Source organism: Taudactylus pleione, unplaced genomic scaffold, assembly GCF_031769625.1.
Source record: "Taudactylus pleione unplaced genomic scaffold, aTauple2 ptg000051l, whole genome shotgun sequence".
NCBI lineage: Eukaryota > Metazoa > Chordata > Amphibia > Anura > Myobatrachidae > Taudactylus > Taudactylus pleione.
The window spans coordinates 15,207-159,385 of NW_028284453.1; positions in this window are offsets into that span (position 1 = coordinate 15,207).

The following is a 144,179-nucleotide window of genomic DNA, read 5'->3' on the forward strand; positions in this document are numbered from 1 at the left end:
CCCACACACTACACTACCCCTAACCCTGCTCCCACTCCCAGCACACACTACACTTCCCCTAACCCTGCTCCCACTCCCCTCACACACTACACTACCTCTAACCATGCTATTGCTCCCCACACACTACACTACCCCTAACCCTCCTCCCACTCCCCGCACACACTACACTACCCCTAACCATGCTACTGCTCCCCACACACACTACACTACCCCTATCTCTGCTCCTGGTCCCCACACACTACACTACCCCTAACTCTGCTCCCACTCCCCGCACACACTACACTACCCGTAACCCTGCTCCCGCTCCCCGCACACACTACACTACCCATAACCCTGCTGCCGCTCCCCGCTACACTACAGTACCCCTAACTCTGCTCTTGCTCCCCACATACACTACACTACCCCTAACCCTGCTGCCACTCCCCGTACACACTACACTACCCCTAACCCTGCTGCCACTCCCAGCACACACTACACTACCCCTAACCCTGCTCCTGCTCCCCGCACACACTACACTACCCCTAACTCTGCTCCTGCTCCACACACACTACACTACCCCTAACCCTGCTGCCACTCCCCGTACACACTACACTACCCCTAACCCTGCTGCCACTCCCCGCACACACTACACTACCCCTACCCCTGTTGCCACTCCCCGTACACACTACACTACCCCTAGCCCTGCTGCCTCTCCCGGTACACACTACACTACCCCTAACCCTGTTGCCACTCCACGTACACACTACACTCCCCTAGCCCTGCTGCCACTCCCCGCACACCCTGCACTACCCCTAATGCTGATGCTGCTTCCCACATGCCTGACATTACCTCTAACCCTGCTCCCACTCCCCATACACACTACCCTACCGCTAACCATGCTCCTGCGCCCCGCACACAATACACTACCCCTAATCCTGCTGTCGCTCCCCGCACACACTTCACTAACCCTAACCCTGATCCCTCTCCCCGCACACACTACATTACCCCTAACCTTGATCCCACTCTCCGAAAACACTACACTACCCCTAACACTGTTGCCGTTCCCCGCACACACTACACTACCCCTAACCCTCCTCCCACTCCCTGCACACACTACACTACCCCTAACCCTGCTCCCACTCCACTCACACACTACACTACCCCTAGCCCTGCTCCCACTCCCAGCACACACTACACTACCCATAACTCTGCTACTGCTCCCCACACACTACACTACCCCTAACCCTCTTCCCATTCCCTGCACACACTACACTACCCCTAACCATGCTACTGCTCCCCACACACTACACTACCCCTAACCCTGCTCCCACTCCCCGCACACACTACACTACCCCTAACTCTGCTCCTGCTCCCGGAACACACTACACTACCCCTAACTCTGCTCCTGGTCCCCACACACACTAAACTACCCCTAACTCTGCTCCCACTCCCCGCACACACTACACTACCCCTAACACACCTCCCTCTCCCCGCACACACTACACTACCCCTAACTCTGCTCCTGTTCCCCGCACACACTACACTACCCATAACTCTGCTCCTGGTCCCCACACGCACTACACTACCCCTAACCCTGCTGCCGCTCCCCGCACACACTACACTACCCATAAGTCTGCTCTTGCTCCACACACACACTACACTACCCCTAACCCTGCTGCCACTCCCCGCACACACTACACTACCCCTAACCCTGCTGCCACTCCCCGCACACACTACACTACCCCTAACCCTGTTGCCAATCCCCGCACACCCTGCACTACCCGTAATGCTGATGCTGCTTCCCACATGCTCTACATTACCCCTAACCCTGCTCCCACTCCCCATACACACTACTCTACCCCTAACCATGCTCCTGCTCCCCGCACACAATACACTACCCCTATCCCTGATCCCACTCCCCGCACACACTACACTAACCCTAACCCTGATCACTCTCCCCGCACACACTACATTACCCCTAACCTTGATCCCACTCCCCGCAAGCACTACACTACCCCTAACCCTCCTCCCACTCCCCGCACACACTACACTACCCCTAACCATGCTACTGCTCCCCACACACAACACTACCCCAAAACCTGCTCCCACTCCCCTCACACACTACACTACCCCTAACCCTGCTCCCACTCCACTCAAACACTACACTACCCCTAACCCTGCTACTGCTCCCTGCACACACTACACTACTCCTAACCATGCTATTGCTCCCCACACACTACACTACCCCTAACCCTGCTCCTGCTCCCCGCACACAATACACTACCCCTAACTCTGCTCCTGCTCCCCACACACACTACACTACCCCTAATCCTACTCCCACCCCCCGCACAGACTACACTACCCCTAACCCTGTTCCCACTCCCCTCACACACTATACTACCCCTAACCATGCTATTGCTCCCTGCACACACTACACTACCCCTAACCATGCTACTGCTCCCTGTACACACTACACTACCCCTAACCATGCTACTGCTCCCCACACACTACACTAACCCTAAGCCTGCTCCCACTCCCAGTACACACTACACTACCCCTAACCCTGCTCCCACTCCACTCACACACTACACTACCCCTAACCATGCTACTGCTCCCCACACACACTACACTACCCCTAACCCTCCTCCCACTACCCGCACACACTACACTACCCCTATCCATGCTACTGCTCCCCACACACTACACTACCCCTAACCTTGCTCCCACTCCCCGCACACACTACACTACCCCTAACTCTGCTCCTGCTCCCCGCACACACTATACTACCCCTAACTCTGCTCCTGGTCCCCACACACACTACACTACCGCTAACCTTCCACTCCCCACACACACTACACTACCCCTAAATCTGCTCCCACTCCCTGCACACACTACACTACCCCTAACCCTGCTCCCGCTCCCCGTACACACTACACTACCCCTAACTCTTCTCCCACTCCCCGCACACACTACACTACCCCTAACCCTGCTCCCTCTCCCCGCACACACTACACTACCCCTAACTCTGCACTGGTCCCCACACGCACTACACTACCCCTAAGCCTGCTGCCGCTCCCCGCACACTCTACACTACCCCTAACTCTGCTCCTGCTCCACACACACACTACACTACCCCTAACCCTGTTTCCATTCCCCGTACACTCTACACTACCCCTAACCCTGCTTCCGCTCCATGCGCACATTACACTACCCCTAACTCTGCTCCTGGTCCCCACACACACTACACTACCGCTAACCTTCCACGCCCCACCCACACTACACTACCCCTAACTCTGCTCCCACTCCCCGCACACACTACACTACCCCTAACCCTGCTCCCGCTCCCCGCACACACTACACTACCCATAACCCTGCTGCCGCTCCCCGCTACACTACACTACCCCTAACCCAGCTCCCCCTCCCCGCACACACTACACTACCCCTAACTCTGCTCCTGCTCCCCGCACACACTACACTACCCCTAAGTCTGCACTGGTCCCCACACGCACTACACTACCCCTAAGCCTGCTGCCGTTACCCGCACACTCTACACTACCCCTAACTCTGCTCCTGCTCCACACACACACTACACTACCCCTAACCCTGCTTCCACTCCCCGTACACACTACACTACCCCAAACCCTGCACTTCTCCCCGCACACTCTACACTACCCCTAACTCTGCTCCTGCTCCACACACACTACATTATCCCTAACCTTGATCCCAATCCCCGCAAACACTACACTACCCCTAACCCACCTCCCACTCCCCACACACACTACACTACCCCTAACCATGCTACTGCTCCCCACACTCTACACTACCCCTAAACCTGCTCCCACTCCCCTCACACACTACACTACCCCTAACAATGCTACTGCTCCCCAAACACTACACTACCCCTAACCCTGCTACTGCTCCCTGCACACACTACACTACTCTTAACCATGCTACTGCTCCCCACACACTACACTACCCCTAACCCTGCTACCGCTTCCTGCCCACACTACACTACCCCTAACTCTGCTCCTGCTCCCCGCACACACTACACTACCCCTATCCATGCTACTGCTCCCCACACACTACACTACCCCTAACCCTCTTCCCACTCCCCGCACACACTACACTACCCCTAACCATGCTACTGCTCCCCACACACTACACTACCCCTAACCCTGCTCCCCCTCCTCGCACACCCTGCACTACCCCTAATGCTGATGGTGCTCCCCACACACTACACTACCCTAACCCTCCTCCCACTCCCCGCACACACTACACTACCCCTAACCATGCTACTGCTCCCCACACACACTACACTACCCCTAACCATGCTCCTGCTCCCCGCACACACTACACTACTCCTAACCCTGCTCCCACTCCCAGCACACACTACACTACCCCTAACCATGCTACTGCTCCCCACACACTACACTACCCCTAACCCTCCTCCCACTCCCCGCACACACTACACTACCCCTTACCCGGCTCCCACTCCCAGCACACACAACACTACCCCTAACTCTGCTCCTGGTCCCCACACACACTACACTACCCCTAACTCTGCTATCACTCCCCGCACACACTTCACTACCCCTAACTCTGCTCCAACTCCCCGCACACACTACACTACCCCTAACTCTGCTCCTGGTCCCCACACACACAACACTACCCCTAACCCTGCTCCCACTCCCCGCACACACTACACTACCCCTAACTCTGCTCCTGGTCCCCACACACACTACACTACCCCTAACCCTTCTCCCACTCCCCCCACACACTACACTACCCCTAACTCTGCTCCCACTCCCCGCACACACTACACTACCCCTAACCCTGCTCCCGCTCTCCGCACACACTACTCTACCCATAACCCTGCTGCCGCTCCCCGCTACATTACACTACCCTTAACCCAGCTCCCTCTCCCCGCACACACTACACTACCCCTAACTCTGCTCCTGCTCCCCGCACACACTACACTACCCCTTACTCTGCTCATGCTCCCCGCACACACTACACTACCCCTAACTCTGCTCCTGCTCCAAACACACACTACACTACCCCTAACTCTGCTCCTGCTCCACACACACATTACACTACCCCTAACGCTGCTGCCACTCGCCGTACACACTACACTACCCCTAACCCTGCTGCCGCTCCCCGCACACACTACTCTACCCCTTACCCTGCTCCCACAACCCACACACTACACTACCCCTAACCCTGTTGCCACTCCACGTACACACTACACTCCCCTAGCCCTGCTGCCACTCCCCGCACACCCTGCACTACCCCTAATGCTGATGCTGCTTCCCACATGCCTGACATTACCTCTAACCCTGCTCCCACTCCCCATACACACTTCCCTACCGCTAACCATGCTCCTGCGCCCCGCACACAATACACTACCCCTAATCCTGCTGTCGCTCCCCGCACACACTTCACTAACCCTAACCCTGATCACTCTCCCCGCACACACTACATTACCCCTACCCTTGATCCCACTCCCCGCAAACCCTACACTACCCCTAACCCTCCTCCCACTCCCCGCACGCACTACACTACCCCTAACCATGCTACTGCTCCCCACACACTACACTACCCCTAAACCTGCTCCCACTCCCCTCACACACTACACTACCCCTAACCATGCCACTGCTCCCCAAACAGTACACTACCCCTAAACCTGCCCCCACTCCCCTCACACACTACACTACCCCTAACTATGCTACTGCTCCCCAAACACTACACTACCCCTAAACGTGCTCCCACTCCCCTCACACACTACCCTACCCCTAACCCTGCTCCCGCTCCCCGCACACACTACACTACCCCTAACTCTGCTCCTGCTCCCCACACACACTACACTACCCCTAATCCTACTCCCACCCCCCGCACACTCTACACTACCCCTAACCCTGCTCCCACTCCCCTCACACACTATACTACCCCTAACCATGCTACTGCTCCCTGCACACACTACACTACCCCTAACCATGCTACTGCTCCCTGCACACACTACCCCTAACCATGCTACTGCTCCCCACACACTACACTAACCCTTACCCTGCTCCTACTCCCAGTACACACTTCACTACCCCTAACCCTGCTCCCACTCCACTCACACACTACACTACCCCTAACCATGCTACTGCTCCCCACACACTACACTACCCCTAACCTTGCTCCCACTCCCCGCACACACTACACTACCCCTAACTCTGCTCCCCGCACACACTACACTACCCCTAACTCTGCTCCTGGTCCCCACACACACTACACTACCGCTAACCTTCCACTCCCCACACACACTACACTACCCCTAACTCTGCTCCCACTCCCCGCACACACTACACTACCCCTAACCCTGCTCCAGCTCCCTTCTACACTACACTACCCCTAACCCAACTCCCTCTCCCCGCACACACTACACTACCCCTAACTCTGCTCCTGCTCCCTGCACACACTACACTACCCCTAACTCTGCACTGGTCCTCACATGCACTACACTACCCCTAACCCTGCTGCCGCTCCCCGCACACTCTACACTACCCCTAACTCTGCTCCTGCTCCACACACACACTACACTACCCCTAACCCTGCTTCCACTCCCCGTACACACTACAATACCCCTAACCCTGCTGCCACTCCCCGCACACACTACACTACCCCTAGCCCTGCTGCCTCTCCCCGTACACACTACACTACCCCTAACCCTGCTGCCACTGCCCGCACACCCTGCACTACCCCTAATGCTGATTCTGCTTCCCACATGCACTACATTACCCCTAACCCTGCTCCCACTCCCCATACACACTACCCTACCCCTAACCATGCTCCTGCTCCCCGCACACACTTCACTAACCCTAACCCAGATCCCTCTACACGCACACACTACATTACCCCTAAACTTGATCCCACTCCCTGAAAACACTACACTACCCCTAACCCTGCTCCCACTCCCCTCACACACTACCCCTAACCATGCTACTGCTCCCCACACACTACACTACCCCTAACCCTGCTCCCACTCCCAGCACACACTACACTACCCCTATCCCTGCTCCCACTCCCCTCACACACTACACTACCCCTAACCATGCTACTGCTCCCCACACACTACACTACCCCTAACCCTCCTCCCACTCCCCGCACACACTACACTACCCCTAACCATGCTACTGCTCCCCACACACTACACTACCCCAAACCCTGCTCCTGCTCCCCGCACACACTACACTACCCCTATCTCTGCTCCTGGTCCCCACACAAACTACACTACCCCTAACTCTGCTCCCACTCCCCGCACACACTACACTACCCGTAACCCTGCTCCCGCTCCCCGCACACACTACACTACCCATAACCCTGCTGCCGCTCCCCGCTACACTACAGTACCCCTAACTCTGCTCTTGCTCCCCACATACACTACACTACCCCTAACCCTGCTGCCACTCCCCGTACACACTTCACTACCACTAACCCTGCTGCCGCTCCCCGCACACACTACACTACCCCTAACCCTGCTCCTGCTCCACACACACTACACTACCCCTAACCCTGCTCCTGCTCCCCGCACACACTACACTACCCCTAACTCTGCTCCTGCTCCACACACACTACACTACCCCTAACCCTGCTGCCACTCCCCGTACACACTTCACTACCACTAACCCTGCTGCCGCTCCCCGCACACACTACACTACCCCTAACCCTGCTGCCACTCCACGTACACACTACACTCCCCTAGCCCTGCTGCCACTCCCCGCACACCCTGCACTACCCCTAATGCTGATGCTGCTTCCCACATGCCTGACATTACCTCTAACCCTGCTCCCAATCCCCATACACACTACCCTACCGCTAACCATGCTCCTGCGCCCCGCACACAATACACTACCCCTAATCCTGCTGTCGCTCCCCGCACACACTTCACTAACCCTAACCCTGATCCCTCTCCCCGCACACACTACATTACCCCTAACCTTGATCCCACTCTCCACAAACACTACACTATCCCTAACACTGTTGCCGTTCCCCGCACACACTACACTACCCCTAACCCTCCTCCCACTCCCTGCACACACTACACTACCCCTAACCCTGCTCCCACTCCACTCACACACTACACTACCCCTAGCCCTGCTCCCACTCCCCGCACACACTACACTACCCATAACTCTGCTACTGCTCCCCACACACTACACTACCCCTAACCCTCTTCCCATTCCCCGCACACACTACACTACCCCTAACCATGCTACTGCTCCCCACACACTACACTACCCCTAACCCTGCTCCCACTCCCCGCACACACTACACTACCCCTAACTCTGCTCCTGCTCCCCGAACACACTACACTACCCCTAACTCTGCTCCTGGTCCCCACACACACTAAACTACCCCTAACTCTGCTCCCACTCCCCGCACACACTACACTACCCCTAACCCACCTCCCTCTCCCCGCACACACTACACTACCCCTAACTCTGCTCCTGTTCCCCGCACACACTACACTACCCATAACTCTGCTCCTGGTCCCCACACGCACTACACTACCCCTAACCCTGCTGCCGCTCCCCGCACACACTACACTACCCATAAGTCTGCTCTTGCTCCACACACACACTACACTACCCCTAACCCTGCTGCCACTCCCCGCACACACTACACTACCCCTAACCCTGCTGCCACTCCCCGCACACACTACACTACCCCTAACCCTGTTGCCAATCCCCGCACACCCTGCACTACCCGTAATGCTGATGCTGCTTCCCACATGCTCTACATTACCCCTAACCCTGCTCCCACTCCCCATACACACTACTCTACCCCTAACCATGCTCCTGCTCCCCTCACACAATACACTACCCCTATCCCTGATCCCACTCCCCGCACACACTACACTAACCCTAACCCTGATCACTCTCCCCGCACACACTACATTACCCCTAACCTTGATCCCACTCCCCGCAAGCACTACACTACCCCTAACCCTCCTCCCACTCCCCGCACACACTACACTACCCCTAACCATGCTACTGCTCCCCACACACAACACTACCCCAAAACCTGCTCCCACTCCCCTCACACACTACACTACCCCTAACCCTGCTCCCACTCCACTCAAACACTACACTACCCCTAACCCTGCTACTGCTCCCTGCACACACTACACTACTCCTAACCATGCTATTGCTCCCCACACACTACACTACCCCTAACCCTGCTCCTGCTCCCCTCACACAATACACTACCCCTAACTCTGCTCCTGCTCCCCACACACACTACACTACCCCTAATCCTACTCCCACCCCCCGCACAGACTACACTACCCCTAACCCTGTTCCCACTCCCCTCACACACTATACTACCCCTAACCATGCTATTGCTCCCTGCACACACTACACTACCCCTAACCATGCTACTGCTCCCTGTACACACTACACTACCCCTAACCATGCTACTGCTCCCCACACACTACACTAACCCTAAGCCTGCTCCCACTCCCAGTACACACTACACTACCCCTAACCCTGCTCCCACTCCACTCACACACTACACTACCCCTAACCATGCTACTGCTCCCCACACACACTACACTACCCCTAACCCTCCTCCCACTACCCGCACACACTACACTACCCCTATCCATGCTACTGCTCCCCACACACTACACTACCCCTAACCTTGCTCCCACTCCCCGCACACACTACACTACCCCTAACTCTGCTCCTGCTCCCCGCACACACTATACTACCCCTAACTCTGCTCCTGGTCCCCACACACACTACACTACCGCTAACCTTCCACTCCCCACACACACTACACTACCCCTAAATCTGCTCCCACTCCCTGCACACACTACACTACCCCTAACCCTGCTCCCGCTCCCCGTACACACTACACTACCCCTAACTCTTCTCCCACTCCCCGCACACACTACACTACCCCTAACCCTGCTCCCTCTCCCCGCACACACTACACTACCCCTAACTCTGCACTGGTCCCCACACGCACTACACTACCCCTAAGCCTGCTGCCGCTCCCCGCACACTCTACACTACCCCTAACTCTGCTCCTGCTCCACACACACACTACACTACCCCTAACCCTGTTTCCATTCCCCGTACACTCTACACTACCCCTAACCCTGCTTCCGCTCCATGCGCACATTACACTACCCCTAACTCTGCTCCTGGTCCCCACACACACTACACTACCGCTAACCTTCCACGCCCCACCCACACTACACTACCCCTAACTCTGCTCCCACTCCCCGCACACACTACACTACCCCTAACCCTGCTCCCGCTCCCCGCACACACTACACTACCCATAACCCTGCTGCCGCTCCCCGCTACACTACACTACCCCTAACCCAGCTCCCCCTCCCCGCACACACTACACTACCCCTAACTCTGCTCCTGCTCCCCGCACACACTACACTACCCCTAAGTCTGCACTGGTCCCCACACGCACTACACTACCCCTAAGCCTGCTGCCGTTACCCGCACACTCTACACTACCCCTAACTCTGCTCCTGCTCCACACACACACTACACTACCCCTAACCCTGCTTCCACTCCCCGTACACACTACACTACCCCAAACCCTGCACTTCTCCCCGCACACTCTACACTACCCCTAACTCTGCTCCTGCTCCACACACACTACATTATCCCTAACCTTGATCCCAATCCCCGCAAACACTACACTACCCCTAACCCACCTCCCACTCCCCACACACACTACACTACCCCTAACCATGCTACTGCTCCCCACACTCTACACTACCCCTAAACCTGCTCCCACTCCCCTCACACACTACACTACCCCTAACAATGCTACTGCTCCCCAAACACTACACTACCCCTAACCCTGCTACTGCTCCCTGCACACACTACACTACTCTTAACCATGCTACTGCTCCCCACACACTACACTACCCCTAACCCTGCTACCGCTTCCTGCCCACACTACACTACCCCTAACTCTGCTCCTGCTCCCCGCACACACTACACTACCCCTATCCATGCTACTGCTCCCCACACACTACACTACCCCTAACCCTCTTCCCACTCCCCGCACACACTACACTACCCCTAACCATGCTACTGCTCCCCACACACTACACTACCCCTAACCCTGCTCCCCCTCCTCGCACACCCTGCACTACCCCTAATGCTGATGGTGCTCCCCACACACTACACTACCCTAACCCTCCTCCCACTCCCCGCACACACTACACTACCCCTAACCATGCTACTGCTCCCCACACACACTACACTACCCCTAACCATGCTCCTGCTCCCCGCACACACTACACTACTCCTAACCCTGCTCCCACTCCCAGCACACACTACACTACCCCTAACCATGCTACTGCTCCCCACACACTACACTACCCCTAACCCTCCTCCCACTCCCCGCACACACTACACTACCCCTAACCCGGCTCCCACTCCCAGCACACACTACACTACCCCTAACTCTGCTCCTGGTCCCCACACACACTACACTACCCCTAACTCTGCTATCACTCCCCGCACACACTTCACTACCCCTAACTCTGCTCCAACTCCCCGCACACACTACACTACCCCTAACTCTGCTCCTGGTCCCCACACACACAACACTACCCCTAACCCTGCTCCCACTCCCCGCACACACTACACTACCCCTAACTCTGCTCCTGGTCCCCACACACACTACACTACCCCTAACCCTTCTCCCACTCCCCCCACACACTACACTACCCCTAACTCTGCTCCCACTCCCCGCACACACTACACTACCCCTAACCCTGCTCCCGCTCTCCGCACACACTACTCTACCCATAACCCTGCTGCCGCTCCCCGCTACATTACACTACCCTTAACCCAGCTCCCTCTCCCCGCACACACTACACTACCCCTAACTCTGCTCCTGCTTCCCGCACACACTACACTATCCCTTACTCTGCTCATGCTCCCCGCACACACTACACTACCCCTAACTCTGCTCCTGCTCCAAACACACACTACACTACCCCTAACTCTGCTCCTGCTCCACACACACATTACACTACCCCTAACCCTGCTGCCACTCCCCGCTACACTACACTACCCCTAACCCAGCTCCCCCTCCCCGCACACACTACACTACCCCTAACTCTGCTCCTGCTCCCCGCACACACTACACTACCCCTAAGTCTGCACTGGTCCCCACACGCACTACACTACCCCTAAGCCTGCTGCCGTTACCCGCACACTCTACACTACCCCTAACTCTGCTCCTGCTCCACACACACACTACACTACCCCTAACCCTGCTTCCACTCCCCGTACACACTACACTACCCCAAACCCTGCACTTCTCCCCGCACACTCTACACTACCCCTAACTCTGCTCCTGCTCCACACACACTACATTATCCCTAACCTTGATCCCAATCCCCGCAAACACTACACTACCCCTAACCCACCTCCCACTCCCCACACACACTACACTACCCCTAACCATGCTACTGCTCCCCACACTCTACACTACCCCTAAACCTGCTCCCACTCCCCTCACACACTACACTACCCCTAACAATGCTACTGCTCCCCAAACACTACACTACCCCTAACCCTGCTACTGCTCCCTGCACACACTACACTACTCTTAACCATGCTACTGCTCCCCACACACTACACTACCCCTAACCCTGCTACCGCTTCCTGCCCACACTACACTACCCCTAACTCTGCTCCTGCTCCCCGCACACACTACACTACCCCTATCCATGCTACTGCTCCCCACACACTACACTACCCCTAACCCTCTTCCCACTCCCCGCACACACTACACTACCCCTAACCATGCTACTGCTCCCCACACACTACACTACCCCTAACCCTGCTCCCCCTCCTCGCACACCCTGCACTACCCCTAATGCTGATGGTGCTCCCCACACACTACACTACCCTAACCCTCCTCCCACTCCCCGCACACACTACACTACCCCTAACCATGCTACTGCTCCCCACACACACTACACTACCCCTAACCATGCTCCTGCTCCCCGCACACACTACACTACTCCTAACCCTGCTCCCACTCCCAGCACACACTACACTACCCCTAACCATGCTACTGCTCCCCACACACTACACTACCCCTAACCCTCCTCCCACTCCCCGCACACACTACACTACCCCTAACCCGGCTCCCACTCCCAGCACACACTACACTACCCCTAACTCTGCTCCTGGTCCCCACACACACTACACTACCCCTAACTCTGCTATCACTCCCCGCACACACTTCACTACCCCTAACTCTGCTCCAACTCCCCGCACACACTACACTACCCCTAACTCTGCTCCTGGTCCCCACACACACAACACTACCCCTAACCCTGCTCCCACTCCCCGCACACACTACACTACCCCTAACTCTGCTCCTGGTCCCCACACACACTACACTACCCCTAACCCTTCTCCCACTCCCCCCACAAACTACACTACCCCTAACTCTGCTCCCACTCCCCGCACACACTACACTACCCCTAACCCTGCTCCCGCTCTCCGCACACACTACTCTACCCATAACCCTGCTGCCGCTCCCCGCTACATTACACTACCCTTAACCCAGCTCCCTCTCCCCGCACACACTACACTACCCCTAACTCTGCTCCTGCTCCCCGCACACACTACACTACCCCTTACTCTGCTCATGCTCCCCGCACACACTACACTACCCCTAACTCTGCTCCTGCTCCAAACACACACTACACTACCCCTAACTCTGCTCCTGCTCCACACACACATTACACTACCCCTAACCCTGCTGCCACTCGCCGTACACACTACACTACCCCTAACCCTGCTGCCGCTCCCCGCACACACTACTCTACCCCTTACCCTGCTCCCACAACCCACACACTACACTACCCCTAACCCTGTTGCCACTCCACGTACACACTACACTCCCCTAGCCCTGCTGCCACTCCCCGCACACCCTGCACTACCCCTAATGCTGATGCTGCTTCCCACATGCCTGACATTACCTCTAACCCTGCTCCCACTCCCCATACACACTTCCCTACCGCTAACCATGCTCCTGCGCCCCGCACACAATACACTACCCCTAATCCTGCTGTCGCTCCCCGCACACACTTCACTAACCCTAACCCTGATCCCTCTCCCCGCACACACTTCATTACCCCTAACCTTGATCCCACTCTCCACAAAAACTACACTACCCCTAACACTGTAGCCGTTCCCCGCACACACTACATTACCCCTAACCCTGCTCCCACTCCCCATACACACTACCGTACCCCTAACCATGCTCCTGCTCCCCGCACACAATACACTACCCCTAATCCTGCTGTCGCTCCCCGCACACACTTCACTAACCCTAACCCTGATCACTCTCCCCGCACACACTACATTACCCCTACCCTTGATCCCACTCCCCGCAAACCCTACACTACCCCTAACCCTCCTCCCACTCCCCGCACGCACTACACTACCCCTAACCATGCTACTGCTCCCCACACACTACACTACCCCTAAACCTGCTCCCACTCCCCTCACACACTACACTACCCCTAACCATGCCACTGCTCCCCAAACAGTACACTACCCCTAAACCTGCCCCCACTCCCCTCACACACTACACTACCCCTAACTATGCTACTGCTCCCCAAACACTACACTACCCCTAAACGTGCTCCCACTCCCCTCACACACTACCCTACCCCTAACCCTGCTCCCGCTCCCCGCACACACTACACTACCCCTAACTCTGCTCCTGCTCCCCACACACACTACACTACCCCTAATCCTACTCCCACCCCCCGCACACTCTACACTACCCCTAACCCTGCTCCCACTCCCCTCACACACTATACTACCCCTAACCATGCTACTGCTCCCTGCACACACTACACTACCCCTAACCATGCTACTGCTCCCTGCACACACTACCCCTAACCATGCTACTGCTCCCCACACACTACACTAACCCTTACCCTGCTCCTACTCCCAGTACACACTTCACTACCCCTAACCCTGCTCCCACTCCACTCACACACTACACTACCCCTAACCATGCTACTGCTCCCCACACACTACACTACCCCTAACCTTGCTCCCACTCCCCGCACACACTACACTACCCCTAACTCTGCTCCCCGCACACACTACACTACCCCTAACTCTGCTCCTGGTCCCCACACACACTACACTACCGCTAACCTTCCACTCCCCACACACACTACACTACCCCTAACTCTGCTCCCACTCCCCGCACACATTACACTACCCCTAACCCTGCTCCAGCTCCCTTCTACACTACACTACCCCTAACCCAACTCCCTCTCCCCGCACACACTACACTACCCCTAACTCTGCTCCTGCTCCCTGCACACACTACACTACCCCTAACTCTGCACTGGTCCTCACATGCACTACACTACCCCTAACCCTGCTGCCGCTCCCCGCACACTCTACACTACCCCTAACTCTGCTCCTGCTCCACACACACACTACACTACCCCTAACCCTGCTTCCACTCCCCGTACACACTACAATACCCCTAACCCTGCTGCCACTCCCCGCACACACTACACTACCCCTAGCCCTGCTGCCTCTCCCCGTACACACTACACTACCCCTAACCCTGCTGCCACTGCCCGCACACCCTGCACTACCCCTAATGCTGATTCTGCTTCCCACATGCACTACATTACCCCTAACCCTGCTCCCACTCCCCATACACACTACCCTACCCCTAACCATGCTCCTGCTCCCCGCACACACTTCACTAACCCTAACCCAGATCCCTCTACACGCACACACTACATTACCCCTAAACTTGATCCCACTCCCTGAAAACACTACACTACCCCTAACACTTTCGCCATTCCCCGCACACACTACACTACCCCTAACCCTGCTCCCACTCCCTTCACACACTACCCCTAACCATGCTACTGCTCCCCACACACTACACTACCCCTAACCCTGCTCCCACTCCCAGCACACACTACACTACCCCTATCCCTGCTCCCACTCCCCTCACACACTACACTACCCCTAACCATGCTACTGCTCCCCACACACTACACTACCCCTAACCCTCCTCCCACTCCCCGCACACACTACACTACCCCTAACCATGCTACTGCTCCCCACACACTACACTACCCCAAACCCTGCTCCTGCTCCCCGCACACACTACACTACCCCTATCTCTGCTCCTGGTCCCCACACAAACTACACTACCCCTAACTCTGCTCCCACTCCCCGCACACACTACACTACCCGTAACCCTGCTCCCGCTCCCCGCACACACTACACTACCCATAACCCTGCTGCCGCTCCCCGCTACACTACAGTACCCCTAACTCTGCTCTTGCTCCCCACATACACTACACTACCCCTAACCCTGCTGCCACTCCCCGTACACACTTCACTACCACTAACCCTGCTGCCGCTCCCCGCACACACTACACTACCCCTAACCCTGCTCCTGCTCCACACACACTACACTACCCCTAACCCTGCTCCTGCTCCCCGCACACACTACACTACCCCTAACTCTGCTCCTGCTCCACACACACTACACTACCCCTAACCCTGCTGCCACTCCCCGTACACACTTCACTACCACTAACCCTGCTGCCGCTCCCCGCACACACTACACTACCCCTAACCCTGCTGCCACTCCACGTACACACTACACTCCCCTAGCCCTGCTGCCACTCCCCGCACACCCTGCACTACCCCTAATGCTGATGCTGCTTCCCACATGCCTGACATTACCTCTAACCCTGCTCCCAATCCCCATACACACTACCCTACCGCTAACCATGCTCCTGCGCCCCGCACACAATACACTACCCCTAATCCTGCTGTCGCTCCCCGCACACACTTCACTAACCCTAACCCTGATCCCTCTCCCCGCACACACTACATTACCCCTAACCTTGATCCCACTCTCCGCAAACACTACACTATCCCTAACACTGTTGCCGTTCCCCGCACACACTACACTACCCCTAACCCTCCTCCCACTCCCTGCACACACTACACTACCCCTAACCCTGCTCCCACTCCACTCACACACTACACTACCCCTAGCCCTGCTCCCACTCCCCGCACACACTACACTACCCATAACTCTGCTACTGCTCCCCACACACTACACTACCCCTAACCCTCTTCCCATTCCCCGCACACACTACACTACCCCTAACCATGCTACTGCTCCCCACACACTACACTACCCCTAACCCTGCTCCCACTCCCCGCACACACTACACTACCCCTAACTCTGCTCCTGCTCCCCGAACACACTACACTACCCCTAACTCTGCTCCTGGTCCCCACACACACTAAACTACCCCTAACTCTGCTCCCACTCCCCGCACACACTACACTACCCCTAACCCACCTCCCTCTCCCCGCACACACTACACTACCCCTAACTCTGCTCCTGTTCCCCGCACACACTACACTACCCATAACTCTGCTCCTGGTCCCCACACGCACTACACTACCCCTAACCCTGCTGCCGCTCCCCGCACACACTACACTACCCATAAGTCTGCTCTTGCTCCACACACACACTACACTACCCCTAACCCTGCTGCCACTCCCCGCACACACTACACTACCCCTAACCCTGCTGCCACTCCCCGCACACACTACACTACCCCTAACCCTGTTGCCAATCCCCGCACACCCTGCACTACCCGTAATGCTGATGCTGCTTCCCACATGCTCTACATTACCCCTAACCCTGCTCCCACTCCCCATACACACTACTCTACCCCTAACCATGCTCCTGCTCCCCTCACACAATACACTACCCCTATCCCTGATCCCACTCCCCGCACACACTACACTAACCCTAACCCTGATCACTCTCCCCGCACACACTACATTACCCCTAAGCTTGATCCCACTCCCCGCAAGCACTACACTACCCCTAACCCTCCTCCCACTCCCCGCACACACTACACTACCCCTAACCATGCTACTGCTCCCCACACACAACACTACCCCAAAACCTGCTCCCACTCCCCTCACACACTACACTACCCCTAACCCTGCTCCCACTCCACTCAAACACTACACTACCCCTAACCCTGCTACTGCTCCCTGCACACACTACACTACTCCTAACCATGCTATTGCTCCCCACACACTACACTACCCCTAACCCTGCTCCTGCTCCCCTCACACAATACACTACCCCTAATCCTACTCCCACCCCCCGCACAGACTACACTACCCCTAACCCTGTTCCCACTCCCCTCACACACTATACTACCCCTAACCATGCTATTGCTCCCTGCACACACTACACTACCCCTAACCATGCTACTGCTCCCTGTACACACTACACTACCCCTAACCATGCTACTGCTCCCCACACACTACACTAACCCTAAGCCTGCTCCCACTCCCAGTACACACTACACTACCCCTAACCCTGCTCCCACTCCACTCACACACTACACTACCCCTAACCATGCTACTGCTCCCCACACACACTACACTACCCCTAACCCTCCTCCCACTACCCGCACACACTACACTACCCCTATCCATGCTACTGCTCCCCACACACTACACTACCCCTAACCTTGCTCCCACTCTCCGCACACACTACACTACCCCTAACTCTGCTCCTGCTCCCCGCACACACTATACTACCCCTAACTCTGCTCCTGGTCCCCACACACACTACACTACCGCTAACCTTCCACTCCCCACACACACTACACTACCCCTAAATCTGCTCCCACTCCCTGCACACACTACACTACCCCTAACCCTGCTCCCGCTCCCCGTACACACTACACTACCCCTAACTCTTCTCCCACTCCCCGCACACACTACACTACCCCTAACCCTGCTCCCTCTCCCCGCACACACTACACTACCCCTAACTCTGCAATGGTCCCCACACGCACTACACTACCCCTAAGCCTGCTGCCGCTCCCCGCACACTCTACACTACCCCTAACTCTGCTCCTGCTCCACACACACACTACACACACTACCCCTAACCCTGCTTCCATTCCCCGTACACACTACACTACCCCTAACCCGGCTTCCGCTCCATGCGCACATTACACTACCCCTAACTCTGCTCCTGGTCCCCACACACACTACACTACCGCTAACCTTCCACGCCCCACCCACACTACACTACCCCTAACTCTGCTCCCACTCCCCGCACACACTACACTACCCCTAACCCTGCTCCCGCTCCCCGCACACACTACACTACCCATAACCCTGCTGCCGCTTCCCGCTACACTACATTACCCCTAACCCAGCTCCCCCTCCCCGCGCACACTACACTACCCCTAACTCTGCTCCTGCTCCCCGCACACACTACACCACCCCTAAGTCTGCACTGGTCCCCACACGCACTACACTACCCCTAAGCCTGCTGCCGTTACCTGCACACTCTACACTACCCCTAACTCTGCTCCTGCTCCACACACACACTACACTACCCCTAACCCTGCTTCCACTCCCCGTACACACTACACTACCCCAAACCCTGCACTTCTCCCCGCACACTCTACACTACCCCTAACTCTGCTCCTGCTCCACACACAATACATTATCCCTAACCTTGATCCCAATCCCCGCAAACACTACACTACCCCTAACCCACCTCCCACTCCCCGCACACACTACACTACCCCTAACCCTGCTACCGCTTCCTGCACACACTACACTACCCCTAACTCTGCTCTTGCTCCCCGCACACACTACACTACCCCTATCCATGCTACTGCTCCCCACACACTACACTACCCCTAACCCTCTTCCCACTCCCCGCACACACTACACTACCCCTAACCATGCTACTGCTCCCCACACACTACACTACCCCTAACCCTGCTCCCCCTCCTCGCACACCCTGCACTACCCCTAATGCTGATGGTGCTCCCCACACACTACACTACCCCTAACCCTCCTCCCACTCCCCGCACACACTACACTACCCCTAACCATGCTACTGCTCCCCACACACACTACACTACCCCTAACCATGCTCCTGCTCCCCGCACACACTACACTACTCCTAACCCTGCTCCCACTCCCAGCACACACTACACTACCCCTAACCATGCTACTGCTCCCCACACACTACACTACCCCTAACCCTCCTCCCACTCCCCGCACACACTACACTACCCCTAACCCGGCTCCCACTCCCAACACACACTACACTACCCCTAACTCTGCTCCTGGTCCCCACACACACTACACTACCCCTAACTCTGCTATCACTCCCCGCACACACTTCACTACCCCTAACTCTGCTCCAACTCCCCGCACACACTACACTACCCCTAACTCTGCTCCTGGTCCCCACACACACAACACTACCCCTAACCCTGCTCCCACTCCCCGCACACACTACACTACCCCTAACTCTGCTCCTGGTCCCCACACACACTACACTACCCCTAACCCTTCTCCCACTCCCCCCACACACTACACTACCCCTAACTCTGCTCCCACTCCCCGCACACACTACACTACCCCTAACCCTGCTCCCGCTCTCCGCACACACTACTCTACCCATAACCCTGCTGCCGCTCCCCGCTACATTACACTACCCTTAACCCAGCTCCCTCTCCCCGCACACACTACACTACCCCTAACTCTGCTCCTGCTCCCCGCACACACTACACTACCCCTTACTCTGCTCATGCTCCCCGCACACACTACACTACCCCTAACTCTGCTCCTGCTCCAAACACACACTACACTACCCCTAACTCTGCTCCTGCTCCACACACACATTACACTACCCCTAACCCTGCTGCCACTCGCCGTACACACTACACTACCCCTAACCCTGCTGCCGCTCCCCGCACACACTACTCTACCCCTTACCCTGCTCCCACAACCCACACACTACACTACCCCTAACCCTGTTGCCACTCCACGTACACACTACACTCCCCTAGCCCTGCTGCCACTCCCCGCACACCCTGCACTACCCCTAATGCTGATGCTGCTTCCCACATGCCTGACATTACCTCTAACCCTGCTCCCACTCCCCATACACACTTCCCTACCGCTAACCATGCTCCTGCGCCCCGCACACAATACACTACCCCTAATCCTGCTGTCGCTCCCCGCACACACTTCACTAACCCTAACCCTGATCCCTCTCCCCGCACACACTTCATTACCCCTAACCTTGATCCCACTCTCCACAAAAACTACACTACCCCTAACACTGTTGCCGTTCCCCGCACACACTACATTACCCCTAACCCTGCTCCCACTCCCCATACACACTACCCTACCCCTAACCATGCTCCTGCTCCCCGCACACAATACACTACCCCTAATCCTGCTGTCGCTCCCCGCACACACTTCACTAACCCTAACCCTGATCACTCTCCCCGCACACACTACATTACCCCTACCCTTGATCCCACTCCCCGCAAACCCTACACTACCCCTAACCCTCCTCCCACTCCCCGCACGCACTACACTACCCCTAACCATGCTACTGCTCCCCACACACTACACTACCCCTAAACCTGCTCCCACTCCCCTCACACACTACACTACCCCTAACCATGCCACTGCTCCCCAAACAGTACACTACCCCTAAACCTGCTCCCACTCCCCTCACACACTACACTACCCCTAACCATGCTACTGCTCCCCAAACACTACACTACCCCTAAACGTGCTCCCACTCCCCTCACACACTACCCTACCCCTAACCCTGCTCCCACTCCACTCACACACTACACTACCCCTAACCCTGCTACTGCTCCCTGCACACACTACGCTACTCCTAACCCTGCTCCCGCTCCCCGCACACACTACACTACCCCTAACTCTGCTCCTGCTCCCCACACACACTACACTACCCCTAATCCTACTCCCAATCCCCGCACACACTACACTACCCCTAACCCTGCTCCCACTCCCCTCACACACTATACTACCCCTAACCATGCTACTGCTCCCTGCACATACTACACTACCCCTAACCATGCTACTGCTCCCTGCACACACTACACTACCCCTAACCATGCTACTGCTCCCTGCACACACTACACTACCCCTAACCATGCTACTGCTCCCCACACACTACTCTAACCCTTACCCTGCTCCTACTCCCAGTACACACTTCACTACCCCTAACCCTGCTCCCACTCCACTCACACACTACACTACCCCTAACCATGCTACTGCTCCCCACACACACAACACTACCCCTAACTCTGCTCCTGGTCCCCACACACACTACACTACCGCTAACCTTCCACTCCCCACACACACTACACTACCCCTAACTCTGCTCCCACTCCCCGCACACACTACACTACCCCTAACCCTGCTTCAGCTCCCCGCTACACTACACTACCCCTAACCCAACTCCCTCTCCCCGCACACACTACACTACCCCTAACTCTGCTCCTGCTCCCTGCACACACTACACTACCCCTAACTCTGCACTGGTCCTCACACGCACTACTCTACCCCTAACCCTGCTGCCGCTCCCCGCACACTCTACACTACCCCTAACTCTGCTCCTGCTCCACACACACACTACACTACCCCTAACCCTGCTGCCACTCCCCGTACACACTACAATACCCCTAACCCTGCTGCCACTCCCCGCACACACTACACTACCCCTAGCCCTGCTGCCTCTCCCCGTACACACTACACTACCCCTAACCCTGCTGCCACTGCCCGCACACCCTGCACTTCCCCTAATGCTGATGCTGCTTCCCACATGCACTACATTACCCCTAACCCTGCTCCCACTCCCCATACACACTACCCTACCCCTAACCATGCTCCTGCTCCCCGCACACACTTCACTAACCCTAACCCAGATCCCTCTACACGCACACACTACATTACCCCTAAACTTGATCCCACTCCCTGAAAACACTACACTACCCCTAACTCTTTCGCCATTCCCCGCACACACTACACTACCCCTAACCCTGCTCCCACTCCCCTCAAACACTACCCCTAACCATGCTACTGCTCCCCACACACTACACTACCCCTAACCCTGCTCCCACTCCCAGCACACACTACACTACCCCTAACCCTGCTCCCACTCCCCTCACACACTACACTACCCCTAACCATGCTATTGCTCCCCGCACACTACACTACGCCTAACCCTCCTCCCACTCCCCGCACACACTACACTACCCCTAAGCATGCTACTGCTCCCCACACACTACACTACCCCTAACCCTGCTCCCACTCCCCGCACACACTACACTACCCCTAACTCTGCTCCTACTCCCCGCACACACTACACTACCCCTATCTCTGCTCCTGGTCCCCACACACACTACACTACCCCTAATCCTACTCCCACCCCCCGCACACACTACACTACCCCTAACCCTGCTCCCCCTCCTCGCACACCCTGCACTACCCCTAATGCTGATGGTGCTCCCCACACACTACACTACCCCTAACCCTCCTCCCACTCCCCGCACACACTACACTACCCCTAACCATGCTACTGCTCCCCACACACACTACACTACCCCTAACCATGCTCCTGCTCCCCGCACACACTACACTACTCCTAACCCTGCTCCCACTCCCAGCACACACTACACTACCCCTAACCATGCTACTGCTCCCCACACACTACACTACCCCTAACCCTCCTCCCACTCCCCGCACACACTACACTACCCCTAACCCGGCTCCCACTCCCAACACACACTACACTACCCCTAACTCTGCTCCTGGTCCCCACACACACTACACTACCCCTAACTCTGCTATCACTCCCCGCACACACTTCACTACCCCTAACTCTGCTCCAACTCCCCGCACACACTACACTACCCCTAACTCTGCTCCTGGTCCCCACACACACAACACTACCCCTAACCCTGCTCCCACTCCCCGCACACACTACACTACCCCTAACTCTGCTCCTGGTCCCCACACACACTACACTACCCCTAACCCTTCTCCCACTCCCCCCACACACTACACTACCCCTAACTCTGCTCCCACTCCCCGCACACACTACACTACCCCTAACCCTGCTCCCGCTCTCCGCACACACTACTCTACCCATAACCCTGCTGCCGCTCCCCGCTACATTACACTACCCTTAACCCAGCTCCCTCTCCCCGCACACACTACACTACCCCTAACTCTGCTCCTGCTCCCCGCACACACTACACTACCCCTTACTCTGCTCATGCTCCCCGCACACACTACACTACCCCTAACTCTGCTCCTGCTCCAAACACACACTACACTACCCCTAACTCTTCTCCTGCTCCACACACACATTACACTACCCCTAACCCTGCTGCCACTCGCCGTACACACTACACTACCCCTAACCCTGCTGCCGCTCCCCGCACACACTACTCTACCCCTTACCCTGCTCCCACAACCCACACACTACACTACCCCTAACCCTGTTGCCACTCCACGTACACACTACACTCCCCTAGCCCTGCTGCCACTCCCCGCACACCCTGCACTACCCCTAATGCTGATGCTGCTTCCCACATGCCTGACATTACCTCTAACCCTGCTCCCACTCCCCATACACACTTCCCTACCGCTAACCATGCTCCTGCGCCCCGCACACAATACACTACCCCTAATCCTGCTGTCGCTCCCCGCACACACTTCACTAACCCTAACCCTGATCCCTCTCCCCGCACACACTTCATTACCCCTAACCTTGATCCCACTCTCCACAAAAACTACACTACCCCTAACACTGTTGCCGTTCCCCGCACACACTACATTACCCCTAACCCTGCTCCCACTCCCCATACACACTACCCTACCCCTAACCATGCTCCTGCTCCCCGCACACAATACACTACCCCTAATCCTGCTGTCGCTCCCCGCACACACTTCACTAACCCTAACCCTGATCACTCTCCCCGCACACACTACATTACCCCTACCCTTGATCCCACTCCCCGCAAACCCTACACTACCCCTAACCCTCCTCCCACTCCCCGCACGCACTACACTACCCCTAACCATGCTACTGCTCCCCACACACTACACTACCCCTAAACCTGCTCCCACTCCCCTCACACACTACACTACCCCTAACCATGCCACTGCTCCCCAAACAGTACACTACCCCTAAACCTGCTCCCACTCCCCTCACACACTACACTACCCCTAACCATGCTACTGCTCCCCAAACACTACACTACCCCTAAACGTGCTCCCACTCCCCTCACACACTACCCTACCCCTAACCCTGCTCCCACTCCACTCACACACTACACTACCCCTAACCCTGCTACTGCTCCCTGCACACACTACACTACTCCTAACCCTGCTCCCGCTCCCCGCACACACTACACTACCCCTAACTCTGCTCCTGCTCCCCACACACACTACACTACCCCTAATCCTACTCCCAATCCCCGCACACACTACACTACCCCTAACCCTGCTCCCACTCCCCTCACACACTATACTACCCCTAACCATGCTACTGCTCCCTGCACATACTACACTACCCCTAACCATGCTACTGCTCCCTGCACACACTACACTACCCCTAACCATGCTACTGCTCCCTGCACACACTACACTACCCCTAACCATGCTACTGCTCCCCACACACTACTCTAACCCTTACCCTGCTCCTACTCCCAGTACACACTTCACTACCCCTAACCCTGCTCCCACTCCACTCACACACTACACTACCCGTAACCATGCTACTGCTCCCCACACACACAACACTACCCCTAACTCTGCTCCTGGTCCCCACACACACTACACTACCGCTAACCTTCCACTCCCCACACACACTACACTACCCCTAACTCTGCTCCCACTCCCCGCACACACTACACTACCCCTAACCCTGCTCCAGCTCCCCGCTACACTACACTACCCCTAACCCAACTCCCTCTCCCTGCACACACTACACTACCCCTAACTCTGCTCCTGCTCCCTGCACACACTACACTACCCCTAACTCTGCACTGGTCCTCACACGCACTACTCTACCCCTAACCCTGCTGCCGCTCCCCGCACACTCTACACTACCCCTAACTCTGCTCCTGCTCCACACACACACTACACTACCCCTAACCCTGCTGCCACTCCCCGTACACACTACAATACCCCTAACCCTGCTGCCACTCCCCGCACACACTACACTACCCCTAGCCCTGCTGCCTCTCCCCGTACACACTACACTACCCCTAACCCTGCTGCCACTGCCCGCACACCCTGCACTTCCCCTAATGCTGATGCTGCTTCCCACATGCACTACATTACCCCTAACCCTGCTCCCACTCCCCATACACACTACCCTACCCCTAACCATGCTCCTGCTCCCCGCACACACTTCACTAACCCTAACCCAGATCCCTCTACACGCACACACTACATTACCCCTAAACTTGATCCCACTCCCTGAAAACACTACACTACCCCTAACTCTTTCGCCATTCCCCGCACACACTACACTACCCCTAACCCTGCTCCCACTCCCCTCACACACTACCCCTAACCATGCTACTGCTCCCCACACACTACACTACCCCTAACCCTGCTCCCACTCCCAGCACACACTACACTACCCCTAACCCTGCTCCCACTCCCCTCACACACTACACTACCCCTAACCATGCTATTGCTCCCCGCACACTACACTACGCCTAACCCTCCTCCCACTCCCCGCACACACTACACTACCCCTAAGCATGCTACTGCTCCCCACACACTACACTACCCCTAACCCTGCTCCCACTCCCCGCACACACTACACTACCCCTAACTCTGCTCCTACTCCCCGCACACACTACACTACCCCTATCTCTGCTCCTGGTCCCCACACACACTACACTACCCCTAATCCTACTCCCACCCCCCGCACACACTACACTACCCCTAACCCTGCTCCCACTCTCCTCACACACTATACTACCCCTAACCATGCTACTGCTCCCTGCACACACTACACTACCCCTAACCATGCTACTTCTCCCCACACACTACACTAACCCTAACCCTGCTCCCACTCCCAGTACACACTACACTACAGCTAACCCTGCTCCCACTCCACTCACACACTACACTACCCCTAACCATGCTACTGCTCCCCACACACACTACACTACCCCTAACCCTCCTCCCACTCCCCGCACACACTACACTACCCCTAACCATGCTACTGCTCCCCACACACTACACTACCCCTAAACTTGCTCCCACTCCCCTCACACACTACACTACCCCTAACTCTGCTCCTGCTCCCCCCACACACTACACTACTACACTACCCCTAAATCTGCTCCTGGTCCCCACACACACTGCACTACCGCTAACCTTCCACTCCTCACACACACTACACTACCCCAAACTCTGCTCCCACTCCCCGCACACACTACACTACCCCTAACCATGCTACTGCTCCCCACACACTACACTAACCCTAACCCTGCTCCCACTCCCCGCACACACTACACTACCCCTAACCATGCTACTGCTCCCCACACACACTACACTACCCCTAACCCTCCTCCCACTCCCCGCACACACTACACTACCCCTAACTCTGCTCCTGCTCCCCACACACACTACACTACCCCTAACTCTGCTCCTGGTCCCCACACACACTACACTACCCCTAACTCTGCTCCCACACACCGCACACACTACACTACCCCTAACCCTGCTCCCTCTCCCCTCACACACTATACTACCCCTAACCATGCTACTGCTCCCTGCACACACTACACTACCCCTAACCATGCTGCTGCTCCCCACACACTACACTAACCCTAACCCTGATCCCACTCCCAGTACACACACTACCGCTAACCCTGCTTCCACTCCACTCACACACTACACTACCCCTAACCATGCTACTGATCCCCACACACACTACACTACCCCTAACCCTCCTCCCACTCCCCGCACACACTACACTACCCCTAACCATGCTACTGCTCCCCACACCCTACACTACCCCTAACCTTGCTCCCACTCCCCGCACACACTACACTACCCCTAACTCTGCTCCTGGTCCCCACACACTCTTCACTACCCATAACCCTGCTGCCGCTCCCCGCTACACTACACTACCCCTAACCCAGCTCCCTCTCCCCGCACACACTACACTACCCCTAACTCTGCTCCTGCTCCACACACACACTACACTACCCCTAACCCTGCTGCCACTCCCCGTACACACTACACTACCCCTAACCCTGCTGCCACTCCCCGCACACACTACACTACCCCTAGCCCTGCTGCCTCTCCCCGTACACACTACACTACCCCTAACCCTGCTGCCACTCCCCGCACACCCTGCACTACCCCTAATGCAGATGCTGCTTCCCACATGCACTACATTACCCCTAACCATTCTCCCACTCCCCATACACACTACCCTACCCCTAACCATGCTCCTGCTCCCCGCACACACTTCACTAACCCTAACCCTGATCCCTCTACACGCACACACTACATTACCCTTAATCTTGATCCCACTCCCTGAAAACACTACACTACCCCTAACCATGCTACTGCTCCCCACACACTACACTACCCCTAACCCTGCTCCCACTCCCCTCACACACTATACTACCCCTAACCATGCTACTGCTCCCTGCACACACTACAATACCCCTAACCCTCCTCCCACTCCCCGCACACACTACACTACCCCTAACCCTGCTCCCACTCCCAGTACACACTACACTAACCCTAACCCTGCTCCCACTCCCAGTACACACTACACTACCGCTAACCCTGCTCCCACTCCACTCACACACTACACTACCCCTAACCATGCTACTGCTCCCCACACACACTACACTACCCCTAACCCTCCTCCCACTCCCCGCACACACTACACTACCCCTAACCATGCTACTGCTCCCCACACACTACACTACTCCTAACCTTGCTCCCACTCCCCGCACACACTACACTACCCCTAACTCTGCTCCTGCTCCCCGCACACACTACACTACCCCTAACTCTTCTCCCACTCCCCGCACACACTACACTACCCCTAACCCTGCTCCCTCTCCCTGCACACACTACACTACCCCTAATCCTCCTCCCACTCCCCGCACACACTACACTACCCCTAACCATGCTACTGCTCCCCACACACTACACTACTCCTAACCTTGCTCCCACTCCCCGCACACACTACACTACCCCTAACTCTGCTCCTTCTCCCCGCACACACTACACTACCCCTAACTCTTCTCCCACTCCCCGCACACACTACACTACCCCTAACTCTGCTCCCTCTCCCCACACGCATTACACTACCCCTAAGCCTGCTGCCGCTCCCCGCACACTCTACACTACCCCTAACTCTGCTCCTGCTCCACACACACACTACACTACCCCTAACCCTGCTTCCATTCCCCGTACACACTACACTACCCCTAACCCTGCTTCCGCTCCATGCGCACATTACACTACCCCTAACTCTGCTCCTGGTCCCCACACACACTACACTACCGCTAACCTTCCACTCCCCACACACACTACACTACCCCTAACTCTGCTCCCACTCCCCGCTACACTACACTACCCCTAACCCAGCTCCCTCTCCCCGCAAACACTACACTACCCCTAACTCTGCTCCTGCTCCCCGCTCACACTACACTACCCCTAACTCTGCACTGGTCCCCACACGCACTACACTACCCCTAACCCTGCTGCCGCTCCCCGCACACTCTACACTACCCCTAACTCTGCTCCTGCTCCACGTACACACTACACTACCCCTAACCCTGCTGCCACTCCCCGCACACACTACACTACCCCTAGCCCTGCTGCCTCTCCCCGTACACACTACACTACCCCTAACCCTGCTGCCACTCCCCGCACACCCTGCTCTACCCCTAATGCAGATGCTGCTTCCCACATGCACTACATTACCCCTAACCATTCTCCCACTCCCCATACACACTACCCTACCCCTAACCATGCTCCTGCTCCCCGCACACACTTCACTAACCCTAACCCTGATCCCTCTACACGCACACACTACATTACCCTTAATCTTGATCCCACTCCCAGAAAACACTACACTACCCGTAACACTTTTGCCGTTCCCCGCACACACTACACTACCCCTAACCCTGCTCCCACTCCCCTCACACACTACACTACCCCTAACCATGCTACTGCTCCCCACACACTACACTACCCCTAACCCTGCTCCCACTCCCCTCACACACTATACTACCCCTAACCATGCTACTGCTCCCTGCACACACTACACTACCCCTAACCATGCTACTGCTCCCCACACACTACACTAACCCTAACCCTGCTCCCACTCCCACTACACACTACACTACCGCTAACCCTGCTCCCACTCCACTCACACACTACACTACCCCTAACCATGCTACTGCTCCCCATACTCTCTACACTACCCCTAACCCTCCTCCCACTCCCCGCACACACTACACTACCCCTAACCATGCTACTGCTCCCCACACACTCCACTACCCCTAACCCTGCTCCCACTCCCCGCACACACTACACTACCGCTAACTCTGCTCCTGCTCCCCGCACACACTACACTACCCCTAACTCTGCTCCTGGTCCCCACACACACTACACTACCCCTAACCCTGCTCCCACTCCCCACACACACTACACTACCCCTAACCCTGCTCCCGCTCCCCGCACACACTACACTACCCCTAACTGTGCTCCTTCTCCCCACACACACTACACTACCCCTAATCCTACTCCCACCCCCCGCACACACTACACTACCCCTAACCCTGCTCCCACTCCCCTCACACACTATACTACCCCTAACCATGCTACTGCTCCCTGCACACACTACACTACCCCTAACCATGCTACTGCTCCCCACACACTACTCTAACCCTAACCCTGCTCCCACTCCCCGCACACCCTACACTACCCCTAACCATGCTACTGCTCCCCACACACACTACACTACCCCTAACCCTCCTCCCACTCCCCGCACACACTACACTACCCCTAACCATGCTACTGCTCCCCACACACTACACTACCCCTAACCTTGCTCCCACTCCCCGCACACACTACACTACCCCTAACTGTGCTCCTGCTCCCCACACACACTACACTACCCCTAACTCTGCTCCTGGTCCCCACACACACTACACTACCGCTAAACTTCCACTCCTCACACACACTACACTACCCCTAACTCTGCTCCCACACCCCGCACACACTACACTACCCCTAACCCTGCTCCCTCTCCCCTCACACACTATACTACCCCTAACCATGCTACTGCTCCCTGCACACACTACACTACCCCTAACCATGCTACTGCTCCCCACACACTACACTAACCCTGCTCCCACTCCCAGTACAAACTACACTACCGCTATCCCTGCTTCCACTCCACTCACACACTACACTACCCCTAACCATGCTACTGCTCCCCACACACACTACACTACCCCTAACCCTCCTCCCACTCCCCGCACACACTACACTACCCCTAACCATGCTACTGCTCCCCACACCCTACACTACCCCTAACCTTGCTCCCACTCCCCGCACACACTACACTACCCCTAACTCTGCTCCTGGTCCCCACACACTCTTCACTACCCATAACCCTGCTGCCGCTCCCCGCTACACTACACTACCACTAACCCAGCTCCCTCTCCCCGCACACACTACACTACCCCTAACTCTGCTCCTGCTCCACACACACACTACACTACCCCTAACCCTGCTGCCATTCCCCGTACACACTACTCTACCCCTAACCCTGCTGCCACTCCCCGCACACACTACACTACCCCTAGCCCTGCTGCCTCTCCCCGTACACACTACACTACCCCTAACCCTGCTGCCACTCCCCGCACACCCTGCACTACCCCTAATGCAGATGCTGCTTCCCACATGCACTACATTACCCCTAACCATTCTCCCACTCCCCGCACACACTACCCTACCCCTAACCATGCTCCTGCTCCCCGCACACACTTCACTAACCCTAACCCTGATCCCTCTACACGCACACACTACATTACCCTTAATCTTGATCCCACTCCCTGAAAACACTACACTACCCCTAACACTTTTGCCGTTCCCCGCACACACTACACTACCCCTAACCCTGCTCCCACTCCCCTCACACTCTACACTACCCCTAACCATGCTACTGCTCCCCACACACTACACTACCCCTAACCCTGCTCCCACTCCCAGCACACACTACACTACCCCTAACCCTGCTCCCACTCCCCTCACTCACTACACTACCCCTAACCATGCTACTGCTCCCCACACACTACACTACCCCTAACCCTGCTCCCACTCCCCTCACACACTATACTACCCCTAACCATGCTACTGCTCCCTGCACACACTACAATACCCCTAACCCTGCTACTGCTCCCCACACACTACACTAACCCTAACCCTGCTCCCACTCCCAGTACACACTACACTACCGCTAACCCTGCTCCCACTCCACTCACACACTACACTACCCCTAACCATGCTACTGCTCCCCACACACACTACACTACCCCTAACCCTCCTCCCACTCCCCGCACACACTACACTACCCCTAACCATGCTACTGCTCCCCACACTCTACACTACTCCTAACCTTGCTCCCACTCCCCGCACACACTACACTACCCCTAACTCTGCTCCCACTCCCCGCACACACTACACTACCCCTAACCCTGCTCCCTCTCCCTGCACACACTACACTACCCCTAACCCTCCTCCCACTCCCCGCACACACTACACTACCCCTAACCATGCTACTGCTCCCCACACACTACACTACTCCTAACCTTGCTCCCACTCCCCGCACACACTACACTACCCCTAACTCTGCTCCTTCTCCCCGCACACACTACACTACCCCTAACTCTTCTCCCACTCCCCGCACACACTACACTACCCCTAACCCTGCTCCCTCTCCCCACACGCACTACACTACCCCTAAGCCTGCTGCCGCTCCCCGCACACTCTACACTACCCCTAACTCTGCTCCTGCTCCACACACACACTACACTACCCCTAACCCTGCTTCCATTCCCCGTACACACTACACTACCCCTAACCCTGCTTCCATTCCCCGTACACACTACACTACCCCTAACCCTGCTTCCGCTCCATGCGCACATTACACTACCCCTAACTCTGCTCCTGGTCCCCACACACACTACACTACCGCTAACCTTCCACTCCCCACACACACTACACTACCCCTAACTCTGCTCCCACTCCCCGCACACACTACACTACCCCTAACCCTGCTTCCGCTTCCTGCACACACTACACTACCCCTAACTCTGCTCCTGCTCCCCGCACACACTACACTACCCCTATCCATGCTACTGCTCCCCACACACTACACTACCCCTAACCCTCTTCCCACTCCCCGCACACACTACACTACCCCTAACCATGCTACTGCTCCCCACACACTACACTACCCCTAACCCCTGCTCCCCCTCCTCGCACACCCTGCACTACCCCTAATGCTGATGGTGCTCCCCACACACTACACAACCCCTAACCCTCCTCCCACTCCCCGCACACACTACACTACCCCTAACCATGCTACTGCTCCCAACACACACTACACTACCCCTAACCATGCTCCTGCTCCCCGCACACACTACACTACTCCTTACCCTGCTCCCACTCCCAGCACACACTACACTACCCCTAACCATGCTACTGCTCCCCACACACTACACTACCCCTAACCCTCCTCCCACTCCCCGCACACACTACACTACCCCTAACCCGGCTCCCACTCCCAGCATACACTACACTACCCCTAACTCTGCTCCTGCTCCACACACACACTACACTACCCCTAACCCTGCTGCCACTCCCCGTACACACTACACTACCCCTAACCCTGCTGCCACTCCCCGCACACACTACACTACCCCTAGCCCTGCTGCCTCTCCCCGTACACACTACACTACCCCTAACTCTGCTCCTGGTCCCCACACACACTACACTACCGCTAAACTTCCACTCCTCACACACACTACACTACCCCTAACTCTGCTCCCACACCCCGCACACACTACACTACCCCTAACCCTGCTCCCTCTCCCCTCACACACTATACTACCCCTAACCATGCTACTGCTCCCTGCACACACTACACTACCCCTAACCATGCTACTGCTCCCCACACACTACACTAACCCTAACCCTGCTCCCACTCCCAGTACAAACTACACTACCGCTATCCCTGCTTCCACTCCACTCACACACTACACTACCCCTAACCATGCTACTGCTCCCCACACACACTACACTACCCCTAACCCTCCTCCCACTCCCCGCACACACTACACTACCCCTAACCATGCTACTGCTCCCCACACCCTACACTACCCCTAACCTTGCTCCCACTCCCCGCACACACTACACTACCCCTAACTCTGCTCCTGGTCCCCACACACTCTTCACTACCCATAACCCTGCTGCCGCTCCCCGCTACACTACACTACCACTAACCCAGCTCCCTCTCCCCGCACACACTACACTACCCCTAACTCTGCTCCTGCTCCACACACACACTACACTACCCCTAACCCTGCTGCCACTCCCCGTACACACTACTCTACCCCTAACCCTGCTGCCACTCCCCGCACACACTACACTACCCCTAGCCCTGCTGCCTCTCCCCGTACACACTACACTACCCCTAACCCTGCTGCCACTCCCCGCACACCCTGCACTACCCCTAATGCAGATGCTGCTTCCCACATGCACTACATTACCCCTAACCATTCTCCCACTCCCCATACACACTACCCTACCCCTAACCATGCTCCTGCTCCCCGCACACACTTCACTAACCCTAACCCTGATCCCTCTACACGCACACACTACATTACCCTTAATCTTGATCCCACTCCCTGAAAACACTACACTACCCCTAACACTTTTGCCGTTCCCCGCACACACTACACTACCCCTAACCCTGCTCCCACTCCCCTCACACACTACACTACCCCTAACCATGCTACTGCTCCCCACACACTACACTACCCCTAACCCTGCTCCCACTCCCAGCACACACTACACTACCCCTAACCCTGCTCCCACTCCCCTCACACACTAAACTACCCCTAACCATGCTACTGCTCCCCACACACTACACTACCCCTAACCCTGCTCCCACTCCCCTCACACACTATACTACCCCTAACCATGCTACTGCTCCCTGCACACACTACAATACCCCTAACCATGCTACTGCTCCCCACACACTACACTAACCCTAACCCTGCTCCCACTCCCAGTACACACTACACTACCGCTAACCCTGCTCCCACTCCACTCACACACTACACTACCCCTAACCATGCTACTGCTCCCCACACACACTACACTACCCCTAACCCTCCTCCCACTCCCCGCACACACTACACTACCCCTAACCATGCTACTGCTCCCCACACTCTACACTACTCCTAACCTTGCTCCCACTCCCCGCACACACTACACTACCCCTAACTCTGCTCCTGCTCCCCGCACACACTACACTACCCCTAACTCTTCTCCCACTCCCCGCACACACTACACTACCCCTAACCCTGCTCCCTCTCCCTGCACACACTACACTACCCCTAACCCTCCTCCCACTCCCCGCACACACTACACTACCCCTAACCATGCTACTGCTCCCCACACACTACACTACTCCTAACCTTGCTCCCACTCCCCGCACACACTACACTACCCCTAACTCTGCTCCTTCTCCCCGCACACACTACACTACCCCTAACTCTTCTCCCACTCCCCGCACACACTACACTACCCCTAACCCTGCTCCCTCTCCCCACACGCACTACACTACCCCTAAGCCTGCTGCCGCTCCCCGCACACTCTACACTACCCCTAACTCTGCTCCTGCTCCACACACACACTACACTACCCCTAACCCTGCTTCCATTCCCCGTACACACTACACTACCCCTAACCCTGCTTCCGCTCCATGCGCACATTACACTACCCCTAACTCTGCTCCTGGTCCCCACACACACTACACTACCGCTAACCTTCCACTCCCCACACACACTACACTACCCCTAACTCTGCTCCCACTCCCCGCACACACTACACTACCCCTAACCCTGCTTCCGCTTCCTGCACACACTACACTACCCCTAACTCTGCTCCCCCTCCTCGCACACCCTGCACTACCCCTAATGCTGATGGTGCTCCCCACACACTACACAACCCCTAACCCTCCTCCCACTCCCCGCACACACTACACTACCCCTAACCATGCTACTGCTCCCAACACACACTACACTACCCCTAACCATGCTCCTGCTCCCCGCACACACTACACTACTCCTAACCCTGCTCCCACTCCCAGCACACACTACACTACCCCTAACCATGCTACTGCTCCCCACACACTACACTACCCCTAACCCTCCTCCCACTCCCCGCACACACTACACTACCCCTAACCCGGCTCCCACTCCCAGCACACACTACACTACCCCTAACTCTGCTCCTGCTCCACACACACACTACACTACCCCTAACCCTGCTGCCACTCCCCGTACACACTACACTACCCCTAACCCTGCTGCCACTCCCCGCACACACTACACTACCCCTAGCCCTGCTGCCTCTCCCCGTACACACTACACTACCCCTAACCCTGCTGCCACTCCCCGCACACCCTGCACTACCCCTAATGCAGATGCTGCTTCCCACATGCACTACATTACCCCTAACCATTCTCCCACTCCCCATACACACTACCCTACCCCTAACCATGCTCCTGCTCCCCGCACACACTTCACTAACCCTAACCCTGATCCCTCTACACGCACACACTACATTACCCTTAATCTTGATCCCACTCCCTGAAAACACTACACTACCCCTAACACTTTTGCCGTTCCCCGCACACACTACACTACCCCTAACCCTGCTCCCACTCCCCTCACACACTACACTACCCCTAACCATGCTACTGCTACCCACACACTACACTACCCCTAACCCTGCTCCCACTCCCAGCACACACTACACTACCCCTAACCCTGCTCCCACTCCCCTCACACACTACACTACCCCTAACCATGCTACTGCTCCCCACACACTACACTACCCCTAACCCTGCTCCCACTCCCCTCACACACTATACTACCCCTAACCATGCTACTGCTCCCTGCACACACTACAATACCCCTAACCATGCTACTGCTCCCCACACACTACACTAACCCTAACCCTGCTCCCACTCCCAGTACACACTACACTACCGCTAACCCTGCTCCCACTCCACTCACACACTACACTACCCCTAACCATGCTACTGCTCCCCACACACACTACACTACCCCTAACCCTCCTCCCACTCCCCGCACACACTACACTACCCCTAACCATGCTACTGCTCCCCACACACTACACTACTCCTAACCTTGCTCCCACTCCCCGCACACACTACACTACCCCTAACTCTGCTCCTGCTCCCAGCACACACTACACTACCCCTAACTCTTCTCCCACTCCCCGCACACACTACACTACCCCTAACCCTGCTCCCTCTCCCTGCACACACTACACTACCCCTAACCCTCCTCCCACTCCCCGCACACACTACACTACCCCTAACCATGCTACTGCTCCCCACACGCACTACACTACCCCTAAGCCTGCTGCCGCTCCCCGCACACTCTACACTACCCCTAACTCTGCTCCTGCTCCACACACACACTACACTACCCCTAACCCTGCTTCCATTCCCCGTACACACTACACTACCCCTAACCCTGCTTCCGCTCCATGCGCACATTACACTACCCCTAACTCTGCTCCTGGTCCCCACACACACTACACTACCGCTAACCTTCCACTCCCCACACACACTACACTACCCCTAACTCTGCTCCCACTCCCCGCACACACTACACTACCCCTAACCCTGCTTCCGCTTCCTGCACACACTACACTACCCCTAACTCTGCTCCTGCTCCCCGCACACTACACTACCCCTAACCCTGCTCACCCTCCTCGCACACCCTGCACTACCCCTAATGCTGATGGTGCTCCCCACACACTACACAACCCCTAACCCTCCTCTCACTCCCCGCACACACTACACTACCCCTAACCATGCTACTGCTCCCCACACACACTACACTACCCCTAACCATGCTCCTGCTCCCCGCACACACTACACTACTCCTAACCCTGCTCCCACTCCCAGCACACACTACACTACCCCTAACCATGCTACTGCTCCCCACACACTACACTACCCCTAACCCTCCTCCCACTCCCCGCACACACTACACTACCCCTAACCCGGCTCCCACTCCCAGCACACACTACACTACCCCTAACTCTGCTCCTGCTCCCCGCACACACTACACTACCCCTAACTCTTCTCCCACTCCCCGCACACACTACACTACCCCTAACCCTGCTCCCTCTCCCCGCACACACTACACTACCCCTAACCCTCCTCCCACTCCCCGCACACACTACACTACCCCTACCCATGCTACTGCTCCCCACACACTACACTACTCCTAACCTTGCTCCCACTCCCCGCACACACTACACTACCCCTAACTCTGCTCCTGCTCCCCGAACACACTACACTACCCCTAACTCTTCTCCCACTCCCCGCACACACTACACTACCCCTCACCCTGCTCCCTCTCCCCACACGCACTACACTACCCCTAAGCCTGCTGCCGCTCCCCGCACACTCTACATTACCCCTAACTCTGCTCCTGCTCCACACACACACTACACTACCCCTAACCCTGCTTCCATTCCCCGTACACACTACACTACCCCTAACCCTGCTTCCGCTCCATGCGCACATTACACTACCCCTAACTCTGCTCCTGGTCCCCACACACACTACACTACCGCTAACCTTCCACTCCCCACACACACTACACTACCCCTAACTCTGCTCCCACTCCCCGCACACACTACACTACCCCTAACCCTGCTTCCGCTTCCTGCACACACTACACTACCCCTAACTCTGCTCCTGCTCCCCGCACACACTACACTACCCCTATCCATGCTACTGCTCCCCACACACTACACTACCCCTAACCCTCTTCCCACTCCCCGCACACACTACACTACCCCTAACCATGCTACTGCTCCCCACACACTATACTACCCCTAACCCTGCTCCCCCTCCTCGCACACCCTGCACTACCCCTAATGCTGATGGTGCTCCCCACACACTACACAACCCCTAACCCTCCTCCCACTCCCCGCACACACTACACTACCCCTAACCATGCTACTGCTCCCCACACACACTACACTACCCCTAACCATGCTCCTGCTCCCCGCACACACTACACTACTCCTAACCCTGCTCCCACTCCCAGCACACACTACACTACCCCTAACCATGCTACTGCTCCCCACACACTACACTACCCCTAACCCTCCTCCCACTCCCCGCACACACTACACTACCCCTAACCCTTCTGCCACTCCCCGCACACACTACACTACCCCTAACTCTGCTCCTGGTCCCCACACACACTACACTACCCCTAACCCTGCTCCCACTCCCCCCACACACTACACTACCCCTAACCCTCCTCCCACTCCCCGCACACACTACACTACCCCTAACCATGCTACTGCTCCCCACACGCACTACACTACCCCTAAGCCTGCTGCCACTCCCCGCACACTCTACACTACCCCTAACTCTGCTCCTGCTCCACACACACACTACACTACCCCTAACCCTGCTTCCTTTCCCCGTACACACTACACTACCCCTAACCCTGCTTCCGCTCCATGCGCACATTACACTACCCCTAACTCTGCTCCTGGTCCCCACACACACTACACTACCGCTAACCTTCCACTCCCCACACACACTACACTACCCCTAACTCTGCTCCCACTCCCCGCACACACTACACTACCCCTAACCCTGCTCCCGCTCCCCGCACACACTACACTACCCATATCCCTGATGCCGCTCCCCGCTACACTACACTACCCCTAACCCAGCTCCCTATCCCCGCACACACTACACTACCCCTAACTCTGCTCCTGCTCCCCGCACACACTACACTACCCCTAACTCTGCACTGGTCCCCACACGCACTACACTACCCCTAAGCCTGCTGCCGCTCCCCGCACACTCTACACTACCCCTAACTCTGCTCCTGCTCCACACACACACTACACTACCCCTAACCCTGCTTCCACTCCCCGTACACACTACATTATCCCTAACCTTGATCCCACTCCCCGCAAACACTACACTAGCCCTAACCCTCCTCCCACTCCCCGCACACACTACACTACCCCTAACCATGCTACTGCTCCCCACACTCTACACTACCCCTAAACCTGCTCCCACTCCCCTCACACACTACACTACTCCTAACCATGCTACTGTTCCCCAAACACTACACTACCCCTAAACGTGCTCCCACTCCCCTCACACACTACACTACCCCTAACCCTGCTCCCACTCCACTCACACACTACACTACCCCAAACCCTGCTACTGCTCCCTGCACACACTACACTACTCTTAAACGTGCTCCCACTCACCTCACACACTACACTACCCCTAACCCTGCTCCCACTCCACTCACACACTACACTACCCCTAACCCTGCTACTGCTCCCTGCACACACTACACTACTCTTAACCATGCTACTGCTCCCCACACACTACACTACCCCTAACTCTGCTCCTGCTCCCCACACACACTACACTACCCCTAATCCTACTCCCACCCCTGCTCCCACTCCACTCACACACTACACTACCCCTAACCATGCTACTGCTCCCCACACACACTACACTACCCCTAACCCTCCTCCCACTCCCCGCACACACTACACTATCCCTAACCATGCTACTGCTCCCCACACACTACACTACCCCTAAACTTGCTTCCACTCCCCGCACACACTACACTACCCCTAACTCTGCTCCTGCTCCCCCCACACACTACACTACTACACTACCCCTAAGTCTGCTCCTGGTCCCCACACACACTACACTACCGCTAACCTTCCACTCCTCACACACACTACACAACCCCAAACTCTGCTCCCACTCCCCGCACACACTACACTACCCCTAACCCTGCTCCCTCTCTACGCACACACTACACTACCCATAACCCTGCTGCCGCTCCCCGCTACACTACACTACCCCTAACCCAGCTCCCTCTCCCCGCACACACTACACTACCCGTAACTCTGCTCCGGCTCCCCGCTCACACTACACTACCCCTAACTCTGCACTGGTCCCCACACGCACTACACTACCCCTAACCCTGCTGCCGCTCCCCGCACACACTACACTACCCCTAGCCCTGCTGCCTCTCCCCGTACACACTACACTACCCCTAACCCTGCTGCCACTCCCCGCACACCCTGCTCTACCCCTAATGCAGATGCTGCTTCCCACATGCACTACATTACCCCTAACCATTCTCCCACTCCCCATACACACTACCCTACCCCTAACCATGCTCCTGCTCCCCGCACACACTTCACTAACCCTAACCCTGATCCCTCTACACGCACACACTACATTACCCTTAATCTTGATCCCACTCCCAGAAAACACTACACTACCCCTAACACTTTTGCCGTTCCCCGCACACACACACACACTACCCCTAACCCTGCTCCCACTCCCCTCACACACTACACTACCCCTAACCATGCTACTGCTCCCCACACACACTACACTACCCCTAACCCTCCTCCCACTCCCCGCACACACTACACTACCCCTAACCATGCTACTGCTCCCCACACACTACACTACCCCTAACCCTGCTCCCACTCCCCTCACACACTATACTACCCCTAACCATGCTACTGCTCCCTGCACACACTACACTACCCCTAACCATGCTACTGCTCCCCACACACTACACTAACCCTAACCCTGCTCCCACTCCCAGTACACACTACACTACCGCTAACCCTGCTCCCACTCCACTCACACACTACACTACCCCTAACCATGCTACTGCTCCCCACACACTCTACACTACCCCTAACCCTCCTCCCACTCCCCGCACACACTACACTACCCCTAACCATGCTACTGCTCCCCACACACTCCACTACCCCTAACCCTGCTCCCACTCCCCGCACACACTACACTACCGCTAACTCTGCTCCTGCTCCCCGCACACACTACACTACCCCTAACTCTGCTCCTGGTCCCCACACACACTACACTACCCCTAACCCTGCTCCCACTCCCCACACACACTACACTACCCCTAACCCTGCTCCCGCTCCCCGCACACACTACACTACCCCTAACTGTGCTCCTGCTCCCCACACACACTACACTACCCCTAATCCTACTCCCACCCCCCGCACACACTACACTACCCCTAACCCTGCTCCCACTCCCCTCACACACTATACTACCTCTAAGCATGCTACTGCTCCCTGCACACACTACACTACCCCTAACCATGCTACTGCTCCCCACACACTACACTAACCCTAACCCTGCTCCCACTCCCCGCACACACTACACTACCCCTAACCATGCTACTGCTCCCCACACACACTACACTACCCCTAACCCTCCTCCCACTCCCCGCACACACTACACTACCCCTAACCATGCTACTGCTCCCCACACACTACACTACCCCTAACCTTGCTCCCACTCCCCGCACACACTACACTACCCCTAACTCTGCTCCTGCTCCCCACACACACTACACTACCCCTAACTCTGCTCCTGGTCCCCACACACACTACACTACCGCTAACCTTCCACTCCTCACACACACTACACTACCCCTAACTCTGCTCCCACACCCCGCACACACTACACTACCCCTAACCCTGCTCCCTCTCCCCTCACACACTATACTACCCCTAACCATGCTACTGCTCCCTGCACACACTACACTACCCCTAACCATGCTACTGCTCCCCACACACTACACTAACCCTAACCCTGCTCCCACTCCCAGTACACACTACACTACCGCTAACCCTGCTCCCACTCCACTCACACACTACACTACCCCTAACCATGCTACTGCTCCCCACACACACTACACTACCCCTAACCCTCCTCCCACTCCCCGCACACACTACACTACCCCTAACCATGCTACTGCTCCCCACACCCTACACTACCCCTAACCTTGCTCCCACTCCCCGCACACACTACACTACCCCTAACTCTGCTCCTGGTCCCCACACACTCTTCACTACCCATAACCCTGCTGCCGCTCCCCGCTACACTACACTACCCCTAACCCAGCTCCCTCTCCCCGCACACACTACACTACCCCTAACTCTGCTCCTGCTCCACACACACACTACACTACCCCTAACCCTGCTGCCACTCCCCGTACACACTACACTACCCCTAACCCTGCTGCCACTCCCCGCACACACTACACTACCCCTAGCCCTGCTGCCTCTCCCCGTACACACTACACTACCCCTAACCCTGCTGCCACTCCCCGCACACCCTGCACTACCCCTAATGCAGATGCTGCTTCCCACATGCACTACATTACCCCTAACCATTCTTCCACTCCCCATACACACTACCCTACCCCTAACCATGCTCCTGCTCCCCGCACACACTTCACTAACCCTAACCCTGATCCCTCTACACGCACACACTACATTACCCTTAATCTTGATCCCACTCCCTGAAAACACTACACTACCCCTAACACTTTTGCCGTTCCCCGCACATACTACACTACCCCTAACCCTGCTCCCACTCCCCTCACACACTACACTACCCCTAACCATGCTACTGCTCCCCACACACTACACTACCCCTAACCCTGCTCCCACTCCCAGCACACACTACACTACCCCTAACCCTGCTCCCACTCCCCTCACACACTACACTACCCCTAACCATGCTACTGCTCCCCACACACTACACTACCCCTAACCCTGCTCCCACTCCCCTCACACACTATACTACCCCTAACCATGCTACTGCTCCCTGCACACACTACAATACCCCTAACCATGCTACTGCTCCCCACACACTACACTAACCCTAACCCTGCTCCCACTCCCAGTACACACTACACTACCGCTAACCCTGCTCCCACTCCACTCACACACTACACTACCCCTAACCATGCTACTGCTCCCCACATACACTACACTACCCCTAACCCTCCTCCCACTCCCCGCACACACTACACTACCCCTAACCATGCTACTGCTCCCCACACACTACACTACTCCTAACCTTGCTCCCACTCCCCGCACACACTACACTACCCTTAACTCTGCTCCTGCTCCCCGCACACACTACACTACCCCTAACTCTTCTCCCACTCCCCGCACACACTACACTACCCCTAACCCTGCTCCCTCTCCCCGCACACACTACACTACCCCTAACCCTCCTCCCACTCCCCGCACACACTACACTACCCCTAACCATGCTACTGCTCCCCACACACTACACTACTCCTAACCTTGCTCCCACTCCCCGCACACACTACACTACCCCTAACCATGCTACTGCTCCCAACACACACTACACTACCCCTAACCATGCTCCTGCTCCCCGCACACACTACACTACTCCTAACCCTGCTCCCACTCCCAGCACACACTACACTACCCCTAACCATGCTACTGCTCCCCACACACTACACTACCCCTAACCCTCCTCCCACTCCCCGCACACACTACACTACCCCTAACCCGGCTCCCACTCCCAGCATACACTACACTACCCCTAACTCTGCTCCTGCTCCACACACACACTACACTACCCCTAACCCTGCTGCCACTCCCCGTACACACTACACTACCCCTAAACCTGCTGCCACTCCCCGCACACACTACACTACCCCTAGCCCTGCTGCCTCTCCCCGTACACACTACACTACCCCTAACTCTGCTCCTGGTCCCCACACACACTACACTACCGCTAAACTTCCACTCCTCACACACACTACACTACCCCTAACTCTGCTCCCACACCCCGCACACACTACACTACCCCTAACCCTGCTCCCTCTCCCCTCACACACTATACTACCCCTAACCATGCTACTGCTCCCTGCACACACTACACTACCCCTAACCATGCTACTGCTCCCCACACACTACACTAACCCTAACCCTGCTCCCACTCCCAGTACAAACTACACTACCGCTATCCCTGCTTCCACTCCACTCACACACTACACTACCCCTAACCATGCTACTGCTCCCCACACACACTACACTACCCCTAACCCTCCTCCCACTCCCCGCACACACTACACTACCCCTAACCATGCTACTGCTCCCCACACCCTACACTACCCCTAACCTTGCTCCCACTCCCCGCACACACTACACTACCCCTAACTCTGCTCCTGGTCCCCACACACTCTTCACTACCCATAACCCTGCTGCCGCTCCCCGCTACACTACACTACCACTAACCCAGCTCCCTCTCCCCGCACACACTACACTACCCCTAACTCTGCTCCTGCTCCACACACACACTACACTACCCCTAACCCTGCTGCCACTCCCCGTACACACTACTCTACCCCTAACCCTGCTGCCACTCCCCGCACACACTACACTACCCCTAGCCCTGCTGCCTCTCCCCGTACACACTACACTACCCCTAACCCTGCTGCCACTCCCCGCACACCCTGCACTACCCCTAATGCAGATGCTGCTTCCCACATGCACTACATTACCCCTAACCATTCTCCCACTCCCCATACACACTACCCTACCCCTAACCATGCTCCTGCTCCCCGCACACACTTCACTAACCCTAACCCTGATCCCTCTACACGCACACACTACATTACCCTTAATCTTGATCCCACTCCCTGAAAACACTACACTACCCCTAACACTTTTGCCGTTCCCCGCACACACTACACTACCCCTAACCCTGCTCCCACTCCCCTCACACACTACACTACCCCTAACCATGCTACTGCTCCCCACACACTACACTACCCCTAACCCTGCTCCCACTCCCAGCACACACTACACTACCCCTAACCCTGCTCCCACTCCCCTCACACACTAAACTACCCCTAACCATGCTACTGCTCCCCACACACTACACTACCCCTAACCCTGCTCCCACTCCCCTCACACACTATACTACCCCTAACCATGCTACTGCTCCCTGCACACACTACAATACCCCTAACCATGCTACTGCTCCCCACACACTACACTAACCCTAACCCTGCTCCCACTCCCAGTACACACTACACTACCGCTAACCCTGCTCCCACTCCACTCACACACTACACTACCCCTAACCATGCTACTGCTCCCCACACACACTACACTACCCCTAACCCTCCTCCCACTCCCCGCACACACTACACTACCCCTAACCATGCTACTGCTCCCCACACTCTACACTACTCCTAACCTTGCTCCCACTCCCCGCACACACTACACTACCCCTAACTCTGCTCCTGCTCCCCGCACACACTACACTACCCCTAACTCTTCTCCCACTCCCCGCACACACTACACTACCCCTAACCCTGCTCCCTCTCCCTGCACACACTACACTACCCCTAACCCTCCTCCCACTCCCCGCACACACTACACTACCCCTAACCATGCTACTGCTCCCCACACACTACACTACTCCTAACCTTGCTCCCACTCCCCGCACACACTACACTACCCCTAACTCTGCTCCTTCTCCCCGCACACACTACACTACCCCTAACTCTTCTCCCACTCCCCGCACACACTACACTACCCCTAACCCTGCTCCCTCTCCCCACACGCACTACACTACCCCTAAGCCTGCTGCCGCTCCCCGCACACTCTACACTACCCCTAACTCTGCTCCTGCTCCACACACACACTACACTACCCCTAACCCTGCTTCCATTCCCCGTACACACTACACTACCCCTAACCCTGCTTCCGCTCCATGCGCACATTACACTACCCCTAACTCTGCTCCTGGTCCCCACACACACTACACTACCGCTAACCTTCCACTCCCCACACACACTACACTACCCCTAACTCTGCTCCCACTCCCCGCACACACTACACTACCCCTAACCCTGCTTCCGCTTCCTGCACACACTACACTACCCCTAACTCTGCTCCCCCTCCTCGCACACCCTGCACTACCCCTAATGCTGATGGTGCTCCCCACACACTACACAACCCCTAACCCTCCTCCCACTCCCCGCACACACTACACTACCCCTAACCATGCTACTGCTCCCAACACACACTACACTACCCCTAACCATGCTCCTGCTCCCCGCACACACTACACTACTCCTAACCCTGCTCCCACTCCCAGCACACACTACACTACCCCTAACCATGCTACTGCTCCCCACACACTACACTACCCCTAACCCTCCTCCCACTCCCCGCACACACTACACTACCCCTAACCCGGCTCCCACTCCCAGCACACACTACACTACCCCTAACTCTGCTCCTGCTCCACACACACACTACACTACCCCTAACCCTGCTGCCACTCCCCGTACACACTACACTACCCCTAACCCTGCTGCCACTCCCCGCACACACTACACTACCCCTAGCCCTGCTGCCTCTCCCCGTACACACTACACTACCCCTAACCCTGCTGCCACTCCCCGCACACCCTGCACTACCCCTAATGCAGATGCTGCTTCCCACATGCACTACATTACCCCTAACCATTCTCCCACTCCCCATACACACTACCCTACCCCTAACCATGCTCCTGCTCCCCGCACACACTTCACTAACCCTAACCCTGATCCCTCTACACGCACACACTACATTACCCTTAATCTTGATCCCACTCCCTGAAAACACTACACTACCCCTAACACTTTTGCCGTTCCCCGCACACACTACACTACCCCTAACCCTGCTCCCACTCCCCTCACACACTACACTACCCCTAACCATGCTACTGCTCCCCACACACTACACTACCCCTAACCCTGCTCCCACTCCCAGCACACACTACACTACCCCTAACCCTGCTCCCACTCCCCTCACACACTACACTACCCCTAACCATGCTACTGCTCCCCACACACTACACTACCCCTAACCCTGCTCCCACTCCCCTCACACACTATACTACCCCTAACCATGCTACTGCTCCCTGCACACACTACAATACCCCTAACCATGCTACTGCTCCCCACACACTACACTAACCCTAACCCTGCTCCCACTCCCAGTACACACTACACTACCGCTAACCCTGCTCCCACTCCACTCACACACTACACTACCCCTAACCATGCTACTGCTCCCCACACACACTACACTACCCCTAACCCTCCTCCCACTCCCCGCACACACTACACTACCCCTAACCATGCTACTGCTCCCCACACTCTACACTACTCCTAACCTTGCTCCCACTCCCCGCACACACTACACTACCCCTAACTCTGCTCCTGCTCCCCGCACACACTACACTACCCCTAACTCTTCTCCCACTCCCCGCACACACTACACTACCCCTAACCCTGCTCCCTCTCCCTGCACACACTACACTACCCCTAACCCTCCTCCCACTCCCCGCACACACTACACTACCCCTAACCATGCTACTGCTCCCCACACACTACACTACTCCTAACCTTGCTCCCACTCCCCGCACACACTACACTACCCCTAACTCTGCTCCTTCTCCCCGCACACACTACACTACCCCTAACTCTTCTCCCACTCCCCGCACACACTACACTACCCCTAACCCTGCTCCCTCTCCCCACACGCACTACACTACCCCTAAGCCTGCTGCCGCTCCCCGCACACTCTACACTACCCCTAACTCTGCTCCTGCTCCACACACACACTACACTACCCCTAACCCTGCTTCCATTCCCCGTACACACTACACTACCCCTAACCCTGCTTCCGCTCCATGCGCACATTACACTACCCCTAACTCTGCTCCTGGTCCCCACACACACTACACTACCGCTAACCTTCCACTCCCCACACACACTACACTACCCCTAACTCTGCTCCCACTCCCCGCACACACTACACTACCCCTAACCCTGCTTCCGCTTCCTGCACACACTACACTACCCCTAACTCTGCTCCCCCTCCTCGCACACCCTGCACTACCCCTAATGCTGATGGTGCTCCCCACACACTACACAACCCCTAACCCTCCTCCCACTCCCCGCACACACTACACTACCCCTAACCATGCTACTGCTCCCAACACACACTACACTACCCCTAACCATGCTCCTGCTCCCCGCACACACTACACTACTCCTAACCCTGCTCCCACTCCCAGCACACACTACACTACCCCTAACCATGCTACTGCTCCCCACACACTACACTACCCCTAACCCTCCTCCCACTCCCCGCACACACTACACTACCCCTAACCCGGCTCCCACTCCCAGCACACACTACACTACCCCTAACTCTGCTCCTGCTCCACACACACACTACACTACCCCTAACCCTGCTGCCACTCCCCGTACACACTACACTACCCCTAACCCTGCTGCCACTCCCCGCACACACTACACTACCCCTAGCCCTGCTGCCTCTCCCCGTACACACTACACTACCCCTAACCCTGCTGCCACTCCCCGCACACCCTGCACTACCCCTAATGCAGATGCTGCTTCCCACATGCACTACATTACCCCTAACCATTCTCCCACTCCCCATACACACTACCCTACCCCTAACCATGCTCCTGCTCCCCGCACACACTTCACTAACCCTAACCCTGATCCCTCTACACGCACACACTACATTACCCTTAATCTTGATCCCACTCCCTGAAAACACTACACTACCCCTAACACTTTTGCCGTTCCCCGCACACACTACACTACCCCTAACCCTGCTCCCACTCCCCTCACACACTACACTACCCCTAACCATGCTACTGCTCCCCACACACTACACTACCCCTAACCCTGCTCCCACTCCCAGCACACACTACACTACCCCTAACCCTGCTCCCACTCCCCTCACACACTACACTACCCCTAACCATGCTACTGCTCCCCACACACTACACTACCCCTAACCCTGCTCCCACTCCCCTCACACACTATACTACCCCTAACCATGCTACTGCTCCCTGCACACACTACAATACCCCTAACCATGCTACTGCTCCCCACACACTACACTAACCCTAACCCTGCTCCCACTCCCAGTACACACTACACTACCGCTAACCCTGCTCCCACTCCACTCACACACTACACTACCCCTAACCATGCTACTGCTCCCCACACACACTACACTACCCCTAACCCTCCTCCCACTCCCCGCACACACTACACTACCCCTAACCATGCTACTGCTCCCCACACACTACACTACTCCTAACCTTGCTCCCACTCCCCGCACACACTACACTACCCCTAACTCTGCTCCTGCTCCCAGCACACACTACACTACCCCTAACTCTTCTCCCACTCCCCGCACACACTACACTACCCCTAACCCTGCTCCCTCTCCCTGCACACACTACACTACCCCTAACCCTCCTCCCACTCCCCGCACACACTACACTACCCCTAACCATGCTACTGCTCCCCACACGCACTACACTACCCCTAAGCCTGCTGCCGCTCCCCGCACACTCTACACTACCCCTAACTCTGCTCCTGCTCCACACACACACTACACTACCCCTAACCCTGCTTCCATTCCCCGTACACACTACACTACCCCTAACCCTGCTTCCGCTCCATGCGCACATTACACTACCCCTAACTCTGCTCCTGGTCCCCACACACACTACACTACCGCTAACCTTCCACTCCCCACACACACTACACTACCCCTAACTCTGCTCCCACTCCCCGCACACACTACACTACCCCTAACCCTGCTTCCGCTTCCTGCACACACTACACTACCCCTAACTCTGCTCCTGCTCCCCGCACACTACACTACCCCTAACCCTGCTCACCCTCCTCGCACACCCTGCACTACCCCTAATGCTGATGGTGCTCCCCACACACTACACAACCCCTAACCCTCCTCTCACTCCCCGCACACACTACACTACCCCTAACCATGCTACTGCTCCCCACACACACTACACTACCCCTAACCATGCTCCTGCTCCCCGCACACACTACACTACTCCTAACCCTGCTCCCACTCCCAGCACACACTACACTACCCCTAACCATGCTACTGCTCCCCACACACTACACTACCCCTAACCCTCCTCCCACTCCCCGCACACACTACACTACCCCTAACCCGGCTCCCACTCCCAGCACACACTACACTACCCCTAACTCTGCTCCTGCTCCCCGCACACACTACACTACCCCTAACTCTTCTCCCACTCCCCGCACACACTACACTACCCCTAACCCTGCTCCCTCTCCCCGCACACACTACACTACCCCTAACCCTCCTCCCACTCCCCGCACACACTACACTACCCCTACCCATGCTACTGCTCCCCACACACTACACTACTCCTAACCTTGCTCCCACTCCCCGCACACACTACACTACCCCTAACTCTGCTCCTGCTCCCCGAACACACTACACTACCCCTAACTCTTCTCCCACTCCCCGCACACACTACACTACCCCTCACCCTGCTCCCTCTCCCCACACGCACTACACTACCCCTAAGCCTGCTGCCGCTCCCCGCACACTCTACATTACCCCTAACTCTGCTCCTGCTCCACACACACACTACACTACCCCTAACCCTGCTTCCATTCCCCGTACACACTACACTACCCCTAACCCTGCTTCCGCTCCATGCGCACATTACACTACCCCTAACTCTGCTCCTGGTCCCCACACACACTACACTACCGCTAACCTTCCACTCCCCACACACACTACACTACCCCTAACTCTGCTTCCGCTTCCTGCACACACTACACTACCCCTAACTCTGCTCCTGCTCCCCGCACACACTACACTACCCCTATCCATGCTACTGCTCCCCACACACTACACTACCCCTAACCCTCTTCCCACTCCCCGCACACACTACACTACCCCTAACCATGCTACTGCTCCCCACACACTATACTACCCCTAACCCTGCTCCCCCTCCTCGCACACCCTGCACTACCCCTAATGCTGATGGTGCTCCCCACACACTACACAACCCCTAACCCTCCTCCCACTCCCCGCACACACTACACTACCCCTAACCATGCTACTGCTCCCCACACACACTACACTACCCCTAACCATGCTCCTGCTCCCCGCACACACTACACTACTCCTAACCCTGCTCCCACTCCCAGCACACACTACACTACCCCTAACCATGCTACTGCTCCCCACACACTACACTACCCCTAACCCTCCTCCCACTCCCCGCACACACTACACTACCCCTAACCCGGCTCCCACTCCCAGCACACACTACACTACCCCTAACTCTGCTCCTGGTCCACACACACACTACACTACCCCTAACTCTGCTATCACTCCCCGCGCACACTTCACTACCCCTAACTATGCTCCCACTCCCCGCACACACTACACTACCCCTAACTCTGCTCCTGGTCCCCACACACACAACACTACCCCTAACCCTTCTGCCACTCCCCGCACACACTACACTACCCCTAACTCTGCTACTGGTCCCCACACACACTACACTACCCCTAACCCTGCTCCCACTCCCCCCACACACTACACTACCCCTAACTCTGCTCCCACTCCCCGCACACACTACCCTACCCCTAACCCTGCTCCCGCTCTCCGCACACACTACTCTACCCATAACCCTGCTGCCGCTCCCCGCTACATTACACTACCCTTAACCCAGCTCCCTCTCCCCGCACACACTACACTACCCCAAACTCTGCTCCTGCTCCCCGCACACACTACACTACCCCTTACTCTGCTCATGCTCCCCGCACACACTACACTACCCCTAACTCTGCTCCTGCTCCACACACACATTACACTACCCCTAACCCTGCTCCTGCTCCACACACACATTACACTACCCCTAGCCCTGCTGCCACTCCCCGTACACACTACACTACCCCTAACCCTGCTGCCGCTCCCCGCACACACTACTCTACCCCTTACCCTGCTCCCACAACCCACACACTACACTACCCCTAACCCTGTTGCCACTCCACGTACACACTTCACTCCCCTAGCTCTGCTGCCACTCCCCGCACACCCTGCACTACCCCTAATGCTGATGCTGCTTCCCACATGCCTGACATTACCTCTAACCCTGCTCCCACTCCCCATACACACTACCCTACCACTAACCATGCTCCTGCGCCCCGCACACAATACACTACCCCTAATCCTGCTGTCGCTCCCCGCACACGCTTCACTAACCCTAACCCTTATCCCTCTCCCTGCACACACTTCATTACCCCTAACCTTGATCCCACTCTCCACAAAAACTACACTACCCCTAACACTGTTGCCGTTCCCCGCACACACTACACTACCCCCTACACTACCCCCGCACACACTACACTACCCCCTAACCCTCCTCCCACTCCCTGCACACACTACACTACCCCTAACCCTGCTCCCACTCCACTCACACACTACACTACCCCTAGCCCTGCTCCCACTCCCAGCACACACTACACTACCCATAACTCTGCTACTGCTCCCCACACACTACACTACCCCTAACCCTCTTCCCACTCCCCGCACACACTACACTACCCCTAACCATGCTACTGCTCCCCACACACTACACTACCCCTAACCCTGCTTCCACTCCCCGCACTCACTACACTACCCCTAACTCTGCTCCTGCTCCCCGAACACACTACACTACTCCTAACTCTGCTCCTGGTCCCCACACACACTACACTACCGCTAACCTTCCACTCCCCGCACACACTACACTACCCCTAACCCTGCTCCCGCTCCCCGAACACACTACACTACCCCTAACTCTGCACTGGTCCCCACACGCACTACACTACCCGTAACCCTGCTCCCGCTCCCCGCACACACTACACTACCCCTAACTCTGCTCCCACTCCCCGCACACACTACACTACCCCTAACCCTGCTCCTTCTCCCCGAACACACTACCCCTAACTCTGCACTGCTCCCCACACGCACTACACTACCCCTAAGCCTGCTGCCACTCCCCGCACACTCTACACTACCCCTAACTCTGCTCCTGCTCCACACACACACTACACTACCCCTAACCCTGCTTCCTTTCCCCGTACACACTACACTACCCCTAACCCTGCTTCCGCTCCATGCGCACATTACACTACCCCTAACTCTGCTCCTGGTCCCCACACACACTACACTACCGCTAACCTTCCACTCCCCACACACACTACACTACCCCTAACTCTGCTCCCACTCCCTGCACACACTACACTACCCCTAACCCTGCTCCCGCTCCCCGCACACACTACACTACCCATAACCCTGATGCCGCTCCCCGCTACACTACACTACCCCTAACCCAGCTCCCTATCCCCGCACACACTACACTACCCCTAACTCTGCTCCTGCTCCCCGCACACACTACACTACCCCTAACTCTGCACTGGTCCCCACACGCACTACACTACCCCTAAGCCTGCTGCCGCTCCCCGCACACTCTACACTACCCCTAACTCTGCTCCTGCTCCACACACACACTACACTACCCCTAACCCTGCTTCCACTCCCCGTACACACTACATTATCCCTAACCTTGATCCCACTCCCCGCAAACACTACACTAGCCCTAACCCTCCTCCCACTCCCCGCACACACTACACTACCCCTAACCATGCTACTGCTCCCCACACTCTACACTACCCCTAAACCTGCTCCCACTCCCCTCACACACTACACTACTCCTAACCATGCTACTGTTCCCCAAACACTACACTACCCCTAAACGTGCTCCCACTCCCCTCACACACTACACTACCCCTAACCCTGCTCCCACTCCACTCACACACTACACTACCCCAAACCCTGCTACTGCTCCCTGCACACACTACACTACTCTTAAACGTGCTCCCACTCACCTCACACACTACACTACCCCTAACCCTGCTCCCACTCCACTCACACACTACACTACCCCTAACCCTGCTACTGCTCCCTGCACACACTACACTACTCTTAACCATGCTACTGCTCCCCACACACTACACTACCCCTAACTCTGCTCCTGCTCCCCACACACACTACACTACCCCTAATCCTACTCCCACCCCCCGCACACACTACACTACTCCTAACCCTGCTCCCACTCTCCTCACACACTATACTACCCCTAACCATGCTACTGCTCCCTGCACACACTACACTACCCCTAACCATGCTACTGCTCCCCACACACTACACTAACCCTAACCCTGCTCCCACTCCCAGTACACACTACACTACAGCTAACCCTGCTCCCACTCCACTCACACACTACACTACCCCTAACCATGCTACTGCTCCCCACACACACTACACTACCCCTAACCCTCCTCCCACTCCCCGCACACACTACACTATCCCTAACCATGCTACTGCTCCCCACACACTACACTACCCCTAAACTTGCTTCCACTCCCCGCACACACTACACTACCCCTAACTCTGCTCCTGCTCCCCCCACACACTACACTACTACACTACCCCTAAGTCTGCTCCTGGTCCCCACACACACTACACTACCGCTAACCTTCCACTCCTCACACACACTACACAACCCCAAACTCTGCTCCCACTCCCCGCACACACTACACTACCCCTAACCCTGCTCCCTCTCTACGCACACACTACACTAACCATAACCCTGCTGCCGCTCCCCGCTACACTACACTACCCCTAACCCAGCTCCCTCTCCCCGCACACACTACACTACCCCTAACTCTGCTCCGGCTCCCCGCTCACACTACACTACCCCTAACTCTGCACTGGTCCCCACACGCACTACACTACCCCTAACCCTGCTGCCGCTCCCCGCACACACTACACTACCCCTATTCCTGCTGCCTCTCCCCGTACACACTACACTACCCCTAACCCTGCTGCCACTCCCCGCACACCCTGCTCTACCCCTAATGCAGATGCTGCTTCCCACATGCACTACATTACCCCTAACCATTCTCCCACTCCCCATACACACTACCCTACCCCTAACCATGCTCCTGCTCCCCGCACACACTTCACTAACCCTAACCCTGATCCCTCTACACGCACACACTACATTACCCTTAATCTTGATCCCACTCCCAGAAAACACTACACTACCCCTAACACTTTTGCCGTTCCCCGCACACACTACACTACCCCTAACCCTGCTCCCACTCCCCTCACACACTACACTACCCCTAACCATGCTACTGCTCCCCACACACTACACTACCCCTAACCCTGCTCCCACTCCCAGCACACACTACACTACCGCTAACCCTGCTCCCACTCCACTCACACACTACACTACCCCTAACCATGCTACTGCTCCCCACACACACTACACTACCCCTAACCCTCCTCCCACTCCCCGCACACACTACACTACCCCTAACCATGCTACTGCTCCCCACACACTACACTACCCCTAACCCTGCTCCCACTCCCCTCACACACTATACTACCCCTAACCATGCTACTGCTCCCTGCACACACTACACTACCCCTAACCATGCTACTGCTCCCCACACACTACACTAACCCTAACCCTGCTCCCACTCCCAGTACACACTACACTACCGCTAACCCTGCTCCCACTCCACTCACACACTACACTACCCCTAACCATGCTACTGCTCCCCACACACTCTACACTACCCCTAACCCTCCTCCCACTCCCCGCACACACTACACTACCCCTAACCATGCTACTGCTCCCCACACACTCCACTACCCCTAACCCTGCTCCCACTCCCCGCACACACTACACTACCGCTAACTCTGCTCCTGCTCCCCGCACACACTACACTACCCCTAACTCTGCTCCTGGTCCCCACACACACTACACTACCCTAACCCTGCTCCCACTCCCCACACACACTACACTACCCCTAACCCTGCTCCCGCTCCCCGCACACACTACACTACCCCTAACTGTGCTCCTGCTCCCCACACACACTACACTACCCCTAATCCTACTCCCACCCCCCGCACACACTACACTACCCCTAACCCTGCTCCCACTCCCCTCACACACTATACTACCTCTAACCATGCTACTGCTCCCTGCACACACTACACTACCCCTAACCATGCTACTGCTCCCCACACACTACACTAACCCTAACCTTGCTCCCACTCCCCGCACACACTACACTACCCCTAACCATGCTACTGCTCCCCACACACACTACACTACCCCTAACCCTCCTCCCACTCCCCGCACACACTACACTACCCCTAACCATGCTACTGCTCCCCACACACTACACTACCCCTAACCTTGCTCCCACTCCCCGCACACACTACACTACCCCTAACTCTGCTCCTGCTCCCCACACACACTACACTACCCCTAACTCTGCTCCTGGTCCCCACACACACTACACTACCGCTAACCTTCCACTCCTCACACACACTACACTACCCCTAACTCTGCTCCCACACCCCGCACACACTACACTACCCCTAACCCTGCTCCCTCTCCCCTCACACACTATACTACCCCTAACCATGCTACTGCTCCCTGCACACACTACACTACCCCTAACCATGCTACTGCTCCCCACACACTACACTAACCCTAACCCTGCTCCCACTCCCAGTACACACTACACTACCGCTAACCCTGCTCCCACTCCACTCACACACTACACTACCCCTAACCATGCTACTGCTCCCCACACACACTACACTACCCCTAACCCTCCTCCCACTCCCCGCACACACTACACTACCCCTAACCATGCTACTGCTCCCCACACCCTACACTACCCCTAACCTTGCTCCCACTCCCCGCACACACTACACTACCCCTAACTCTGCTCCTGGTCCCCACACACTCTTCACTACCCATAACCCTGCTGCCGCTCCCCACTACACTACACTACCCCTAACCCAGCTCCCTCTCCCCGCACACACTACACTACCCCTAACTCTGCTCCTGCTCCCCACACACTACACTACCCCTAACCCTGCTGCCACTCCCCGTACACACTACACTACCCCTAACCCTGCTGCCACTCCCCGCACACACTACACTACCCCTAGCCCTGCTGCCTCTCCCCGTACACACTACACTACCCCTAACCCTGCTGCCACTCCCCGCACACCCTGCACTACCCCTAATGCAGATGCTGCTTCCCACATGCACTACATTACCCCTAACCATTCTCCCACTCCCCATACACACTACCCTACCCCTAACCATGCTCCTGCTCCCCGCACACACTTCACTAACCCTAACCCTGATCCCTCTACACGCACACACTACATTACCCCTAATCTTGATCCCACTCCCTGAAAACACTACACTACCCCTAACACTTTTGCCGTTCCCCGCACATACTACACTACCCCTAACCCTGCTCCCACTCCCCTCACACACTACACTACCCCTAACCATGCTACTGCTCCCCACACACTACACTACCCCTAACCCTGCTCCCACTCCCAGCACACACTACACTACCCCTAACCCTGCTCCCACTCCCCTCACACACTACACTACCCCTAACCATGCTACTGCTCCCCACACACTACACTACCCCTAACCCTGCTCCCACTCCCCTCACACACTATACTACCCCTAACCATGCTACTGCTCCCTGCACACACTACAATACCCCTAACCATGCTACTGCTCCCCACACACTACACTAACCCTAACCCTGCTCCCACTCCCAGTACACACTACACTACCGCTAACCCTGCTCCCACTCCACTCACACACTACACTACCCCTAACCATGCTACTGCTCCCCACACACACTACACTACCCCTAACCCTCCTCCCACTCCCCGCACACACTACACTACCCCTAACCATGCTACTGCTCCCCACACACTACACTACTCCTAACCTTGCTCCCACTCCCCGCACACACTACACTACCCTTAACTCTGCTCCTGCTCCCCGCACACACTACACTACCCCTAACTCTTCTCCCACTCCCCGCACACACTACACTACCCCTAACCCTGCTCCCTCTCCCCGCACACACTACACTACCCCTAACCCTCCTCCCACTCCCCGCACACACTACACTACCCCTAACCATGCTACTGCTCCCCACACACTACACTACTCCTAACCTTGCTCCCACTCCCCGCACACACTACACTACCCCTAACTCTGCTCCTGCTCCCCTCACACACTACACTACCCCTAACTCTTCTCCCACTCCCCGTACACACTACACTACCCCTAACCCTGCTCCCTCTCCCCACACGCACTACACTACCCCTAAGCCTGCTGCCGCTCCCCGCACACTCTACACTACCCCTAACTCTGCTCCTGCTCCACACACACAGTACACTACCCCTAACCCTGCTTCCATTCCCCGTACACACTACACTACCCCTAACCCTGCTTCCGCTCCATGCGCACATTACACTACCCCTAACTCTGCTCCTGGTCCCCACACACACTACACTACCGCTAACCTTCCACTCCCTACACACACTACACTACCCCTAACTCTGCTCCCACTCCCCGCACACACTACACTACCCCTAACCCTGCTTCCGCTTCCTACACACACTACACTACCCCTAACTCTGCTCCTGCTCCCCGCACACACTACACTACCCCTATCCATGCTACTGCTCCCCACACTCTACACTACCCCTAACCCTCTTCCCACTCCCCGCACAAACTACACTACCCCTAACCATGCTACTGCTCCCCACACACTACACTACCCCTAACCCTGCTCCCCCTCCTCGCACACCCTGCACTACCCCTAATGCTGATGGTGCTCCCCACACACTACACAACCCCTAACCCTCCTCCCACTCCCCGCACACACTACACTACCCCTAACCATGCTACTGCTCCCCACACACACTACACTACCCCTAACCATGCTCCTGCTCCCCGCACACACTACACTACTCCTAACCCTGCTCCCACTCCCAGCACACACTACACTACCCCTAACCATGCTACTGCTCCCCACACACTACACTTCCCCTAACCCTCCTCCCACTCCCCGCACACACTACACTACCCCTAACCCGTTTCCCACTCCCAGCACACACTACACTACCCCTAACTCTGCTCCTGGTCCCCACACACACTACACTACCCCTCACTCTGCTATCACTCCCCGCACACACTTCACTACCCCTAACTATGCTCCCACTCCCCGCACACACTACACTACCCCTAACTCTGCTCCTGGTCCCCACACACACAACACTACCCCTAACCCTTCTCCCACTCCCCGCACACACTACACTACCCCTAACTCTGCTCCTGGTCCCCACACACACTACACTACCCCTAACCCTGCTCCCACTCCCCCCACACACTACACTACCCCTAACTCTGCTCCCACTCCCCGCACACACTACACTACCCCTAACCCTGCTCCCGCTCTCCGCACACACTACTCTACCCATAACCCTGCTGCCGCTCCCCGCTACATTACACTACCCTTAACCCAGCTCCCTCTCCCCGCACACACTACACTACCCCAAACTCTGCTCCTGCTCCCCGCACACACTACACTACCCCTTACTCTACTCATGCTCCCCGCACACACTACACTACCCCTAACTCTGCTCCTGCTCCACACACACATTACACTACCCCTAACCCTGCTCCTGCTCCACACACACATTACACTACCCCTAACCCTGCTGCCACTCCCCGTACACACTACACTACCCCTAACCCTGCTGCCGCTCCCCGCACACACTACTCTACCCCTTACCCTGCTCCCACAACCCACACACTACACTACCGCTAACCCTGTTGCCACTCCACGTACACACTTCACTCCCCTAGCTCTGCTGCCACTCCCCGCACACCCTGCACTACCCCTAATGCTGATGCTGCTTCCCACATGCCTGACATTACCTCTAACCCTGCTCCCACTCCCCATACACACTACCCTACCGCTAACCATGCTCCTGCGCCCCGCACACAATACACTACCCCTAATCCTGCTGTCGCTCCCCGCACACACTTCACTAACCCTAACCCTGATCCCTCTCCCCGCACACACTTCATTACCCCTAACCTTGATCCCACTCTCCACAAAAACTACACTACCCCTAACACTGTTGCCGTTCCCCGCACACACTACACTACCCCCTACACTACCCCCGCACACACTACATTCCCCCCTAACCCTCCTCCCACTCCCTGCACACACTACACTACCCCTAACCCTGCTCCCACTCCACTCACACACTACACTACCCCTAGCCCTGCTCCCACTCCCAGCACACACTACACTACCCATAACTCTGCTACTGCTCCCCACACACTACACTACCCCTAACCCTCTTCCCACTCCCCGCACACACTACACTACCCCTAACCATGCTACTGCTCCCAACACACTACACTACCCCTAACCCTGCTCCCACTCCCCGCACACACTACACTACCCCTAACTCTGCTCCTGCTCCCCGAACACACTACACTACTCCTAACTCTGCTCCTGGTCCCCACACACACTACACTACCGCTAACCTTCCACTCCCCGCACACACTACACTACCCCTAACCCTGCTCCCGCCCCCCGAACACACTACACTACCCCTAACTCTGCACTGGTCCCCACACGCACTACACTACCCCTAACCCTGCTCCCGCTCCCCGCACACACTACACTACCCCTAACTCTGCTCCCACTCCCCGCACACACTACACTACCCCTAACCCTGCTCCTTCTCCCCGAACACACTACACTACCCCTAACTCTGCACTCGTCCCCACACGCACTACACTACCCCTAAGCCTGCTGCCGCTCCCCGCACACTCTACACTCCCCCTAACTCTGCTCCTGCTCCACATACACACTACACTACCCCTAACCCTGCTTCCTTTCCCCGTACACACTACACTACCCCTAACCCTGCTTCCGCTCCATGCGCACATTACACTACCCCTAACTCTGCTCCTGGTCCCCACACACACTACACTACCGCTAACCTTCCACTCCCCACACACACTACACTACCCCTAACTCTGCTCCCACTCCCCGCACACACTACACTACCCCTAACCCTGCTCCCGCTCCCCGCACACACTACACTACCCATAACCCTGATGCCTCTCCCCGCTACACTACACTACCCCTAACCCAGCTCCCTATCCCCGCACACACTACACTACCCCTAACTCTGCTCCTGCTCCCCGCACACACTACACTACCCCTAACTCTGCACTGGTCCCCACACGCACTACACTACCCCTAAGCCTGCTGCCGCTCCCCGCACACTCTACACTACCCCTAACTCTGCTCCTGCTCCACACACACACTACACTACCCCTAACCCTGCTTCCACTCCCCGTACACACTACATTATCCCTAACCTTGATCCCACTCCCCGCAAACACTACACTAGCCCTAACCCTCCTCCCACTCCCCGCACACACTACACTACCCCTAACCATGCTACTGCTCCCCACACTCTACACTACCCCTAAACCTGCTCCCACTCCCCGCACACACTACACTACCCCTAACTCTGCTCCTGCTCCCCACACACACTACACTACCCCTAATCCTACTCCCACCCCCCGCACACACTACACTACCCCTAACCCTGCTCCCACTCTCCTCACACACTACACTACCCCTAAGCCTGCTCCCACTCCCCTCACACACTACACTACCCCTAACCATGCTACTGCTCCCCACACACTACACTACCCCTAACCCTGCTCCCACTCCCAGCACACACTACACTACCCCTAACCCTGCTCCCACTCCCCTCACACACTACACTACCCCTAACCATGCTACTGCTCCCCACACACTACACTACCCCTAACCCTGCTCCCACTCCCCTCACACACTATACTACCCCTAACCATGCTACTGCTCCCTGCACACACTACAATACCCCTAACCATGCTACTGCTCCCCACACACACTACACTACCCCTAACCCTCCTCCCACTCCCCGCACACACTACACTACCCCTAACCATGCTAATGCTCCCCACACACTACACTACTCCTAACCTTGCTCCCACTCCCCGCACACACTACACTACCCTTAACTCTGCTCCTGCTCCCCGCACACACTACACTACCCCTAACTCTTCTCCCACTCCCCGCACACACTACACTACCCCTAACCCTGCTCCCTCTCCCCGCACACACTACACTACCCCTAACCCTCCTCCCACTCCCCGCACACACTACACTACCCCTAACCATGCTACTGCTCCCCACACACTACACTACTCCTAACCTTGCTCCCACTCCCCGCACACATTACACTACCCCTATCTCTGCTCCTGCTCCCCTCACACACTACACTACCCCTAACTCTTCTCCCACTCCCCGCACACACTACACTACCCCTAACCCTGCTCCCTCTCCCCACACGCACTACACTACCCCTAAGCCTGCTGCCGCTCCCCGCACACTCTACACTACCCCTAACTCTGCTCCTGCTCCACACACACAGTACACTACCCCTAACCCTGCTTCCATTCCCCGTACACACTACACTACCCCTAACCCTGCTTCCGCTCCATGCGCACATTACACTACCCCTAACTCTGCTCCTGGTCCCCACACACACTACACTACCGCTAACCTTCCACTCCCCACACACACTACACTACCCCTAACTCTGCTCCCACTCCCCGCACACACTACACTACCCCTAACCCTGCTTCCGCTTCCTACACACACTACACTACCCCTAACTCTGCTCCTGCTCCCCGCACACACTACACTACCCCTATCCATGCTACTGCTCCCCACACTCTACACTACCCCTAACCCTCTTCCCACTCCCCGCACAAACTACACTACCCCTAACCATGCTACTGCTCCCCACACACTACACTACCCCTAACCCTGCTCCCCCTCCTCGCACACCCTGCACTACCCCTAATGCTGATGGTGCTCCCCACACACTACACAACCCCTAACCCTCCTCCCACTCCCCGCACACACTACACTACCCCTAACCATGCTACTGCTCCCCACACACACTACACTACCCCTAACCATGCTCCTGCTCCCCGCACACACTACACTACTCCTAACCTTGCTCCCACTCCCAGCACACACTACACTACCCCTAACCATGCTACTGCTCCCCACACACTACACTACCCCTAACCCTCCTCCCACTCCCCGCACACACTACACTACCCCTAACCCGTCTCCCACTCCCAGCACACACTACACTACCCCTAACTCTGCTCCTGGTCCCCACACACACTACACTACCCCTCACTCTGCTATCACTCCCCGCACACACTTCACTACCCCTAACTATGCTCCCACTCCCCGCACACACTACACTACCCCTAACTCTGCTCCTGGTCCCCACACACACAACACTACCCCTAACCCTTCTCCCACTCCCCGCACACACTACACTACCCCTAACTCTGCTCCTGGTCCCCACACACACTACACTACCCCTAACCCTGCTCCCACTCCCCCCACACACTACACTACCCCTAACTCTGCTCCCACTCCCCGCACACACTACACTACCCCTAACCCTGCTCCCGCTCTCCGCACACACTACTCTACCCATAACCCTGCTGCCGCTCCCCGCTACATTACACTACCCTTAACCCAGCTCCCTCTCCCCGCACACACTACACTACCCCAAACTCTGCTCCTGCTCCCCGCACACACTACACTACCCCTTACTCTACTCATGCTCCCCGCACACACTACACTACCCCTAACTCTGCTCCTGCTCCACACACACATTACACTACCCCTAACCCTGCTCCTGCTCCACACACACATTACACTACCCCTAACCCTGCTGCCACTCCCCGTACACACTACACTACCCCTAACCCTGCTGCCGCTCCCCGCACACACTACTCTACCCCTTACCCTGCTCCCACAACCCACACACTACACTACCGCTAACCCTGTTGCCACTCCACGTACACACTTCACTCCCCTAGCTCTGCTGCCACTCCCCGCACACCCTGCACTACCCCTAATGCTGATGCTGCTTCCCACATGCCTGACATTACCTCTAACCCTGCTCCCACTCCCCATACACACTACCCTACCGCTAACCATGCTCCTGCGCCCCGCACACAATACACTACCCCTAATCCTGCTGTCGCTCCCCGCACACACTTCACTAACCCTAACCCTGATCCCTCTCCCCGCACACACTTCATTACCCCTAACCTTGATCCCACTCTCCACAAAAACTACACTACCCCTAACACTGTTGCCGTTCCCCGCACACACTACACTACCCCCTACACTACCCCCGCACACACTACACTACCCCCTAACCCTCCTCCCACTCCCTGCACACACTACACTACCCCTAACCCTGCTCCCACTCCACTCACACACTACACTACCCCTAGCCCTGCTCCCACTCCCAGCACACACTACACTACCCATAACTCTGCTACTGCTCCCCACACACTACACTACCCCTAACCCTCTTCCCACTCCCCGCACACACTACACTACCCCTAACCATGCTACTGCTCCCAACACACTACACTACCCCTAACCCTGCTCCCACTCCCCGCACACACTACACTACCCCTAACTCTGCTCCTGCTCCCCGAACACACTACACTACTCCTAACTCTGCTCCTGGTCCCCACACACACTACACTACCGCTAACCTTCCACTCCCCGCACACACTACACTACCCCTAACCCTGCTCCCGCCCCCCGAACACACTACACTACCCCTAACTCTGCACTGGTCCCCACACGCACTACACTACCCCTAACCCTGCTCCCGCTCCCCGCACACACTACACTACCCCTAACTCTGCTCCCACTCCCCGCACACACTACACTACCCCTAACCCTGCTCCTTCTCCCCGAACACACTACACTACCCCTAACTCTGCACTCGTCCCCACACGCACTACACTACCCCTAAGCCTGCTGCCGCTCCCCGCACACTCTACACTCCCCCTAACTCTGCTCCTGCTCCACATACACACTACACTACCCCTAACCCTGCTTCCTTTCCCCGTACACACTACACTACCCCTAACCCTGCTTCCGCTCCATGCGCACATTACACTACCCCTAACTCTGCTCCTGGTCCCCACACACACTACACTACCGCTAACCTTCCACTCCCCACACACACTACACTACCCCTAACTCTGCTCCCACTCCCCGCACACACTACACTACCCCTAACCCTGCTCCCGCTCCCCGCACACACTACACTACCCATAACCCTGATGCCTCTCCCCGCTACACTACACTACCCCTAACCCAGCTCCCTATCCCCGCACACACTACACTACCCCTAACTCTGCTCCTGCTCCCCGCACACACTACACTACCCCTAACTCTGCACTGGTCCCCACACGCACTACACTACCCCTAAGCCTGCTGCCGCTCCCCGCACACTCTACACTACCCCTAACTCTGCTCCTGCTCCACACACACACTACACTACCCCTAACCCTGCTTCCACTCCCCGTACACACTACATTATCCCTAACCTTGATCCCACTCCCCGCAAACACTACACTAGCCCTAACCCTCCTCCCACTCCCCGCACACACTACACTACCCCTAACCATGCTACTGCTCCCCACACTCTACACTACCCCTAAACCTGCTCCCACTCCCCGCACACACTACACTACCCCTAACTCTGCTCCTGCTCCCCACACACACTACACTACCCCTAATCCTACTCCCACCCCCCGCACACACTACACTACCCCTAACCCTGCTCCCACTCTCCTCACACACTACACTACCCCTAAGCCTGCTCCCACTCCCCTCACACACTACACTACCCCTAACCATGCTACTGCTCCCCACACACTACACTACCCCTAACCCTGCTCCCACTCCCAGCACACACTACACTACCCCTAACCCTGCTCCCACTCCCCTCACACACTACACTACCCCTAACCATGCTACTGCTTCCCACACACTACACTACCCCTAACCCTGCTCCCACTCCCCTCACACACTATACTACCCCTAACCATGCTACTGCTCCCTGCACACACTACAATACCCCTAACCATGCTACTGCTCCCCACACACTACACTAACCCTAACCCTGCTCCCACTCCCAGTACACACTACACTACCGCTAACCCTGCTCCCACTCTACTCACACACTACACTACCCCTAACCATGCTACTGCTCCCCACACACACTACACTACCCCTAACCCTCCTCCCACTCCCCGCACACACTACACTACCCCTAACCATGCTACTGCTCCCCACACACTACACTACTCCTAACCTTGCTCCCTCTCCCCGCACACACTACACTACCCCTAACTCTGCTCCTGCTCCCCGCACACACTACACTACCCCTAACTCTGCTCCTGGTCCCCACACACACTACACTACTGCTAACCTTCCACTCCTCACACACACTACACTACCCCTAACCCTGCTCCCACTCCCCTCACATACTATACTACCCCTAACCATGCTACTGCTCCCTGCACACACTACACTACCCCTAACCATGCTACTACTCCCCACACACTACACTAACCCTAACCCCACTCCCAGTACACACTACACTACCGCTAACCCTGCTCCCACTCCACTCACACACTACACTACCCCTAACCATGCTACTGCTCCCCACACACTACACTACCCCTAACCTTGCTCCCACTCCACGCACACACTACACTACCCCTATCTCTGCTTCTGGTCCCCACACACACTACACTACCGCTAACCTTCCACTCCTCACACACACTATACTACCCCTAACTCTGCTCCCTCTCCCTGCTCACACTACACTACCCCTACCCCTGCTCCCGCTCCCCGCACACACTACACTACCCATAACCCTGCTGCCGCTCCCCGATACACTACACTACCCCTAACCCAGCTCCCTCTCCCCGCACACACTACACTACCCCTCACTCTGCTCCTGCTCCACACACACACTACACTACCCCTAACCCTGCTGCCACTCCCCGTACACACTACACTACCCCTAACCCTGCTGCCGCTCACTGCACACACTACACTACCCCTAGCCCTGCTGCCTCTCCCCGTACACACTACACTACCCCTAACCCTGCTGCCACTCCCCGCACACACTACACTACCCCTAGCCCTGCTGCCTCTCCCCGTACACACTACACTACCCCTAACCCTGCTGCCACTCCCCGCACACCCTGCACTACCCCTAATGCAGATGCTGCTTCCCACATGCACTACATTACCCCTAACCATTCTCCCACTCCCCATACACACTACCCTACCCCTAACCATGCTCCTGCTCCCCGCTCTCACTTCACTAACCCTGATCCCTCTACACGCACACTCTACATTACCCTTAATCTTGATCCCACTCCCTGAAAACACTACACAACCCCTAACACTTTTGCCGTTCCCCGCACACACTACACTACCCCAAACCCTGCTCCCACTCCCCTCACACACTACACTACCCCTAACCATGCTACTGCTCTTCACACACTACACTACCCCTAACCCTGCTCCCACTTCTAGCACACACTACACTACCCCTAACCCTGCTCCCACTCCCCTCACACACTACACTACTCCTAACCATGCTACTGCTCCCCACACACTACACTACCCCTAACCCTGCTCCCACTCCCCTCACACACTATACTACCCCTAACCATGCTACTGCTCCCTGCACACACTACAATACCCCTAACCATGCTACTGCTCCCCACACTACACTAACCCTAACCCTGCTCCCACTCCCAGTACACACTACACTACCGCTAACTCTGCTCCCACTCCACTCACACACTACACTACCCCAAACCATGCTACTGCTCCACACACACACTACACTACCCCTAACCCTCCTCCCACTCCCTGCACACACTACACTACCCCTAACCATGCTACTGCTCCCCACACACTACACTACCCCTAACCTTGCTCCCACTCCCCGCCCACACTACACTACCCCTAACTCTGCTCCTGGTCCCCACACACACTACACTACCGCTAACCTTCCACTCCTCACACACACTACACTACCCCTAACTCTGCTCCCACTCCCCGCACACACTACACTACCCCTAACCCTGCTCCCGCTCCCCGCACACACTACACTACCCATAACCCTGCTGCCGCTCCCCGCTACACTACACTACCCCTAACCCAGCTCCCTCTCCCCGCACACACTACACTACCCCTAACTCTGCTCCTGCTCCCCGCACACACTACACTACCCCTAACTCTGCACTGGTCCCCACACGCACTACACTACCCCTAACCCTGCTGCGGCTCCCCGCACACTCTACACTACCGCTAACCCTGCTGCCACTCCCTGCACACACTACACTACCCCTAGCCCTGCTGCCTCTCCCCGTACACACTACACTACCCCTAACCCTGCTGCCACTCCCCGCACACCCTGCACTACCCCTAATGCAGATGCTGCTTCCCACATGCACTACATTACCTCTAACCATTATCCCACTCCCCATACACACTACCCTACCCCTAACCATGCTCCTGCTCCCCGCACACACTTCACTAACCCTAACCCTGATCCCTCTACACGCACACACTACATTACCCTTAATCTTGATCCCACTCCCTGAAAACACTACACTACCCCTAACACTTTTGCCGTTCCCCGCACACACTACACTACCCCTAACCCTGCTCCCACTCCCCTCACACACTACACTACCCCTAACCCTGCTTCTGCTCCCCACACACTACACTACCCCTAACCCTGCTCCCACTCCCAGCACACACTACACTACCCCTAACCCTGCTCCCACTCACCTCACACACTACACTACCCCTTCTCATGCTACTGCTCCCCACACACTCCACTACCCCTAACCCTGCTCCCACTCCCCGAACACACTACACTACCGCTAACTCTGCTCCTGCTCCCCGCACACACTACACTACCCCTAACTATGCTCCCACTCCCCACACACACTACACTACCCCTAACTCTGCTCCCACTCCCCGCACACACTACACTACCCCTAACCCTGCTCCCGCTCCCCGCACACACTACACTACCCATAACCCTGGTGCCGCTCCCCGCTACACTACACTACCCCTAATGCTGATGCTGCTTCCCACATGCACTACATTACCCCTAGCCCTGCTCCCACTCCCCATACACACTACCCTACCCCTAACCATGCTCCTGCTCCGCACACACAATACACTCCCCCTAATCCTGGTGTCGCTCCCCGCACACACTTCACTAACCCTAACCCTGATCCCTCTCCCGCACACACTACATTACCCCTAACACTGTTGCCGTTCCCCTCACACACTACACTACCCCTAACTCTGCTCCCGCTTCCGCACACACTACACTTCCCCTAACCCTGCTGCCACTCCCCATACACACTACACTACCCCTAACCCTGCTGCCGCTCACTGCACACACTACACTACCCCTAACCCTGCTGCCACTCCCCGTACACCCTGCACTACCCCTAATGCTCATGCTGCTTCCCACATGCACTACATTACCCCTAACCCTGGTCCCACTTCCCATACACACTACACTACCCCTAACCATGCTCCTGCTCTCCGCACAATCTACACTACCCCTAACTCTGCTCCCGCTCCCCGTACACACAATCTCTAACCCTGCTCCCACTCCCCCATACACTACACTACCCCTAACACTGCTTACTCTCCCCACACGCACTACACTACCCCTAACCCTGCTGCCTCTCCCCGTACACACTACACTACCCCTAATCCTGCTGTCGCTCCCCGCACACACTTCACTAACCCTAACCCTGATCCATCTACACGCACACACTACATTACCCCTAACCTTGATCCCAGTCCCCGCAAACACTACACTACCCCTAACCCTGCTCCCACTCCCCTCACTCAATACATTACCCCTAACCATGCTACTGCTCCCCACACACTACAGTACCCCTAACCCTGCTCCCTCTCCCAGCACTCACTATACTACCCCAACCCTGCTCCCACTCCCCTCACACACTACACTACCCCTAACCATGCTACTGCTCCCCACACACTACATTACCCCTAACCCTCCTCCCACTCCCCGCACACACTACACTACCCCTAACTCTGCTCCTGCTCCCCGCACACACTACACTAACCCTAACTCTGCTCCTGGTCCCCACACACACTACCCTTAACCCTGCTCCCACTCCCCACACGCACTACAGTACCCCTAACTCTGCTCCCACTCCCCCGCACACACTACACTACCCCTAACCCTGCTCCCGCTCCCCGCACACACTACACTACCCATAACCCTGCTCCCGCTCCCCGCACACACTACACTACTCATAACCCTGCTGCCGCTACCCGCTACACTACACTACCCCTAACCCAGCTCCCTCTCCCCGCACACACTACACTACCCCTAACTCTGCTCCTGCTCCCCGCAAACACTACACTACCCCTAACTCTGGTCCTGGTCCCCACACGCACTACACTACCCCTAACCCTGCTGCCACTCCCCGCTCACACTACACTACCCCTAACCCTGCTGCCACTCCCCGCACACACTACACTACTCCTAACCCTGTTGCCACTCCCTGTACACACTACACTACCCCTAGCCCTGCTGCCTCTCCCCGTACACACCACACTACCCCTAACCCTGCTCCCTCTCCCCGCACACACTACACTACCCCTAATGCTGATGCTGCTTCCCACATGCACTACATTACCCCTAGCCCTGCTCCTCCTCCCCGCTCACAATACACTACCCCTAATCCTGCTGCCGCTACCCGCGCACACTTCACTACCCCTAACTCTGCTCCTGCTCCCCGCACACACTACATTACCCCTAACTCTGCTCCTGCTCCCCGCACACACTACACTACCCCAAACTCTGCTCCTGCTCCCCGCACACACTACACTACCCCTAACCGTGCTCCCTCTCCCCGCACACACTACACTACCCCTAACTCTGCTCCTGATCCCCGCACACACTGCACTACCCATAACCCTGCTCCTGTTACCCGCGCAAACTACTCTACCCCTAACCCTGCTCCCACTCCTAACTCTGCTGCTGGTCCCCACACGCACTACACTACCCCTAACCCTGCTCCCGCTCCCCGCACACACTACACTACCCCTAACTCTGCTCCTGCTCCCCGCACACACTACACTACCCCTAACCGTGCTCCCACTCCCCGCACACGCTAAAGTACCCCACCCCTAACTCTGCTCCTGCTCCCCGCACACACTACACTACCCCTAACTCTGCTCCTGCTCCCCGCACACACTACATTACCCCTAACTCTGCTGCTGCTCTCCGCACACACTACACTGCCTCTAACCCTGGTCCCGCTCCTAGCACACACTACACTACTCTAACTCTGCTCCTGGTCCCCACACAAACTACACTATCCCTAACCCTGCTGCCGCTCCCCACACACACTACACTACCCCTAACTCTGCTCCTGCTCCCCGCACACACTACACTACCCATAACCATGCTCCTGCTCCCCGCGCAAACTACACTGCCCCTAACCCTGCTCCCATTCCCCGCACACACTACCCCTAACTCTGCTCCTGCTCCCCGCACACACTACATTACCCCTATCTCTGCTCCTGCTCCCCACACATACTACACACTACCCCTAACCATGCTCCCGCTCCTAGCACACTCTTCACAACTCCTAACTCTACTCCTGGTCCCAACACGCACTACAGTACCCCTAACTCTGCTCCTGCTCCCCGCACACACTACACTACTCCTAACCATGCTTCCGCCGCTCCATGCACACACTACACTACCTCTAACCCTGCTGCCGCTCCCCGCACACACTACACTACCCCTAACCCTGCTCCCACTCCCAGCACACACTACACTACCCCTAACCCTGCTCTCGCTCCATGCACACACTAACCTACCCCTAACCCTGCTGCCGCTCCCTGCACACACTACAGTGCCCCTAACTCTGCTCTTGCTCCCCACATACACTACATTACCCCTAACCCTGCTGCCACTCCCCGTACACACTACACTACCCCTAACTCTTCTGCCACTCCCCGCACACACTACATTACCCCTAACTCTGCTCCTGCTCCCCGCACACACTACACTACCCCAAACTCTGCTCCTGCTCCCCGCACACACTACACTACCCCTAACCGTGCTCCCTCTCCCCGCACACACTACACTACCCGTAACTCTGCTCCTGATCCCCGCACACACTGCACTACCCATAACCCTGCTCCTGTTACCCGCGCAAACTACTCTACCCCTAACCCTGCTCCCACTCCTAACTCTGCTGCTGGTCCCCACACGCACTACACTACCCCTAACCCTGCTCCCGCTCCCCGCACACACTACACTACCCCTAACTCTGCTCCTGCTCCCCGCACACACTACACTACCCCTAACCGTGCTCCCACTCCCCGCACACGCTAAACTACCCCACCCCTAACTCTGCTCCTGCTCCCCGCACACACTACACTACCCCTAACTCTGCTCCTGCTCCCCGCACACACTACATTACCCCTAACTCTGCTGCTGCTCTCCGCACACACTACACTGCCTCTAACCCTGGTCCCGCTCCTAGCACACACTACACTACTCTAACTCTGCTCCTGGTCCCCACACAAACTACACTATCCCTAACCCTGCTGCCGCTCCCCACACACACTACACTACCCCTAACTCTGCTCCTGCTCCCCGCACACACTACACTACCCATAACCATGCTCCTGCTCCCCGCGCAAACTACACTGCCCCTAACCCTGCTCCCATTCCCCGCACACACTACCCCTAACTCTGCTCCTGCTCCCCGCACACACTACATTACCCCTATCTCTGCTCCTGCTCCCCACACATACTACACACTACCCCTAACCATGCTCCCGCTCCTAGCACACTCTTCACAACTCCTAACTCTACTCCTGGTCCCAACACGCACTACACTACCCCTAACTCTGCTCCTGCTCCCCGCACACACTACACTACTCCTAACCATGCTTCCGCCGCTCCATGCACACACTACACTACCTCTAACCCTGCTGCCGCTCCCCGCACACACTACACTACCCCTAACCCTGCTCCCACTCCCAGCACACACTACACTACCCCTAACCCTGCTCTCGCTCCATGCACACACTAACCTACCCCTAACCCTGCTGCCGCTCCCTGCACACACTACAGTGCCCCTAACTCTGCTCTTGCTCCCCACATACACTACATTACCCCTAACCCTGCTGCCACTCCCCGCACACACTACACTACCCCTAACCCTGCTGCCACTCCCCGTACACACTACACTACCCCTAACTCTTCTGCCACTCCCCGCACACACTACACTACCTCAAACCCTGCTCCCGCTCACTGCACACACTACACTACCCCCAACCCTGCTGCCACTCCCCATCCACACTACACTACCTCTAACCCTTCTGCCGCTCACTGCACACAATACACTACCCCTAACTCTGCTCCTGCTCCTCGCACACACTACACTACCCCTAACCGTGCTCCCACTCCCCGCACACACTACACTACCCCTAACTCTGCTCCTGCTTCCTGCACACACTACACTACCCATAACCATGCTCCTGCTCCCCGCGCAAACTACACTGCCCCTAACCCTGCTCCCATTCCCCGCAGACACTACACTACCCCTATCTCTGCTCCTGCTCCCCACACACACTACACTACCCCTATCCATGCTCCCGCTCCTAGCACACTCTTCACAACTCCTAACTCTACTCCTGGTCCCAACACGCACTACACTACCCCTAGCCCTGTTGCCGCTCCCCACACACACTACACTAACCCTATCTCTGCTCCTGCTCCCCGCACACACTACACTACTCCTAACATTGCTCCCGCTCCATGCACACACTACACTACCCCTAACCCTGCTTCCGCACCCCGACACACTACACTACCCCTAACTCTGTTCCTGCTCCCCACACACACTACACTACCCCTAACTCTGTTCTTGCTCCCCACACACACTACACTACCCCTAACCCTGCTGCCACTCCCCGTACACACTACACTACCTCTAACCCTGCTCCGGCTCTCCGCACACACTACACTACCCCTAACTCTGCTGCCACTCCCTATACACACTACACTACCCCTAACACTGCTCCCACTCCCCTCACACACTACACTACCCCTAACCCTGTTCCCACTCCCCGCACACACTACACTACCCCTAACCCTGCTCCCACTCCCCGCACACACTACACTACCTCTAACCCTGCTCCCGCTCCCCGCACACACTACACTACCCCTAACTCTGCTGCCACTCTCCATACACACTACACTGCCCCTAACCCTGCTCCCACTCCCCTCACACACTACACTACCCCTAACCCTGCTGCCGCTCACTGCATACTACTACACTACCCATAAGCCTGCTGCCACTCCCCTCACACACTACACTACCCCTAACCCTGCTCCCACTCCCCTCACACACTACACTACCCCTAACCCTGCTCCCTCTCCCCGCACACACTTCACTACCCCTAACCCTGCTCCCACTCCCCGCACACACTACACTACCGCTAACCCTGCTCCCACTCCCGACACACACTACTCTACCCCTAACTCTGCTGCCACTCCCCATACACACTACACTACCCCTAACTCTTCTCTTGCTCCCCACCCACACTACACTACCCCTAACCCTGCTGCCACTCCCCGTACACACTACACTACTCCTAACCCTGCTGCCACTCCCTGCACACACTACACTACCTCTATCCCTACTCCAGCTCCCCGCACACACTACACTGCCCCTAACCCTGCTCCCACTCCCAGCACACACTACACTACCCCTAACCCTGCTCCCACTCTCAGCACACACTACACTACGCTTAACTCTGCTGCCACTCCCCATACACACTACACTACCCCTAACCCTGCTCCCACTCCCCTCACACACTACACTACCCCTAACCCTTCTCCAACTCCCCGCACACACTACACTGCCCCTAACCCTGCTGCCACTCCCCTCACACACTACACTACCCCTAATGCTGATGCTTCTTCCCAAATGCACTACATTACCCCTATCCCTGCTCCCACTCCCCATACACACTACCCTACCCCTAACCATGCTCCTGCTCCCCGTACACACTACACTACCCCTAACCCTGCTGCCTCTCCCCGTACACCCTACACTACCCCTAACCCTGCTGCCACTCCCGGCACACCCTACACTACCCCTAATGCTAATGCTGATGCTGCTTCCCACATGCACTACATTACCCCTAACCCTGCTCCCACTCCCCATGCACACTACCCTACCCCTAACCATGCTCCTGCTCCCCGCACACAATACACTACCCCTAATCCTGCTGTCGCTCCCCTCACACACACTTAACAAACCCTAACCCTGATCCCACTTCCCGCACACACTACACTACCCCTATACTTGCTTCCACTCCCCATACACACTACTCTTCCCCTAACCCTGCTGCCGCTCACTGCACACACTACACTACCCCTATCTCTGCTCCCTCTCCCCGCACACACTACATTACCCCTAATGCTGATGCTGCTTCCCACATGCACTACATTACCCCTAACCCTGCTCCCACTCCCCATACACACTACCCTACCCCTAACCATGCTCCTTCTCCCCGCACACAATACACTACCCCTATCCCTGATCCCACTCCCCGCACACACTACACTACCCTTAACCCTGCTGCCTTTCCCCGCACACACTTCACTAACCCTAACCTTGATCCCACTCCCCGCACACACTACACTACTCCTAACCCTGCTCCTGGTCCCCACACGCTCTACACTACCCCTAACCCTGCTGCCGCTCCCCGCACACACTACACTACCCCTAACTCTGCTCCTGCTCCTCGCACACACTACACTACCCCTAACCATGCTCCCGCTCCATGCACACACTACACTACCCCTAACCGTGCTCCCACTCCCCGCACACACTACACTACCCCTAACTCTGCTCCTGATCCCCGCACACACTGCACTACCCATAACCCTGCTCCTGTTACCCGCGCAAACTACACTACCCCTAACCCTGCTCCCACTCCTAACTCTGCTGCTGGTCCCCACCCGCACTACACTACCCCTAACCCTGCTGCCTCTCCCCGCACACACTACACTACCCCTAACTCTGCTACTGCTCCCCGCACACACTACACTACCCCTAACCGTGCTCCCACTCCCCACACACGCTAAACTACCCCTAACTCTGCTGCTGCTCTCCGCACACACTACACTGCCTCTAACCCTGGTCCCGTTCCTAGCACACACTACACTACTCCTAACTCTGCTCCTGGTGCCCACACAAACTACACTACCCCTAACTCTGCTCCTGCTCCCCGCACACACTACACTACTCCTAACCATGCTTCCGCTCCATGCACACACTACACTACCCCTAACCCTGCTCCCACTCCCAGCACACACTACACTACCCCTAACCCTGCTCTCGCTCCATGCAAACACTAACCTACCCCTAACCCTGCTGCCGCTCCCTGCACACACTACAGTACCCCTAACTCTGCTCTTGCTCCCCACATACACTACATTACCCCTAACCCTACTGCCACTCCCCGTACACACTACACTACCCCTAACTCTGCTGCCACTCCCCTCACACACTACACTACCTCAAACCCTGCTGCCGCTCACTGCACACACTACACTACCCCTAACCCTGCTGCCACTCCCCATCCACACTACACTACCTCTAACCCTTCTGCCGCTCACTGCACACAATACACTTCCCCTAACTCTGCTCCTGCTCCTCGCACACACTACACTACCCTAACCGTGCTCCCACTCCCCGCACACACTACACTACCCCTAACTCTGCTCCTGCTTCCTGCACACACTACACTACCCATAACCATGCTCCTGCTCCCCGCGCAAACTACACTGACCCTAACCCTGCTCCCACTCCCCGCACACACTACACTACCCCTAACTCTGCTCCTGCTCCCCGCACACACTACATTACCCCTATCTCTGCTCCTGCTCCCCGCATATACTACACACTACCCCTAACCATGCTTCCGCTCCTAGCACACTCTTCACTACTCCTAACCCCAACATGCACTACACTACCCCTAACCCTGTTGCCGCTCCCCACACACACTACACTACCTCTAACTCTGCTTCTGCTCCCCACACACACTACACTACCACTAACCCTGCTGCCACTCCCCGTACACACTACACTACCCCTAACCCTGCTGCCACTCCCCGCAGACACTACTGTACCCCTAACCCTTCTCCCGCACACACTACACTACCCCTAACCCTGCTGCCATTCCCCGTACACACTACACTACCCCTAACCCTGCTGCCTCTCCCCGTACACCCTACACTACCCCTAACCCTGCTGCCACTCCCCGCACACCCTACACTACCCCTAACCCTGCTCCCACTCCCCATGCACACTACCCTACCCCTAACCATGCTCCTGCTCCCCGCACACAATACTCTACCCCTAATCCTGCTGTCGCTCCCCTCACACGCACTTCACAAACCCTAATCCTGATCCCACTTCCCGCACACACTACACTACCCCTAACTCCGTTCCCGCTTCCCGCACACACTACACTACCCTATACTAGCTGCCACTCCCCATACACACTACACTTCCCCTAACCCTGCTGCCGCTCACTGCACACACTACTCTACCCCTAACTTTGCTCCCTCTCCCCGCACAAACTACATTACCCCTAATGCTGATGCTGCTTCCCACATGCACTACATTACCCCTAACCCTGCTCCCCCTCTCCATACACACTACCCTACCCCTAACCATGCTCCTTCTCCCCGCACACAATACACTACCCCTATCCCTGATCCCACTCCCCGCACACACTACACTACCCTTAACCCTGCTCCTGGTCCCCACACGCACTTCACTACCCCTAACTCTGCTGCCGCTCCCCGCACACACTACACTACCCCTAACTCTGCTCCTGCTCCTCGCACACACTACACTACCCCTAACCATGCTCCCGCTCCATGCACACATTACACTACCCCTAACCCTGCTCCCTCTACCCGCACACACTACACTACCCCTAACTCTGCTCCTGCTCCCCGCACACACTACACTACCCCTAACTCTGCTCCAGCTCCCCGCACACACTACACTACCCCTAACCGTGCTCCCACTCCCCGCACACACTACACTGCCCCTAACTCTGCTCCTGATCCCCGCACACACTGCACTACCCATAACCCTGCTCCTGTTACCCGCGCAAACTACACTACCCCTAACCCTGCTCCCACTCCTAACTCTGCTGCTGGTCCCCACACGCACTACACTACCCCTAACCCTGCTGCCGCTCCCCGCACACACTACACTACCCCTAACTCTGCTCCTGCTCCCCGCACACACTACACTACCCCTAACCGTGCTCCCACTCCCCGCACACGCTAAACTACCCCACCCCTAACTCTGCTCCTGCTCCCCGCACACACTACACTACCCCTAACTCTGCTCCTGCTCCCCGCACACACTACATTACCCCTAACTCTGCTCCTGCTCCCCGCACACACTACACTACCCCAAACTCTGCTCCTGCTCCCCGCACACACTACACTACCCCTAACCGTGCTCCCTCTCCCCGCACACACTACACTACCCCTAACTCTGCTCCTGATCCCCGCACACACTGCACTACGCATAACCCTGCTCCTGTTACCCACGCAAACTACACTACCACTAACCCTGCTCCCACTCCTAACTCTGCTGCTGGTCCCCACACGCACTACACTACCCCTAACCCTGCTGCCGCTCCCCGCACACACTACACTACCCCTAACTCTGCTCCTGCTCCCCGCACACACTACACTACCCCTAACCGTGCTCCCACTCCCCGCACACGCTAAACTACCCCACCCCTAACTCTGCTCCTGCTCCCCGCACAAACTACACTACCCCTAACTCTGCTCCTGCTCCCCGCACACACTACATTACCCCTAACTCTGCTGCTGCTCTCCGCACACACTACACTGCCTCTAACCCTGGTCCCGCTCCTAGCACACACTACACTACTCCTAACTCTGCTCCTGGTCCCCACACAAACTACACTATCCCTAACCCTGCTGCCGCTCCCCACACACACTACACTACCCCTAACTCTGCTCCTGCTCCCCGCACACACTACACTACTCCTAACCATGCTTCCGCCGCTCCATGCACACACTACACTACCTCTAACCCTGCTGCCGCTCCCCGCACACACTACACTACCCCTAACCCTGCTCCCACTCCCAGCACACACTACACTACCCCTAACCCTGCTCTCGCTCTATGCACACACTAACCTACCCCTAACCCTGCTGCCGCTCCCTGCACACACTACAGTGCCCCTAACTCTGCTCTTGCTCCCCACATACACTACATTACCCCTAACCCTGCTGCCCCTCCCCGTACACACTACACTACCCCTAACTCTTCTGCCACTCCCCGCACACACTACACTACCTCAAACCCTGCTGCCGCTCACTGCACACACTACACTACCCCTAACCCTGCTGCCACTCCCCATCCACACTACACTACCTCTAACCCTTCTGCCGCTCACTGCACACAATACACTACCCCTAACTCTGCTCCTGCTCCTCGCACACACTACACTACCCCTAACCGTGCTCCCACTCCCCGCACACACTACACTACCCCTAACTCTGCTCCTGCTTCCTGCACACACTACACTACCCATAACCATGCTCCTGCTCCCCGCGCAAGCTACACTGCCCCTAACCCTGCTCCCACTCCCCGCACACACTACACTACCCCTAACTCTGCTCCTGCTCCCCGCACACACTACATTACCCCTATCTCTGCTCCTGCTCCCCACACATACTACACACTACCCCTAACCATGCTCCCGCTCCTAGCACACTCTTCACTACTCCTAACTCTACTCCTGGTCCCAACACGCACTACACTACCCCTAACCCTGTTGCCGCTCCCCACACACACTACACTAACCCTATCTCTGCTCCTGCTCCCCGCACACAATACACTACTCCTAACATTGCTCCCGCTCCATGCACACACTACACTACCCCTAACCCTGCTGCCGCTCCCAGACTCACTACACTACCCCTAACTCTGTTCCTACTCCCCACACACACTACACTACCCCTAACTCTGCTCTTGCTCCCCACACACACTACACTACCCCTAACCCTGCTGCCACTCCCCGTACACACTACACTTCCTCTAACCCTGCTCCGGCTCTCCGCACACACTACACTACCCCTAGCTCTGCTGCCACTCCCTATACACACTACACTACCCCTAACACTGCTCCCACTCCCCTCACACACTACACTACCCCTAACCCTGCTCCCACTCCCCGCACACACTACACTACCCCTAACCCTGCTCCCACTCCCCGCACACACTACACTACCTCTAACCCTGCTCCCGCTCCCCGCACACACTACACTACCCCTAACTCTGCTGCCACTCTCCATACACACTACACTACCCCTAACCCTACTCCCACTCCCCTCACACACTACACTACCCCTAACCCTGCTGCCGCTCACTGCATACTACTACACTACCCATAAGCCTGCTGCCACTCCCCTCACACACTACACTACCCCTAACCCTGCTCCCACTCCCCTCACACACTACACTACCCCTAACCCTGCTCCCTCTCCCCGCACACACTTCACTACCCCTAACCCTGCTCCCACTCCCCGCACACACTACACTACCGCTAACCCTGCTCCCACTCCCGACACACACTACTCTACCCCTAACTCTGCTGCCACTCCCCATACACACTACACTACCCCTAACTCTTCTCTTGCTCCCCACACACACTACACTACCCCTAACCCTGCTGCCACTCCCCGTACACACTACACTACCCCTAACCCTGCTGCCTCTCCCCTCACACACTACACTACCTTTAACCCTGCTGCCGTTCCCCGCACACACTACACTACCCCTAACTCTGCTTCTGCTCCGCACACACACTACACTACCCCTAACCCTGCTGCCACTCCCCGCACACACTACACTACCCCTAACCCTGCTCCCGCTCCCCGTACACACTACCCCTAACCCTGCTCCCACTCCCCCTTACACTACACTACCCCTATCACTGCTTACTCTCCCCACACGCACTACACTACCCCTAACCCTGCTGCCACTCCCCGTACACACTACACTACCCCTAACCCTGCTGCCACTCCCCGCGCACACTACACTACCTCTATCCCTACTCCAGCTCCCCGCACACACTACACTGCCCCTAACCCTGCTCCCACTCCCAGCACACACTATACTACCCCTAACCCTGCTCCCACTCTCAGCACACACTACACTACGCTTAACTCTGCTGCCACTCCCCATACACACTACACTACCCCTAACCCTGCTCCCACTCCCCTCACACACTACACTACCCCTAACCCTTCTCCAACTCCCCGCACACACTACACTGCCCCTAACCCTGCTGCCACTCCCCTCACACACTACACTACCCCTAATGCTGATGCTTCTTCCCAAATGCACTACATTACCCCTATCCCTGCTCCCACTCCCCATACACACTACCCTACCCCTAACCATGCTCCTGCTCCCCGCACACACTACACTACCCCTAATCCTGCTGTCGCTCCCCGCACACACTACACTACCCCTAACCCTGCTGCCACTCCCCGCACACACTACTCTACCCATATCTCTGCTCCTGGTCCCAGCACACACTCCACTATACCCGTAATCATGCTACCGCTCCATGCACACACACACTGCACTACCCCTAACCCTGCTGCCGCTCCCCACTCACACTACACTACCTTTAACCCTGCTGCCGCTCCCCGCACACACTACACTACCCCTAACTCTGCTTCTGCTCCGCACACACACTACACTACCCCTAACCCTGCTGCCACTCCCCGCACACACTACACTACCCCTAACCCTGCTTCCGCTCCCCGTACACACTACCCCTAACCCTGCTCCCACTCCCCCATACACTACACTACCCCTATCACTGCTTACTCTCCCCACACGCACTACACTACCCCTAACCCTGCTGCGTCTCCCCGTACACACTACACTACCCATAGCCCTGCTCCCACTCCCCACACACACTGCACTACCCCTAATGGAGATGCTGCTTCCCACATGCACTACATTACCCCTAACCCTGCTCCCACTCCCCATACACACTACCCTACCGCTAACCATGCTCCTGCTCCCCGCACACAATACACTACCCCTAATCGTGCTGTCGCTCCCCGCACACACTTCACTAACCCTAACCCTGATCCCTCTCCCTGCACACACTACATTACCCCTAAACCTGATCCCACTCCCCGCAAACACTACACTACCCCTAACACTGTTGCCGTTCCCCGCACACACTACACTACCCCTAACCCTGCTGCCACTCCCCATACACACTACACTACCCCTAACTCTGCTGCCACTCCCTGCACTCACTACACTACCCCTAATGCTGATGCTGCTTCCCACATGCACTACACTACTTCTAACTCTGCTCCTGGTCCCCACATGCACTACACTACCCCTAACCATGCTCCCGCTCCATGCACACAACACACTACCCCTAACCCTGCTGCCGCTCCCCACACACACTACCCTGCCCCTAACCCTGCTGCCGCTCCCCGCACACACTACACTACCCCTAACTCTGCTCCTGCTCCCCACACACACTACACTACCCCTAATCCTGCTGCCACTCCCCGTACACACTACACTACCCCTAACCCTGCTGCCACTCTCCGCACACACTACACTACCCCTAACCCTGCTGCCACTCCCCGCACACACCACACTACCCCTAACCCTGCTGCCACTCCCCATACACACTACACTACCCCTAACCCTGCTGCCACTCACTGCACTACCCCTAACACTGCTGCCACTCCCCATACACACTACACTACCCCTAACCCTGCTGTCGCTCACTGCACACACTACACTACCCCTAACCCTGCTGCCACTCCTCATACACACTACACTACCCCTAACTCTGCTCCCCGCACACACTACACTACCCCTAACCGTGCTCCCACTCCCCGCACACACTACACTACCCCTAATTCTCCTCCTGCTCACCGCACACACTACACTACCCATAACCCTGCTCCTGCTCCCCTCGCAAACTACACTAACCCTAACCCTGCTCCCACTCCCCGCACACACTACACTACCCCTAGCTCTGCTCCTGCTCCCCGCACACACTACACTGCCCCTAACCCTGCTCCCGCTCCTAGCACACACTACACTACCCCTAGCTCTGCTCCTGTTCCCCACACGCACTACACTACCCCTAACCCTGCTGCCGCTCCCTGCCCACACTACACTACCCCTAACTCTGCTCCTGCTCCCCGCACACACTACACTACCCCTAACCCTGCTGCCGCTCACTGAACACACTACACTACCCCTAACCATGCTCCCGCTCCATGCGCACACTACACTACCCCTAACCCTGCTCCCACTCCCTGAACACACTACACTACCCCTAACCCTGCTCCCACTCCCCGCACACACTACACTACCCCTCACCCTGCTCCCACTCCCCGCACACACTACACTACCCCTAACCCTGCTCCCACTCCCTGAACACACTACACTACCCCTAACCCTGCTCCCACTCCCCGCACACACTACACTACCCCTAACCCTGCTCCCACTCCCCGCACAAACTACACTACCCCTAACTCTACTCCCGCTCCCCGTACACACTACCCCTAACCCTGCTCCCACTCCCCCATACACTACACTACCCCTAACACTGCTTACTCTCCCCACACGCACTACACTACCCCTAACCCTGCTGCCTCTCCCCGTACACACTACACTACCCATAGCCCTGCTCCCACTCCCCACACACAATGCACTACCCCTAATGCAGATGCTGCTTCCCACATGCACTACATTACCCCTAACCCTGCTCCCACTCCCCATACACACTACCCTACCGCTAACCATGCTCCTGCTCCCCGCACACAATACACTACCCCTAATCCTGCTGTCGCTCCCCGCACACACTTCACTAACCTTAACCCTGATCCCTCTCCCTGCACACACTACTTTACCCCTAAATCTGATCCCACTCCCCGCAAACACTACACTACCCCTAACACTGTTGCCGTTCCCCGCACACACTACACTCTCCCTAACCCTGCTGCCACTCCCCATACACACTACAGTACCCCTAACCCTGCTGCCGCTCACTGAACACACAACACTACCCCTAACCCTGCTGCCACTCCCCGTACACACTACACTACCCCAAACCCTGCTGCCGCTCCCCGCACACACTACACTACCCCTAACTCTGCTCCTGCTCCCCACACACACTACACTACCCCTATCCCTGCTGCCACTCCCCGCACACACCACACTACCCCTAACCCTGCTACCACTCCCCATACACACTACACTACCCCTAACCCTGCTGCCTCTCACTGCACACACTGCACTACCCCTAACACTGCTGCCACTCCCCATACACACTACACTACCCCTAACCCTGCTGTCGCTCACTGCACACACTACACTACCCCTAACCCTGCTGCCACTCCTCATACACACTACACTACCCCTAACTCTGCTTCTGCTCCCCGCACACTCTACACAGTACCCCTAACCATGCTCCCGCTCCATGCACACAACACACTACCCCTAACCCTGCTGCCGCTCCCCACACACACTACACTGCCCCTAACCCTGCTGCCGCTCCCCGCACACACTACACTACCCCTAACTCTGCTCCTGCTCCCCACACACACTACACTACCCCTAATCCTGCTGCCACTCCCCATACACACTACACTACCCCTAACCCTGCTGCCACTCTCCGCACACACTACACTACCCCTAACCCTGCTGCCACTCCCCGCACACACCACACTACCCCTAACCCTGCTGCCACTCCCCATACACACTACACTACCCCTAACCCTGCTGCCACTCACTGCACACACTGCACTACCCCTAACACTGCTGCAACTCCCCATACACACTACACTACCCCTAACCCTGCTGTCGCTCACTGCACACACTACACTACCCCTAACCCTGCTGCCACTCCTCATACACACTACACTACCCCTAACTCTGCTCCTGCTCCCCGCACACACTACACTACCCCTAACCGTGCTCCCACTCCCCGCACATACTACACTACCCCTAACTCTCCTCCTGCTCACCGCACACACTACACTACCCATAACCCTGCTCCTGCTCCCCTCGCAAACTACACTAACCCTAACCCTGCTCCCACTCCCCGCACACACTACACTACCCCTAGCTCTGCTCCTGCTCCCCACACACACTACACTGCCCCTAACCCTGCTCCCGCTCCTAGCACACACTACACTACCCCTAGCTCTGCTCCTGCTTCCCGCGCAAACTACACTACCCCTAACCCTGCTCCCACTCCCCGCACACACTACACTACCCCTAGCTCTGCTCCTGTTCCCCTCACGCACTACACTACCCCTAACCCTGCTGCCGCTCCCTGCCCACACTACACTACCCCTAACTCTGCTCCTGCTCCCCGCACACACTTCACTACCCCTAACCCTGCTGCCGCTCACTGAACACACTACACTACCCCTAACCATGCTCCCGCTCCATGCGCACACTAAACTACCCCTTACCCTGCTCCCACTCCCTGAACACACTACACTACCCCTAACCCTGTTCCCACTCCCCGCACACACTACACTACCCCTAACCCTGCTCCCACTCCCCGCACAAACTACACTACCCCTAACTCTGCTCCCGCTCCCCGTACACACTACCCCTAACCCTGCTCTCTCCCCGTACACACTACACTACCCATAGCCCTGCTCCCACTCCCCACACACACTGCACTACCCCTAATGCAGATGCTGCTTCCCACATGCACTACATTACCCCTAACCCTGCTCCCACTCCCCATACACACTACCCTACCGCTAACCATGCTCCTGCTCCCCGCACACAATACTCTACCCCTAATCCTGCTGTCGCTCCCCGCACACACTTCACTAACCCTAACCCTGATCCCTCTCCCTGCACACACTACATTACCCCTAAACCTGATCCCACTCCCCGCAAACACTACACTACCCCTAACACTGTTGCCGTTCCACGCACACACTACACTACCCCTAACCCTGCTGCCACTCCCCATACACACTACAGTACCCCTAACCCTGCTGCCGCTCACTGAACACACAACACTACCCCTAACCCTGCTGCCACTTCCCGCACACACTACACTACCCCTAATGCTGATGCTGCTTCCCACATGCACTACATTACTTCTAACTCTGCTTCTGCTCCCCGCACACTCTACACAGTACCCCTAACCATGCTCCCGCTCCATGCACACAACACACTACCCCTAACCCTGCTGCCGCTCCCCACACACACTACACTACCCCTAACCCTGCTGCCGCTCCCCACACACACTACACTACCCCTAACCCTGCTGCCGCTCCCCGCACACACTACACTACCCCTAACTCTGCTCCTGCTCCCCACACACACTACACTACCCCTAACCCTGCTGCCACTCTCCGCACACACTACACTACCCCTAACCCTGCTGCCACTCCCCGCACACACTACACTACCCCTAACCCTGCTGCCGCTCCCCGCACACACTACACTACCCCTAACTCTGCTCCTGTTCCCCACACGCACTACACTACCCCTAACCCTGCTGCCGCTCCCTGCCCACACTACACTACCCCTAACTCTACTCCTGCTCCCCGCACACACTACACTACCCCTAACCCTGCTGCCGCTCACTGAATACACTACACTACCCCTAACCATGCTCCCGCTCCATGCACACACTACACTACCCCTAACCCTGCTCCTACTCCCTGAACACACTACCCCCCCTAACCCTGCCCCCACTCCCAGCACACACTACACTACCCCTAACCCTGCTCTCACTCCCCGCACACACTACACTACCCCTAACCCTGCTCCCACTCCCCAAACACACTACACTACTCTTAACCCTGCTGTCTCTCCCCGCACACAATACACTACCCCTAACCCTGCTCCCACTCCCCGCACACACTACACTACTTCTAACTCTGCTGCCACTCCCCGAACACAGTACACTACCCCTAACCCTGCTGCCGCTCCCCACACACACTACACAACCCCTAAACCTGCTCCCACTCCCCACACGCACTACACTACCCCTAACCCTGCTGCTGCTCCCCGCACACACTCCACTACCCATAACCCTGCTGCCGCTCCCCGCTACACTACTGTACCCCTAACTCTGCTCTTGCTCCCCACATACACTACACTACCCCTAACCCTGCTGCCTCTCCCCGTACACACTACACTACCCCTAACCCTGCTGCCACTCCCCGTACACACTACACTACCCCTAACCCTGCTGCCACTCCTCGCACACACTACACTACCCCTAACCCTGTTGCCACTCCCCGTACACACTACACTTCCCCTACCGCCACTCCCCGCACACCCTGCACTACCCCTAATGCTGATGCTGCTTCCCACATGCACTACATTACCCCTAACCCTGCTCCCACTCCCCATACACACTACCCTACCCCTATCCATGCTCCTGCTCCCCGCACACAATACACTACCCCTAATCCTGCTGTCGCTCCCCTCACACACTACATTACCCCTAACCTTGATCCCACTCCCCGCAAGCACTACACTACCCCTAACCCTCCTCCCACTCCCCGCACTTATCTGGTTTCGTTATTAACATCAAATCCTGACCAATATTCATTTATATATTTTTCTTAAATTTAATAATGCCGTGTAGTACTGTTTCCATGAGTCAACATTAAGTAAATTAATTGATTATAGTAGGGACGGTTTGTGTTGCTATGTTTTCTTTATAGACACTAAACCAGCCCTCAGATGTGTTATTTACTGCGCTATTGGAACATTATTTCCGCAGTTGGCATTGGAGGATTACTCTGTCTATCAGAGCATCCTATCCAATCATGAGATGGCCGGTGGGATTTATTTCCGGCCACAACATCAACACGTGAGCCCTCTTGACAAAGTCTCTCAGGCGAAACGTGCGTCGGGGGCCGGGAGTCCCTGTGCACACAGGCACTCTGGATCACACGGACGGCAGCTCAGGCATTATTTTTCTCTTCCTCTCCCCGCTGATTGCGCTACCAGGTATTTTCTGTACTATCCTCCTTTCACCAGACTCTCATCAGTTGCCAGCTATGTTGTTCCCACCCTGCAATACTGCGGCAACAGGGGGATCCCACTGCCTGCACTGACAGCAGAGAGAGTGCTTTCTATATTTCACTGTGCTTTGGGACGGGGACTCTCATTCCCAGTCCTATTCTTATGTAAGGCTGGCAATAGGAGATCCACAATTCCCTGTAAATGCACAGATACTTTCTTTTCAATTTCCTGCAATCTGCCATGGGGATGATTTTTGAATAATGAGGGATGCCTCAGATTTTCTGTCAATTACCAAACTGTCAGGTCCGTGTTATCACTGCATTCATTGAAATAGGCAATGATTTATGTATTAATTATTGACATTTATATTTAAATGTATTTTTATTATCGCCTTCTACACTCTTTTTAACTAATATAGAGGGTTGTCTCATCATGTCCTTGTGATACACACACGTATGCACTTTTGCACTTTGTATTGATGCACCTATAGTATTAACGATGCATGATATGAGAAATGGTCATTGTTCATGCATGCAGTGAATATTCTGATTTAATAACTGTTTGACAAATTTGTTTCATATTCTTTTCATATTTATATTAATTTAAATGACATTGTTGTGTTTATGTTTTTTCTACAACATCTACTTGACTTGTGTAGGTTTGCATTTTTGCACTGTACATCAATCATAGTGGTACCACAAAGTTATAGCATGGGAATAATTAGTGATCATATACACAATGAAGATATTGATTGGATGAATTGTTTTATACCAAACTTATATTTTTTCATTGTTATTCACATGTGTATCAACACTTAGGAATTTTTTGCTGCTATTTTTAGGATATTTTTGCGCTTAGCACTTTGACATTTCATTTATTGTTAATCTATATATCAATGGTATCTTTCAGATATATGTGTATTAATTTTTGCTGCTATTTCTAGGACATTCTTGATTGCACTAACACTTTGATTTGTTTGCTGCTAATTCGAATGGGTATGGTATCTCTTAAATACATAAATGATATATGATTGCATACCTTCCTATTTCTCATACTAGGTGTGATCACACTCTAGTTTCTTTGGTTTAAACATGATGACCATATGATGTGTTTTTTTGTACAAAGAATGTTTAATTTATTCAATTAAAAGTTACATTTTAATATATGTGACACAGTGTGCCTCAATCAAAGGAGTTACTTTTCTCTTTTATCCCTTGTACTCAGTTTTTTACTCCTTGAGAGCACCTCTGTCAGACATAACCATTGCATCATGTGATTATATTTTCTATAATTTAGAGAACACATTGTCTGTATTTACTTGTGCTGCGTTCCCCTTTTCCCCATCATCCCTTACCCCTGTTTATTGTATTGTTTTTTTTGCTTCCCTGATATATGTACAGATGTGTCCTCATCCTCATACACCTGTGCTCAAATCATGCCACGGACCTTGCGACTTAGCCACACTACACATCTTTTTCTTTGAATATGCAACATAATGGCATCACTTAATGGCTTACTAATCTATTGACCACATTTGTTAGTTCATGGTAACACATCTGCCTGTGAGTATATAAAATGCTGATTTTATACCTTTTATATACTATAATTATGGCAAGCATGTGCATGTCATAACTGCTAATTTGATAGATACATATTTATAATTATTATTATTATTATTCATTTATTTATATGGCACTACAAGGGTTCTGCAGCACCTAACAAAGTACATAAACAAATGAGCGAACAAGAAACCAGTGACTTATAGTACATAACAATGCAGGACAAGGACATGGTTATACACATTGCACCATTAGCGATCATAACACTCAAAATAAGCAGCAGCAGCAACTAAGTGTTAGGTGCCCTTGTGGGGAGTTTGGAGTAGATGATAGTATAAGTAAGGAAAGGAGAGGCACATAAGGGAAGAGGGCCCTGCTTGTAAGAGCTTACATTCTAATGGGGAGAGGCATACAAAGGGCCATAGCTAGGGTAGTCTGACCAGTGCCATGGCACAGGGCACCGCAGGGCAGGGTGCGATGTTTGGGCCTGTCAATTTTCCTGTTTATTATCATTCTCACTTGTAGCTTCCTCTTCTTTTATCCCCCGCATCTCCTGGCCTCTCCTATCTCTTCTCTGGCCCTTCTCCAGGAGGCTATGGCCCTTTTTCAAGTGCACTATCTTATGTCCATATTTAAAAAATGGGGTGCTCTCTCTGGCACAGGGCACCAAAAAGTTTAGTTACGGCTCTGGGCATACAGACGGGTGACACAGATGGAGTAGATAGACAGAGAGAATGGAGAATGGAGCAGCTGGTTAGAATGGGGGCTGGAAGGATTTTATAATAGTGCAGTGACCATTTCTTCTCATGTGCTTAGTATGCAGTATGCTGCTTTATTAGTGCCAATACACATATTAATGGTTAGTGAAGTGCCATTACATATATCTGCCCCCCCTATATATTTTTATTTGGGCTTGTTTCTTTCTACACATTCCTTCTATTTTTAGAGGGTCTGATTCTCTTTGCCCCCATACTATATTTTTTTATGTATTCATGCCTGGTCCTATCTGACACCATCCCTTATATAGTTGTTCATGTGGGCCTTTTTACAAATGTCATACACATCATTAAGCCTCCTCTACCCCACCATTTTCTTACCTTATGCCATTGGTTTCCAAACTTGGTGCCCTAGAGTACAGTATCAGCATTGTTTTCACGGCATCCCTAGGCCAAAATTTTTAATGAGAAATTCAACAAATATTATTATATGAAGTAAATTGTACTTATATGTCATCCTGAGGTTCAGTTATGTGATGGTAGACAGGATTGCGTTCCTGTTTGTACACATATTTTATGATTGGCAGCAACCTATATTGGTTTTGCCTATCATACCCATAGCACTCCTGCAAGTGCCCCATGGCAACATTAGAGTGCCACAGCACTCATTTTGGTAACGACTGTCATATGCCATTAAGTGACTCCTTCCCTCTTGCAATAACTATTTTAGCTCTGGTTCTCTATTTCTCTTTTCCTTCCTTTTTCTCTCTCCTCTTTATTTTTTGCATGAACTGCGGTGCTATTACACGGCTCCTTTCTGGCAGTATTGCTGTGTTGCTGCGTGATGATGTTCATCAGGGATAAAAGCAGAGAGCTGAGCACCATTCAGTGTCAGTGTGAGGCAGCAGCTCCGGATTCATGTGGGACTGAGGATCTGATTCAGACCCGGATGCTAAGCCGTGAACGCACGCTATGGCCAATAATTGCATATTCACGCATGCGTATGCATCAATATGCGCATGCGTGAGTCACTCACTGCGCTCAGGAATTGTGCGCTCTTATTACACAGACGGGATGCTAATTTGAGTGACAGCGCCGTTTGTGGGTGGTAACAGGGGAAGGTGCTTGTGAACGGGGGAGTGGTGCTGCGATTGCCGGCGTGTCTGGGCGTCTAAACGGTGTTTTAGGGTTGTGCATAATTAGCAAAGATGCGTCATTGTACAAGTCACTTGGTTGTTTTTTAGACAGCACTGATCGCTGTGCTTGCGGTGGGGTAGGGTCTACCTCAAGCGCTGCGTGCAGCTCCGATGGCTCTCAATGTCACCGATTAATCACACACTTCCTGGAGATGACGTGTGCTAAGAGAGAAAGGTGGGCGTCTTTATACTGGCTTGCGTTCGCTCTGCCGTCGCTCTCTAAGGCATATAGGGCGTCCTTCCAACAGACAGTGTGATCGCGGCATTTGCATACCCGGCCCCTTTTGGCTGCGTTTGTTCGCGACTTAGCGTCCAAGTCTGAATCAGGCCCTGAGTTACCACTGGATATTGCAAAGAGAGATTTTTCATTGGATGCCGCCAGGTGTCGGCGAGGAGTAATGTAATAACAAAATATGATCCTTCTTCCTGGTGGTGGTGCCCCGAGACTGCAGCCTATTAGCATACCCTAAATCTGGCCATGATCTGGCACTTACAGTCAGTTACTTGAATGTGCTTCAGTTACCATAACCATTTCCTTACTGGTAAGCTGCTGAATGGCTGTGAGGGGATGTAGTCAGCATCCAGGCGTTCAGGATACTGGTGATCAGAATCCCGGCACTGAAATCACGACAGCAGTCTGAATCCCGGCTCCAAGATCTTGACCGATGACATCCCAACAGTGAGTATTAAGGTTAGGGTTAGTATTAGAGTTAGGTTTAAAGTTAGGCATTTAGGGCAGGGTTAGGGTTAGGCTGTGGGAGGGAAGGGTTAAGGTTAAGCTGCGAGGGGGAGTTAGGGTTAGGCTGCGGGAAAGGTGGGTTAGGGGGAAGGTTAGGGTTAGAATACTTATCAAAGTCTGTTGGCATTCTGACTATCGGGGGGCCACTGTGAGTATTCTGAACTTTGGCATTCTGTCCGTCGGGTGTGATGTTCTGGGTTGTTAGTGGAGCCGGGGTGGTAGCAGGAGTGATCACAGAAGCAGATTTAAAAATAAAACTAGAATTTTTAATAAGTGCTTGAGTAGACAGATAATGGCAGTAAATAAAAGTCCAGGAATATATAATGTGCACAACAGTTCTGTGGTGGGAGTAAAAGGGTTAATGTCCAAGTAGAAACAATTAAAGCTGTCCAGGTTTGCAGGTAGTGAAACTGAAAATAATCAAGCCAGGTTTGCAGGTAGTGAGCTGAAAATAAACAAGCCAGGTATACAAGTAGTGAACTGAAGCACAGGATATCTGCAGGCTCAGGCACTCAGGTATGGGCAAGGGTGATGGAGGAAGCGGGGTAGTCCAGTGGGAGCTAGGAGCTGACAGGCAGACTGGCAGACAGCGAATTCACAGGAACAGGAAAGCACAGAGAACTCCCTCTCAGCTAGGCTGAGATACACGTTGCACTGGCAAAGAAGGAAGGCACTGACCCTTCCTAAATACCCCATGCCGTGCTGTTACTGGCCGGAGGGAACATGTGACTCACCAGGATTGGCCAGCCGCATCACATGGCCAGAAGGCAAGATGGCGGCGCCCATGCCAAACGGAACGGAGACACCGCCAGGCCTCACCAGCGCAGAGTGACAACAGGGCCGCACAACAACGCACGCAGCCAAAGCCCCCCGCCAGACACCAGCTCCGCCACCAGACAGCCCGCGCCACAACGACCTCACAGGTAACACCCGCTAGCGCCATGCTGAAATACCCTGGCCGTGACAGTACCCCCCCTTTTGGGGTGGCCTCAGGACACTCACCAGGCTTCTCCGGATGGGCAGAATGGAATCTCCTGATGAGCGTGGGAGCGTGGACATCACGAGCATCAGTCCAGCAATGTTCCTCTGGACCGTAACCTTTCCAGTCCAACAAATACTGAAGATGACCTCTGCGCAGACGAGAGTCCAAGATCTGGGCGACTTCAAACTCAACTCCTCTCTCCGTCTGGACTCGAGGAGAAGCAGGTAGAGCATTATGGAACTTATTCAGGACTAGGGGCTTTAATAAGGAAACATGGAAGGAATTGGGAATTTTTAGGTATGGGGGTAACTGTAAACGGTAGGCCACTGGATTAATGACTTCTGTTATGGTGAAGGGACTGATGAAGCGGGGTGCGAATTTCTTAGACGGAACTCTTAGACGAAGGTTCCGAGTAGACAACCAGACCTGGTTTCCTACTTGCATGCGTGGGACTATTCTACGCTTCTTATCGGCCTGGGTCTTATAGCGAGAGGATGCCTTCAACAAATCAGACCGTACTGGAGTCCAGATGGCAGCAAAATTCTGCACCGTGTCCTCCACGGCCGGAACATCGAAAACAGGCAGGCTTCGGAATTCGGGAACACGAGGATGAAGGCCATATACAACCTGAAATGGCGTTTGGTTAGTTGACGAGTGGTAGGAAGCATTATGTGCAAACTCAGCCCACGGCAGCAAGGCAGCCCAATTGTCCTGGGAAGATGACATAAAAATTCTTAAGAAAGTCTCTAGATCTTGATTAACTCTCTCGGTGGAGCCGTTGCTTTGCGGATGGTAGGCCGTGGAAAAGTTTAACTTCACTTGAAGAACAGAACACAAAGCCCTCCAGAATTTTGCAGTAAACTGCACACCACGGTCAGAGACAATTTCAGCAGGAAGGCCATGTAGATGAAATATGTGTTGGACAAACAACTGTGCCAGGTCAGGGGCAGAAGGTAACTTCTTCAACGGTATATAGTGGACCATCTTAGAAAATCAGTCTATTACAACCCAGATAGTGTTGAAACCTTGAGAGACTGGCAGGTCTGTGACGAAATCCATGGAGAGATGCGTCCATGGACGTGATGAGGTAGGTAATGGAAGCAATTCCCCAGCTGGAGCTTGTCGTGATGATTTATGCTGGGCACAGGAGGAGCAGGAAGAGATAAACTCCATTACATCTGCCTTCATAGAAGGCCACCAATAGTGTCTTTTCAGGAACTCCAAGGTCTTCCGAGTGCCTGAGTGCCCTGCGAAGCGAGAGGAATGTGCCCAAGTGAGAAGCTGCTTCCTTAATTCCGGGGCCACAAATGATTTTCCCGAAAGAGGCTGAAGTTGTAATGCGGCAAAAACTCTTGATTCCAAGACAGGGGTATTGCTTTGATTTTCAGATTGATCATCACAGAGGAGAAATCTCGATAGGGCATCAGCCTTCTGATTAAGTGCTCCAGACCGGAAGGTCAGGGTGAACTGAAACCTGGCAAAGAATATTGCCCAGCGGGCCAAACGAGGACTCACACATTGGAGGTTTTTGAGAAATAGGTGATTTCTATGGTCCGTAAATATAGTAAATGGAAACTTAGCGCCTTCTAGCAAATATCTCCATTCCTTCAACGCCAACTTTACAGCTAGTAGTTCTTGCTCACCTATGGCGTAGTTCCTTTCGGCAGGAGAGAATTTTTTAGAAAAGAACTCACACGGATGGACTCGGTTGTCCTCATAATGTTGAGACAAGACTGCTCCCACAGCTTCAGATGATGCGTCTACTTCCAACAAAAAAGGCCTGTCCAGATCGGGTTGTCGAAGAACTGGTGCTGAGATAAAGGCCTGTTTTAGAAGATGAAAGGCAGACTCTGCCTCAGGTGACCATTGGGCAGGATTAGCACCTTTGCGGGTCAAGGCTGTAATGGGAGCCAGCAGTGTAGAAAATCCCTTAATGAAGCGTCTATAATAATTTGCGAAGCCCAACAATCTCTGGATGGCCTTCAGTGTCTGAGGTCGGGTCCAATCCAGAATTGCCTGTACCTTCTTGGGGTCCATTTCTAAACTGGAGCCAGATATTACATAGCCGAGAAAAGGTACACTGGGCACTCCAAAGACGCACTTCTCCAGTTTGCAGTAAAGGTGGTTTTCTCTCAAACGGGTCAGAACTTCTTTAACATGTTCTTGATGTTTAGCCACAGAGGGTGAAAAAATCAGTATGTCATCCAGATAGACAACAACAGAAACATATAACAGATCCCGGAAAATCTCATTAACGAAACTTTGAAAGACAGCAGGGGCGTTACACAATCCAAAAGGCATTACTAAATACTCGAAATGTCCATCTCTGGTATTAAAAGCGGTCTTCCATTCATCGCCAGCTCGGATACGAATGAGGTTGTAAGCCCCTCTTAGATCTAATTTAGAAAAAATGACAGAGCCCTTGACCCTATCAAACAACTCAGTAATCAGGGGAAGAGGGTATCGATTCTTTACAGTAATGTCATTAAGGCCTCGATAATCGATACATGGTCTTAGACCACCGTCCTTCTTGCCAACGAAGAAAAACCCAGCTCCGGCAGGTGAAGTAGAGGGGCGAATGAACCCCTTTGCCAGGTTGTCCCGGATGTATTCGGTCATGGCTTGAGTCTCAGGCAAGGACAGCGGATAGGTACGACCACGAGGTGGTATCTTATCAGGTATCAATTCAATTGGACAGTCCCATTCCCTATGAGGGGGTAAGATATTTGCTTGTTGTTCAGAGAAAACATCGGCGAACATCTGATATTCCTTGGGAATGGCAGAAGAAACTAATGGAACTGTCTTTCTCACAGGTCGAATTTTTGGAAGACAGAATCTCTGACAGTCCATACCCCATGACAGAATCTGCATAGAACTCCAATCAATCCTGGGATTATGTTGACGTAACCAGGGTAGACCAAGAACAATTTCTTGAGAGGCCTCTGATATAACCAGGAATTTTAAGGACTCAGAATGAAGTGCCCCAATTCGGACCAATACTGGTTGAGGCTCTTTGGTGACTATCCCGTTAGTTAGAGGGCGTCCGTGTATAGAGGTCAGAGAGATGGCATGGTTGAGAGACAAACAAGGAATCTGAAATTTATCTATGAAACTAGACGTTATGAAATTTCCGGCTGCTCCCGAGTCGAGTAGAGCAGTAGCAAAGACAGGTTTGGGTTTAAGATCCAAGGCTAGGGTAATCGTGAAATCTTTAATCTTTGGAGACGGGTTCATAACTCCTAACTTGATGTCTCCAGGGTCAGTTAGGATTTGGCATTTCCCGGTTTACGGGGGCAGGAGATCAGCAGGTGACCGGACTCTCCGCAGTACAGACAGAGGTTCTTTTGCATTCTTCTCTGACGTTCTTCTTTAGAGAGGTGTGTATGATTCACCTGCATAGGCTCCTCTTCAGTAGGGGAAGGAATGGGACGGGTAGAAATGGAGGGGGTAAATGACCTTTGCCGGTCAGTTCTGTTTTTTTCAGCTTGACGTTCCCTGAAGCGTAGGTCAACTTTGATACACAACGAAATCATGTCGTTCAGATTAGTAGGAAGCTCTCGAGTGACTAGATCATCCTTTAGTCGGTCTGACAACCCATGCCAGAAGGTCGAGGTGAGGGCTTCCTCATTCCATTTGAGCTCTGATGCTAAAATTTGAAATTGCACGGCATATTGACTGACAGGACGGACCCCTTGTCTCAGTGTCATGATGTTTGATGATGCTGATACAGTACGCCCAGGTTCATCGAAAATCCTCCTGAAGGATGACGCAAAGCCTGCGTAATTATCCAGCAGCGGATCTGAGCGCTCCCAGAGTGGGGAAGCCCATTCCAAGGCCTGGCCGGATAACAGAGACTATATAAGCCACTTTAGTTCTTGCAGTTAGAAAGTTGTCAGGCTGCAGGGTAAAATGTATGTCACACTGATTTAGGAATCCTCGGCAGAGTTTAGGGTTGCCATCAAATTTACTTGGTAAAGGAAGATGTAAGCGGGGAGATGATCTGCCTCCTGTATTCCCAGACGCTAAAGCGGATGTAGATGCTGGTACTCCAGGGGTAGAAAAGGAAGTTTGCAAACTATCCTGTCGCTTGGACATCTCTTGCAGAAATTGAGCCATCTGATGCTGCATGTTTTCCAGATTTTCTAAATGACCAGAAATGCACCTGAACAAATCCACTCCTGACTCCTGATCTGTGGCCGGCTCCATGGGGCCAGTGCAAACTGTGATGTTCTGGGTTGTTAGTGGAGCCGGGGTGGTAGCAGGAGTGATCACAGAAGCAGATTTAAAAATAAAACTAGAATTTTTAATAAGTGCTTGAGTAGACAGATAATGGCAGTAAATAAAAGTCCAGGAATATATAATGTGCACAACAGTTCTGTGGTGGGAGTAAAAGGGTTAATGTCCAAGTAGAAACAATTAAAGCTGTCCAGGTGTGCAGGTAGTGAAACTGAAAATAAACAAGCCAGGTATACAAGTAGTGAACTGAAGCGCAGGATGTCAGCAGGCTCAGGCACTCAGGTATGGGCAAGGGTGATGGAGGAAGCGGGGTAGTCCAGTGGGAGCTAGGAGCTGACAGGCAGACTGGCAGACAGCGAATTCACAGGAACAGGAAAGCACAGAGAACTCCCTCTCATCTAGGCTGAGATACACGTTGCACTGGCAAAGAAGGAAGGCACTGACCCTTCCTAAATACCCCATGCCATGCTGTTACTGGCCGGAGGGAACATGTGACTCACCAGGATTGGCCAGCCGCATCACATGGCCAGAAGGCAAGATGGCGGCGCCCATGCCAAACGGAACGGAGACACCGCCAGGCCTCACCAGCGCAGAGTGACAACAGGGCCGAACAACAACGCGTGCTGCCAAAGCCCCCCGCCAGACACCAGCTCCGCCACCAGACAGCCCGCGCCACAACGACCTCACAGGTAACGCCTGCCTAGCGCCATGCTGAAATACCCTGGCCGTGACATCGGGATCCCGTACCCAACCCACTGTGAGTGACTGTCTACGTCTATCAATGGCCAGCCTGCTGATTGGCTCAGAGATAGTCATTCAAAGCCAATCAAAGGTCTGTTTCCTTCTGCAGCAGCCGTTGATTGGCTGGCGGGGCTCCAAGTGCAGGAACACACTCGTGCCACATTCGGCATCAGTACTGTATGTATAGTATGTACATATATAGCTCTGCTATGTCCGTCTGTTAGGTTTGTTATTTTCTTACCTAAGGATGCTACTTAAGAGGACTAATCTTCACCTAGGATGCTACTGGACAAGGGGACGAACCAACACAAGAGACAAGTTAAGTATGTAGTGTGAGTGCGAGCGAGTGAATGAGTGACTGCATGTATAATAAAAGAATAAAATATTTAGTATGTGTACAGTATACTGTCATTATTTTTATATTTCTCTTACATGGAGACTATAGGTACCAGCGGGCCCTTAATGCCCCTCATGTTGTGCACTTGTGGTTCTATGAAGTACCGGCATGCAGGGGAGGCTGTGGCATTACCCACTCACTAGTGGAGCCTGGTGTTGGTTCTAAAAATACGGGACCCCTGCTCAAAGTTTTCTGCATATTTTTAGGACGAGGGCCAGATCCAAGAGCCCGGTGCTGGGTCAATAAATACGGGGGACCCCTGCACATTTTTTTCACTGTATTTTTTGAACCAAGGCTGGCTTAAAAGAGCCTTGGACTTGTTAGGCTTGGGAGAGGGGACCCAACATCATTATTTTTTTAATTAACACTTTAAAGGCTTTTTTTACACAGAGAAGCATACACGGATCTCACTAATCTATATTTGCTTCTGATAAACACGCTACTGGAATTTGTGAATTCATGTGTGATTATGGGTCAATACAAGTGAAGTCGCACACACCAGAACATGGTGAGTATCACCATCAAATGCCAGCCAAATACACTCTTTAGTAAATTTGTGATTTACTGTGGAAAATGTTCAGATGAAGAGATGTGATTAGAGATCACACACCAATATGAATCTTAGTATATTTCCCCCTTAGTATAAGATCTGAGTGGACTTTGCAGTCTGAGTCAGATGCTGCTATAAGAGGACCTTCCAAAGCAAGGGATAAATGGCCTGCTTCGTTACGGATTGCAACTGCAATTGCAATAGCGATTACTCGATAGTATGCTAATCCACTGCGATCGCTATGTGGATGCAGCACAACATAAGTACCGTATCTGGACGGCAGTGTGCCCTGTGCTGCACTGCCACCCCTCGCATTCCCCTCCACCCCCTCCTCCCTCTGAGTGCTTACCTATTTCCACCTGGGGGTGGGTGGAGGGTGGGTAACTTCTTCGGCGTCGCTCTGCGAGTTCCAAGCAGCACTGCAGGAGGTCTCTCTACAGACCTCCGGAGCCGGACAGGTTGCGGCCGGTGACATTGGATGCTACCGCCCTGTGCGGAGGTACCAGCCGCAGCACCCTCCCTACGGCTGTGATAAGTACAGCCACTTTACCTTACACACATTCATAATCCTTAGCAAGACCACAAAACCATTTATAACATCGAGTACCATCGCAGCCTCACGCACTGACCAGTGAGTAGCGCAGAACCGAAGCTGTGTAGGTGGTAAAAGCAGGAGTCAGTAGGATAAGAAAACAAGTGCCAACTAAATCCTAAGTGAAGTTCTGTGACAGTGCGCTCAAAGTGAAACATGGGGGGGGTTTGGGACACACGGGGAGGGAGTTGTGTGCAGCTGTGTTTGGAGGTGTCCAGCCTCTCTAATTGTCATAGATAGAAGGAGTGAATCAGCACTGTAATGCGGGGGGGGGGGGGGGGTGATTGAAATACTGGTGGTGTTTAATGTGTGTAGAGAGAGAAAAATATATAAAAGAGGGCCTATCACCACCCCCATTGCAGTGCTATCCCACTCCTTCTATATAGATCCTCAGTGGGATTTAAATATTCCTCTCCCTTACCCTGGTGTGTCTGGTTGAAAAGTGGGTATGTTCTCCATATACATTTGTGGTCCAGTAATCGGGGCAGAGTGTAAAGATATTTCTTCAGTGTTACAGCCAGTGCAGCACAGACATTTCTTTACTACTCTACACAAAGACCTGCTTGTTCTGCATCTGTACCCATTGTTGTAATTGCATGCTCAACAAGTGACCTTTGTGTGTGTGTGTGTGTGTGTGTGTGTGTGTATAAGGTACAGTATGTGTGATGTGTACGTGTGTGTATGTGCAAATATGTATGTATGTGTATATATGTGTGCTATATTTCTCTGTATATATATATATATATATATAAGCATGTGTGTGTGTGAATATGTAATTGAGGAGGTGGGAACTGAATTGCCCAAAGTCAGAGATGAAATAAGACTGTTTAATAGCAGCCATCTTGATACCTTGACCACTGATAATACTGAGAGTTGGTTGGTGAAATTGCAAGAACAGACTAACAGTTATCAGAGGGACCTTATTACGTTTAAACATAAAAAAATAGCTACTGTTAATTCTGACTATACTAACCCCCAAGTCTTTCGGTGGCTTAGGGGCGATAATTTTTCTAGATGCCCAGGTGGCACCCCAAAATATACGGTTCCTGCTAGATTTGATATGTCACCTTCCCAATCAAATTCTGAAAGTGAATCGAGTAACCAACGTCCTCCTAGTGGAGTTGTTTTAGGCAGAGGCCAAGGCCTAGGTTCCAGACGGGCCCCCGATACCCAAGCAGGCTCAGGGGTAAACACAAGAAAATGGGGAAGGGGGCGACAGAAGAACTAGAGCCTATTTATAATCTCTCTAGTAGATCACTTACTCAGGCTGAAACAGAGGTCCTCTCACTTGGTCTTTCTTTTGTACCTACGGTACAACACGATAAATTTAATTGGTCTATAGAACATTATAAATTTGGACGTAAATTACATCTTCATGAATATTTCTCAAACTCTAGTGAAATGAACACCATTAGCAAATTTAAAAATCCCAGCTCGTTTGATCCTCAGTCAAGTAACGCCAGTATCAAGACTTTTTTACGACTAGTGGAACATGATATGTCCGTCTCCGATGTTTCCAAAAGATATGACAATTTGACTTATGTACGAGACAAGCATTACATGGATTGATACTTGATGAGTCACTGGTGATACGTCAGGCTGATAAGGGTGGGGCCGTTGTGGTACAGGACTGGTACGACTATGACCGGGTGTGCTTCGCCAGTTGAGTGATACACATACTTAGACCAAGGTGGCTACCAATCCAATGTATAAGATCAAAGGTAGGGTTGATCAGGTAGTTAGTAGGGCAGTGCAAAATAGGTGGATTGATGAAAGTGTGGCAGCCTATTTAACAGTTCCACATCCTATATGCCCGATTATCTACCTACTACCCAAAATACACAAGACATTGGTCGACCCGCCAGGGCGTCCAATTATATCTGCTAGGGGCTCTGCGCTTCAGCCCCTAGCGATTTTTGTTGATGGGTTTCTCCAACCGCGTGTAGTTGCAATGGAGAGTTATTTACGTGATACAACTGATTTGCTTGACAAAATTTTGTTACTGAATGATCTTACTGATGTGATGTGGTTGGCCACCTTGGATGTATCATCCCTTTATATCGTGATACCACACCAGGATGGTATTGAGGCGGTCAGAACCAGTCTTGGTAGTGGTACGCATGTGGGACCTCCAATTGAGTTCCTATGTGAGCTAATTGATCTTGTACTTGGTTCTAATAATTTTTTCTACTGTGGTGATTATTATATTCAATTGTTGGGCACGGCGATGGGGTCGAATCTGGACCCATCGTATGCCAATCTGTACATGCAGGAGTATGAAAAGAAATATATTTTGGGCCATTTTGGCCCAAAGATTGTTTGTTATGAAAGGTATATTGACAATCTGTTTTTGATTTGGAGGGGTACCGATGTTGAATTTTTCAACATGGTTTCTGCCCTCAATGCAATCGATGGCCCCATACGCTTCACCACTAATTTAGATAAATATACTATAAATTTCCTTGACGTGACCATTTCACATCATGGTACAGGTGTGAGCTCAACCCTATATCGCAAATCTACAGACCGTAATACATTGCTGCATGCATCTTGCCATCACATAAGCAACCTGTAGGAGTCACTCCCCATATCACAATTTGTACGTGTTCTAAGAAATAATACATCTCAGGATGTGTCTGAAATACAATTGTTGGAGATGCGTGACAGATTCCTCGCACGAGGGTACTCACCGACAGTAGTAAATAGATGTTTGTCAAAGGCACGCCAGCGTCATTTACAAATTACCACCAAAAGAAATATTAACCCGTCAAGAATGATATACCCTGCTACCTACGATTTGGCTGCTAAGACTACAAATAAGGCCATCAGATGTCATTGGTCCATTATCACCACTGATCCAGCTCTTAAAAGTATTAACAAACAACCACCCTTGATGGCGTACCGCCGTGGTCCCAATTTGCGCCAACTACTATGCAATAACCGAAGGTGACAGAGACACATTGGTTGTCTATTCGTCGACCCAGCTGCTACAGGTGTCCTTACTGTATTACGTGTCGATCCATGGCCACGGGGACTCATTTCTCCCATCCCCACAGTGGGAAGAATATAGCAATTTGCCATCAGTTATATTGCACTTTGGACTTTGTTATCTATATTTTGATGTGCCCGTGCGGTCTCTATTATGTCAGGATGACAACAAGACCGTTTAGGGACCATATGGCTAACCACCGATCGACAATTCGAGCTGCTTTACAAACAAAGCACTCTGATAAGCCAGTGGCCAAGCACTTTGCGGCACTTGGTCACCCTGCGGCTTCATTGAATTGCATACTAATAGATCATGTACCCCCACCGAGTCGTGGTGGTGATAGGGAGCTTCTCCTGAAGAAAATGAAGGCCAGATGGATATTCAAGTTGGACACTGTGGCACCAAGAGGCCTGAATGAATATCACCCTTATAGCATTTTTTTGTGGTGAAGTGCATGTATATGTGGGTACATGTGTATTCGTGTACATGTATGTGCATATATATGTTTTCCATGATGATGAGTTCTCTATGATATGTACATGCACAAATATGACATGTGGAATACTTAGCTATGCTGGCACACATTGTTTATTTATTTTTCTGGGTTTTTGTGTTTTTTCAAACAGTTATTTATTATGATTATTGTAATATATGTTTAGTGTATGTTCTTGTCAATAGGTATATCCTTGTCCTTTATTACCTATTTGTGTAGTCACTTATGGATGTCAGGATTAGATCTACATCAGCTCTATTTCCAGTGTTGTTTCAGCAGTCAGATCTGTGGCTGTGTTGTTGCTATTTGACAGTACTAGCAGCGTTTGTGCGTTGCCTAGCAACTGTGCATGGCTAGCCGCGTAATTTCCGGTTGGGATGTGTTCCAATCTGTGGAGCGCAAGGCTCTCCGGTTTGCGGCGCCATTTACAGTATGCTTTATGGTTACTATGTACTAGAGTGCTGCTGCTGACACTCTTGTTGATGGCCATAGATTTCTGATTGTTAACACTAGCAGTATTGGCTTTAGCACGCTGTCTAGCAACCAAGTGTGGCTGGCCGCGTCACTTCCGGTTGGGGTGCGTTCCACGCGGTTCCACGCAGTGGAACGCATGGCACTTCCGGTTCGTGGCGCCACGTGCTTTGCATGTTTGGGGACAGTATGAGCCACAGACACTATGTGTCAGAGCTGCTGCCGATAAAACTTGATGGTGGCCATGCATTTCTGATTGTAAGTACTGGCATTAGCCACAACTGATTTGTTGTATTATGTATATGCTCCTACTTCCGGGTATTGTGTTGGGGGTGGTGCTTAACTAATTGGGGTGGCTATTTAGGTGACTGGAGGGTCATTGGGCTATGGACTTCTTTGGTTAAGGTAGCATTGTGGTGGTTCACTTGTCTTGACAAAGGTCCTTTGGGGACCGAAATGTTGACCAAAGTCATGTACTTTGTAAGTGATAAATTGGAGATTTTTTCTACTGATTGGTGAGTGCCCATTTTTTTTATTTGCACTTTGGACTTTGCGGCCTGTAGTGGAGCACCCTGGATAATACACTCTGAATTGTGAGTGCAGCATACTGGACTATGTGTATATAACTATGTGTATATATATATTATATATATATATATATATATATATATATATATATATATATATATATATAGGATAATGAAAAAAAAAGCACTCAGAGTCAGTAGTCACCAAAATCCACATATATATAGTCAAATGTTTTTGGGGTCACAGCCCCGTCCTCAGGACAAAATACATACAACAATATTTTATAATTTATTGTTGTATGTATTTTGTCCTGAGGACCGGCCTATGACCCCGAAAACATTTGACTATATATACGTGGATTTTGGTGACTATTGACTCTAAGTGACAGTTTTTTCATTATCCTGGATTTTCTGTTACTTGTGCACTGGAGCAAGTTGTTTGGTTTATTTGAGTGCCGGCAGACTGAGATTTATATATATATATATATATATATATATATATATATATATATATATATATATACAGTGTATATATTTTTTTTTATATTACATTGTGGTGAGAGGGGTGGTCTCTCACCTGAGTTGCCCACATTCTGGTGGGATCAGCAGGGAAATATATACTAAAGTGCGGGTTTTCTGAATTGGAGATGTTGCCCATAGCAACCAATCAGATTCTACTTACCATTTATCTAGCAGCTTCTAGAAGAAAATAGCTAGAATCTGACTGGTTGCTATGGGCAATATCTCCACTTCTAAAAACCCACACTTTAGTTAATATACCCCTAAGGGAGAAGAAAACAAGACCAGCATATTCTGCAGCTACAGCAGCAGTTTGGAACTTCGGGTTTTCACGGCTGCACAGCTCAAAGTGGAAATATGGAATTCCGGGTTTTCTATGTCACCCAGAGCCAGCATGAAATCAGCAGCAGAGGAGGATTCTGAACCCCCCATTCACCTAGTCTTCCATGCACTGATGCCGGCAAGCAGCCAATTAGTAGGCCTAAGTGGCTGTAGTGCCAGGGACAAAGGGCTATGCTGCGAGAGCATGGCTGATTGTTGCTGCAAGCCACTGCAGTGGACTGACAAGCAAGAGGAGTGCTGGGATCTTTTATGTTCATTTGATTATTTTCTGTATGTACCTGTGCTTCCTTCTTCAAGAAGTCTGTTACCCGGATAAAACGCGTTGGAGACTTCTCTCACCTTTCATGAACTTACCATTGTTTTACCTGATAAGCCATTTTTATATACTTCATGTGATGTGTTATGTACAGTATATTATTAATTAATTTATTTTTTTAACCACTTAACGGGCAAATTCTTTTCCCAAAAACAGCTCCGAAATTGTCGGGTTTTTTATGATTGAATTAGGTCAAGAACATCTAGTTAAAACTTATTCAACACAATTTTATGAAAGAAAATCTTTTTTTTTCTGTTTTTTTTTTCTATTTTGAAACATAGGGCCTGATTCAGAGCCGGACGCAATTAGCGCTCGCTCGTCCAGAAAATAGGGGTGGCTATTCAAATGAACCGTTCGCTGTTTGCGGTCTGTTCACGCCTCTAGGTCTGAACGAGCGTACAAAACTTGCGGTCGTTTTTTGGGAAACTACGCCCCCTGGCCGCTCGCATCCTACGTCCTGTCCGCTATTTATTAGATTAATCGAGTACATCGAACAGGGTATGAACTGCTCGCTATTCTTGTGGTTGGTTTTTGCTACCACAATTTTGCGAGCAGTTCTGGCTTAAAAAAAAACCCAGTGACGTGGTCAATGACGCTGCTGTTTTAAATATGCACACCCCTAAAACGCCCGTTTTGACCTTTAAGCACGCCTGCGATCGGATCTCCACTCCCCATTTTCAAGCACCTTCCCCTGTTACCACCCACATACGCCTCTTTCTGTCACTCAAATTAGCAGGCATTCGCTATTTTGCGAGCACATGAATTTCGGCCGCACTGACTGGTTCGCGCATGCGTATAACGATCCATACGCATGCGCAGTTGGGCAAACATCGCTCAGAGCGAACGAGCTGCCGCTTACGAGTGGCTCTGAATCAGGCCCATAGTACACTGTATACCATAAAATAGCTATTTTTTTTCAAATTCATGAACTTGAACTTTAAACACTTTTAAACTATTTAAGACTTATATAAAACTCATGTAACAGTAGTTTTCAGTGTAATGGAACATTTAGACATTTTTTTCAGTATGAAAGTCTTTGAAACAAGGCACAGCACAAAGTCCAACGTCGCACTCTATGCAGTAGAATCGTGTCTCTTTGCATATTTTTTTGCCACTTTCATCTCTCTTAGAGCAGCAAACAGCACATTTTCTGGCTGCATTGTCTTTTTCTGTAGTAGGGACATACTCTGGGAAGTGCCTCTCTGTTAGCTGTAAGCGGTTTGGGCTAGGTGGTGGCCGGCCACGTTTTGTTGTGCAGGTCTCTGCTGTGTGGTGATTCTCTATTAGCTCCAGCCTAAATTGTAGGTGGGTTTTACCACCTTAATTTTTTTTAAACAGGATGTAAGCATTCCAAATTGCTTGGTCTAATAGGTGGGTAAATATTTTGATATAAAATTTCTTACCCCTTTTACGGCTTATGGGATAATTAGTAATGTGCTGGTCTGCACGGTCTTCCCCACCTATTGTCAAATTATAATCAATAACAGCCTGTGGTTTGATTTTGGTTGTGTAGGATTTTTCAATTTCTACAAGTTCTATGTTGTGGACTGTAGATATGATACAGACATCTTTTTTTTATCTCTCCACCTCATCACACACACTTTTCCCCGTTGAAAGCCTACAATATCTCCCTTTTGCAGTTTTTTCTTCTTCAGTGCTTCAGGGGCATCTTTTCAGGTCAGTCCGATAGGTCAGCAATATATCGGCCAATAGAGGGGATGTATAAAAATTGTCTGTTGTGAAGCAATATCCCTTATTGAGTAAGGGTTTCAATAGACTCATTACTGTTTGCACAGATAATGGTAAACCTTGGTATTATGTGTCCACTATAGTCCCTTTGCCTGTATATATAATGCTGGTGCCAAATGTATCCTGATTTTGCTTCACACAGCATGTACATTTTTATTCCAAATCTGGATATTTAACTTGGAATATACTGCTTCCACCCCAGTCTGCCTTTGTACAGCAGTAGACTTTCAGCAATGGAGATGTCTCTGTCACAGCTACAGACACTTGAGGCTCCTGGGAAGAGTCAGGCTTACTAGAAAATATAAACTGAGGTGGTTTTAGGAATGACTTTTTCATGAAATATCACTGACACGAAAAAAAAGTAAATAGAAGAACAAGAATTCAAGAACAAAAGCTATATGGCAAAGTTCCACATTAAATCTCAATAACACAAAGTTCATGACATGCACTAACAGGTGCAGGGGAATGCCCCTGTGAGAAACAAAGTTCAAAGTACACATTGAACTGGTGTGGGGTGGAACCCCGAGTTCAACACAAGGCTAGGGCCTCAGGATAGAATGGAGGTCAATAACAGGGTTGAGCCCTGTAGCGTGACGGAGGTCCGGAACAATGTTGATCCCTGAGATGTAACAAGATCCGGAATGAGGTTAAGCCCTGAGATGTAATGAGGATCCGGAACAGGGTTGAGCCCTGAGACGTGATGAGGGTCCGGAATGCGGTTGAGCCCTGAGACGTGATGAGGGTCCAGAACTGGGTTGAGCCCTGAGATGTGACGAGGGTCCGGAACAGGGTTGAGCCCTGAGATGTGATGAGGGTCCGGAACATGGTTGAGTCCTGCGATGTGATGAAGGCCTGGAGCAGGGTTGAGCCCTGCGGCAGGATGAAGGTCCGGAGCAGGGTTGAGCCCTGCGGGGTAATGAAGGTCCGGAGTGGGGTTGAGCCCTGAGGCATAATGCGGTCCTGGTAGGATAGACTGTAACAGTGCAGTTGACAACTGTAGAAGAAGTAACCCCAGTGTCCGTATGAGTCAATAATAACAAGTAAACCAAATAGTGTAGCGTAGAATGGAATAGCAGTAATAGAGCAGGATAACAACGGAAAAACAATGGCAATGCTGAGCTCTGTAGTGCAGCTGATAACATGTATCAGAACTTGAACTGGAACACGAGCAGGAATGTAGCGAGGTCCACAGCATACACCAGGCACAGCGGGGATCTGGCAGAGTTTAAGGAAGACCTGAAAGTAACGTTGCACAGACATAGTTGAGGCATATGAGGCATAGTTAGTAACAGGGGTTTATACTAGAGGTCTGTGATCCATAGGAAGTTCAGAACATGTGACCCAAATAGAATCAGGTTTGGAATAATAAGCAATCAAGGAATCCAACAACCTGACGACACCTAAGAAACAGATGATCACTTTAACACTCTGTACACTGGATGTGATGAGCGCCAGTAACAAGGATAGATCCTCCAACGACCACAGTGGAACTTTCGGCAAGTGTAGTTTGTCTTTATGTACTGAAATAGTTAAAGTCCTGACAGTCTCGTTCTGGGGTCAGTAGTTCAGAAAACCTCTTGGACAAGTAGGACTAAACAAGCCATATTTTCTGGTGTTTGGGGTTGGGATGGGCTTTTTCTTCAGCCTGATTATCTACAAAATGTAGGAATTTTTTCAGTAAGATAAACCATCTGTGGGACATTATTGATGCAAAAAATGGTGTCGCCAGGGCATTCCTCTTAGACCAGTACCACTCCAGCAGAGGTTTTTGTATCAAGCCTTGCAGCACTAGCAGAGATAAGAATACCAGTATTTCTGCAGCCCTTGTTGGGACCCAATCATTGCTTCTTGAAAACTGGCGTGGTGTTGCACCGTTCAGCATACCGATTTGTTTCCACAGTAATCAATTCGACCAAGTGTAGGTCAAAAAACAATTTGAAATATCCCAGAATTCCACTTTCTATTGTCACTTGGTGTTCACCCATGAAGGGAAATTGTGGTGGCGCTGGAGCACAGTTTTGCGCGTCTAGAGCGCAAAATTGGCGCCCCTCCTCTTGATCTTGCTCTTCGTGAGTGGCATCCAAAAGTAGTTATTCTTCATCACTGGAATACATGTCACTTCCAGAATCAGAATCTGTATCACTGGTGGACATCGCTGCACTCTTATTGTAGATGATACATGGATAATGGTTTTCACCGTACTTTGATGATCACAGTTTTTATAACTTTTTTATAATTGTGTCAGTCACTGTAATATCTAACAATTGTATCCTTATCTCAATCACTGATGTCTATCTCTCTCTCTCCTCAGCTACACTATCACAGGACTCTCAACAATATGGCCCTCATTCAGAGCCGTACGCTCTGAGCAGAGCGCACGCTCTGAATGAGGGCCGCCCTCCATAATTATGGAGCGTCCTCCTGGACGCTCGTATAGCTGTGGGTCACCACCCACAGCCTATACGAGTGTGCAGTTTGATGGCCGCAATGGTCGTGACCATCGCGACCATCGAAACTGCGAGCCGGAGCCTGCGGTTGAGGTTTTCAACCGCAAGGCCCGGAGTGATTTTGGCTCTATCAGAGCCAAAATCACTCCCACTGACATCACTAGTGATGTCAGTGGGCCGGCTTCTGACGGTAGGCGTTCCCTTGGGAACGCCCCCGTCAGGAGGCACGCCCCCGGCACGCCCACCAAAGGGGGCGTGCTGTCAATCAACATCGACAGCACGCCCCGTTTGATCAGACACAACGAGCGAAGGACTTTCCTTCGCTCGTCGCGTCTGGCGCATGCGCACGACGGAGCTCCCGCCGTCGTGCGCATGCACAGTGCACAACATCGACCCACTTGTGAGCGGACAGCCGCTTGCGAGTGGGTCTGAATCAGGCCCTATGTCACCAATATCATGAGGTGAATAATCCTCATAGGTTTGTCCACCCCTGTTGCTGGGAAGATATGGAGAGGTAGGAGTGAACAATCCTTAGGATTGCCCACCCCTGTTGTTTGGAAGAGAAGAAGGAGGAGAAGTGTGTGTAGGTATGAATTGGGCATACTTCAGGGGCCATCATACAGTATGATCTGTGTGGGTCAAGGATGAGCAGTACACACTTCAGGGGCCAGCATATGATCTGTGTCAGTCAGGAATGAGCAGCACACTTCAAGAGCACCAAATATTCTGTAAGCAGGGGAGAAGGGATGGATCGGGGATAAATCACTGTAACCTGCCAATGGCCGTCCTTCTCTTTTTTAGAGCGGCCTCCTGGCTGCTCGCATAGCTGTGGGTGACCACCCACAGCTTATGCGAGTGGCCAAATAGATGGTCGCGATGGTCAAGACCATTGAGACCATCGGCTTGCGATGAGACCCTTGTGGTAGGGTCTCGTTGCCGTAAGCCCTGGAGTGCTTTCGGCTCTATCAGAGCCGAGAGCACTCCCACTGACATCACTTGTGATGTCAGTGGGGCCGGCCCCAGATGGTAGGCGTTCCCATGGGAACGCCTACCTTGGCCGTCGCTATCCGGGTCTCGCGCATGTGCACGACTGAGCCGGCTCCCTCGTGCGCCTGCGCACTGGGCCAACATCGACCCGCTTGCGAGCGCTCAGCGCTCGCGAGCGGGTCTGAATCAGGCCCAGAGTTTCCAGTCACTGAATTTCCCCGGCAGTGCAGCATCATGGTTACACAGGAGCACAGGCTTCATTCATTCTAATAACCCGGCGTCTGTGAGGAGCAGCGCCAGGTCTAAACCAGGGGGGGGCAGCAGCTGTGTATGTGTTCATTACCCCGGCATCTGCGAGTAGCCACGCTGGGGTTACACAGGAGCACAGGCTCCATTCAGTCTTATAACCCGGCGTCTGCGTGGAGCAGCGCCAGGTCTAATCAGGGGGCCAGCGGCTATATATTCATTACCACAGGAGCACAGGCTCCTTTCATAGCAACAGCCCGGCATCTGCAAGGAGCAGCGCCGAGCTGATCAGTGAAGAGGGGAGCGAGTGGCTGGGAGGGAGCAGGCAGAGGCTGCACGGGGCTTACATAGGAGCAGAGGCTCCATTTAGTTCACTAACCCGGCATCTGCCAGGAGCAGCACCGGGTGTGTGCGTAGAGGGGAGCAGGCGCCAGGCTGGCTGATCCCTGTGCCCAGCAGTGATCAGCAGAAACGATTAGAAAATGTAGTTGCAGAGGGACCGTGGAGGTCCCTCTGGGGCTGGTGGCTGCAGGAACATTCTCCTCCAACAGCCACCCACAGGGCATTTCTGACTAGTTGTATCAGATCAGATACGACCAAGTCAGGGAAAGCCCAGTCTGGTATGGTCGTATCTGATACGACCGTGCCAGGCAAGTGGTTAAAAAAAATGTCCAATGCATGTTGACTTATTGTCTACTCCACCTCTTATGTCTAGATATTGTCTTATTAAATTGCTCTTTTAGCTCAAAGTAATTGTGTATCCATTTTTTGCATATTTATATATATTAATAGGTGATAGTATTGCTGCACAAAATGATAGGTGCTGTGAAATTCTAGTATGCACCTTTTTTGCACAATGCACTGATATAAACAATTATTTTTATCATTGTTTTAGATACTTAAGGGTATATTGTTGCATTTACTAATGTATACATAAACATGGTGCACTTTAAAAGCATTAAGAAAAGTCTATTATGTACTACTTTTTTTGCATGATGCACTCTATGGTATGAATGTACTATAATTTTCGAATACACAAAATACCAAAGATTATTAGAGTTTTATCACATTTTTTGCACATTAGCACATATTGCACTTTGAAATAATTACCTTATTACATGGAATTGAATATTCCTTTTTGTATACACATAAAATATACAAGACATTGGGCGCTCAAATGCAGATTTAATTATTGTATGTTTCCGTCAGCAACAGATCTCCAGTGTTGCACTTCTGATTGAGCCGACACCTTTATTGCTGGGGAGTGCTGTATACAGGTAGCTCACCATCTATACAGGTTTTCTTTCCCATTGGTCTCTGGGCCTGATTCAGATCCGGTCGCAAGCACTGAGCGCTCGCAACCGGGTCGATAGTGGCCGGCTCCGTTGTCCGCATGCGCGAGACCCGGCTAGCGACGGGAAATCCGTCGATCCGGGTCTCGCAACAAAGGGGGCGAGCTGTCGGTGTTAAGTGACAGCTCGCCCCCTTTGGTGGATGGACCGGGGGGTGGCTGCCCAAATGGAGGCGTTCCCATGTGAACGCCTGCCATTTGGGGGCGGCCCCACTGACATCATGAGTGATGTTAGTGGACAGATTCCGGCTCTGTTAGAGCCGAAATCTCTCTGGGACTTGCGGCCACGACACCCTACCACAACGGTCTCATCGCAAGCCCGATGGTCGCGATGGTCTTGACCATCGCGACCATCATCCTGGCCGCTCGCTATAGCTGTGGGTGGTCACCCACAGCTATGCGAGCTTCCAGGAGGCCGCACAAAAAAAAAATGCCCTGATTCAGAGCGAGTGCTCTTTCAGAGCGTCCGGCTCTGAATCAGGGCCTCTATACACTAATTTGTGTATACAATTATTCAATTATTTTTTATAAATCAGTGTAAGAGTTTCTACCTCTTTTGGTGCTGCAATTTTCCATCTCCATATATATATTTATGTATATATAAGGGTGTGTGCTATCTACCCTATATAAGGGCGTTATACATATTGAGGTGTGATATTATTTTATATCAATACAACTACGAATTCTTTCTGGCTGTATACTGTTGATTGAAAAAGATTTTATGTATAATAAATATTTTTATATTAATGGTGGCCTTTGGGCCTTCTTTGGGTGTATTCTTGGTGCAAGGGTTTATTTTTAGATATTTATCTCCTTAAGAAGATAAGGAGTTTTTCTTCATATTAAGAAAATCCAATTGTATGGGAGAAAAGCCACACTGAAGTTTTTAGTATACATAAAGTGCACAAGTCGGCCGTAGGATCCATCTCTTCTAAGAATTTATAATACTGCAAATTGGATTACGAGCTTATTTTATATTGGACTTTTTTATATATATTTAATTGAAGTGAACAATTCGTTATTTGTTTTCTTTGGTGCACATCTTCTATACTACTCTATAAAATATTGTGTTCTAGCCCCTACTAACAGGGGGATTGTTTTAGACGTTTTGTAGCCATTTATTATATACTAATAAAGCTGAGCGCAGGTTAAGGGCATTTCTTTGTGTGTTTATATATATATATATATATATATATATATATATATCCCCACTGTCATATTTCTGCATTTACCCCTGAACCTGTTTCACCTCTCCAGTCATACGGACTTTAGAGGTGATATAGTTGTATATGTATGTATTTTTTGGAGCGCATTTACAATACAGAAAGCATATTTTACACTATCAGAACAGATGTAAGTAAAATTCTGCATGAGGCCGAGAGTGTCTCTCACCAATGAGGAGAAAGATCCATCATTGTCAGACCGAGATTGCATCCCAACCTTTCAGATGGTCAAAGAGTGGCAGTTGAGTCTTAGGGGGTCTATTTACTAAGCCTTGGATGGAGATAAAGTACCAGGCAATCAGCTCCTAACTGCCATGTCACAGGCTGTGTTTGAAAAATGGCAGTTAGGAGCTGGGGATCAAATCCTCACATATATTCCTGATGTTACTCCCTCACTAATTCCTGGGCCTCAGTACTTCCCTCGGGCCAGGCCTTTACCTAATGGCTCATTACTGATCTCAGATCTCCATATAACAGACAGCGGTGATTACACAGTGCAAATACAGACAGAGAAACCACGAGAACAAGCCCCTGCGCTCGTGAGCGGGTCTGAATCAGGCCCTCTGTGCAGTGTGCACAGAGATGCAGGATAAATTGAGATGCATAGACTCTGGAAAATGATAGGTGTTCCTGGGAGGTGGCTATGCAGATGCACAAAGATCTTCCATCTGATAGGCATGTTATGGGAGCATTGGCGTATCTATAATGGATGCAGGGTGTGCGCTGCACACAGGTCCCGGGGTGCAGGGGGGCCCACACTGAACATCTTGCACTCATATAAAAATTATATTTACCTCTCCAGAGGAGTACCACGTTGACCAGTTCTATAGAATTTAATCACCAGGAAAATGACGCTGTGGACATTTTCACAGTGATTTGCACATATTCAGTAAAGATGTCCCCAGAAATAAGTCACGGACGCCATGTTCCCGGAGACCTGCGCATGTGCAGTAGACTCAGGCACAAAGCCACAGTCTACTGCTCTGCTGAAGAGGAGAGGGCCCATAAGGCTGCACACAGGCCCCTGTATGGGAGTTTTGCGGGCATGTTGCAGGGGTGTACTCTGGTCCTGATTCAGAGATGGATGCTGTTAGCATCCTTGGATGCAGCAGCGGCGCTACCACTAGGCAGCTGTAGAGAGCTACCACAGGTGTCGTCACCTAAGGAGGCCACTGTTGAGGCCGCCTATCAAACAAATGAGGGATTTCTCTGAAACAGACTCCTTTTTTCGATGATGCCTACGACTGCCACAGGTCTTATTAGCTGGGACCGACACTATCTCCTCATTTCTTCCCTGCTTTTGGCCTCAATGGCAATTTCATGTGTTCTGTGAAAAAGCCAGCACAGCTTCTGATTCTGGTACCCTGCTCAATTTTTGCTACAGTAGCTTTTCTGTGTGATAGGACCAGACAGGCTAGCCTTCATCCCACATGCGCATTAATAAGCCTTGGCGCATATGACCATGTTGCTGGTTTACTGTCTGTCCTTCCTTGGACCACTTCTGGTAAGTTCTAAGCACTGCATACTGGAAGAGCTGCCGTTTTAGAAATGCTCTGACCTAGTCGTCTAAACATCACAATTTGACGCTTGTCAAAGTTACTGAGATTCTAACGCTTGTCCATTTTTCCTACTTCAAAGTTCGGGGTCTATTCTGATCATTTTTATGCCCGATATGTAAAAGGGTGATGCTTTTCCTAGCAAGACACGGCTACTAGTCATAAATATGATCAGAAACACCCGGATTTACAACCAGACACTTTGTAAATAAACCCCATCAACTTCAAGAACTGACGGCTCACTTGTTGCCTAATATACTCCACCCATTGACAGGTACCATTGTAACAAGATAATTAATGTTATTCACCTGTAAGGTTATGGCTGATATATATAAATGTGTGTGTGTGTGCAGATATGTCTGTGCAGCTGTATATATGTGTCTGTACAATAGTGTCGGTGTAAAAAAAAATATATAAATATATATATGTGTGTGTGTTTGTGAAACTTTTTGTGTAGCTGTATATATGTGTCTGTGTATATATGTGTCTTTAACTGTTGGCATGCATATAGGTTGTGCACCTGCACACCCCTTAGCACCGGAGAGCTCAGCCACACCAAAAGACCCGGAAGACCACGGAAAACAACTGTGGTGGATGACAGAAGAATTATTTCCCGGTGCGTTCTTTCTTTTTAAGAATGTTCCAAACAGTTGATTTGGCCACACCTAATGTTTTTGCTATCTCTCTGATGGGTTTGTTTTAATTTTTCAGCCTAATGATGGCTTGCTTCACTGATAGTGTCAGCTCTTTGGATCTCATATTGAGAGTCGACAGCAACTGATTCCAAATGCAAATGTCACACCTAGAATCAACTCCAGACCTTTTACCTGCTTAACTGATAATGAAATAACAAGGGAATAGCCCACACCTGTCCATGAAATAGCTTTTGAGTTGATAGTCCCATTACTTTTGGCCCCTTAAAAAGTGGGAGGCACATATAGAAACCGTTGTCATTCCCACACCGTTCACCTGATTTGGATGTAATTACCCTCAATTAAATCTGAAAGTCTGCAGTTAAAGCACATCTTGTTTGTTTCATTTCAAAGCCATTGTGGTGGTGAATAGAGGCCAAAATATGAAAATTCTGTCAATGTCCCAATATTTATGCACCTGACTGTATCTGCGCTGGGAAACCATTTCAGTGATGTATCACGATAACTGGAATAGGGGTTATGACAACTATATTAATACCAAAGATGGAGAACTAATTGTACTTATGGACCACCAATCCACCATGCAGATGTGCCTGGGATTTGTACAGAGATGCCCACAAACAGTCCCTGACCAAAAGAGGCCCACAAAGTGCTTGCGAGAGCATGGGTTTCACTAGCCAACCCCCGATACGTCCAATAATCATTCACCAACTGTCAACTGTCCCATCACCACTCTAATCTCACTTGCCTCCATCTAATATCTTAATTCTAGTAATGATACTTAATTTAAGTTCAGTCTTTACTTGAACCACTGCTGTGTGAACTTTCATGCTGAATTTCCTGCCTCTCCTAAGAGAGAGGCTTTATATTTTATTTTACAATTCCAATTCCAACTTTCCCATGCACTCTGGCCCAAGATCTCTGATCCCATTGTGTACTGTGATCTATAGTTCTACTCTTCCTCCACGCCTGCCCTGCTGAGATAGCTTTCCAGATCAATGAATAGTATATACAGGGCAGTGCAAATATAATTTCAATCTCATTAGATGGAGAAGGTTGAGTTCCCTCATACAGTTTAACACTGGAGATGTTTTCTGAGTCTTCAGTATTCACTCTCCAGAAGCCACCTTCTCCACTTTCTTCTGTAAAAGTTTATGTGAAGAAATGGAAGGTACAGATCACTACAGTGAGTAATCAGAGGTGGATGGGGGTTTTAAATTAAAAATGGCAAAGAAATGCTGATTTCAGAAGAGTGGAGATAGCTACTCCAACATTGTAACACAGCTACAGCCCTGGAATGTTGTCTGGTTTGTAAGTGCCTTAAAATGTTCATACTTGATCACTGAATTTGTAATATCGATTTGAGAGTGCAATTTTTGCGACAGAGAAAACTAATGTCGTGCCCATTTTTTCACCTAGGGTATGTGCACTCCCAATTCCTGCGGTATTCAATTTTAAAAAATCGGGTGCAAATATTTTTATGAAAACATACCCATGCAAAAATTAGAAAAAATCAGTCTGTCACCCCCAAAAATAAAATATAAAAAACAAACTTTTTCTTGTCAAACATTTTCTTGTTTAATTTTGTACGCATAAAACAAATAAAAATTCAAAAAAAAAGTGATTTCGGGGTAATTTTAGGTCAATAAAAAAATTAATATGTAAAAAATTCTAAAAAAACATTTTAGGTTAGATTCAAATGAAAACACAAATTTATATAAAACATAAAAAATACCGGCACTCACTTTGTTGCAGAGCCTTCCAAATGCTTGCTGGGGTGCTCACCTTGGGGTGTGGTATCCCTCCACATATATATACAAGAGATAAGTGACATTCCCAGTCCAAATACTCAGAGAAAAAACAGTGCTTTACTGTACTGTTTTTGCTCTGAGTATTTGGACTGGGAGTGACAGTTATTTCTTGTGTATATATATATATATATATATATATATATATATATATATATATATATAAGCAAAAAGGTCCACATTCACGTTTTTGTATCACCATTGCTGGGGTCGCAGACTCGAACGGGCATAGTAGCTCCAAAAGCATAGAAACATATTGAGCGCACTCACCAGACTTGTAGTTGTAGAAAAAGGATTTTATTAACAGAAAGCCATCATAAGTAGTCGACGTTTCAGTCCTCCCTTGGACTTTTGTCTTGACACAGTGGTAGATTGCATTAGTTTAAAATATACTCTATATTTTACGTTGAATTAATATATTATCTTACTACCACGGTTACATCTGTGCACATCTATACTTGATTTATGTTTAAATATTTATTTGTACATGTGAGGATGCATGTGTACATCAAGGCATGCATGTACCCACATGTATATATTTAATTTATTTGTATCTGTTTATTGTTTAAGTTCTATTAGTGTGTATTTTTAATTTTTGTATATATTTTTATATATTTTTTTATTGTTGATTTTCTTATTGTTGATCTTGTATTTTTTTTCATTTTTTTTATTTTTTTCATTTTTTCTTTTTGCACATAGGAGATGTGTGTGGTGTTTATATTTTTTTCTCTCTGTTTTTGTGATATTGTTACTATTGGATGGAATATACCAATGTGTTTACTCAGGCTTTAATATTTTTCCATTGTAGACGTATGTGTAGAGTTTCCATTTATCTCTTCTTGGTATTGACAGCATGGATGGAATCTAACACTGTGTCTATTCAGGCTCCAATAATCTGTCTTCCTCTACATTAATGTACTATAGCGATTAAGTCTATTAAATGTTCGTTTTTATCCAAAGAATGAATGGTTAACCATGTCCCTCCCTGTGAGTAGATATGCAGATTAACTTTGAGTTACTTTAGTCAGTATAGAGTGCGCTATGCCCCGATCGTTTACCATGTATACATGGCAACCTATGGAACGCACCCAGACTGATGGTGACAGACTCTAGTGTAGGGAACTTCAGGCCTGACAGGGAACATGTGACCAGGGGTTGGTCTGTGACCACTTCTGCCGGGATGCGTAGTTGGGCAACCCGGGGGATTGCAAGCAGTTGGGGACACACACGTGTGTGTGTGTTAGTGTACCGGAGTCCCACGTTGCCCATGAGTGGAGATAGCGGAGTGTGGTGTTCATTTGAACCTGGTAAGCGCACGTCTTTTTGTCATATGCTCGCTGTTTAGTTGGATGTTGTATCTAAGGTTGACTATTTAATGTTTCTAGGCTATCAATGATTGTGTGGCAATGTCATCGTTAGCACTTATGTTTGTGATATAATATATATTTCTTTATGTGATTGTGCACACTTCATTGATATTCAACTGTATAGGTATCCATGATGCACACTCGCTGGGACAATTGTGTAACATAGCCCTGATTGGGTTTTGGGTTGCAGCATTTGGAGTTCTGTGATACTCCTAGCTTTTTCTTTTGGAATGCTAATATGTGTAGATATATATATACACATAATCTTCTTGTCCAGTCGTGTATGTGTTAATGTGGTTGGTCTTTTGTGCAGATTTTGTATGGAGCCTGATAGACTGTGTCACTGTGTCTTGTATTTTCTATTTTTCTATTGGTAATTTGAGTTTTCAATTTATATTGATTATATCTTTGTTGTTTCATTTTTAGATGTAATATGAAATATGCACACATGGTGCATTTTTGCAATTTGTTGCCGGTCTTGAAAAAGGTTCATATTCGAACCGAAACGTCGACAAATTATTTATATGGCAATCGTTTGGACAAATTATGCTGAATAAATTGTGTCATTTTTGGATTACATATTGAATGACTTCTTGGAGACTGGATATTGTGTGGATATTAATTGGATCAGTTTAAAATTTGATCTTGGATAGCAACCCACCGACGAATTATTCTTGATGTGAGTGCAGGATTCGATTGTATATATGTATGTATGTATATAAAATGATGATTTTTGGGTAATTTATTTGAAGCCATTTTTAGTTTTGACAAACAGTAATTACATGGAATTGTTGGACTAATTAAGCTAATTGGAAACTTTCCACAATTAGTCATGGGGGAGTGTCTTAGAGGCACGTCCTGACAATATTTCCTAAAAATAAAGATTTTAGAAATAAGATTTGGTTTGGAGGTGTTCAAATAGAATTTGATAAAAATCACGCACCCTAATGGATAGGGAAAACCTTATGGCTGCAGGTAAAACCCATCGCTGCTGTGTTTTTCTAAATTACGGTTGCAATTGGATATGCCCCAATGTGAGTAATGACTAGGACCATTGACAACATCTGTCTGTCACTCGTCATTTCACCACCAGTTTGAAAGTGTCACTTAACACAAGGAGTTAATTTTGAATTACTCCAAGGACTTATGTGCTAATAATTTCTTAATTAGTGCCAGAAAAACTAGCACTTTATTTCAGTGATGATAAGATTATGGCCTGATTCAGAGGTGGACACTGATGCAGACGTAAGGACTGAGACGCCCACTCGCAGTATCGTACAATGCTGCATTACTGGCTGGTGCATCTTTAGACACACCATCGGTCTCACCTTGAAACTTGCACCAGCCCTTTGTCAGGGTAATTTTTCCATTGGTGTACGGCCTCCCATTTAAGCAGCTGTATGTCTGAGTATAGCCGCTTTCACCTGCAACACTCGCATAGCATGCTACCTCTGCGTGCGCCGGATTTGGCACCCCTCTGTTACCTCCCGATCTCTGTCCAGGAATGCCCCATACTGCCTATACACTTCCCTGTGCATGCACTGGAATCTGTACTGTGTCATCTTAGTCAGACCCTGTACAATAACCTCATTATCATTATCATTTTTTTTTCACATGAGGCTGCCTGTTTAAACAGTATCTCAAAGGGGGGACAGATAAAAGAAATGACAATCTGGAATGATCTTGGTGTTATTACCATCACCTTACACGTGTTCTGGGAAACGTCACCTGTAAAATGAGTCCCCCTATCACTTTTAATAATTCTAGGGATATAGTATCTGCATACAGGTTCCTGCAATTAAATCTTGTTATTAATAGCTACTGCTCTAAATAATGCCTGGACCCCTGGGTTGGACAGTATTCCAAGTATTTGACCTTAGCCTGGCATGGCTGCCGTTTATCCTTAGCAACCTTGTGTCCTGTGGGTGGGAGATAAAGCACAACAGTTTAATATCATTTAAACATGACCTAAATACAACAATAAATCATCCACATTTTACATTAGAACAGATCCATTGGCAGATTGAAAAGATTGTAAACAGTCATATAAGGCCTGGGAGAAGATACTGGGGTTGCCTATGAATCCATGGGAAACCTGTGTTCATGTGTGGTGTTCTTTACTTTGCAGTACTTACTTATGTGTCCCACTTGGTTGCAGTTAAAACATGTTTTTGAGTGGGGTGGATGAAAATATTGTTGTGGGATTTGAGCAAGAGGGAAAGGTGGTGGGTATGGGTAAGGATATTGAAGGAAAGGATTTTGTGGGGGGTATGGAGTTTGTGGGTAGTATGGGACTTGTGGTAATGCGTGATAAGTGGGATAAGGCTGTGCGTGCAGTGGTGTGGGATTGGTGAGGACGTGTAACTGTTCAGGTGTAGGTGTGTGTGGGTGCAGGTGTGTCTGCTGGCTGTGATGTTACCTTCATTCCTTCCAGAGCTTGGATACTGACAGCCATTAGTTTTTCGCTCTGGGTCTCTCTCTTCTTTGGGATGTTTTTATCATGTTCTATGGCAGATTCTATGAGGGTATCTATTGTGACTCCCCTCCACCCAGGTTGTGAGGTCTGAACCCGGGTCTTTAGATTTTCTTTAAGACCATCCATGAGTATAGTGACAATCATTCCCCTGTGGTGAGTGCTATCTTTAATATCCTCTAACCCAGTGTACTGGGTGATAGCCTGCAGAGCCCGGTCGCAATAATCTTCTGCAGATTCACTCTCCTTTTGCTTTATAGTGAAAATTTTGTTCCAGTTAACTACTACTGGAAAATATGTACCCAATTGAGTTATGATGCGGGAAATATTATCTTGGTTTACTTGGTCTGTTAAGGGAACGTCACCATCCAATACACAATCCGTGACAAATTTTGTCACGTCGGTATTACGTGGTAGACAGGCCCTTAACACCACACGCCAATCTTTATTAGTTGGCTCATGAGAACTACCCAAATTACTCAAAAATCTTTGACATTTGGCTAGTTCCTTTTTGGGATTGTGGAAATCATTTATGATGGAATTTAGTACTGCTCTTGTCCAAGGACAATGCATCACCACTTCCCTCGTGGGCACTACACCGTTCGCATCTGCATTTCCGTTTGGAACAGTTATTGTCCGAATGGGATGCAGACCGGCAGCGCTGCTAGCTTTGACCTTGTTACCTGGCTGGGGGTTTAATCTGCTGCTGCTACGTATGGTATGAACAACTTCCTCTACGGGTGCAGAGGGTGTTAACACTTCCCTTACTGTTACTGATGGAGATGACGGCACCACTCATGATTGTGGTGATGCAGCATCTATCATCTGTACAGCATGGGAAATGGCAGACATTACAATAGGCTCATCATCCACATCATGAACATTTTCTTTATGGTTGCTTAAGAGAGGGTACAAATTGCTTGTTACATTTTTATGGGTATTTTTGATAACTGCACTTGCACCTCCATCCACATAAGGTGGAGGTGGTGTGCGTGAACTGCTGGCAATACCTTCCACAACGCTACCTTACCGCACGTGCGCGCCATTTTGCGGCTCACCCGTATTGCAATTTAGCGTCGCGGATGTATTTTCTGGCAATGCGCTTGCAACGCTAGTTTGCGTCGCTTGCGCATTTTTAAGCCACGCATCCCCTTCATGCTGCCACAACTTTAAACATTCATAATATTTTACCTTTTTCTCTCGGGAGCGCATCAGACTGATGTGTTCCTGGACATTATCTAATACATCCTTATCAAAACTACTAATTCTAGGAAACAGTTTAACACTCTTCCTAGTCATATTAAACCATAAATCACAATACTTAGTTGCATTGGCACCGTACTTGATATGCATAATATGCCGCGCCGACCCAAGAGGCGCTTCCAACAGCAGCAAATCATTTAACATCTCTACCAATCACTTGGTCCTCATCCTGGGAGAACCCTAAGTTTTTCAATAAAGATTTAATTTGGTGAAAGACAGTCTAGATACTCTCACTTACCTACGGAAGAAATTTCTAGATGCCCCAGCTCACCTATTATCTCTCAGTTTACAATCACAAGTTTCCAATGCAGCTTAATTACAATGCTCTAGTAACCCAACCTAATTACCGAACACTGCAATCACACTGAGAGCTGGTCCCTACAACAAAGACAACATGTACACCTGCCGATGTGTATAGAATGGTAAGCTACTTACCGAGATACTAGGCCAACCCCTGCGCCTAGTACTTAAGGATCATACAATACCCTTAACCTTTAGGTCCCGTGTTACACCCTAAACAAATACTCACAATCACACACTCTTTTCATGCGCAGAAAACTACATGTTAACCCAATTATTGGCAACACTTGAAAAGAATGTAAACCTCAATGGCTTTGTTTAAACACGTGGCAGCACAACCGGAAGTACGTATACGTTATTGTGCAACCAGTCGCATACACAATAATGCGACTACCACACAACCATATAACAATCTTTAGCTGCGTACACAAAAGTGCGTCTTTACGGTGCGCAAAACTGTGACTCAGCCACGTGTTCAATACTGCGGCACCCCTTTAAACATTATTGTTCTATCAACAAAGGAAAACAAACTTTTTCCTCTCTTGTCCCTGGATTCTAGTCAGCGTCCTTGGCGCATACGAAAACGGGTAGCGATTTCTCAGCACCGAGTGGTTGCAGGCAAACCCTGCATGTGGCCACTCCACCCTTTGGTGAGATATCGATAACCGTATGTGCCGTGTGAGTAGATAAGTGACTTCACTATGAGCCCCCAACTAAGGAATCTATGGGCCTGATTCAGACCCACTCGCGAGCGGCTGTCCGCTCGCAAGTGGGTCGATGTTATGGACTGAGCATGCGCACGACGGAGGGAGCTCCGTCGTGCGCATGCGCCAGACACGACGAGCGAAGGACTTTCCTTCGCTCGTTGTGTCCGATCAAAGGGGGCCTGCTGTCAATGTTGATTGACAGCACGCCCCCTTTGGTGGGCGTGCCGGGGGCGTGCCTCCCTGACGGGGGCGTTCCCATGGGAACGCCTCCCGTCAGAAGCCGGCCCACTGACATCACTAGTGATGTCAGTGGGAGTGATTTTGGCTCTGATAGAGCCAAAATCACTCCGGAGCTTGCGGTTGAAAACCTCAACCGCAGGCTCCGGCTCGCAATTTCGATGGTCGCGATGGTCACGACCATCGCGGCCATCAAAATGCACGCTCGTATAGCCTGTGGGTGGTGACCCACAGCTATACGAGCGTCCAGGAGGACGCTCCATGAAAATGGAGCCTGGCCCTCATGCAGAGCGTGCGCTCTGCTCAGAGCGTACGGCTCTGAATGAGGGCCTATATTTGAACCTCTATACACTCATGCCTATACCTTCTAATGTCCTGCCTATACCTTCTAAGGATGACGCTATTTTGCGTATGCAATCATACAGTAAATAAAGACTCCAGACCTAGAACATGTGGTTCCAAAGCACAAAGTATTATTCAAGAAAAAGTACAGTCAGTTACACACTATGATCTGTGTACAATTAAGCGCAAAGGAATTATACAGACCCAAGTACAGTATACATACGCAGCGCTTCTGGACCAGATGTAGGCATCAGCAAGAAACCCCCGTCAATCAGCATTCAGCAAGAAGACTAACAACCCGGGGTTAGAGCACACATATTTATACCCCCCAGAAATAGACAACACAATAGAAAGGCTTGTTGCTGATGCCATTGGTTCCCAAGGGGGGCGCATCTGTTACAGAGCATTTAACAGGTTGGTTCAAATGGACACAGAACAGCCTCTAACAGCTTGTTGCCTCCTCTATTTCCCCTGCATGCACAAAAATACATTTTGGTTCTTTATGTCTTTACGGTCCATAAGTTGCGAATGCATGTTCCGATCTTCACACCGTTGATACCGGGAAGCTGTGGATAAAGTGCGGATCAGTATAATATCAAAAACGGCTTACTTATCATGTATTAAACCTTAGATACCAAAATAGTCTTTATTTCACAGCATTTGTAATAAATGAATAAAACTTGAATCTTTTACTTTATAGCTATGGAACCTTTTGTGTAAGTGTGCATTATGTAAGTATTAGGGATATGGGAAAAGACGCTAGTTAACTTGGGGCAGATGCATGCGCATGAGGCTAATAAACAGCATTCGCATGCAGGATATTGTGTATTCGCTACTGAGCGTCATGTTAGCAGCTCAGCTGTGCGTAATGTGCAGTGCTTATGCATGAGATTCCATCTATGATGGACTTAACATATATATATATATACATGTACATACACATATATATATATATATATATATATACACACACACATACATACATACATACATTCCTCACTCACAGTTTCAGACTGCAATGCAAATGTGTTAACCCCAGCTGTGAAGCCGGGGCCATTCTGTCTGGGTGCGGGATTAAAACCTATTTAGGGTTCAGACAAATTCAATTGTGTAGATCAATGCCTGGGTTATATTACAATTGCCACAACTATACTTGTCTACATACAGGGATTCCCAATTTGTATGTAAAACACTCACAGTATTCTGGTGCATTGTCTATTCTATTTACTTTTTCTCAGGAGGCTGTTCTTCCAGTTGCCCTTGGTAGATTATCAAAAACATTGCCATCTGTACTTAGCTCGTGAGTTGTAACTTAAAATGTCGCTGGTCGCAAAATGGCGCCTTGCAGATTCTTGTTTGTAAAATGGAGTCTAGTTGCCATTCGCAAGATGGCGTCACACACGCTTCAATTTTAAACTAATCTTGTCTCAGCCAATTATCCAGCTTCGACAGCAGAGTTCCCGGCAGCGGAAGCCCGACAGCGCTGGAAATCACGATCGTCGATAGGTAAGTACTGACTAACCTAACCCCCTAACCCTCCTTAGGGGTGCCTAACCCTAACCTCCCCCCCAAGTGCCTAACCCTAAACCCCCCTCTAAGTGCCTAACCCTAACCCCCCCTTTCCCGATGCCTAAACCTAAGTCCCTCAGGGGGGTGCCTAACTTTAAGTCCCCCCCAGGGTGCCTAACTCTAACCCTCCCTCCCCCTAGCCTACCCCTAACCCTCCTGGGGGGTGCCTAAACCTAAGTCCCCCCCGGGTGCACTAAACCTAACCCCCCCCACGCGGCTGTCAGGCATCTACATCCAGACGCCCGGCATTTCACCCTCGCCGGGATATGACAGTCGGGAAGCCGGCTGCCGATATTAAGGCAGCCAGCTTCCCGATTGTATACCGTGTAAACAGCAGCCTGTGGAGGTTATCGGGTTGAGCTGAACTCCACCTGAAAGTGGCGTTCAGTAATATCATCATGTTCCAAAAACAATGCTTTTTCGGAACTTGATGAATAGCCCCGACACTTACTTTTCACAAAAGTATGTGAAAATGTTAATTTCTACTTCAGGGTCCATAGGGGTCCACAGGGTGACCTTGGGGTATAGCTGGATCCTGGATCCTCGGGCACCACGGAGTTAAAGCTTTCAGCTGCTCCCAGGATGCACTTGGGTCCAACCTCCCCTATACCCCGCCCCCGAGCCACAGGCACCTCAGTTTTAGATGGTGCCCGGCCGGAGTCGGGTCACCCTGCGGGGTGGGCTGCAGGAGCAGCCCCCTAAAGCTTTTAATTTTTTATTTAACTTAGTTAAATTCATTTATTTTTTACTATAAGTTTTTTCTCTAGAGCGGCAGCGCTGGGCTGTCTGTACAGACGCCCACGCTGCCGCTCCTTCTCCCTGCTGGCGCCCCGACGCCAGCACTGAACTGGGGATCGCGGCGGGGGAAGCCAGAGTCTGTACTAGCCGGACTCTGGTTTCCCCCGGGACTGCTGCCGGAAGACGCCGGGGAGATCAGGTAAGCCGCGCACCGCTGATTAGCGGCGGTGCGCGGGTTCCTTTCAAATGCAGTCCCATGCCCCCGGTCTAGGGGACAGACCGGGGGCGCTAGCGGTGGCGGCGGGCCCCCCCTCCAGCGGAGGCATACCCCGCCAGACCACTAGACCACCAGGGTTAATATCGCGGCAAGCGGGATGCCGGCAACCCGGGGGTTAATATGCTAGCCAGGGGAGGAAGCCTTCCCTGTCTAGCGGCTCCTCCCCTCAGCTCAGCGCGCCTTTCAGCACGGAGTCTGGCGTCGCTGAGCTGCAGATACTCGGCCACTCCTCCTCTGAGGTCTCCAGCGGCCATTTTCTCTGTGGCAGCGTGGATACTCTCAGGGAGCACGCGGACCGGTCCCCCTGTGTACCTCTCCCTTGCAGAAGGACAGTGTACACAGCGCTATAGCCCTCCCAGACACTGAATCTGGGCAGGTTGATTGTAGTGGAAAGGTGCAGTGAGTATATCTTCCTGCATGGTATGTGACTTTTGCTAGTGCTGCCTGTCTGTGTCTTTTTTCTACTTACTGTCAGCCTGTACCTATCCCTTTCCTTCTCCTACAAGCCCTACAGGTGTGCGGGGGAAGGGTGTTTCTACTGACCTCACCTATATAGATCACGTATTTGTGAGGTCCGTCACATACAGTTTGTGTGCTACACGGTGCCATATTGTGGGCTGTTGTTCAGCACACTGGTGAGTGCGCACGTTTTCTTCCTAAGTCATGTCTGAGGAGGAGATTGAGCACTCCGGGGCTCCAGCATTGTTCTCCTGCAGGCGCTGTTCTGCAGGAGTGGATAGGGAGGATTTGTCACAGGACGGCCTGTGCGGACGGTGCCAGGCGGTCCCTGGTATGTCTAAACCTCCCATTTCGCAGGAGCCACCATGGGCGATGTTTTCCCAGGTGCTGGTGTCCATCGCGGACCATCTGTCAGTCCCGACTGCCGCCCCTACTAGGGCGTTGCCCCAGCCTGCCATCCCCCATTCCCCGGGTGTCCCACAATTATTGCAGACTCCCCCGGGGTCTCAGCCTGTTGGTCACTATGCGGGGTTGCCAATGTATATTCAGTCCACCCCTGTGGCACAGCCGGCTGTGGTGCCGTTTCAGGCTCCTGTGACAGCTCCTCCACCCTAGGTGGATGCGCTTTCCCACACTGTCCAAGATTTGGCGGCAGCATCTTCGGCTTTTCAGTCGATGTTGCACGGTGACGTGCCCTCCAGGGCGTCTAAACGCTCAGTCATGGCACAGGCTGCGCATCTTTCGGATTCTGAGGGGTTCTCGGATGATGGTGAGGTACAGGATGACTCAGCCTCAGATGCCTCAGTCCAGGAGGTAGACACTAAGTCTTCCATCAATGTGCGGGCTCTGGTTAAGGCGGTGCAGGCTATTCTTCTGATTGAGGATGAGGCACCCGCTCCCAAGTCAAGGTATCCTAGTTTTAAAAAAGCTAAGGTTACTTCTACAGCGTTCCCCTTGTCTGATCAGTTGACTGATCACATGGCGGTGGCCTGGCAGACGCCCAGTAAGCGTTTCCTGCCACAGAAACGCTTGGCGTCCAATTATCCATTCCCGGAAGCGCATTGTAAGAAATGGGAAACTCCGCCTGCAGTCGATTCCCATGTAACACGCCTCATCAGGAGTGCTACTTTGCCATTGCCGTCTATATCCTCGCTGAAGGATCCTACGGACAGGAAGGTGGAGACTTGTCTAAAGTCTATTTATTCTCTCTCAGGGGCTGTAGCCCGGCCGTCCATGGCCATCTCCTGGGTGGCCAAGGCCATTGAGGGGTGGGCCAACGCCTTGGAGGACACGTTTACGGATGAATCTCCGGACGTCCAGAGGGCGTTGTTAGAACAGATGAGAGATGCCGCCTCCTACATTGGAGAAGCATCTTTGGATGCTAGCCTGTTGACCTCTAGGGTTTCGGCGGCAGCAGTGTCTGCTCGTAGATCCTTGTGGTTGCGGTCTTGGAGAGCAGACGCGGATTCAAAGAAAGGCTTGGAGGCCTTACCTTTTAATGGGGAATTACTATTTGGTCCGGACCTGGACAAAATAGTAGATACCCTGGCAAAATCCAAGTCAGCCTTCCTCCCTTCAGCTACTACACCTGCTAAGGTCCGGAGCTCGGCGTTTCGTTCCTTTCGGGTTCAGGGCAAGGCAAAGGGTCAGTCCTTCCCGAGGCAGTCCGCACCCAAGACCGCCTCAAAGCCAAAGAAGCAAGCCTGGAGTGCTAGGCGCCCTTCTTCCAAGCCAGAAGATAAGCCTTCTGCGTGATGGGACGGGCCTCCCTCTGGGGGACCCCAGAGTGGGAGGCCGACTTCTTCAATTCGCCCAGTGCTGGCACAAAACAACCACGGATGCCTGGGTGCGAGAAGTGGTCTCCCAGGGGTACGCCCTGTCTTTTCGGCACAGGCCGCCTTGCCAGTTTTTTTGCACAAGTCCTTCTCAGGACAAAACCAAGGCCTTGCTGACGGCGGGGGTCATTATACCCGTACCACAGTCTCAACGTGGGATGGGGTATTACTCTACACTGTTTCTGGTGCAGAAACCCAATGGCTCTCATCGCCCCATCCTCAATTTGAAGTCCCTGAACAGGTTTCTCAGGGTTCCCAAATTCAGGATGGAAACTTTGCGTTCCATCATACTGGCGATGGAACCGGGGGATTATATGGTCTCCCTGGATATCCAGGATGCCTACCTCCATGTGCCTATAGCAACATCGCACCAACGGTTTCTGCGGTTTGCTATTCTCCACAACCACTACCAATTCAGGGCTCTACCCTTTGGTCTCTCCACGGCACCAAGGGTATTTACCAAGGTGATGGCGGTCATGGCGGCTCACCTTCGGAGCCAGGGGATACGGTTGCTACCGTATCTAGACGACCTCCTCTTGCTGGCAAGCTCCCCGGAGGTACTGATCCAGCATCTCCACCTGACGGTCGCTTGTCTACAGGCGCACGGCTGGTTGATCAACTGGAAGAAATCCTCCCTCATCCCATCACAACGGATGGTTCATTTGGGGGCCCTGCTGGACTCTCGTCAGCAACGGATTTTTCTGACTCCGGAGAAGGTCTCCTCCTTACAGCTGCGGATTCACAGTTGTCTGAGCAGTGGCAGAGTGTCGGTGCACTCAGCGATGAGAGTTTTGGGGTCCATGGTGTCCGCATTCGACATGGTGGAGTTTGCCCAGTTCCATTCCAGGCCCCTGCAGGGGCTGATTCTTTCAGAATGGAACGGATTGCCACACAGGATCCGCTCTCAGATGCTGGTGTTGTCCTCGGAGGTGCGTCTGTCCCTAGCCTGGTGGCTGCAGACAGCGCATCTCCTGGAGGGGCGCCCCTTTTGGATCCCGGAATGGGTTCTGCTCACGACAGATGCCAGTCTCCGGGGTTGGGGGGCGGTGACAGGCTCCTTGTCACTTCAGGGTCGTTGGTCGGCGGAGGAAGCGATTCTTCCCATCAACATCCTGGAACTGTGGGCAGTATACAGAGCCCTGCAGTCGTCCGGCACCGCTCTTCACGGAAGGGCCGTTCAGGTGCAGTCGGACAACGCCACCACGGTGGCGTACATCAATCACCAGGGAGGGACTCGCAGTCGAGCTGCGATGTCGGAGGTGTCCCGCGTCCTGGCTTGGGCGGAGCGCTATCTTCCAGCTCTCTCGGCAGTTTTCATCCCAGGAGTCCTCAATTGGGAGGCAGACTTCCTCAGCCGTTACGATGTGCATCCCGGGGAATGGTCGCTTCATCCAGAGGTATTCCAACTACTCGTGGACAAGTGGGGGCTGCCAGAGCTGGACCTGATGGCGTCCCGTTACAATCACAAGCTGCCTGTGTACGGGTCAAGGACAAGGGACGCAGGCGCAAGTCTGATAGACGCGCTGTCGGTGAAATGGCTGTTTCAACTGGCTTACTTGTTCCCTCCGATATCTCTGCTGCCTCGGGTCCTGCGCAAGTTCAAACAGGACGGAGGCACACTGATCCTGGTGGCCCCAGCGTGGCCCAGAAGGCCGTGGTACTCCGATCTGCAGAGCCTGTCCATCGACGCTCCGTACCTCCTACCTCAACGGCGGGACCTGTTGTCTCAGGGGCCCTGTCTTCACCCGGATCTGGGTCGACTATCTTTGACGGCGTGGCTCTTGAGACAGCCGTCCTGAGGTCTCGGGGCTTTTCTAGCTCCGTTATTACCACCATGCTGAGGGCGCGCAAGCCTGCTTCCGCAAGGATCTATCACAGAGTGTGGCACACTTACTTTCAGTGGTGCGAGGCCAGAAACTATGATCCCCAGGTGTTCCGAGTTTCGCGTATTCTGGCTTTCCTTCAGTCCGGTTTGGACTTAGGATTACGTCTTTCTTCACTGAAGGTACACGTGTCTGGTCTGTCGGTGTGGTTCCAGCGCAGGATCGCTGCTATGCCGGACGTACACACCTTTTTTCAGGGTGTTTTGAGAATCCAGCCTCCCTTTGTGCCACCTGTGGCCCCGTGGGATTTGGCGGTGGTTCTTAGGGCCTTACAGGGTCCTCCTTTTGAGCCCTTGGAGTCAGTGGAGCTCAAGTGGCTAACTTTTAAAACTGTTTTCCTCTTGGCAATTGCTTCTGCCAGGAGGGTTTCAGATTTGGGGGCGCTTTCTTGTCGTCCCCCTTTTCTGATTTTTCATCAGGACAGAGCGGTGCTTCGCACTCGTCCTGATTTCCTGCCTAAGGTGGTTTCCAGGTTCCACATTAATCAGGAAATTGTTGTACCAGCCTTTCAGTCACCTGATCTTTCGGCTGAGGAGACTTCCTTAGATGTTGTAAGGGCACTCCAGGTTTATGTGGACCGGACTAGTTCTGTGAGGAAGTCGGATTCTTTGTTTATCCTCTTTGGTTTTCACAAGAGGGGTTGGCCTGCCAACAAACAGACTCTAGCCCGTTGGCTTCGTTCTGTTATTATTGAGGCTTATATGCAGGAGGGTTTACCTGTTCCAGCCTCTGTTAAGGCTCATTCCACTCGGTCCGTGGGCCCTTCTTGGGCTGCTAGCCGTGGCGCCTCTGCTGTTCAGCTCTGTAAGGCGGCCACCTGGTCTTCCATTCAGACCTTTTTGAGGTTCTATGCGTTTGACACCTTTGCCTCTCAGGATGCATCCTTTGGGCGCCGGGTTCTCCTATCAGCACAGGAGCGTCCCCGCCCTTAGTTGGACTGCTTTGGGACATCCCCAAGGTCACCCTGTGGACCCCTATGGACCCTGAAGTAGAAAACAAGAGATATGGTAAGAACTTACCTTTGTTATCTCTGTTTCTACGAAGTCCATAGGGTCCACAGGGCACCCGCCCTGACGCACCTGGCTTCATATGGGCTCTGTGACTGGTCACCGGTTTTCCGTCTCCCATTTCTGTGAGTATGGTTCTTGTGTGTTCCAGTCTTCCTTCTCTCTGTTTCGTCTCCTCCTCCGGCCTGGGCTGCTTACCAACTGAGGTGCCTGTGGCTCGGGGGCGGGGTATAGGGGAGGTTGGACCCAAGTGCATCCTGGGAGCAGCTGAAAGCTTTAACTCCGTGGTGCCCGAGGATCCAGGATCCAGCTATTCCCCAAGGTCACCCTGTGGACCCTATGGACTTCGTAGAAACAGAGATAACAAAGGTAAGTTCTTACCATATCTCTTGTTTTTCACATGCTTTTGTGAAAAATAAGTGATGATAAATAGGCCCCCATGTATCTGTGTATATTTTCATCCCTTTGCATGTTAGGGTCTGTATGTGTGTGTTTATTCATGTATATGAGTTTATATGAGTATATGTGTACCTATGTAATAATGCATGTACAGCATAAATAAACAAAATGCAGTGTATATATATATATATATGTATATGAGTGTATTTGTGTGTGTGTATCTATGTATACTGTAGGTAAGTCTACGCACCTCTCTCTCTCTCGCTATATATCTATATCTGTATACGTGTATGACTGTCTGTTACAGCCCCAACCCTAGAATTGGTGACCTCTTTGATGGTTGGGGATGTGGCACCACATTCCTGTAATTGTGGCCCTGCTCCCTGCATTTTACAGTCAGTGGGGCTAGAATGACATGATTCAATGCAAATTGCATGTAGTGAGGGAAAAGGGAGAGATCGTCACACTGGCTGAATAGCAATACAGAAAATGTAATAATAAGAAGATTTATATGGATGGAAGAACTGTGGTTCCTTTATTGTCACACTACCAATAGTAAGTTATCGAGGTCACGGTGGTGCTCACTAGAGTTGGGGTATAGAGATATCAGTAAAAGGATAGAAAGAAAAGAACTCTGGTGAGCACTCTGAAAAAATGTGATTGGATAATATTAAGAATGAACTTTTAATATGCAAATGTTAACATACTATTCCTTGTAGATACATACACTCTATATGTCAGTGATCATACACCTGACACTAGGTAGAGATAGTATACATAATGCTACCAAGCTAATATTTAAATCTCTGATGTTGTTCACAATGAAAATTTTGCACACACAAATAAAGGTTATTTTAAATAATATAGAAAAACTGTAAAAGTGCATATAGGAGATAGAAATTCCCCTGGCCTATATATTAATGGCGAAAAATCACACAGTTGTATAGTAAATGAATATCATAATAAAATTGCTAGTATCCCTAGACTTCAATTTGTCTCCATGATATTATCCTTTTTAAGAAAAGAAAGTATAAGGATGGTCAGGGTAAAGAATCTGCTATTACTGATGCTGCTACTCCTCACCTGGGCCTAAGCTCATCTATGAGGAGGGAGTGATCACTAAAGAGCAGGTTGCCCCTAGAAACAACAGTGTAACAGTGATGTTGCTCAGCTGTTCATTTCTGCTGTTGAAGGTCTTACTAATTTAGCATTGGACCCACAATGAGAGAATTACTAAACCTGAGATAATCAGCTGTTAATAGAGAGATAGAAGGAGAAAGTTTTAAGATGTTAACATATATACGTATTAAATGACATTCAATAACCTTCAGTTTGCAATCCAAAAAAATAACATTTAAGTATTTTTGTCAGATTATTCTGTCTTTGTTTTGATACAGATGGTAATAAAACTTGCTGTATTTCTATCTTAGTTTCAAAAATATGTTACACTTTCTCAGATTCATAGTAATACATGGAGCTACTATAATCATTGAAACAAATAAACACACATCTCAGTGATCTCAAAGTTGTCATAAAAGATTGAAAAAAGTCTCACCATTTATGTATGGTTACTAGACTGCTAAAGTTTCACATGCATTAGAAAAAGGGGGCAACCAATCTCTTCTGTTCTCTTTTTTTTTTTAACTACAAATGATTTTTGCATATTCCCTTAATGAAAATCGTTTAGTTGGTCAGTCTGACTGAACTACAAACTACAAACGTGAACGCGCATGAGCGATAATCGATCATCGTTTTAACTCAGAAAGTGAATGATTTTTTCAACAATTGAACGATAAACGATATCGTTATCGATAATCGTTCAAAAAATCGTGTGTATATGCATCTTATGTGTAGATCATACTATATGTAAATAACATCCAGCGATTTAATCCACCTATGAGACACTGAGGCATTCATGCTCTAGAACACTGACGGTGGTTTATAAATCCCTCCATTCCTTATATTGACACAAATTTTACATAAAGAGATTGGTTGCCCCCTTTTTCTAATGCATGTGAAACTTTAGCAGTCTAGTAACCATACATAAATGGTGAGACTTTTTTCAATCTTTTATGACAACTTTGAGATCACTGAGATGTGTGTTTATTTGTTTCAATGATTATAGTAGCTCCATGTATTACTATGAATCTGAGAAAGTGTAACATATTTTTGAAACTAAGATAAAAATACAGCAAGTTTTATTACCATCTGTATCAAAACAAAGACAGAAAAATCTGACAAAAATGCTTAAATGTTGTTTTTTTGGATTGCAAACTGAAGGTTATTGAATGTCATTTAATACTTATATATGTTAACATCTTAAAACCTTCTTCTATCTCTGTATTAACAGCTGATTATCTCAGGTTTAGTAATTCTCTCATTGTGGGTCCAATGCTAAATTAGTAAGACCTTCAACAGCAGAAATGAACAGCTGAGCAACATCACTGTTACACTGTTGTTTCTAGGGGCAACCTGCTCTTTAGTGATCACTCCCTCCTCATAGATGAGCTTAGGCCCAGGTGAGGAGTAGCAGCATCAGTAATAGCAGATTCTTTACCCTGACCATCCTTATACTTTCTTTTCTTAAAAAGGATAATATCATGGAGACAAATTGAAGTCTAGGGATACTAGCAATTTTATTATGATATTCATTTACTATACAACTGTGTGATATTTCGCCATTAATATATAGGCCAGGGGAATTTATATCTCCTATATGCACTTTTACAGTTTCTCTATATTATTTAAAATAACCTTTATTTGTGTGTGCAAAATTATCATTGTGAACATCATCAGAGATTTAAATATTAGCTTGGTAGCATTATGTATACCATCTCTACCTAGTGTCAGGTGTATGATCACTGACATATAGAGTGTATGTATCTACAAGGAATAGTATGCACAACAACTTTTTAAACTTTATTTTCTTGCTCATTATGACAGAGTAATATTTTAACATTTGCATAGTAAACGTTAATTCTTAAGCTGATTGGTTGGAATGAAAATCTGGTAACATGTGGGAGTAACTGATGATCAGCAATTTACTCCTAAATGCCAGAAAACAGAGGAAAATGGTCATCAGACAAGTTTGTTAAATATTTGATCTAAACAATTTGTTCAAACAACAGTTTTTGTTCATTTTCTGGCATTTGGGAGCAACTTGCCGCCCACTTCAGTCAGGTAGAGGCTGGCATCGGGAGACTGGCTAACTCTGTCAGGAGACCGGAAGAACCCCCCAAATTCAAGACTCACAAGGACCTTCCGGGAGAGTTGGGAAGTAAGCCCTACATCCTCTCCAGTGGTCCTTGTTTGTCCATTAAAAACTCCAACCTGCTTCTTTCTGCTGAGGGCGCTCACAACTTGAGCTTGTATATGACCATTTTTATTCCATTAGCAATCTATAAGGGAGAATGCACTATTGTACCTGATATGAGTTGATACTGAGGACTACGATTGTGAAGACTGCACATGTGCAGTACCATTCTTATTGTTTTTTATCACTGTCATTGACAGTAGGGTGGCACCAATGTTCGTTATTCTGCTGGCAGTCGGTCTCTTTGTGCTAAGTATGTTGCCATCCATAGATATGCAGATGGGATATGCATGCACAAAAATGCCAGAAAAATGGCCGCGGCGGTCATTCTCTGGCGTTTTGAGCAGCCCTGAGAAATCTGACGCATGAGCTCGGAGAGGTAAGTTTTAGATAATATGGGCGCAGGGCGTTCGGTGCAGGCCCCCCTAGTTCTGGGGGCCTGTGTGCACCGCACACCCATTATAGATATGCCCCTGGATGTGCGGCCCATACTAACTGTTTATTTATGTTTTTGGGGGGCATGTGACTACAGCACATGTGCTGGGGAAAGCAGGGGTGGTTAAGCACTGGCCCTGTTTGCACCCATGCACCCTCCACAATATTTGCACCCATGCACCCTCCACATTATTTGGACCTATGCACCCACCACATTATTTGCACCCATGCACCCTCCACAATATTTGCACCCATGCACCCTCCACAATATTTGCACCCATGCACCCTCCACATTATTTGCACCTATGCACCCTCCACATTATTTGCACCCATGCACCCTCCACATTATTTGCACCTATGCACCCTCCACATTATTTGCACCCATGCACCCTCCACAATATTTGCACCTATGCACCCTCCACATTATTTGCACCCTCCACAATATTTGCACCTATGCACCCTCCACATTATTTGCACCTATGCACCCTCCACATTATTTGCACCCATGCACCCTCCACAATATTTGCACCTATGCACCCTCCACATTATTTGCACCCTCCACAATATTTGCACCTATGCACCCTCCACATTATTTGCACCTATGCACCCTCCACAATATTTGCACCCATGCACCCTCCACAATATTTGCACCTATGCACCCTCCACACTATTTGCACCTATGCACCCTTCACATTATTTGCACCTATGCACCCTCCACATTATTTGCACCTATGCACCCTCCACATTATTTGCACCTATGCACCCTCCACAATATTTGCACCTATGCACCCTCCACATTATTTGCACCCTCCACAATATTTGCACCCATGCACCCTCCGCAATATTTGCACCTATGCACCATCCACATTATTTGCACCTATGCACCCTCCACATTATTTGCACCCATGCACCCTCCACAATATTTGCACCCATGCACCCTCCACAATATTTGCACCCATGCACCCTCCACATTATTTGCACCCATGCACCCTCCACATTATTTGCACCTATGCACCCTCCACATTATTTGCACCCATGCACCCTCCACATTATTTGCACCTATGCACCCTCCACATTATTTGCACCCATGCACCCTCCACATTATTTGCACCCATGCACCCTCCACAATATTTGCACCTATGCACCCTCCACATTATTTGCACCTATGCACCCTCCACAATATTTGCACCCATGCACCCTCCACATTATTTGCACCTATGCACCCTCCACATTATTTGCACCCATGCACCCTCCACATTATTTGCACCTATGCACCCTCCACATTATTTGCACCCATGCACCCTCCACAATATTTGCACCCATGCACCCTCCACATTATTTGCACCCATGCACCCTCCACAATATTTGCACCTATGCACCCTCCACATTATTTGCACCTATGCACCCTCCACAATATTTGCACCCATGCACCCTCCACACTATTTGCACCCATGCACCCTCCACACTATTTGCACCTATGCACCCTCCACACTATTTGCACCTATGCACCCTCCACATTATTTGCACCTATGCACCCTCCACATTATTTGCACCTATGCACCCTCCACAATATTTGCACCCATGCACCCTCCACATTATTTGCACCCATGCACCCTCCACAATATTTGCACCTATGCACCCTCCGCAATATTTGCACCTATGCATCATCCGCATTATTTGCACCTATGCACCTCCACACTATTTGCACCTATGCACCCTCCACACTATTTGCACCTATGCACCCTCCACATTATTTGCACCTATGCACCCTCCACATTATTTGCACCTATGCACCCTCCACAATATTTGCACCTATGCGCCCTCCACATTATTTGCACCTATGCACCCTCCACATTATTTGCACCTATGCACCCTCCACATTATTTGCACCTATGCACCCTCCACATTATTTACACCTATGCACCCTCCACATTATTTGCACCTATGCACCCTCCACATTATTTGCACCTATGTACCCTCCACATTATGTTTTTAGTGAGAGAAAGGTGGCTGGTGAGCAACAAATAGCATAGACTAGTATAAAATAGACATACCATTGAAGAATCTGATATTAAGCGATCCACATAAGACTCCATTTTGTAACAAGATGGATGATCTGTGCCTATAAAGTTATTCATAGCTTTAAATTGCAGAATATTACAGAGAAAGATTTTTGCTAACCTTTGAGTTTTACAACCTTGGAATGTGCAAATGTGCAGATGGTTTCACACCAGATAATGCTATGAATAGACCGTGTATTCTAACCTCCCTACAGTTCACTCCCTCGTGTATAGATAATAATGTAATTAATACTAACAATGACTGCTGTATTAAGATGTAGTGTGAAAATACTGATATGTTGCAATGTGATGCTTTATATTATTAGATGACATGTAATTATAGTCAGAGGATCTTAAAGCACAAGACTGGTGGCTGTGTGTTGATTTACCTCTCCAGAGTACTCTGTAACACAAGGGTCTGACAATGAGCTTTGGTTGGTGATTAACCAAAGAAAATGTATTAATTGATCCGTCAAACTTGGAGGTTCCCGTACCGAGATGTCCTGTGCTGATCTGAGGGCGGACACGTCGGGAGTGACCGGGACAGTGGATTCTAACTCTAACCCTGGGATCAGTAGTTTTCTGCTCAATTTAGACTGCGCTGTATTAGGGAACTCCTGTGTCTTCCTGAGGATTCAGGTACAGATGTCTCTGACTCTTGTTTTTGTTTTTAAGGTTTTGGGTTTTGTGTTATGAAATGACATGTCTAATGAACCTTTAAAAATGTATACAGATTATAATCCTTATAGATTTGAATATGAGCAAATGTGTTATTGTGTTTAACAGTCTGATAATTTGTTTCCCTGATTAGCATGAGTATTGTCCCTTAATACAACTTGTGATCTTTATACTTCCAGAGTGAATAGACTCTGGAAGTATAGGTTGTTGGTAGGTTGCCATATTGATGGAGATTATCTCCAGACCATAGTAGGAGAATTTTGGGATTTGTTTATATCAACTTTGCCAATCAATCTATATCCCAAAGGTACGGTTATGGTGTGCCCAGAACTACTAAGGAAACCCACAGAATAAGGGTTTGGTGAAACCCACAGAATAAGGGTTTGGTAAAATCCACAGAATAGGGTTTTGTAGAACCCACCGATATGGGTAATGCGGACAGCAAACATCTGTCTAGCTTTCAGACCCCCATGGATATTATATGTATAGTTTTAGGTCCTGAGGTGACAGAAGGAATGGAATTGGCACACTTGATCCAATTAAAATTATAACGGATACGTAAGTTATATGGCCCCTGCATAAAAAGTATCACACTTGAAGGCAAACTTTTGAATTGGATAAAAGTGTTAAAACTAGAGATGTGCACTGACCCCCGTGTTTTGGTTTTGGATCTGGGTGTCCCCTGGTTTTGGATCTGGATCTGGTTTTGGATTTTTTTTATTGGTGTTTTGTTGTTAGGTTTCGGTTTTGGATCTGTATGTTTTCCCCAAAATTCTATAAACAGCTAAAACCACATAATGTGGGCCTATTTTTGTTCCTACAGTATTATTAACCTTAATAACAATAAATTTCAGGCATTTCCATGCATTTTTAACCAACTCACAGCTCACTATTGTTCACCAATATAGGTCAAAGACTGCAGCGAGCTGGCTGGCCAAAGTAAGCGACAGAGCAGCGACACAAATGCACCGCAGTTTAAAAAAATGTAGGACATCTATGAAACATTGCCACACAGCAGTGGCAGACTAGATGGCTGTTTAATAAATTATAATAATGTCAGTCGGCAATGCCCCTATTATGCAAAATGTAAAGAAAAGAGATGCAAGATGGAATAGTCCCTCCCACCCACTCTTATGTGGGATATTAAAATGGACATGCACAGTTTAACAAACCAAGCACTTTAGCCACCAGGACTGACACTTTCATGGCTGAACTCCTTGGTTTGTTTGGGCCCCCACAAAACATTTTTTGGAAGGACTACCTGAAATTATAAAGGAGGAGGTTGATGATGAGGGTGTTGGTGGTGGAGATTGCATGTGCTGGTCCAAACTGCTGGTAGCTGATACTGGACTGTTGTTATTAAATTAAAAATTATAACTTTATTAAACAAGTTGCATGAACTCGCTGCAAATGATGTAACAGGGCTGAGGTGCCTAGATGGTTAACGTCCCTTCCTCTGCTAACTTTCGCTTTACAAATGGAACAGATGCCTTAACAACTGTTGTCAGAATTTAGATTAAAATAATTCCACACCCAAGATGTGGCTTTTCTGGCTTTCTTTTTATCATAAACAAGAACTGCTACCACTGGTGCCTGATTTACGCAAACAATATCCTCATCATCAACATCCTCATTACCATCAGATAGGACACAAATTTCCCCCTCATCCTCCTTTTGCACTTCCTCCACACTATCATCCTCATTTTATTATTATTTCACCATCTAATACTAGCAGAGCCATCATGGCGTCAGTGATCCGTTGTGAACACAGCTGTTATACAGTACTTACTTCCTCTATCAAAGGATTGTTTAATAGTCAATTGTTTTTTTTAAATTACTGCTAGTAGTAGTCTTCTTGGTCCCTTTCTAGGATGAAAATCCACCCCCAGCAGCAGCAACAGGCGTAGCACTCCAGGATCCTTCTGAGTTATCACAGAAAGGAGAGGAGTCAGTCATGCTTATGAATTTGGATGCAGGACTACTTCTGATCACAAATGAGGATGTTGATGATGATGCATGTGTTGGTGGTAGAGATTGCAGGCGCTTGGATCCAGATAGAAGGGAGCAGCTAGGTGACACTGGACTGATTGTTGTTTGGTTTCTTTGTCCCCAAAGTTTTAGAATTTGAAATACCCTTTCCAATTTGATGAATGCGCTGCAAGTGATGTAACAGGGAGGAGGTTCCAAGATGGTTAAGCTTCTTACCTCTACTCACTGTTACTTGGCAATGGTTACAAATGGCTTGGCAAAGGTTGTCCGGATATGGGTGGAAATAATTCCACACATGAGATGTGGAGTTTTTGGTCCTTTGCCCAGGCAAGCCAACAATGAAATTTTTCCCACCATGGCAACAACTGTTGCCTGATTTACAGTTTTTACACAGTCAACATCCTCATCATCATCAACATCCTCATCATCCTTGTTGTTATTGCCAACTAGATAAATATCCTCATCTTCCTCGTGCGATTCCACAGAAGCATCCTCGATTTCTACATCAGATGGCGCACAAATGGTGGACGGAGGATCCTCTTCAAGTACAGTATTAGAAAGGTTAGGCTCACACATGGCAACCGCGGACACACTTGGACTCTCCTCGGGGATTTGTGATTTTTCCGAGCACACAGTTGGTGCCGGTGTCTTTCTCATCTTAACAATTTGAATTTTCTTTTTACCTGTCCTACCAGCAGAGGGGCTTAAATTATCATTAGAACCATCAGTCATAAATACAGGCCAATGCCTTATCCTTTCCTTGCCACTTCGTGTAGTGAATGGCATATTGCCAATTTTTTGTTTCTCTAAAGCTGACTTAGCTTTACATTTTTTTGGTTTTAACAGGGTAAAAGTAGATTTTTTTAGCCTGACTTTTTGGCCTGACTTAAGCCCTGGTACATCGGCCTTCATAGATGACGTTGACGGCCTTGCATCGTCATCATGCCTGCTGCCGGCAGCTACAAGACTGGTATGTGGATCCTGCTCTCCGATCATGTGACTACGCACACAACCACAAACAAAAAAAATTGTTTATATATTTTTTGGGCAGCAGCCCCTTGACAGACAGGAGCACAGAACCCCTGCGCACCTAAGCCGATGACAGGTGTGGCGAACACGCACACAAAAAAATGGTTTCTTTATTTTTGGGCAGCAGCCTCTTGACAGACAGGAGCACTGCACCCCTGCGCACCTACTCCGATGACAGGTGTGGCGAACACGCACACAAAAAAAATTGTTTATTTATTTTTTGGGCAGCAGCCCCTTGACAGACAGGAGCACAGCACCCCTGCGCACCTACGCTGATGACAGGTGTAGCTAACCTAACCCTCCCCCCCACGGCTGTCCGCGCCCGGCACCCGGCTTACCTTCGATCTGTAAACCGAGTGTCGGGCTCCCGGCATAGGTCTAATGACTGGCGTCGGGATTTTGATGCCTGTCATTTGTACCTTGCCTGGATTTGACAGTTGGGAAGCCGGCGGTCGACATTGCGACCGTCGGCTTCCTGACTGCATCCCATTGGTTTATGTGTAGGATTTATTTAAGTCCCTTATAGATTTTATTACACTAGCTGAAGAATGTCTGAGACAAAATGTATCTATGGATAAGCCTCCTGAGAAGGGGTGATTTTGTTGCAGTGCACACACCAATTATCACACATATGCTGTGGGAATTACAATAGTCCTTAAGTAAATAAGGTGTTGTAACATTACGCATATACATCCTGATATATTTTTTCATTATGCTTCTGTCCAGACCAAGCTATTAAGTTTAATAACATGAATAATCTATGTGTAAGATATTTAATAGGGTAATACATTACACCCCGAATTATATGAATGCTCTGGAATTTGCTACAATTCCTAAGTGAGTGTTATGTTATTGTTTGTACATCATAACCAATATTGCTGGATTATATCTATGTCCTGACCAACTTATCGGATCTGGATAACGATTTGGGTCACCTAAGACATACGGCACCTATTAGATCAATACATTATACCTGTTGGGTTGAAACATCTCTCAGATTTATTGTACAATCTTAATTTGGATATATAAGACAGGAATGATGATTAAGGGATAAGACCCCTGAATATTATCTTTATCTTACATTTATTCAATATTAGAAATACGACTTGTCCTCAGCTCTACATACACCCGAAAAATACATGTACCATCATTAATGGAATATTACTATACACATTTCAAGAAATAATTATACAAGAGAT